The sequence below is a fragment of the Notamacropus eugenii genome, chromosome 3, assembly GCF_028372415.1.
Source record: "Notamacropus eugenii isolate mMacEug1 chromosome 3, mMacEug1.pri_v2, whole genome shotgun sequence".
In the NCBI taxonomy this organism is placed as follows: Eukaryota; Metazoa; Chordata; class Mammalia; order Diprotodontia; family Macropodidae; genus Notamacropus; species Notamacropus eugenii.
In genome coordinates this window covers 475971039-476115217 of record NC_092874.1, presented here as the reverse complement: position 1 = coordinate 476115217, position 144179 = coordinate 475971039, and positions in this window count along the sequence as shown.

The following is a 144179-nucleotide window of genomic DNA, read 5'->3' as shown; positions in this document are numbered from 1 at the left end:
CACATGCAACAAGTAATAGATTGTGATATTGGTATAAATGAATGGAAGTGCAACCTAATAGACAGAGGTCCAGGCTCAAAGGCAAAGCCCTGGGTTCAAATGTTGCCTCTCCTTGACCATGTTGGGTATATCCCTTAAGCTTGCAGTGGTCTAGATCAGAGATACCAAACTCATAGCTTCACGCACACTAATGTGCAAAATCCTCCAAATATGGCAGGAACCAGACTAAAATGTAATTTGGAAATAGTTAACAGAATAAATGAAAGTGCAATAGAATATTAAAAACATGCTAACATATGGTTTTCTAAGTCAATATACAACTGAAGGGATACTCATGTACGGATTAGAGGCTCTTTCTATTTGAGATTGACACCACTGGCCTAGATAGTTGTCTGGACTGTAAGTTACACAGAAAGTACAGAACTACATTGGGAGAAGAAGTTTCTGCTCTGGGAGTTGCTTTATCAATGAAATCGCTGATCCAGCACCTATAAATATTGCTATTGATGTCAATATCACTAGAGATATGGATATAGATGTCAATGGAGACACACATGCAGCCACATCTTGGAAAGAAACTACAACTGTATAATGATCTGGGACCAGAATGGAACAAGGGGAAGAAACCAGATTACAAAGCCTTCAGGAAAAGGTACAGTAGTTTTAATCACTCTAAGTTTCTGTCTGAAATAATAGGCCACTTTTTAAACAATAGTATTCCTCCACTGATCTATATGGTCATGGGTCACGGGTCAGTGGTTTCTGGTGAAGTAAAGTTCAGAGTCATACAAAGAGCAATGAGGAGGCACAAATGGGGCATAGTGTGGCTTGTACCTCTTACCAATGAAGAGCTAACTATGCATTAGAAATGGCACAAAAAGCATCATCCAAGACAAGTAACTAGCAAACGAGATGAGTTGGTCATGTATGACAGTGAAGGGTAACTGATGGACAGCCCACATTCCCAAACAATGTCAAAAAAGCTCAAAGAAAGCCTCCAAGTGCCTTGAGTGGAGGATTGGTAGGAGACCTTGAACAACTATGACACAGGGATTACAAGCAGAGATGGGCCAGGATCTGCATTGTTGGAAATTGGAGGAAGCATCCAAATTAAGGAGAGCATAATTCCATTCAAGTATATGCCAGAACTGTGCTAGGTGCTGTAGAGACAAAGACAAACTGAAGCAATCTCTGCCCTCTAGGAGTTTAGAATCAGGGACTGAGAATGGGGACAGAGAATAACATTCCAAGCAAAGGACACTTGCAAAGAGAGACAATAAGGAGTGAGGGAATTTAGGGGCAGGGATCAAATGAGATTGTTTAGAATAGAGTTGCCCTGTGAGTTAAACACCGCATAGCTTTAATAGGGCAATACAATACAATGCTAGAAAGCTATGCGGTGCTTAAACTACGCTCATCCATGGATGGGCAGCCCACTCAGTTCAGCAGCACAGCTCTCTTGAACAGGGACTGCAAAAGAACAACACCACAAATCCCCATGTAATAGGTGAAGCACAGATTAGACTTCACTGAAGAAACTGCTGCTTTTAAGAAGCGTATGTCTTTCTAGGTATCTTCAGTGACTTGAGGATTGGTCAAATCCCATCATTTTTGACACCAGTATTCTTCCAATGCTGCTATTTGGCTATAAATCATGGGGTGCTGGCATTTTCAGAAAGTTAAAAATTGCATTCAGGCATGGTAACCATAAATTGATTGCTGTATATTTCCAGTGATGGTTCCTATGTAAACAGTAGGACACCAAGGGCAAAGATAGTGTCTCCAAGAATTGTATGATAGGAGAAGGAGTCAGATATGCTATGTATTAAGAGCCAAGTATAACCAATGGCTAGCCTGAATGAGTCAGTCCAAGAACATTGGGAAGTTCTTGAGGATGAAATATATAAAGAGAAAAAAATCTGCTGATGAAAGGAGGCGAGAAATGTTTACAGAGGGGCAAATGTCCTTTTGAGCTGTTGGGGTTTTTTGGGGGGATTGCTTTTTGTTTTGTTTTTAAGAGAGAAAAGAGATTGTGAACTATAGGACAGTGAGCTTGACTTAGCTTCCTAGACAATATTCTGGGAAGCAGTAGTTATCTAATAGGAATGCTAATCGATACACCTTTATCTCCTTTTTTTCTCCAGGATTAGTTAGTAGAATGATAAATTATAGGAAGGTTGTGGACATCCTTTACCAAAAACATCACTAAGCTACTATATGGAAGATGTATTTGAAGTGTTTTGTTTGGTCCAGAGGACAGAACCAGGAAGAAGAGATGTGTAACTGCAGAGATCCAGGTTGCCTTTCTCAAAGAAAAAAAATAACTTCCTCATGGAGCTATCCCAGTGTGATTCAGGAAGTGGTGGGACAATCTCACTGGAAACCTTTAAGCAGGGGCAGAGTAGTTACTATTTCAGTAGACAGTACCGGGGATTCTTGCTTGGGTAGATGCGAGACTAGATGGCTCTGAGATTACTTTCCATCTCCAAGATTCTGATATTCTGCAGAAACTCCCAAAATGATAAAAGACCTGGAGGAAGGCCTTTGACTCATCAGGTGGTCTCCCAAATGGAGAATTTATAGGAGGAATAAAGTAGAACTGGCACCAATCAAGTCAATATCTCAAGGAACTGGAGATAGTAAGTATTCTCTTTTATGTGAGCACAAATTTATTGAAATATGGAAGTCTAAAGCCAGGGCCCAGTTGGAGGTTTGGGAAGTAGGATTGAGGAAGGGAGGTACAAATGTTTATTGACTTCCTTCTATGTACAGGAATGTACTAAGTACTTGATTTCGATGGAGAGGGATGTGAATTGAACTAAAAAGAGAATAAGAGAATCCTCAGACCAAACGACTTTTTAAAACCTATTTCTCAGATTCAGGGTTCTTTGACTAGAAATTATTTAGACCCTACTCAACGAAGAACCAATAACAATTACCTAATAAATTTTGTACCCTTCCTAGTTTCCTATGATGGCTAGCCTTACAAAGACCTTACACTATCAGACTGCCCATGGTGGAGAAGTAAGTATGATTTCACTATTAATGATGGTCATGCATGATGCAATCCTGGGAAAATGAAGACAGCACAAAGGGAAAGCTGTGTCCTGTACGTGGACCTCAGTTTCTCACCCTCTTTTTCCCAGGCTCTTACGTGGGATAGGTCATGGATCTGAGTCTCCCTCTAGCAGAAGGGGACAATGCACTAAGTATGACTGGTCCCATCAAAGACTCCAGCTTGCTCTGTCTGACCCAAGGAGGCTGACATCCAGGTGGCCTAATTTGGAATCAGGAGAAAACAAATACCACCATGAACACTGAATAGGCTTTCATCTTCCCACAGAAGATATAGGCCTTGTCTTTTATTTTCCCCTGAGTTCCAGAGGAAACAGTGGGTCCCTGTTGGGTAATGTCACAATGTCCTTGTAATGGGTCTCTGTTGATCCAGCTGTGGGAAGATCCAGAGCCTACAATGAGTTTTAAAGGAACCCATGTCAACCAAGTTCCCCCCTTTGCCTTTGAATTCTCCTTCCCTACCAAAGACACTGTAGAGGGTGATAATATCGTCTTAGAGTTGCCTGGGACCATGATAGGTGAAGTGACCTTTCCAGAGTCACACCATCTGTTGTCCAGATTGCTGAATGCCTCCATGATGTTCCACATCTGGGCTTGTTTCAGGCATACTTCACTTCTACAAAGTCCTGCCTTTCACAAGAAGCTATTTCTGATCTCCCTTAATGCTCATCCTTCATCCTGAGATCAGCTCCACTCTATTCCATATCTATCTTGTCTGTATGTGTTGGCCTGTGGTCATTCCCATCAGAGTGTGAGCTCCTGAAGATCAGGAACAGAGGTTTGCCTGTCTTCATTCCCCAGTGCTTAACACGGTGCCTGACACAAAGATGGTGCTTTATAAAGGCTTGTTGACTTGACTTGAATCTTACTTCCTGGCCATGTTCTCCCCAGTTGTTTTACTGTCTAGGCCATACACCATGGCCTGGGGGGACACTCAAAGTCCTTTGCCTTTGATAGACTTGAGAAATCTGATCAATACAGTGGATAACCATGATTCCAGAGCACTCAAGATGAAACATGCTGGCCACCTCCTGCTAGAGTGGGTATGGACTCAATCTGCATGATGAGATGTAGCTTTGGGGGACATGGCCAGTGGAAGAATTTTTTTTAATTCAATGATGCAGATTTGTTAAAATATTCTCCCTGCCCCATAGAGGAGTGGGGTAGGAGAAAAGGCAAATTTGTTTTAAAGAATGTAAATTCCTTGTGAGTAGGGATTGTTTCATTGTGACCAGCACAGTGCTGGACATTTCATAGGACTCAATGTTTATCAGTTGATGGAGTAGCACTTTCACCAATTCAGACTCATATTCATTCATGAATGCTTTATATTTAGACATATGTCCTCTATACTTACAAAAGTTCTAGTCATATTCCAGATCAGTCCCAAGACACTTTCTTACCAGCTACCTTTTCTGGTTGAAGATTCTGGAACCCTAAACAAAACAATACTGACATTGCTATTGGAAAGGATGAAGAAATCAGTTCCCATTCAGTTCTACTCATGGTATTCATGCATGCATAGATATATGCATATGTGTTGTATATATGTATGCATGTATACTTCATTTAAATTATACATATGCATACATATATGCATATACATACACATATGGAGAGCAAGATAGCACGATGGATCTCAGAACACCAGGCCAGGAGGCAGGAAAACTCATGTTCCCGAGTTCAAATCTAGCCTGACACTACTTGTATGACCCTAGGACAGTCACTTAATTCTGTTTGCCTCAGTTTTCTCTTCTGTATAATGAGCTGAATAAGGAACTGGCAAGTCATTCCAGTATCTTGGCCAAGAAAATTCCAAATGGGGTCATGAAGAATCAGACATAACTGAAAAACAACAGAACAACAATGTGTGTGTGTGTGTGTGTTTGTATATCTTTTTCCAGTATATGTCAAAACTGGGATTTGAACCTATGTTCCTAGATCTAAGGCTAGCTCTTGATACTCTCCTCCACACTGTCTCCCCTTTCAATCTGTAAAGAAGCATCCACATCCATATCTACTGTCACCATTATCATTGACTTATTTCTTGCATCTTTTCCAATGGAATCCAAATAAAATGGTCCCAGAATAAATCCTTCTTCTGTTAGCATTCTTCTCTACTAAAAGAAGGTCCCCATTTTATATGTCATATTGGTCCCTTGTTGGTATCACTATGACATCTTTATCCTATCTGAGGTGGGAGGAATGGCCAGCTTCTCAGCTTTTGTCAAGTGGAGCCGTTCCATGTATATATAAGAGGCACGTTTCCCACCTGCCCAGACTGAAACTTGCTGCTCCATCTAGGAGCTAATCCAACAGGAAGATGGGAGGTAACCACAAAGAAGAAATGCACAGGCTTGTACAAGGTAGGAGAGAACATGATTTGGTTCAAGAGTATTGACTATAGAGTCCAAGGATGTGGGTCGGGATCCTCCCTCTTACTACCTATTTGACCTTAGACAGGTGTTTTCCCCTCTCTAAGACTTTGTTTCCTTGTTTATAAAATGAAGGGATCAAATTCTCTTCCAGCTCTGATCTATGGACCTAAGTTCCCAGAATCCCTTGATCTTTAGGGGCATATGATCTGACACAGAAATCAAGGCCACTTGACAGCTGGGCCAAGAAAGTATAGATGGTGAATAAAGTGAAGAACTATATCCATGAGATAAAATAATTATAAGGGTGAAGGGTATTGGAGGAAATGGATAGGGTCAGGGTGGGGGTACAGAGATTGGGAAGAATTTCAGTAGAGATTCAACCATGGGTGTATGTCTGAGGGGGAAGAAGGAAGGGAGCTCTAATTCATGGTAATTTGGCTCCAGTTCCCAGAGAGGCAGACATCCCCCATCAAGCTGAGATGTAGCAACAAGGGAGAATTTGGGGAAACATCCAAGTTCTCCTGCCAGAAGCCCTCACCTCATGTCGTCAAGTCCAAATATTTGCTTGCTTGGACTCAATTGATTCCTGCCCCCAGCACTGGTTTCCTTACCAAGTATTCCAAAAATCAGCTCCCACACTGCTTCTCATTGTGCTATGGGGCAAACAAAAGCCTGAAACTTTGCTCTCTCTCTCTCTCTCTCTCTCTCTCTCTCTCTCTCTCTCTCTCTCTCTCTCTCTCTCTCTCTCTCTCTCTATCTCTCACTGTATGTGTGTGTGTGTATGTGTGTGTGTGTGTGTGTGTGACAAAGACAGAGAAAAGAAGAAGGAATACAAGGAGAAGAGAGAAGAGACAGAAACCCCATATAATCCAGACATCCCTCCATCTACCCTTCCCAGTCTGGTCTGAACTGGGAAAGTAGCTGTGGCAACAGAGTCTAGCCAATGAAATCTTCTGGCCACTTCCTAGGAGACAGGCACATGCTGTAGCCACAGAAACCAAGTGTACACAGCAGACTTAATCCCCTCCCTATAAAACACCTGCACCATTTCCATGACTGTTGGGAGATTTTTTGTCTTTCCTCCCCCACCCCCACCCCAGTGGAATGAATTAAACCTTTTTCTAAGCCAGTTCTTATGGTAACAGCAGCAATCAGCAAAAAGGATGGAAAAACATTTTGACAAAGGGCAGAGTAATCCTGGACATTATCAGAACAAAGAAGATGCCTTCTTTGTGGAAAGGACTAGGGTCTGAAATGTTATTAAAGAGGGTCATGTCCTTGGGGTGACTTCCCAGATTGGCTGGAGTCCGACATCTAGGCAAGGGAACTTGCTTTCTGGAAAGTCAAAAAGGGCAGTGTTTGAATGCCAGGAAAGCTGAGCATGGAGAGGAGAAGAAAAGATTTCTCTTGCCAAGAGTGATGTAAAGCCAAGAGTGACCAAACCATACAGATCAGGATGAAAACAGACATTTTCATCTTCAAAGACAAGATAGAGATGTGGGGAAAAACTCCAGAGATGTCCAGCCTCCAGCCTGCATTTGCAGCCCTCAGGAAGGAAATGTAGCATGTTAAGAAGACACTAACACTTCAACAAGCATTTGTTAAGTGTGCCAGATAGAGTGTTCCATGTCAGTTCATGTCAGTTCCATATCACCCAACTTGAGAACTCAGGATTTCATTGATGCTACCCTTCCATCTTGCTAGGACTGGAGCTCCAGGGAGGTCTCCCAGGACTCTCAGTGGCTTCAACCATCATCCCAATGTCAACCATGTCTTGTTAATCTAAATGAAGAGGTTTGCTTAGTGTTGTACCTTGAAGCTCCAAAGACCAACTTTGTCAGTCAGAAGAGGAGAGAAGTGAAGTGTTCTAGGATGTTATGAGGATGCAAGCTCCACAGATCTGAGTCTGCTTTCTTGGTCATGGCTTGAGATGTTGGAATGATGGGTTCCTAGACAGGAATGGGCTATACCCATCAAGAGCTAGTAGCCCTGCCACTCCCTTGAGCTATCACTCTTTATGGTCCAGTAGAAAGAAGGACAGATTGGGATCTTGGTGCACGTTTCCCTTTGTTATCAACCACCCTCATGACCATGTGCAAATCTATTGTCCTTTCTGGGTCTCAATCTCATCATCTGTAAAATGAGAGTGAGACCTCTCTTTAAAGTTCATCCTTCTCCCCAAAATCTACGTTATTGTGTTCTTCCCAGTCAAATTCCTAGAAAAAGTTCTCTACTCTCATTTTCACTGTAATTCCCACTTTCACTCTTTTCTCAGCCTCATGTAGTTCAGCTTCTGTCTTCATCACAACTATGAGAGGCCCTCTCCCTAAACTTACCAACAATCTATCAATCACCAAATCCAATAGCTTCTTCTCTGTCCTCTTCCTTCTTGACATCTCTGCAGAATTTGATGACATTAGCCACCCTCTCTTCCTGGACCCTCTCTTCTCTCTGGGTTTTTCTGACATCATTCTCTCCTGTTTATCTACCTACCTGTCTAACTATTCTTTTCCATTCTCTTATGCTGGATACTCATCTATGTCCCGCCTTGTCATCATGTATGCCTCCAAGGCTTTTTCCTAAACTATGTTTTCTTTTCTCTTCCAGTGACCTCAATGTCTCCCATGTGTTAAAGTATCATCTTGGTGCCTATGACTGAAAGATATATATACTGAAGTCTAGTATCAACTCTGACTTCCAGTCTCAGGTGATGAGCCATCTGGGACCATTTTGAACCAGATGGCCTTTCAGGATGTCAAACTCAGTATGTCCAAAGCCAAACTCATTATCTTTCCTAACACCATGCTGCCCAGTATATCTCTACTTCTGGTAAAGACAGCGTCATATTAACACTTACCAGGGCTTACAAAATCAGAGTCATCCTTAACTTTTCTCTGTCCCTCCACTGTTACCTAATCAATCACCAATTCTTGCTGATCCTAGATCCTCACATCTTAAGATCCTATGATCTAATGATAGCATGAGCAAGACGTGGCCCACAGCATTGGCAAAACAGCCCATGTGCTCCCTTCCCTACACTTACCCAGGCACCACCCTCATCCAGGCCCTTACTACTACTTTCCTAGACTATTACAATAGACTCCAAATGAGTTTCTATGTATCTCCCTGCTCCTATCCATCCATCCACATGCTGCCAATGTTATTTTCTGCAGGTCTAACCAGGTCACATCTCTTCTCAAAGAATTCTGATGGCTTCTGATCAATGAGGATCAAATACAAACTCCCTGGATTGGCATTTGAAGTCTTTCACAATCTGACAGCAGATGAACTTTCCAAGCTAATTGCAAACTGTTCCCCTCCCCAAACTCTGCATTCCAGCTAAATCACCATACTGACTGATCTTCATATACAACATTCCATCTACCATATCCATGCTGTTCCTTGGGCTGTCTCCCATGTCTGGAATCCTCTCTCACCTTGGCTCTTCCATTTAGAACCCTGGTCTCCTTCAGAGCTCATCCTAAGCAGCTATTAGTGTTCCCCTCCCCAACAAAAATTAGTTTGTATTTATTCTGCATTTAGCTATAGATCAAACAGAAAGGACTTGCTAAGTGACTACTATGTGCTAAGCACTGAGGATACAGGTACAAAGAAGACAATCCTGACTTAACAAGATGTTTCTATTCTGAAACAGAAGACAAATGTATGTCCTCAGCTGGTTCTACTTGAGTGGAACCAAAAGGGTCCTTTTTACAACCATAATTCTTCCCTGTTTCTTCCTCATACAGGTAGTTCCTAGCACAGAGCACAATCCCCGTCTCTCTACCCCTATTGCCATGTTCTGGGAGCTGTCTAGTGGAACTGCACTACACCTAAGTGAATCTACACCCCATTTATAAATGAATTTATCCTGAGTGACAGAATTACCAGTTATGACCTTGCAAGACAGTAATGCTGAATGACTTTCAGAGATACCTTAAATACCCACCCTGTGCCTGTCCCTGGACCTGTAACCAGTCAACAACCCTGCTTATCTATGCCAGATACTGTGCTGGGCTAGGAAAAAAAATGTGGTCTTAACCCTCAAGGAACTCACATGCTAATATCTACATCCAAAAAAAGACATCCACAGTAAAAAAGGGAGACTTGGGATGTAGGCATGGTGGGGAGACTGAGGAAGGTGTGCAGGAGAAGCTTGGATTTGAGCTTAATCTAGAAGAGCTCTAAGCAGCAGTAGTTGCTCCTGAACTATGAACACCCATGGGGGTTTCCCTGGAGCAATGACCCCTGCAATTATCATGGAACCTTTGGGTGTGGATACCTCATCCACCTCATGTGGAGATGTTTATTAACAGCCACTGGTTTTTACCATATCTCTGCTTTCAGCCTTTTACAATCCAAGCTGAACTCTTGCCCCTCCAATGGCTCCTTTCTTGGTATTTTCCTTGTTTATTTAGCTTGCATTTCATTTTTCCAGCTGCTCCATCAAATCCTCTCTAGTTTGGAATCATATGGCAGAAGCTTGGCCTGAATGACTGTTTGGGGCTTAGAAGATGGACAGGATTTAGAAGGCTGGAGTAGGGGAGAAGGGCAGTATCATGAGGTGGATAAAGAGAGCAAAAACCTGCATATAGAGTCAGGGGACCTGGGCTGGAATCCTGCCTCTGCCAATTACCACCTTTTGTTCTTGGGCAGGTCAATTCAGAGTCTAAGTTGTTTCATCCTGAAAATGAGGGGATTGGATCACATAGCTTTGCAGTTCCTTCCAGCTTTAGACCTATTAAGGAACCTATAGATTCCAGGAGAAGGGAATATGCTGAGCCAAGATGCCAAGAAAGGGAAGGCAAAGATGCATTTGGTAAGGGTCACAATCACAGTCGAGGGTTTGTGGCACCCGAGGTCAGAGAATCCTCATAGGCCTCTGGTCATGGCCCAGATGCTTTTCTGCTCCCCTGGTTGGCCTTGCTTTATCACATATGGGGATAGGGGGTCACTTTCCAACTATAATTGCCCAAACCCCAGATGAGTTCTGGGACCATAAAAAAGTCACATTTCTCATTGTTATGTGTATCTTGGAGAGTAGCTACTTTCAGCTGGAGTGCCTACTCTCTATAGGAACCATTCTTAGAGCTAAGAAAAACATTGTTCTGCTTCAATTCTGTGGCTACAGTGAGTGATTCCTAGGTGGACCATGGTCACTGATGAGCCTGTTTGGAGCGAGATGAGGAGGTCAGCTGACAAGGAAGACAACATTTGAATGCTCTTTTCCTCTTCTCCTTTCCCCTGAGCTGTCACTGAAAGGCCTAGTTGGACCAAAAGGATCATAGGAGCATTCACTTAGATTTGGAAGGGACTTGTCTTAATCCAAACTCCTAATTTCATAGATGGGGAAACTGAGGCACAGAAATTTTTGTTTTTCTTGTGACTTTGTTTTTTGATGACTTATACAGGATCTATATATGTAGGACTTGAAAGCAGAGTCCTATTCACCATGGGCATTGCCTGTTGGAATCATCTCAAATTCCACAGATTTCTCCATAGTCTCTGGTAAAACCACAGAAGGGATGGTCCATTGTGAAAAGTGTCTTTGTTAGAGAAATGGGTCAGACCTGATCTTTCCTCTTACTTCTATTTCTTTCCTTCTCTCTGACCAGGTCCAATCCCAAAGATTCATTTGGAAACAAAGTGCCTCCTAAGGAGCCAGGCTGCCTGTTAACTGAGACCATATTGTGTGAAACTCAAAGGCTCCTGGACCTTCAGGGGAGTCTTCCCAGGAGTGGCGAGCCCCTCCCAAATCAGGAAATGTGAAGGCCTCCTAGAAAAGGACAGAGCCTCTGGGTCTAACTTCCTCACAATGCTAATGGGAGCGGGTCCTGGCCACCCAAGCCTTCTGTTTGCATGACTTTGTCATTAGCTCTGTGTGAAACTTAGGGGGCAGAAGAGGGGGGAGACAAGGGAGAGAGACATTCTTCAGAAATAAGCTTCTTTCCATTTCTGAAGATTTTAACCACAAATCTCTTCTTGTTTGAATCTGCCTTTGATAGAGACCTAATTATTTTCATCTCTAAGGGAAAGAAGCTGAGTTCCAAGAAGAGAAACGAGACTTGGCCTCACTTGACCAATGAAGGAATCCGGGATGGGATAAAGGCCATGGTTCATGGAATTGGGGTGCCAGTGCGATTCATTGAAGCAAGAAAGCGAGCTTCCAGACTTTCAAGTTACAACAGTGTTCTTTAGGAGCCATGAACCAGAAGCAGCCTTCCATTGAGGTTCCCAGCAGCTTTTGGCCTTTCTCTCCATTCACTCAGACATTACCATTACTTTTCATCCCCAAATTAAAATTAACTAGGTTTCTAACTATCTTTCTACATCTGATCTTTCCTCTCTCCAATCCAGCCTCCAAACAACTGCCATATTGATGTGGTTAAAAAAAAAACAATATAAATCTAAGCATGTCACTCCCCAAAGACAACATCTTCAGTGGCTTCCAATTACGTTTAGCATCTAATAAACATGGAGGATGATAGATATTTCTGCTCATTGTTTAAAGCTCTCCATCTACCTTTCTAGTCTTCTTTCATCTAACTTCCCTTCACAGATATTTAATGTTTCCCATATACAATATCTAAGCTCCCTCTCTGCCTTTGACCCCATGGTCCCTCATGCCAGGAATGTTTGCCCTTCTCACTCAGACCTTTTGGAATCCATAGCTCTGTTGGAAGCATTGTTCCAATGCCACTTTGTCCATCAGACCTTTGCCCAACCCTGCCTTCCCATGAGCTAGTTGTCTCCTCTTCCAAAACTACCTTCCCTTAACCTGTGGTTCTGTTGCATCCTCCCAGGAAGAGGTAAGCCCTAAAGAAACAGGGATGGATTGTTGCTGTTGTGTTGGTAGTGATGACCATCATCGTATTTCTGTCTATATTCCCAGTACATAGCACAGTGCCTGGCATAGAGTAGATACTTAATAAATGTGGTACATTGACTCTGTGACTCTGGGCTCTTGTTTACCTACAAAGCCCCTTAGGGACTAAAACAAAACAATCCACTTACCTGTTTGGACCAGTGTTTTTCTCCCCCTTCCAACATGATGAGTTCTTTTGGCACCTCTGAGATGAAGGCTCATACTGTGGTTACATATTTTTTTTTCGTGGCTAGCTGTCTGGTCATTAATACCACAGCTAAGCATGTTCATCAATATAATAAGCTCCACATGCTAGACACACCCTATTATATACAGAAAAAGAAGGAATTTTCCCTTTGGAAAAGTCACATCCAGTAAATGAGATGGCCAGTCATCTTCCCAAAGGTGTGCCCAGGGGCTCCCCTGACTTGGGCCCAAAATGGCAAGACATTCAGCTCTCAAACGATCCATGTGGCCAAGGCCTGGGACCTTGGACTTGACTGGGGTCACCAAGCAGTCCAAGTCCTTGCATCCCCACAGAGGAAGGGTCAATAAGATCACTCAAACACATCCAATCAAGGCCTTCAGGCAGGGGGCCCCCTAAAGAGGCTTGGCGGCTGGCCCTGCTCTGGGAAACTGTTCCCCAATCCCTCTCCCACTGAGATCTTCACAGGGAAAAAGCCAGGGCCTGGAATTTAAACAGAAGGGCTTCACAAAGTTTTTCTCACACTTCAGCAACTTTGTCGTTTCTATCTGTAAACCTCACTTATGGCCTCGTCCTGTTTTTAAAAGTAAACTCATTTGTTGCCTCCCACATAAAAGGCCTTGTTTACCCACATTCTGCTTTCCGTTTAGATTCCTGGTCAAGTCTATCAAAACGAGACCAGTTTTATTCTTCCCAGGTCTGAGGAAATTGTAAATAAAAGCCTGAGCTTACCAGACTTATATAACAGACCCCAGGGTTCTTGCCCAAATCTTAGGGTGGGGCAAGATGGGAGGAAGGAGGAATTTGCCACAGAGCCAGATAGAGTTCTCTGCCACAAAACAGTTACCCAATCCTGGAGTTCGGGGGCATTACACTCACCAATGGAGGCCTCAGAGTACAGATGGAAGCCCAATGGTTCCCTCAGAACTGGGCTGGTGGTGCAATCAGAGGGTATACTTCAATGGAAGGCGCTGCTTTTAGCTCAGAACTTTGTATGGAATGCAGTGCCACCCTCTCCTCTCCTGCCCCCCCTGCCCCCTCCCTGTTACTCATCGCTCTCCATGCATCTTGTCTGTCAGATTTGGGTGGAAGCTGTTAAGGTCAAGGACCCACATCTCTTGGGATTTACCTTCATCTCCTCCAGCAGCCCATGAAAAGCTAGACATGTGACAATGGCTTCCTCCCTTCTCAGTTCACCTCTAGTTCTCCCATAGAAGCCCTTTGCTACACATGCCCCCCTCCACCCAGTTATTAAGGATCACTCAATCCAAAATTTCTTTTATTTATTCAGATGCTTATTTCTTCCTAGTAGATGTTAAGTTCCTTGAAGACAGGAACTGTTGGGTTTTTGCCCTGGAATCTCCAGCCCCTAACCCACTTTTGGACATGTAGGACTTCTTAATAAATGTTTATTAAATTGATTAATACCTTGTTAGTGTTCTAGCCATTTTGACAATCAGGTTGGAATCATTCTATGAAGATGATTACTTATACAGTTCCAATGGCTGGAAAGACAAACAGCTTGGGAAGCAATAAGAACTTTGAGTAACTCTATAACCATCTGTGATCCCAGAGGATACATGATGAAGTATGTTATCTCCCTCCTGATAGAGAGGGATTCAGGGTGCAGAATGACTCTTTTGGGGAGATATGACCAATCTGTGATTTGCTTTGCTGGACTACACATTACAACGAGTTTTTTTTTCTTTTTCTTTCTTTCTTTTTTTCCTGTGGGGTGGACGTGACAGGGAGAAAAAATAGATTTCTGGTGATTAAAAAAAAAGTTCTTGCTGGGAGGGGCACGGGGTGGAAATGCCCATATACTTTGACCTAAGGAGATCAGAGAAGAGTCCATAAACACTAAAATGTTTACAGTATGAGTTTTGTAGTAACAAAAATCCAGAAACATAGTAGATGTCCATTAATTGAGGACTAGAGAGTACTTGACGATAGTGGAATAACAATGTGATTTTAGAAACAATGAATATGATGTATACAGAGAAGCATCAGAAGAGTTATCTAAACTAATGCAAAAAGAATTAAGCAGAACAAGGACAAAAATACGTGTGACTCAGAGATGCGAAAGGAAAGAACTACAGAACAATTGAAACAGAGAAGGAGACATATTATGATCATGTTTGACCCTCAAAGAAGATCTATGAGAAGGCACCTCAATCACCTCCTTTTCAGGAATGGAGGGCTTTAGGTATAGAATATTACAGATAATATCTGACTTTTTCTAGGTTTTGACTAATTTTGCTGAATGGTTTTTTTTTTTATTCTTTGTTATAATTTAAGGATCACTTGCAAGGGAAAAAAGAGGGAAATGGTGGGAAAAATAGCTATGTAAAAGTTAAAGATATCAACAAAATTCATTTTTAACATGTGTTGATTCCTCAAAATAAGCAAGGGGGAAAGGTTCAAGACTCCAGGTTTTTCAGCCATGGTCCTACTTCAAAGAGCATTCCTTCAATCCTAGCTTATATATCTGTGTAGTATGATATACTCAGGAATAAGAGGATCTGTTTTATAATCCCATTTCTAAAGATTATTTCCTACATAGCTTACCCAAAACAATTTCTTCTCTTGTCTCTTCTCCTCTCCTCTCTCTGTCACTCTCTGTCTCCCTTTCTCTTTCTCTCTCTTTCTCTCCTGTTTATTTTTACCCCTATGCACACACACATACACACTCACCACACACCAGATAGAGGTGATGGCAGGCATGGTGTCATCTGAAGGGCAGTGGAAAAGACTATTTAAGTGCCCCCAAGGTTCCTTCACCATGAAGGGTAAAGGAAGTCGTTACTTTGGGGAAATTATCATCTTATACAGATGGAAATGTCATTGAATTCCGTTCAACAACATTAATTAAGCACCTTACTATATATAAAGAACTGTTCTTGATGCTGGGGATACAAACACTATCTCCAATTAGTGATTTAGTAGCTGAGTTCCTCAGCCATTTGGTAGAACCAGGAGAAAATGGGAATAAGGACAGAGAAGTTTTTATCTGGTGAAGTTGGGAGCAAGCTCCAAGGAGGTACTTAAACTTTTTCATGTATACCATGGCTCCCTTTGCCAGGCAGGTGAAGGTGATGGTTTACTTCTCAGAATGTCTGTAAGTGAACTAAATAAAACACAAAGCATTACAAAGGAAATGAGCTATAATTAGCAGGAAGAAAAAATAAGCTCGTGGAGCCCACATGAAGTACTCCAAGTCCGGAGAATGGGCTGTCTAGAAGTGATAGGTGATGACACGTTCTTGACTACAACAAGAGAAATTTAAAAAGTGCTGATGAAAAAAGATGAAACCTGATCAAACCAGGGCTAACAGGAGGTTCTACTAGAGGGATAGGGAGGCACCACTATGAAGACTCACAAAAAAAGTAAGAAAATGTGTAAGGAAAGTGATAAGGACAAACTTTGTTTATATCACAATTTTATGACTTCTTCAAATGTGTAGGACATACTGCATACTCCAACAACCAATTAGTATCAGGTACCTACTCCTGCATGGACTTCTAGAATGCACAAGCAATGAGAAAACATCTAGAGATTACGGTCGTGCTGCTATAGTGTGACACTTCAGCAAAAGCCTAGACTTGAGCACAGGCCTGAATGCAGGGAAATGTCTTGATAGAGGAACAGAAGTAAGGCATTCAAAAGATTTAAAGGAGTGGGCAAAGTTCAGGAAACAGGAATGAGCAAGGCATAAGCAGAGGAGAATGAGGCTAACAGCTGTAATAGAGTATCTTTCGCAGGAAGTATTGGACAAGGAGGTTGGAGAAGTAGGATTGTGACAGAAAAAGCAGGTTGAGGTGATTGACCTAGATAGACATAGATATAGATATAGATATAGATATAGATATAGATATAGATATAGATATAGATATAGATATAGAGTGAGACATTCTGTGCTGAAGTCAAGAAGACCAATATTTCCAGTCATTCCAGAAGAAAGATACGTACTTTCTGAACAAAGAACCAGTGAAATACTGATTCCAAGGAGGTCATTACAGAAGGATGGATTCAGGTACAGTCTTTGTCTGCTACCTGCTCCTGCCCATTCCCTAAATAAATATTAAATCTTATCACAGCAAGCAAACCATGGCAAATGGATGCCTTTCTCCGTGACTCAGTACCAAGTTACCCAATTTAGGAGCTGCTGCCAGAGAGAACCCGTGCTCTAAACTCATTAGACATTTTGGCCCTTGGATCTGCAAGGCTTTTTGACTTGGTTTTGTGGTCTATTCCCCTAGCCCACCCAGGCAAAGGGGAAAGTGTGAGATTCCAGTCTGAGTTCTGTTCTCAACCTCTCTGAGAAACCTAAATCAAGATTAAGGTCCTGGAGGCCAATCCCAGTGATACAGAAATTGGTGACATTCATTTGTACCTGTCAGTGGCTCAGGAACCTTTTAGAAATCACAGAAACAGAATCACCTATGGTTGGAGCTAGAAACAACCTTAAGACCATGTAGGCCAAGCTCTCTCATTTTACAGATGAGGAAACTTGAGATTAAACTGTGTGTGGCTCTGATATAGTGTGGGAGGGACCCTTCATTGAAAGTCTGCTTTCGAGCAGTCTTGAATGGAGACAAGTCTGTCAACAGGAGGGACAAAAGGAGACATTCTTGCCATTCCAAGATCATATAACTGGTTAGTGGCATAACCAGAGCTTGAAATCAGATTTCCAGACACCCAGTCCATAATATGTCCTAGCTCACTTTGAGAAGTTTTGTTTTGTTTTTTTTTTTCCTGATAGAATACCATACAAGAAATATCCCAGATCCAGATAATACCAGGCTACATGGCATAGGGGACAGAGACCTGGATTTGGTAGTCCATGTCATTTCATAAGTGCTGCACCTATTATTTGACTAGTATTAGCCTGCTAAGTGCTATTAATACAAAGAAAAAATATGAACCTGTCCTTGTCCCGAAGAAATGGATTTTCTGGGTGGTGATTGGGAACCCAACATGTCTGTAAGTAAAGAAACACAAAATAAATAAAGGCATGGCACAGAGAGCAGGAAAGGTGTCATGTGCCCAGAGGAGGCACTAGAGGTAAGCCATTCATGCAGTCTTCCATACTTAAAATCTTGACGCTCTATGGCTTTTCCCTCTCCTTCGTTCCCAACCAGGTCTTGTTGGTTCTGTCTCCTTAATATCCCAACTCTACCCACTTTTCCCTGTTCCTAATGTATCAGCCTACAGAGTGCATTCCCTCCAAGATGATCCCCATTCTATCCTGTTTGCATGTAGTAATTTGCATGTTGGCTCCCCAATCAAATGGGAGCTCCTTAGGGTGAGAGACCACATTTTTTTTGCCTGTCTTTGTATCCCTGGTGCTTAGCACATAGTAGGTGCTTAATAAATGTTTGTTGCCTTGATCAACCATAGTAAGATCTCATGACCACTCAGCTGTATGACCACATGTTATGGTATATGCACCATTTGACATGTTTTTAAGTCGATGTAGAACCTTAGCAAGCCATTTAGCTAGCACTTAGCACAGTGCCTGATACCTAGGAGGCACTAAATCAATGTTTATTGAATTGAACCTCTCAACTTCAGTCAGTTTCTTTCTCCATAAAAAGAGGGCTGACACTAGGTAACTTCTAACATCTCTCCTAGTCCAAGTCCACTATCTTATGATTCTATAGCTGTATCCTCCCAGCAGTACTGCTTGCCTCTCTCCCGTTTCTCCTTCAAACTGTCCTTCAGAGACTTTAGTGTCACATTTATCTCCTTTGTGCATAGAGGTGGTCATGGTGCTACTGTGCTCAAAAGCTTTCCATGATGCCCTGTTGTCCAAAAGTAAAGGGAAACCTTCTGTGACTACCATCCTGGGCCCTATGATTTCAGACTGATCTTCATGAACTCTGGTCAAACTCAATTCTCCCCATGACCCTGTTTGCCCTATACTTCCTTAACTATGAATTTTTATTTAGCTATCCTTGATGCTTGAAATGCCCTCTACAAGCCTCCATGGGACGACAGGAGGAGGAGAATGCAAGCAACTATGATAAAATTACATGCATTAGGGCATCAGCTGGAGTCAGACAGTCAGCCCCCTGGCACTCCCTAAATGTTTGGCTTTCAAAACTGATCCTGGCTCCCCAGCAACCAGTTTCCCACTTGCCCCAGGCCCTTGGATCTTGGAGTGCCACAGATGTTCTGAGAATTACCCAGACTGGCTCATTCGGTTTAGACCCTCTCCTTCCAACTCTGACCCCACCCTCCTTGGCTCCAGGTAGACATTTTTATTCCCCTCCTCCCCTAGCTAAGGATTTGCTTAATCATTGACACATGTTGGTCCTTCCTTGGCCAGAATGCTGTAGTCTCTACCCCCACTCCTCACCCCTATGACCTGTTGAATTCTTACCCATCCATTACAACCCAACTCAAATGCTATCTCTTCCAGGGTCCCCCCTCTCATCCCCCAGCCCCTATAAGCAATGATCTTTCTTTTTATATGCTAGCAATGTAGTATTCTGTATTATAGTTATCTGAACACATTCCAACCACTAGACTGGAAACTTCAGGAAGATGAAGGTTGTGCTTTAGCTTAACTTTCCATTTCACTGTGTCAAGCCTAGTTGTATGTACACTGCAGATACATAATAAATGCTTGTGGAATTGAGTTTAAATTTGATGGACGCTAAAAGACCACACATATTTGCTCTCACCCTCCCTTCCCCTTCAAACAAAAACCTCTTCTCTACCACCTAGAACGCTATAATAATAAAAATATGAATTCAATTTCACAATTATTAATTACCTACTGCATGCTAAGCATTGTGCTAGACACTAGGGATACAAATATGCCAGTGACATTTCCCTGCCTTCAAGGAGCTTCTGTAGTATGGTGAAAATCATGGGATTTGATATCAGAGATCTTGGGTTTTAATCCCATCACTGCTACTTCCTGAATGATCTTAGACAAGAGTCTTAGCCTCTCTAAATCTGTTTCCCCATCTGTCAAAACAGAGTGTAGGGATAAATGACCTCTAATGTCCTTTCTATTTCTAAAACTATTCATTTTCTGATGCCACTAGAGGCATACCATATGCACATAAAAATACTTTTTTTTACAAAGCAAAGAAAGATCTTATAAATGGAAGAATGAGAGACGGTTTCACCAAAAAAGGAATTGCTGAGATGAGCCTTGGAGGAATATAAGGATTTTAAGAAGGAGAGATGAAGAGGGAAATCATGCTATACATGGGAGGCAGCTTAGGCAAATTCACAGAGCATAGAGATGAAAAGTTGAGTTCAGTTTAGTTAGGGTTTGTGGTTCTGGAAGACCCTCATTATCCAGTATCCACTATCCAGACTCTATATCCCACTCATCACTGAGATTTAAATAATACCTTAGCTCACTGGTATCATTGAGATATAGGACAACTAGGTGTGAAAGAACTGGAACCATTTACCAGACAATTCTAGGATTATGGTAAAAATACTTTTTTAATTTTTTTTTTTGGAAAGGGAGTAGATATTGCTCCACCAGGTCATATGGAATGACCAGGAAATAACTGCCCTCATCCACGAACCAGAGGTAAGATCAGCCTACTTTAAATTCCTAGAATAGAGGGGCAAGTATATAATCTCTGACCAAAAAGTTGAAGAAACTCTGGAGTTCAGGCTACCAGCATCCAAACCCTTGCAAGTGAACAAGGATGGGAATATTGAAGCCCTCAGTGAGGAATCCAGGTGCCCTGAGGATTCCCTCCTTCTCTGTCTACCTCTTGGAATCTCCAGTTTCATTCCAAGCTCACCAAGCTCATACAAGGCCCTTGCTGGTCTCCATCAACAAGTGGATGTTATAGTCTTAGCAGCTAGTCTAGACCCACAAAAGGGTCAGTGACTTGCCTAAAGTCACCTTTATGAGTCATCATATGAGTCAAATATGAAACCTGAACCTCATTCTTTCTGGCCCTGAGGCCTATCTCTAACCACTACTCCACATTAGCTTCCATTATGTTCACGTATGAGGCCCTTCCTCATGTGATTAGCACTTTCTCTTTCTTAGAAAATTTTTCTAGGTTCCTAACCACTCCAGGATGGGCTAGATGACCGCAAATATCCCTTAGATCAATTACTTCTTGAGATCAGAGGTTCTTAACCTGAGGTACTAGTCCATGGGTAGATCAACTTGGATGGGAAAAATATCACCCCTTTTTTTCACTCACATCTAACTGAAATTAAGCATTCCTTCCCTTACATAAAAACAGTTCTAAGAAGGGATCCATAGGATTCCTCAAACTACCATCAAAACAGTCCATGACACCAAAAAGGTTAAGAATCACTCCTATACGTCTGTGATTTTATGAACTGAACAGCATACCACAAAGCAGAGTTTCTTCTTCAGAGACGTGGAGGGGAAATGGGAGAAGTGAGCAGGGGGAGAATCTATAGCCTGAGTTTTCTTGTCCTGAAAGTGAAATGTCAGGAAAAAGATAGATGATGATTAGCATGGAAATGTGCTGTTCCTCAGGCCTTGTTTTTGACTCTGGTTGAGGGAGAAGAGAGTTTGTGTTTACAACCAGAGGAGAGAAGTAAGCTCTAATCAAAAACTCCGTTTCAAAGTTACCAGTGCCCAGGAATTCTCACATACCATTCTGTCAGTATGGAATGTTTTTGTGCCTTAGTCAGCATTTTTAACCTTTACCTGGGAGACACCAGATTCCTTGGCCTCCCAGGAGTCACCCTTCCACCCCCAATTTGCCTCCCCAGAAACAAAGGGCCATCAATTTCCCAAGAAAGTTTCAGGTTCCTCTGTTTTCTGGACCAACCATTCTGGGCAGGAGCCTCTCAGACTGCCCTCTGTGTGACTGGATGGTGTCATCGTGTTTTTGTAGAAGGCTTTTTCATCATGTAAGAAATATGTGAGCGCGGATTGAAGTGGGTTCTGGACGTCAAGGAGGGTAATGTCTGTTGGTGTGTTTGACACACACAGAATCTGGGCCAACATAGAAATATTCACATTAGCCTTCTACTAAGAAGAGAGTGTCGTCAACGCTGCCACCCCAAGTCCAAGGAGACCAGGCAAGAAGACTTCATATTGATTTGGCCAGATGTTGGCAAGATGAACAGTCTCTAAGTGAACTGGGACACATTTGGATGGATTGATTTGGCAGTCTGATGAAATTTAAGCTTCCAAAGTGAACAGAGGGTTGAAGTCAAAGGATAGTCTATTCCTGAGTGAGCTTCCCTCAAAGCCCATTGACTTGCTCACTATTCCAGCACTTCACTGGGGCTGGAGTCACCCTTTTCCAATTGTACTTGTGGATATCAATCCAGTGACAAAGGCAAACAAAAGAAATGGAATCTTCTATAAGACATGGAGAAATTTCTTTCAAATTCATAACGACCACAGGGCACAGTAAATGCTAACATCTTATGGAGGCAGAAAGAGTCCAATCCTATTCCACTAAACAGATAAGAAACTGAGGCACACCAGCATTAAATATTAGGCCTCAGATAGTCCAGTGAGACGGGAGGGGACAGCTTGCTTAGAAACTAAGATTTGCTGCATGTATGTCATGAGTCATCTTCTCCATTTGACTGAAACCTCTTATTTCCTTTCTACTGTTTTTTTTTTTTTCTGGTAGATTGTGGTTCTATCATGAGGACCTGGTTTAGACTTTGGCCTGTATTGTTCTTATTCTTCCATTCTTAATTACCTAATCTCTGACCTGTAAATGAGTAGTTAATTTAGTCAGTTCAGCAGGGAAATGAGTCAATCAGGGAGATCTTTGACAATGCTGATGTACATTTATTATAAATTCAGTCCAAACAATAGAAAGAAAATTAGATCTGGCTTCAAATCCCAGCTCAGCAATCACATGACTCTGAGACCATCACTTATTTCCCATGTTGCCTTAGTTTACTTATCTGTCAAATGAGAATGTTAAGGTAGTTGGCCTCTAAAGTCTCTTTCCCGTTCTAAATCCATAACATTAAGGGAAAAAGAGCTGAATGGGTTGTTCATGTAGACATAGCCCTGTTTCTTCATTTGGTATAGAAAATGTCTTCAAGAAAAAATCAAGGAAAGTTAAAACAAGGTCAGAGCATGTTCCCAGACTCCTCATGGCCTGAGTTTGAAAGGCAGCTTTTGCTTCCAAAGAACCATGTTTAATGAGGACTTTCCCATTTACTGCTTTGAGGTGAAAGTGCCAACTTTTCCATTGGAGAGGAGTTCTGGGATAGGAGCTTGCCAGCCAGAACTGCCAAAGGAAATGACCTCAATAAGCCTCCTGAGGATCAGTGGGACTCCCACGTAGAAAACTAGATAGTGAGGCCTTGAAATGGAATGCAGGTGGGTGGGGCTCAAGACTCCAAGACCTAAGACCCAATAGACAGTGATCATGAAATAAACAAGCCCTTACATTGGCTACCATGCTAATGCTGTCAAAGCATCTGGCCAATGGCATGGGGCCTAAGCAAATGTTTGCTTGGCTGGCCAGTCTACTAAAATGAAATGGGCACAACTGAGAAACTGCCTTGCCAAGCACTTCATTAATACCAAAGATGTCAGGAGGAGCAGAAATCCTAGGATATTATTGGTGGTTCATGAGTCATTTCTCTTGAAGAATATATTATCTCAGTACCAATGAGCTTGAAATTCTTAGGATGGCCAGAAAGCCAAATGATATATTCCTATCATTGTGAGTTGGAGTCAAGAAGACCTGTGTCCAAATGAAGTCTCTGACATCTGCTAGCTATATGACCCTGGGCCAGTCACAGAACTTCTCCAAGCCTGAGGTTCCTCATCTGTAATCTAGGAGTCATGGAACCTGTTCTGACACTTAACTGATATGATTTCGAATAAAGTATTTTGAAACCTCTAAAATGCAATAGATATTTCAGATTTTTATTACTGTCCATATCTTTCATAGTGTGTATGTGTTCGTCCTTCATTGCCAAAGACCATCATGCCATCGAGAATTGATGACATGACTTGCACTTGACTTTGTTTTGAGTGAGGGAGGGCTGTGCAGGTCACTAGCCTCACTTCTTCTCTACAGCCATCTGAATCCAGTGACTGGATATTCATCAGGATGACTGGAGATGACCCAGGATGAGGCAACTGGGGTTAAGTGACTTGCCCAAGGTCACACAGCTAGTCAGTGTCAAGTGCCTGAGGTAAGATTAGAACTCAGATCCTCCTGACTCCTGCACTGGTGCTCTATCCACTGCACCATCTAGCTGCCCATCTTTCATAGTGTGGTAGAAAGGGCAGTGGTTGAAGGACAGGGAGATTTGGATCATCATTCTGGCTACTGTATTAGCTCGGCCAAGGTAATTCCTCTCTCTGGGCCTCAGTTTCCTCATCTATAAAATGGAAATAATAATACTAAATCAGCCTCTTTTGTACCTTAAGAGATTGATGTAACCATAAAAAGAGAAAACAAATGAGGAACAGTTGTCATTTAGAAAGACTGAACAATTCTAAGGTGTTATTAATTCTCTTGTGTTAGCACACTTGGAATGAGCTACCAGTGGCTGATTAAATATAGACCCAAAAGTTATCCCAGAGATCATCTAGTCCACTTCCTTTATTTTTAAAGATTAAAAGACCTGAGGCCCAGAATGGGGAAGTGAGATGATCAGGTCACACAGTCAATCAAGAGCATTCATTAAGTCCTTTCTCGGTTAGTTTATGTCTGAGGAGGGCTTAGAACCTGGGTCATCTGACTCCAAAACTAAAATTTACTATAAATTCAGTCTAAACAATAGAAAGAGAATTAGATCTGGCTTCAAATCCCAATTCAGCAATCATGTGACTCTGAGAGCATCCCTTATTTCCCATCTTTCTACTGTACCAGGTTTCCTTTCACCAAAAAGATAGACAGGAAAATGTCCAGCCCACTAAATGGAGGAACTGAGAGGAGGCTATAGCCTAGAGTTGCACAATATGCTAGGTAGGTGGGAATGGGTTCTCAGCTACATTGTTGGAATACACACCATGTCTCAATACAATCCTAGATTTATTAGAGTTGAAGTCATTTACTGAATGCATGCCCTTTGAACTCAGTCACACAAACAGATGCTAGTCTGTGATCAATGGTAATTCCTCCTGGGTCAGTCAAAAAGAGAGTGAATTCCCTTGATTTTTCCCTTCTCTGTTTTCCTTTAGAGAAATGAAAGCCAAAAAGGGACCTAGCAAGTCCCCCAGTGCAAATCTCCTTCTTTTATGCCTGAGCAAACCCAAGCTGGTCAATATTTGCCCAGCTCACAAAAGTGCATCGAGCTCATGATCAAGTCTACTCTTCCTGTGGTAATCTCTCATAGACAGGCCTTCCTAACTCTGACTCTGGGATCATTTAGAGAGGGGCTGACTCTGTATAATCCCTGCTACAAAAAGAGAAGGTGGAACAAATTCATAGCAAAAGCAAGCCTGTGAGCAATATTTTCTTCCACTTTTAACACTACTTAGCTGTATCTGAACACAATGTGCTAATTACAGACATAAATCTATTCAAGGACAAGTATTGAATAAAAAGAAGGTGGACCTATCAAGCAGCTAGAGGCAAGAATGATAGATGGATCCCTGAGAGCTCCATGAGTATCCAAGAAATATTCAACAATGTGAAAAACAGTCTGTGGCTTACGGGTTAGATTCATGGTAAAGGATTTAAAATGGAAAATAATTGCAAAGGATGAGAAAAAAGGGTTTAACTAGGGTCTGCCCAATTAGAGTATCCATTCCCATGGATGCTCTATTAAAAAACAAAAATAATAATTGTAGTAATAATGATGATGTTAATGATAATAATAATATCATTTCATAGAAAATTGTAAAAGTTTGTGAAGCCCTCTTCAGATGTTATTTCATTTGGAACCCTGTGACACAGATAGCACAGTTATTGTTGCCATTTTACAGATAAGCAAACTGAGGTTTAGAAAGATTAAGTTAATTTGTCCATGGTCATATAGTCCATGGTCAGAGGTAAGATTTGAAGCCCAAGGCACTATAATTAATGTCACTGTGGCTCTCTGACACTGTTTAGCACAGATCTGATAGGACCTAAACCACTGGCATCCTCAATGCCAAAATGAAGTGGTTGAGCTTCTAAGGGCCCTTGTAAATAACACATGGTAGGGTTTTGTTGCTCATAATCAGTCTGTCCACTTAAAAGGGTTATAGACATACCTGGAAGGGACCCAACTCCCTCATTTTACAGATGAAGAAATCAAGACCCAGAGTGATAAATTGACTTGCCCAAGGTTACACTGGTTCTAAGCAGCAGAAGCAAGATTTGAACCCACATTTCCTGACTTCAAATCAAGCAGATTTAATTTTATAAAATAACAACAGAACTGGATTACCTATTTTTAGAAAAAAATTATTAGGGGGTGGAGCCAGAATGGGGAAGTAGAAAGATGGACCTATAGAAGCTCCCCCACATAGCCCATAAAATACTTGTAAAAAGTGACTCTAAATAAATTCTAGAGCAGAAGAAGCCACAAAACAACAGAGTGAAAGAGATTTCAAGCCCAAGACAGCCGGGAAGGCCAACAGGAAAGATCTACCACATTGGGCATGGAGAGGAGCACAGCCCAGCATAAGCCATGCAGCATGGTAGGGACCGGACCAGGAACAAGGTTCAGGGAGCCAGCAGCAGCAGCAGTTCCAGATTGCTCAACCCACAAAAGCCAAAGACAGCTTTAAGCGTCAGTGAGAAAGTTCGTTTACCCTGGAGAAGGGAATGCAGCCTGGACCACTGGCAGCAGCCACTGCAGCAGCAGTGTCCATTTTTGGAGCCCTCTGCCTAAAGCCACTGGGGAAATTGAGCTGTTGATCTGAATCTCAGCCCTGAGCATGGCCCTGGGGTGAGGAGAAGCGCTGGTATGGTGAAGCTTGAGGCCGTTGTGGAAAGGGAATTCTACTCTCAGATTCAGGGCAGAAAAGTTTTTGGTTGCTCCCAGACTAGTGTATAGGCCAGAAGAGGAGTAAACTCCTCTCCCTTGATTGTGCCACGTTGGAAGAATTGAGAACTTACAGGTCCCCAGAGTATGCCCTCCTCTTCACAAAGGACTCAAAAGTCATATAATTGACTGGGAAAATGCCCAAAAAATGGGAAAAAATAAGACTATAGAAAGTTACTTTCTTGGTGAACAGATATTTTCTTCCATCCTTTCCGATGAGGAAGAACAATGCATACCATCAGAGGAAGAACTGAAAGTCAAGGCTTCTGCCTCCAAAACCTCCAAAATAAATATGCAATGGGATCAAGCCATAAAAGAGCTCAAGAAGGATTTTGAAAATCAAGTAAGAGAGGTGGAGGAGAGGGAGGAGCCAAGATGGCGGAGTAGAAAGTTTCACATACACTAGCTCTGAACCCACAGCCCATAAAATATCTGTAAAAAAGAACTCCCAACAAATTTTGGAGCAGCAGAAGCCACAGAACAATGGAGCAGAGGAGATTTCTGTTCCAGAGAGTGCTGAAAACCTGACACGAAAAGTCTGTTGCACCCCGGGACCCGGAGCCAAGACCAGCCCTGCCTTGGCTGCACAGTACAGAGAGGAGCAGATCCAAGCAGGCTTCTGGGACAGAATCTCCAACAACCGTGTGGGTCCCTCCACCCACAGGCACTGGGGGTGAGTGAGAGAGTCTTTTTGGCTTGCCGGGAGGGCAGCAGGGTGTCTCCATAACTCAGGACCCCTTGGGAGGCAGCAGCAGGAGTGGCAGCAGACAGGGGCTCCCAAAGCAGGCAGGAGCTTGGATCCATTGTTGAAGGTCTCTGCATAAACCCCCTGAGGGAACTGAGCCCCAAGTGGTGGCCCTGTCCCCACCTGAGCACCTAAACTTAATCTCACACTGAATAGCAGCCCTGCCCCCGCAGAAAGCCCTAAGGCTGGGAAGCAGCATTTGAATCTCAGACCCCAAGTGCTGGCTGGGCGGATCTGGAGGCAAAGTGGGTGTGAAGAGAATACTCAGAAGTGAAGTCACTGGCTGGGAAAATGCCCAGAAAAGGGAAAAAAAAATAAGACCATAAAAGGTTACTTTCTTGGTGAACAGGTATTTCCTCCCTTCCTTTCAGATGAGGAAGAACAATGCTTATCATCAGGGAAAGACATAGAAATCAAGGCTTCTGTATCCCAGCCCACCCAATGGGATCAGGCCATGGAAGAGCTCAAAAAGGATTTTGAAAATCAAGTTAGAGAGGTGGAGAAAAAACTGGGAAGAGAAATGAGAGATATGCAAGTAAAGCATGAAAAGCAGGTCAACACCCTGCTAAAGGAGACCCAAAAAAATGCTGAAGAAAATAACACCTTGAAAAATAGGCTAACTCAATTGGCAAAAGAGGTTCAAAAGGCCAATGAGGAGATGAATGCTTTCAAAAGCAGAATTAGCCAAGTGGAAAAGGAGATTCAAATGCTCACTGAAGAAAAGAGTTATTTCAAAATTAGAATGGAAGAGATGGAGGCTAATGACTTTATGAGAAAACAAGAAATCACAAAACAAAACCAAAAGAATGAAAAAATGGAAGATAATGTGAAATATCTCATTGGAAAAACAACTGACCTGGAAAATAGATCCAGGAGAGACAATTTAAAAATTATGGGACTACCTGAAAGCCATGATCAAAAAAAGAGCCTAGACATCATCTTTCATGAAATTATCAAGGAAAACTGCCCTGAGATTCTAGAACCAGAGGGCAAAATAAGTATTCAAGGAATCCACAAATCACCACCTGAAAGAGATCTAAAAAGAGAAACTCCTAGGAATATTGTGGCCAAATTCCAGAGTTCCCAGGTCAAGGAGAAAATATTGCAAGCAGCTAGAAAGAAACAATTCAAGTATTGTGGAAATACAATCAGGATAACACAAGATCTAGCAGCTTCTACATTAAGGGATCGAAGGGCATGGAATAGGATATTCCAGAAGTCAAAAGAACTAGGACTAAAACCAAGAATCACCTACCCAGCAAAACTGAGTATAACACTTCAGGGGAAAAAATGGTCTTTTAATGAAATTGGGGACTTTCAAGTATTCTTGATGAAAAGACCAGAGCTGAAAAGAAAATTTGACTTTCAAACACAAGAATGAAGAGAAGCATGTAAAGGTAAACAGCAAAGAGAAGTCATAAGGGACTTACTAAAGTTGAACTGTTTACATTCCTACATGGAAAGAAAATATTTGTAACTCTTGAAACTTTTCAGTATCTGGGTACTGGGTGGGATTACACAAACACATACACACATGGAGACAAAGTGCATAGAGTGAATTGAAGAGGATGGGATCATATCTTAAAAAAATGAAATTAATCAGTGAGAGAGAAATATATTGGGAGAAGAAAGGGAGAAATGGAATAGGGTAAGTTATCTCTCATAAAAGAGGCAAGCAAAATACTTTAGTGGAGGAAAAAAGAGGGGAGGTGAGAGAAAAGCATGAAGTTTACTCTCATCACATTCCACTAAAGGAAGGAATAAAATGCATACTCATTTTGGTATGAAAACCTATCTTACAATACAGGAAAGTGGGGGAGAAGGGGATAAGCAGGGTGGGGGGGGGGATGATAGAAGGGAGGGCATTGGGAGGAGGGAGCAATTTGAAGTCAACACTCTTGGGGAGGGACAGGATCAAAAGAGAGAATAGAAGCAATGGAGGGCAGGATAGGATGGAGGGAAATATAGTTAATCTTATACAACATGACTATTATGGAAGTCATTTGCAAAACTACACAGATATGGCCTATATTGAACTGCTTGCCTTCCAAAGGGAAGGGGTGGGGAGGGAGGGATGAAGAGAAGTTCAAACTCAAAGTTTTAGGAACAACTGTCAAGTACTGTTCTTGCTACTAGGACATAAGAAATACAGGTAAAGGGGTATAGAAAGTTATTTGGCCCTACAGGACAGAAGAGAAGATGAGGACAAGGGCAGAGAGGGATAATAGAAGAGAGGGCAGATTGGTGATAGGGGCAATTAGAATGCTCGGTGTTCTGGGGTGGGGGGAGGGGACAAATGAGGAGAAAATTTGGAACCCAAAATTTTGTGAAAATGAATGTTAAAAGTTAAATAAATAAATTTTAAAAAAAGAGAGGTGGAGGAAAAATTGGGAAGAGAAATGACAGCAATGCAAGAAAATCATGAAAAGTGAGTCAACAGCTTGCTAATGGAGATCCAAAAAAATACTGAAGAAAGAAATTGTTTATAATTCAGTCTTTTTTGCAAGACAGGATTTCCAACCTTCCACATCATTTAAAAAGTAAGATGGCTGACTCCATCCATATATGTACAGAGTGAGCATAGAAACACTGATGGTGCATACCCCTTGCTTGCTAAAACCTTACTTGCCCTGCTCCATGATGCAAATGTGATTTGCCAGTTTCCTTCTTGAAGGAATTCCTTATTTATATCAAGGTTAATTCTTGCTCTCTTCATTCTTCACTGACTGATCCTAGTTCAGTCTTCTAATTCTAATTGTTTTCCATGTATTGACCCTTTACCTGAATATAATTACCATGACCCCACCAAAGTATTCTCTTTTCCATTCCCTTCAAGGACAGCACTCTGAGTCAACATGCATTAAAACTGAGAAAGCTACCCAAAGAGCTCATGCAATCTGGAGCAATATTAAGAGAGGTACAGTTTTCAAGGATAAGGAAATGTATTCTCACTGCACTGTACTTTCATTATATTGAATCTGGGATACTGTGCTTATCCTTTTTGCACTTGAATACAAAAAGAATCAATGTCAATGATACAAGAGAGGGAAGACGTGATTAGATTACAATTTTCCCAAAATGTTTGGAGATTTCATTGTATTACAAGTTCAATAGAATTGAGCAGGGTGATGGGCTCCCTAAAAGAGCTAATATTTTGTTGTTCATTAAGAATCCAAGAATTTGAGGAGATAATCCCACTGTACTTTGTCCTTATCAGATAGTATCTGGTATATTATGGTCTGTTCTGAGTGGCATGGTTTAAGGAAGACACGAGAGCATTCTCAGAAAGGTAACCAGGATGATGAATGGTCTTGAGTCCATGGCATGTGAGAATTTGGTTAAGAAAGTTAATATGTTTAGACAAGAGAAGAGAAGACTGGAAGCAAAATGATGGCTGTCTTCAAAAGACTGTCACACAAAAGTGAGATTGGATTTGTTCTGTCAGATTGTAGAGAACAAAGAAAGGAATGATGGATAGAAAATACAAATTTACTGAGTATATGGGAAAATTGGAACACTAATGCATTGTTGGTGTAGTTGTGAAATAATCCAACCATCCTGGAGAGCAATTTGGAACTATGCCCAAAGGTCTATAAAAATGTGCATGCCCATTGATCCAGCAGTACCACTTCCAGTTCTGTACCCCAAAGAGATCATCAAAAATGGGGACAGGACCCACATGTATAAAAATATTTATAGTAGTTCTTTATGTGGTGGCAAAGAATTGGACATTGAGGGGATGCCCATCAGCTGGGGAATGACTGAACAAGCTATGGTATGTGAATGCAAAGGAATACTGTTGTACTATAAGAAATTACGAACAGGGGCACTTCAGAAAAACCTGGAAAGACTTAAATGAACTGTTGCTGAGTGAAGTGACCAGAAGCAGGAGAACACTGTGAACAGTAACACCCCACTCTGTGATGACTAACTTTGATTGACTTATCTCTTCCTAGCAACGCAAGGATGTAAGACAACTCCAAAAGACTCATGAGGGAAAATGCTGTCCACATCCAGAAAAAGCCTATTATTTACTTCCTCCTCCTCCTCGTGTTCGTTTCTCATGGTTTCTCCTATTGTTTCTAATTCTTCTTTACATATTACACACCATCTTGGGATAGGGGAAGAGGAGAGATGGGGAGAAAATTTGGAACTCTTATGCAAGAGAATATTGAAAACTAAAAAAAAAGAAAGAAAATACAAATTTAATTCAACAAGTATTTCTATGTACCTGCTGTGTGCTAGATACTATACCAAACACCGGGCAAAAAAAATGAAATCAGACCTTGCCCTAAATCAGCTTACATTCTACTGAGGAAATGGACAAATTGAGTCTTGTAAGAGAAATTATCCCAATAATTAGAGCTGTCCAAAAATTGAATGAACTCTCACTTAAAAGGAATAAATGCCCCTTCATTGGACATCTTCAGGCAAAGGTAGGCTAATTACTTGATGGGAATACTGGAAGGGAGGGAGAGTTCTTCTCAAGTATGACTGGGATTAGATATTCTCCAAAGGATCCTGCACTGAAATTTAGTGATTCTCATACGACTTTATCTTAAGTTGCTTCACCACAATGGTCACCCTACACAAACACATGCTTCATCACTACAGCTAACATTTCTCTGATTAAATCACATAGAAATAGTGACACACTGGCCCAGTCTATGGGGTTGGGAAGAGATGGGTTGGGGCAGGGGAAGGGTGATTATTTTTGTTGGAGACTTTACTGTTTCCAATGATGAGACAAGCTTACTCTGTAGATAGTATCCAGAGTCTTTGGCAGTTGGTAGGATTTAGAGAGATGTGGTTATCCAAGGTTGGAAGGGCTATTTCCATATCATGCATTTCAATAACAAACTCATTTCTAAACATTTAATTTAGTCCTACAGACAAGTCACATGCTGCTTTCTCTGCAACACTTAATGAAGACAGATTTGGTAAAGAAACTATTTATTTGTGTAAAATTTTGACATCCTCTAGCTCCCTTAAGTATCAAAAAGAATTGAATGTTAGATTTATAATTACTGTGGTCTTTTGCAAAATAGGAAAAAAAAGAAAAATCTTATACAGCAAAGAACATTTCCATAAATCATGTCTGTGATTGAAAAAATATGGGTCTAACAGACTCTGTTCTACTCTATCCCGCATCTGTTTCCCATATACAAATGTGTCAGGTTTACATAAACCACACTGATAAAGATGAAGAATAAGAGAAGAAAAAGATAAAAATAGCCCCAACTCTATCAGTAACACATCTTTTATTATTGTAATGTAGGATACCACTACAATCAATCACTTCACATAGTTTGCATTGGTTGGTAATTCATCTATTGGAAAGGAAGAAAAACAATTTTTCCCCTTTGATTCAACCTGCCAAACATCCATTCATTAGGTATCTATCATTGCCAACAATGTCGCTAGATACTAGATACTTCAAGGTGAAAAAAAATTGACTCAAATTTCAGGTCTCATGTTGTTTGTTTAAAGCTGTTTTCCCCAATTCTTTCTTAAAAAATGATGAAGAGAAAATTAAGCATTATTATGCTGTCTTTTAATTTCTTGGGATGAATAACATCCCAGAATTAACCCTGCAGAACCATAAAAGTAGACAGAGCAAAGTCATGTTTGATGCAAAAACTGGACATGATAAAAGACAAAATGGTAGAGACTTAAAGAAGGAGAAGAGATTAAGAAGGCGGTGGCAAGAATACATGGAACTATACAAGAAAAAATACATCACTGATAGCCATGATTGTGTGATTACTGAACCAGAGCCAGACATCCTGGAGAATGAAATCAAGCAAGCCTTGGGAAGCATTGCTCACAATAAGGCCAGTGAAGGTGACAGAATTCCAGCTGAGCTATTTAAACTTCTAAATGCCATTAAAGTGCTGCACTGGATATGCCAGCAAATGTGGACAACTCAACAGTGGCCACCATATTGGAAAAGATCGGTTTACATCTCAATTTTAAAGAAGGGCAATGCCAAAGAATGTTCAAATTACTGAACAATTGCACTCTTTCACATGCCAGAAAAGTTATGCTTAAGATTCTTCATACCAGGCTTTAGCAATATGGGAACTGAGAACCTCCAGAAAAGCAGGCTGGTTTTCAAAGAAGCAGAGGAGCAAGAGACCAAATTGCCAAAATGAGCTGGATGATGGAGAAAATTCGGGACTTCCAGAGAAACATCTACTTCTGCTTCATTGACTATCCCAAAACCTTTGTGTGGGTCACAATAAAATGTGACAAGAGATGACAGTCCTCAGAGAAAGTCCCAGAGGATATTGCTTTTCCCCTGGGGAATATGTGTGAGGGACAATAAGTCACTGAACTGGACATGGAACAAATGATTGGTTTTAAGACTGGAAAAGGAGTATAACATGGCTGTATATTGCCACCTTATTTATTTAGTTTATATGCAGAGTATATCATGTGAATTCTAGGATGGAGGAATTCAAAGCTAGAAATAAAGTTGCTGGGAGAAATATGAATAATCCCAGATATGCTACCACTCTGATGGCAGAAAGTAAAGAATTAAGAAGCCTCTTGATGAGGATGAAAGAGGAGAGTGTAAACCATTAAAAAGAAAACATAAAAAGCTAAAATCTTACCAACTGATCCCATCACTTCCTGACAAATAGAGGAAGAAGAAATGGAAGTGGAATCAGATTTTATACTGTTGGGCTCAAAGATCACTGTGGATAACAACTATAGTCATGATATTAAAAAGAAAAAGAAACCACTTGCTCCTTGGAAGGAAAACTGATAAATTTGGACAACATACTAGAAAGCAGAGACATCACCTTGCCAGCAAAGGTCCATGTAGTCAAAGCTATAGGTTGTGTTTGTTTGTTTGCTTGCTTTCCAGTAGCAATGTATACCTGTGAGAGTTTAGTTGTAAGGAAAGATGAGTGCTGCAGAATTAATGCTTTCAAACTATCATGCTAGAGAATAATTTTGAGAGTTCCTTGGACAGCAAGATCAAATTAGTCAATACTTAGGGAATTAATTCATACTATTCACTGGAAGGTCAATATTGAAGTAGAAGTTTAAATACTTTGGCCACATAATCAGAAAACAGGACTCATTGAAAAAGTCTGATATTGGGAAAGACTGAAGGCAAAAGGAAAAGGGGATGTCAGAGAATGAGATAGATCAATCGCATCATGGAAACAATGAACATGAGCTTGGACAGACTTCAAGAGATAGTGGAGGATGGGTCTGCCATGCTATGATCCATGGGATCATGAAGACTGAATGACTGACCAACAACATATAAGACTCTGAATGGACAAGAATACAGACATCTTTTGCACTCTGAAGCCATGGGGGAATGTCTTCTATCAAAGATCTTCCAGGTTCGTTGATATGCAGGAAATGAGAACATTCAGAATCCTAGAAAAAAAAGGTCTTTTAAAAACCAGAAGTAACTTAGAGACTACCTAATACAACACTCTAATTTGAAAAAATTGATGAACCACTTGTCCACCTTGCTTAAATAAATTGACTAATATCACTCAGCAGTCATTGGTTGAGAGAGAACTAGAAACAATGTCCCTTAACTTTCAGTCAAGACTTTGCTCCCCTATGAAACCTTTGCATTGGCTGAGACCACAGACGTATTTTGGATGGATTCTATATAAATGTAATTGTTATCTATCATAACCTGCTTTGCAAGAGCAGCTATGATATCCAACACAATTCGCTAGGACTCAGCTTGAATCTCACCCGCTATGGAGAGGTCTTTCCTAGTCTCCTCCACCTCCCACCCCCAATTGCTGCTACCTTCCCTTTGGGAGTGTCTCTCATTTACATAGTTCATATCTTGTATGAATATAGTAGCTTGCATATTGTCTTTCCCATCTGAATACAATGCTCAGCAAATAATAGTACTTATTAACTGACTGTTGACCCCATAGGGATGCCCTGAGGGTGATGGGGTCCTAATATTACTGTTTTCAGCTGACATATTCATTACTCAAAGACCTAGAACTTAAACCACCTAGAGGAGTTCAATGATAAATCCAAAGAATTTATCTTAACAAATCATGGAGGAAAACGAGGAAAAGAGAGAGGGTCTATTGTCTGGAGGAGACTAGATAACTAATCCACAAAGCACGGCTATCAATATTATATTGTGGGCAAACACTGCAGATTAATAGAGAACTGGGCCCAGAATGGAATAAGAAAAAGTGAATGAACTGAATCACCCTTGGTAAACTATGGAGCCTTTTTAATGATCTCAAGCTTCTTCCTAACACACACACATACACACATACACACACACACACACACACACACACACACACACACAATATTTTTGATGAGAAAGAAGAAAAAAGAAAGGGAGATAAAAGAGGAACAAGAGAAAGGTAAGGAGGGTGGGAGGGGGAGGAAAGAAGGAGAAAAAGATGCAGAAGGTGAAGAAGGAGGAAAGAATAAGAAGATTATTGTAATATTAATGACTATGAATGACATACACGTGAACAACATGTTGAAAAATAATCAGATTATTGTCTTATGGTATATATGTGTGTATGTGCATGTGAAAATTGAGGAGTTTATGATGGTAATTCAGAACCAGGTTATCACCACCAGATACCGCTGAAGCGCTACCCTTAAGTAGTCTAGGTTTATTGATAAGTGCAAATTGTATAAGAAAATAATGCAATGCATCACTGCAGGCTGTAAAAATTTGGCTCCTACCAAATACCCAGAAAGACAGGAATGGTGGATAAAATTATCCATTAGAAGATCATTATCTTTCATTGACTGAAAGACAACAAATCCCACGGCGCAAGTCAATTCCTTTAATATTCTTGAGAACTCAATCAATCAACCATTATTACAGACCATTATAACAGACCCAATTGTTTACCCACATTCACTCAGACATGACATCAATCCATAAAACAGTAAGAACAATGTTTTAATAGATGTTACTACCTAGAATATTAATAATCCCCAAGCCACATTGAATGCAAAGATTTCAAAATGTAGAGACTTAGCAGAGGAAATCAAAATCACATACGAACAGGATGAGTGAGGCACATGTCACTTCATTTCTCTTGCTTTCTACTGGAGTTGTATGAGGCTATTCTGGGTGAGCCCATGGAGGATGAATTGATATATTCATACTTTTATCCATCTGTAAAAAGCAGTGATTTTATGCCCTGTTGCAACAGTTTGAAAAACTGGTCCAGCAATCTACCATATCTTGCTTGTAGTATTGCGATAGCCTTCTAAAGTGACTTCCTGGATTCAAGTCTCTCCCCACTCCAAACCATCTTCAACACAGCTGGCAACAGAATATTTCTACAGTCCAAATCTGACCATATCAGACCTCCCCTCACCCCCAACACCCAATAAATTCCACTGACTCTGCATTATCTCCAGGATCAAATATCAAATCTTGGTTTTAGTATTTAAAGGCTTTCTCAGACAGGTCCCTTCATGCTTGCCTTTTTTTGTTTTACTATCTCTTCCATTCCATGCCCTCTGTCATGTAACCACATTGACTGCTTGGTGCTTCCCACACATGGCATTTCATCTCCTGACTTTTCACTAACTGCCTCCCATGTCCAGAATGTTCTTCCTTGTCATTCCCAATTTTGACGGTCTTTGACTTCTTTCAAGACTCAAAGCCCACCTTCTGCAAGAGGTCTTTCCTGTCTTTCTCCCTGCCCCACCCCCCACCCCCAGCCAGCAGCTAGTACCTCTGAGCTACTTCCTATTCACCATGTAGATATATTTTTTGTACATAGTTGTCTATATTAGAATATAAGATCCCTGAGGATGGTGACCATATTTGTTGTTATTTCTTATGTCTCTGGTACTTGGTACATAATATACATTTAATTGTTGCTTGAAGACACTCAGAAAAATAAGTATAAACAAATAATAGCAGAATAGCAACTGTCTCAGGACCATCAAAAAGAAAAGAAATGAGATGGATTATTGTCATGACTTTAGGGCAGGCCTGGGCAGCACATTTCCAGGTTACAGCAATTACGATTAATGGAATACCTAGGAAGATTCAGTTGCTATGAGTTACATACCCAAAGCTTGCTATCTTTCTTGTACCAATCAAATCAAATCAAATAAAAAACAACAAATTTTCATATTAAAATACAGACCTCACAATGTCCTTGAGAATTCCACAAATAAACTGAAGTGGAACCAAATCATTTTCACAGACAGAACTATTGCCCACAATCCCCAGACGTGACCTTGTCCCATAAACAGTTAAGAATGATGTTTTAAATAGATGTCTCCATACTAAATATTTCTAACCTACTCATAACCTCCATCATATGTGGAATGAAAAGGTCAAAATATGAAGAACTCAAAACATAAATCAAAATTGCACAGGAACAGAAGAAAGGATACATCATGTCCATTGCTTTATCTGCCATTTGACTTGGCACAAAAAAGCTCTGAGGGACATTTAGAGGATGAGTCGACTTCCCAACACTCTTAGTCAATTTGTTAAAAAAATCACGTTATTCCCCTCACTCCAGACAATAAGCCACCAAATACTAAACAGAGAATAGGACAGAAACATACCCATGAACTATTTGTCTCTGAACTCCACTGACTATAAAATGGGAATCAAGATGATGAGGCGGATGGAAAGTATAAACATCTACAGAGCTCTTTAAAGTTTACAGAACACTTGACAAACTTTACCTTATTTAAGCCTCACCATAAATAGGCTTTATCAGACTACCAAAAAGTAGCACAAAGGATAACATTGAGGGTTGATTGCGAAAGGAGGAGCACACAGATCTCCAGAGACAGTGGCACAGATGTGTAGCATGCTATATCTGTACCCATCTGATGTCGACAGGCAAAGAGATGTACATGCTAGAGGGACACTCCGTAAATGCAGATTAGGAGAAAGACATAGCTAAAAGTCACACAGGATGAGGAGGCATGGGCAGGTTACCTCTTTTCACTAGACTTAGGCATATCAAAAGATCCAAGCATTCTGTCTTCTCTCTGACTTGAATTCTACCTTGATTTGGAATGATCATGAATTTATGTTCTGGAGCATTTATTTAAAGTTTCTTCTCTCCCTACTTATTCACCTCTCGGTCTCCTTGAGTCACGAACACAAATCATTAATTAATCTGGGCAAAGATTCTATTTCTGAAATTGTGAAGTGAACCTTTTCCCCCTATTCTAATGCAAATAACCGTCTGGTGATTTATGCTTTGCCACATATTTGAACGTTTAAGCGTTGTGATTTTTTTTAAGCCTTTCTTCTGTATGTAGCTTTAGCTAGGGAAAATATCCCAGAAATTAGTCTAATTACGTTCTGTATCAGTTTTTAAGTGCTTAGCATTTTAAATGTGTCTTCAAAAGAGGATTTTTTTTTCATTCTTAAAGGGTGATTCAACGTGAAAACATTCTGCCCTCTGCTTGTTTTTATCTGTTTACAGTTATTCTTGGTTTGAAAGACGACTTTTTTTAAGCTTCCAATTACAATGTCTAAATATGCTCGCCAATATTACTGGCATAAGCAAGTTCTCTGTTCCAATGTGGTCACATTTGCTTTCTCTTCAATATATTCATTCTTACAAACAGACAAGCATAATGAGCAGAGGAATCAGGTTCAGTCAACAGACAATTTGTTGTCCAGAATCCTCCACAGATATTGACATGAGCACATGAAATTTCTGATTGAGTTGTGATTGTATGAGAAGAATCAATGTCCCACCCTGCTGCTTTGCTTCAGAAATTTCCATCCTTTCTTCCTCTCTTGCCATCCTAGAAAATCCAGAGTAGAGAAGTAACAGTCTTACAGTGTTCTACCTTAGTCAGAACTTATTCAGAGTAAAGCGTTTGGTTCTGGGTGCCCCAGTTTAGGAGTTGAGTAGATTTCCCAAAATTGTAGGTCTGACCTCATCTCCTTCCCCTCAAGAGGCTCCCTATTATCTCTGAGATCATGTATAAAGCCCTTGGTTTATCATTTAAATCTCTTCAGAACTTCACCCCTTCCTTCTTTTCCAGTCTTATTGTACCTTTCTCTTCTCCATATCCTCTTCAGTAGCAACACTGGCCTATTCCCTATTTATCACCTTCTATCACCCATCCCCATTCCTTTGCACTGAATATCCCCTGACTGGAAATGTGCTCCTTCCTTGCTAGTACCTCCTGGAATCCCTGGATTCCTTCAAGACTCAGCTCAAGTATCACCTTCTTTCCTGAGTTCTTCCTTCCCTGGTCCACCCTACTGGTAGAGCCTTACCAAAGTTGTTGTGTATCTCATTTGTAGATGTATTGATATCTGCTATCCTTTTTTTTAATTTTTACTATTTTCATTAGAATGGAACTCATAGGAGGAACTGCTCATTTTCTGCCCTTGTATGTCCAGTACTAAACAGTCCCTATTATATATCAGCACTTAATACATGCTTGTGGATTTATTGAAGTTACTGGAATTATTTCCTCTGGAGAAGTCTTGGAGGAGGGGAGGAAAGGGAGGAAAGGATAATTCTGAGAAAGAGATATGGGACATGTCCTGTTTTGTTTCAGAGAATGGAACAAGAAATAATGTCTATCAGTTTCAGAGAAGCAAAAGTTGGCTTCCTTCAAAAGCTGTCTAGAAGTCAGGACTACCTGGGAAAGTGAGAGTTACTCTAGCATTGGAAGTCTTCAAGCAAATCACGCTGGGTATGTTATAAAGAGGCTTCTTATGATCCTCATATGGGATGATCTAGATAGCCTCTGGAGATGTTTGCAAATCTGTGACCTTATGTGACTGCAATAACAGTACCACTCCTTTGAGAACTGCGACAAGATTCATTCATTCCACTTGGAAAAATTTAAGGATTCTAATACGTGCAATGACCAATCCAAATTCCAGGGAGTTGTTGCTGATATATGCTGTCCCCCTCTAAAAGAGGGAGATAAATTCAAGAGACAGGAGATGAGCATTTGAGGACGTGACAAATATATGAATTTATTTGGCTTAACTATGCCTATTTGTTTAAAAGAGTGTGGGTTTCTTTTTTAGCATTATTACTATCTTGAAAAGAGAGATTTGGGGAAAAGAGAACTAGTGATTGTATTGCCAAAAGAAGAAAGATAAAAACCAAAAGAGAGCAACTGAAATATTTTGCTTCAAATGCACAGAATGGGACAAAAGGAAGTCAAGAGGGAAATAGACAAGCAGGACAGCTGTGAAACTGACATGCTGGATTTATTACATGCCTTTTAAGAGCAAGTTGTTTATAACAGAGCGCCAGGGTTTCACATAGAATTATCTTTCCCTACTCTACTCCATATATGGAACTGCTTCCCTCTCTATATTTTTTGGAGGGAGAGAGAAATCCTTAAATTCAGAATTAATTTTTTTAAGACTCACTTGGTTTAAAGAATCACACAATCAATAGTTCTTCAAGTCAGAAAGGACATTAAGTGAAGTCATATAGTCCAGTAGATCCATGAGCAGGAATTCCCTCCGGAAAATTCCTGCTTACGGCTTATACAGCCTTGCATTGAAGCCTTCCAGTGACAGGAAGCTCACAGTCTCCAAGGGTAGCCCATATATTTTGGAACTGCTGTGTTAGGAATTGTTTTTTTAATCCTGATGTCATTTCAAAATTGGTCTTTGAGCATCTATCCCCATTACTACTGATTGAGGCAGCTGGGTGGTTCAATAGAGAGAGTACCAAGCCTGAAATCAAGAATACCTGAGTTCAAATCTGGTCTAAGATACTACCTATATGACCATGGGCAAGTCATTTAAGCAATATCTGTCTCAGTCTCCTCAACTGTAATGTGGGGTTAAAACAGAACTTCCCTCCTAGAGTGACTGGGAAAATGAAATAATGAAAATAATGAAAAATGAAATACTAATTGTAAAGGGCTTAGCATAGTGCCTGGCCAGAGTAGAGACTATAGAAATGCTTCTTCATTTTCCTGTCCCTTCTCTGTCCTTTGGGTCAAAGCAGTAGGAGTTAGAGTTTTGAAGTTCAGGTAGGAAGACTTGAGTGATGATGGATAGTAATATAAGCTTTCTAATTTATCAAGTTCTCGAGGCCTTCTCTTCCTTAAAAAAATGTAATTTATTTTTTCAGTTTTCAACACTCACTTCTACAAGAGTGTGAATTCCAAATTTTCTTCCCATATTTCCCCTCCCTCCAATCCAGAACAGTGTATACCCCAACCACTCGTTTCCACAATCTGCCCTCCCTTCCATTAACACCTTCTCCCATCCGCTTCCCCTCTATTTTCCTAGGGCAAGATAGATTTCTATACCCCATGGCCTGTACAACTTATTTCCTAGTTGCATGCAAAATAATTTTTAACATTCATTTTTAAAGCTTTGAGTTCCACATTCTCTCCTTTCCTCCCTCCCCACCCACCCTCATGGAGAAAGTAAGCAATTTGATATAGTTCACACATGTATACCCATACAAAACACTTCCATAACAGTCGTATTTTGAAAGACTAGCAACAGTTTCCTCTATCCTGTCCTGCCCTCCATTTATTCCATTTTCTCCCTTGATCTGTCTCCTCACAAGAGTGTTTGCTTTTGATTATCCCTTCCCCCAACCTGCCTCCCTTGTATTATCCTCCCTCTCCTATCCCCTCTCCCTGACTTTTCTCGTCTTCAAAATGGGAATAATAAGAGCACGTTCTTCCTAGGGATACACAGAAGATAAAATGCATTGAAATCTTTAAAGCACTATCCAAGTGCTAGCTATCTTCATCTTCATCATCAGCATCATCTCCAGTAGAGCAGCAGCAGCAGCAGCAGCAATAGCAGTGACAGCCTCCCCATTACCTACAAACATGCACATATCTCCCCTATTCTCAAAAAACCCACCCCTCACTGTTTTCACCAGTATCTTCCCTCATCTCTCTTCCCCTAGTGTCTTTTGTCTTTTCTCTTTGGCCTCCTCATCTCTTACTATGATTCCTGGCACATAACAAAGGTTCGATAAATGCTTGTTGACTGCCTCAACAATTTTCACAATCCCTTATGGCTCTCTGCCTACAATCATATGCCCATTTCTGAGCCTCATCCATCAGAAGGGACAATGCCTGTTTCAGAGGAGGATTGCTGTGAGAACACTGTGCCAACTTTTAAGAACCTAGGGATTATAAATCACTATCAATTTGTATCACATATCACGGAATCACAAGTTTTTAGAAGCAGAAAGAACCCCACCCACGCCTTCACAGCAGATGGCTAGTTCAACCTGAAAAAGAATCCCTGGATATGTGACCAAACAGCCTTAAATACTTCCAGTGATAAGGAACTCAGCACCTCCTGAGACAGACCCTTCCACTTTGAGATCTCTTGAATGCCAGGAAGTTATTTTTATTTTTGTTTTTCCCTGACTGCCAGCCTAATTTGGCCTTCCCATAACTTCCCCCCATTGCTTTGTCTTCTGTCCACAGGGGCAGCCCAGAACAAGTCAAATCTCTCTTCCATATGCCAGCCTTTCTGTTTTTCCTTATTGAATGGAATGATCATTTTAATTAGTGATCAGGATTTAGTGATAACCATTCTTGAATTCACCCCACCCCTAGTCTTCTCTACTCTGTGTTAAGCATTCCCCCATAGTCCATTGATTCAATGGACATTTAGAATAATTCACTGATGGGCAAACCATGGGAGCAAGGCAGTTTTGTCTGGTCCTCTTCTGTGCTACCCATCCCTGACAAAAAGCTTGCCCTCTCTTGAAGGAATAGGGTCATCTTCACCCTACTCCCTATTTATCAGGATAAATGTGGAAAGTAAAATATTTCTATCCTTTTTTGCAACCCCAAAAGACCTCCATAAAGTACAGGGGTCCTGTTTTGTTCTTTGGACAGGCATACCCAGACTGCCCATCTTCTGCACCAACTGCTGAGCTATTTTAAAGCTTAATTGCTGGGATTACCAGTGAGGAGATAAGCATTTTGTTCTTATTTCTACAGCATGGAAATCAATCTGTCAGCAAACATTTATTAAGCATTTAATACATACCAATTACTTTGCGGGGTGGAAAGAGTAGAAAGACAACAGGAAAACAGAAACTGCCTTCAAGGAGCTTACCTTCCACTGAGCAAAACAACCTCTTAATATATGTGTCTAGAAAACATGCACAAAGTGATCATAAAGTACTTGCAGTGGAATTCAGAGCAAGGTATTAACAGCTTTGGGAGTCACAAAATGTATCCTGTAAAAGGCAGCATTTGATCTGAGTTCTAAAGAAAACCAGAGATTCTAAGAAGGAAAGGTAGGAAAAGAAAATATTTATGTACTGTGCCTCTAGTGTAGAAGTACAGAGTTGGGAGATGGATGTCATGTGTGACCAACAGCAAAAAGATATGCTCAATTTGGAATCCAAAGACTTGGAATCCTCTCTCTGATGCTTAATGACCTGTGAGGTCCAGGGTAAGCCAGTTGACCTTCCCAGGCCTTATTTTCCTTATCTGAAAAATTAGATTAGATGACATGATCTCCAAGATCCCTTTCAGCTCTGAACCTATCTTTCTCTGATTGTCCTCTGCTTGCCTGTGTGGAAGGTCTTCACTGTCAGCCCTTCCCTCCCATCCCCTAACGATTTTCTCTGCATGAAAGGCTCGCTGACCCATGAAGATGTCAGCCCAAACATTCCTGTGCTCCACTATCTAGAAATGTTTACAGTAGAAGACTCAAAAATCACAAATTATAACCTTGCCAAACATTCCTGGTCAGGGAGGGAGCGAGAGAGAACCCTGTTCCCTAAGGCCTCTTGCATTCTTTCAGTTCTGACATGCTAGATGTTACAAATGTTGATTTCATACCCGAATTGCTCCATCTCTCCCAATGGTAGAAACCCAGCATCACCTCCATAACGCGTGGTGGTGTTCTGTCTGCCAACCCTCCAGGTGACATTGAATCTTAGCCCTCAATATTGTGCTTGGACTAGCAGTCTCTCTTGGGAAGATTCACAAAAGTCAGCTGAAAAGAACCCCACCTCTATCTGGCCCACAGACATAGACATCTACTTGGCTGAAGGACAACTCAGAGAGGAGCTGGGGAGACAAATGATCACAAAGCCTTTGGAAGCAGCCAGCTTTGATGGCCAATTTTTACCACAGTCTCCTTGATCACTCCAGAGGAGAAACAGGAAGAGAAGACGATGGGGAGAAAGAAGGTGGATGGTCCCTAAGTGAGAAACAGACCAGAACAAAGAGCCTTTCTGGGAAAAGGATGAGAAAGAAATAGGACTTGACCCCAGGACCATTGACACATCTGCAGTTTCCCGTGGTTCAAGACCCTGACATCATCCAGATCTAACTGCATGCATGTCCATGTTCAACATTGAACAACAGTCCAGATGTGCCCTGTAACTTCCAAGAAGTCCCCACAGATAAAGATTCCTTGGGATCAAGAGAAAAGCAGTAGTGACTAAAATGCAAGGTTTGCTTCTCTTTTTTCCACTTCCAGTGGAAAGCTACTAATTCTTTTCTCCTTAGAGGAACACCTTCTCAACTAATACATATGCCCAGCTTACTGGGCTAATGCCATTCATTCATTCATTCATTCATTCATTCATTCATCCATCCATTCATTCATTCATTCATTCATTCAGCATTCATTCAGTAAGAATTTATCAGTGTTTTCTAAGTGCAAGACATTGCAATGTGCCATAAGGATAAAAGACAAAAGGAGGAAAAAAAATTGTCTTCAAGGAGCTTACAGTCTGTAGGGCTGCAAGACTTATAAACATAAGAAAATACAAGGTTATTCAAGGAAAGTGACAAGGGGATTGAGAGGGTGGAGGAGACACGCACGCTTCCAGTAAGACATGGGCTCTTCACTTCTTTAGGACTTAGGCACCCCTTGTGCAGTTTGGTGTAGCCTCTGGATCCCCTCTCAGAGTAAGGCTTTTAAATGTACCCAATAAAATACACAATATGATAAACGAATCAATTGGACTGATATATACTTATCAACATTGTTATCTATTTACTCACTTATATATTTGTTTATAAGAGGAGGTCTTCCTCCATTGCCCAAGTGAGTAGTCCAGGGGCAGCTCACAGGCCTGATACCATTCTGATTAGCACAGACACTGATCCACTCCATTTTTGATGAGGGCTGGTTCTCCCCTCTTTGGTCAGCTTGATGACCCCTCTTCCTAGGAGTTCAATATATCAATGATAAACTTAGTGGAGACACTCAATCAGCTTAGCCCACTGTAGCAGACATGTCCCAAATTCAAGAGATCTGCCATCCTTAGCCTCCCAGACATGTGGGATTATACAGTCCTCACAATGCCTATTCATCGATCCACCTGTCTATCTATCTACCCACCTATCTATCTATCTATCTATCTATCTATCTATCTATCTATCTATCTATCTATCATCTATCTATCTATCTGTCTATCTGTCTGTCTGTCTGTCTGTGTTTCTGCCTGTCTACACACTCATACATACATATACACAAACACATATACACGTGTGTATATATATGTATATAGGTGTGTATTTTATAATAAGTCCACAGAAGTCAGGGCAAGACTCCTTGATGTAAGAGACAGTAGCTGAGCAAAGTCACTGAGGAAGGCATAGAGCCTAAGAGAGTCCTATCTCTTGGATGAGGAGAAAGAACTTCCAAGTGTGGGGCATAGTTTTGTGCAGAAGCATGAGGAGAGGAGAAGTAATGTCATATGTGGAGACAGCAACATGGCCAGTCTGGCTAAAGAACTGTGTGCACAGGGGAGAGGGATGTGCAGGAAGCCTAGAAACATTAGCTGGCATCAAATGGTGAAGAGATTTAAAAGTCACAGCCTCCTGATGGGCTTATTCTCAGAGGAGACAGCCCTACCCTGTGCCTCTACTTCTTGACTTTCATTACCTATTATTTCATGCCAACTTGGCAAATAGCTCATATTAGAGAGAAAATAGGCAAGTTGCAGTAATTAATCACGAGATGTTGGAGGGCTGAGATCTAGGATGTACTGTGTGTCACAGTGAAGAGTGAGGGAATCTCATTAAAATCCTGTGGTCTCTGGGTGACAAGAATGGTATAAATATAAGTGCTCCCATTTCTACTTTCCCTTAGTTATTTTGAAAAGTGTTAGTTCATAAAGCCATCATTTAGAAAAGTTGGGGACTTGCTTCCAACAAAGTTTTTTTGTTTTTAATGGAGGACCAGGGTAACAATGTTAACTCTGCCTCTTACTACATGTATGACTTCAGGCAATTCATTGCATCTCTCCAGGCCTTGGTTCCCACCTATACAACATGAGGGGAATGAGCTAGATGTCTGGGGTCCTGCTCAGGTCCAGAGCTAGGATTCTGTGAGGGTTTGACTGATGTTCCAATATAGGTATCAACTGAGACTCAGCTTCCAGAGCTAAGGGAGAATCCAAACTGGGCAAAGTTTGTGCAGGGAAGCTTTATTTTCCTCAGAAACCTGTGTTTATGAAAGAGGTAAAAAAGAACTCCCCAATATTTGTTTAATGTTTTCTACCAAGAAAATTGGTGTTAGTATGAGGGTTGGCCCATAAATCTCATCTGAAGTGGGGGGAAGGAGGAAGGATAGGTCAGGAATGAGAAAGCACAAACACAGAGAGGCTGGCATAGGATAAGATAACCAGACAGGGAACGAGTCTTCCTTAGAATTGCCCTTTCCAAGACCTCCAAGTTCCCATAATCAACAGGCCCCAGACACTCTTCATCACAGACCATACACAGTCTATTTGTCACAACTATGACTGACTCATTAAAAAGTTGACCATCCCAAAGGACCAATGCCTCCTGTAAGGGACCACCTTGGGTTGTAAGTAGAAAGCACCATGGTCCTGGGACAAGTAGGACAATCTGAACTTCTGCCTACTTTTTCTAGAAAGTGATGACCCAGACTCCCACCTCAAACTCAGTAAGAGCCTCTGAGGAAATTGACAGGCACCATGCAATAAGAAGTCACGTATGTGACAGAGGAAAAAGGGGGTAGCATTACACGGTCCATGTTAGAGAGAAAATATGTCCTTTGGGAGAAAAAGCACACCTCTGTGGATGCTGAGATTCTGTGGAAGACACCTAAGGGACACACCCCAATAAAGAATTGAGAATACCATAAGGAAAATTCTGAACTGGTCATTTATCTTCCAAGCACAGGTTCCCTAGTTTTCTTTCTACTCTGTCCCCTTCCATAGGAGACTAAGTACCTATTTATATGCCTTTCCCCTTCCCTTTGCCTCACCCTTTCATTGTCACTGAGGCATAAATCTCTGATGACCTCAGTCAAAGAGATTTGCCTTTTCTAAAGGATGCAAGTGCTTTGACTGAAGGCCACTATGGGGATATTTCAGGTATCGGGAGAGAATGTGTTTTATACGATGGATTAGAGCCAGAAAGCACCTTAGAGACTATTGAGTTTAATTCCTCATTTTCCAGATGAGGAAATTGAGGCTTATAAAAAGGAAAGTGGTTATTCAAGGTCATGCAGGTAGTTATAGGCAGAGCCAATATTCAATCTCAGTTAGTGCCTCAGTTAGTGTCAATATTCAACCTATTGTTGAATTATTGTTATTGTTTCCTAATCTCTACTTCAGGTCATTCAGTTCTCTGATCTATCCCCCACACAGGCCTCCAAATGATATTCCCCAAAGTTCACGTTAGACCATGTCATTTTTGACTTCTCATCAGTCTTCTCCCTTGATACTTCTCCTCTTCAAGTGTTTTGTGACCCTGCTCTTTTCTGGTTCTCCTCCTACCTATCTGATCTGTCTTTAAAACCTTGACTTAGTCTCCTTTCCAGGATCTCCACCCAATTCATGCCCATTAAACTTGCTTGTCCCCCAAAGCTCTGTCTGGTGTCCTCTTCTCCCTCTAGCTCAAATCTCTTTCTTAAAGTCTGATCTCTCATCACAAATTTCCTTCTTGATATATTAAAATGGATGCTCCCTAGACATCTTAAGCTCAGTATGTCTGAAATACAGCCCATTATCTTTTTCCCCAAATGATCCCCTCTTTCATGCTTTCCTTTTAAGGGCATCATCACCCTTCATATCACCAAAGCCATAACCACAATATTATTGTCAACAAACATGTTCAACCTGTTGCCAACTCTCATTATCATAACTTCCTCTGTCTACTCACACAGACACCACTCTAGTCTGGGTCCTCATCACTCCAAGCCTAGACTATTGGTATAACCTGGGTTTAGTCTCCCTTATCCAAGTCACTCCCAGTTCTAATTCACATCCTCTACTTAGCTGCCAAAGCAATTTCCCTAATGTGATTCACCTCCCCCCACACTCCATAAATTCCAGTGAATCCCCATTACCTCTAGGATCAAATGTGAAATCCTCTCCCACCCTCGTTAATCCTAATGCCTTCCCTTAGAGATTATATTCAAAGGATCCTGTACATCTCATTTGTACATAGTTGTTTGTATATTACCTTTCCTAATAGAATGTGAGCTTCTTGAGACCAGGGACTGTCTTTTGCCTTTGTTTCCCCAGCACTTGCCACAATGCCTGGCACATAGTAGGCAGTCAATGCTCGTTGACTTGACTTTGGCTTTTGAAGACCTTTGTAACCTGGTCTTTTCCTAGCTTCCAGTTTTCTTATATTTTACTGCCTTCCACCAACTCTGATCCAGCAACACTGACCACTTTACTGATCCTCCCCCAAAATATCCTATTTCCCAACTCTGTACCTTTGCCCCAGCAAAGATTCCAGCCCATGCCTGGAATGTTCTACGCCCCAACTGACTCCCTCCAACACTCACCTCAAATCCTCCTTTCTGAAGCAGGCATTTCCAGTACCCCCTCCCACAATCATTGCTGGAGCTAACTCTGAAATGATCTTCCTTTGCCACTGCACATATCTTGTACATAACTAGCTAGCAACCATTCTCCCTCATTAAAACATACGCTCCTTGTGGGCAGGGACTGTGTTATTTTTTTAATTTTCTTTGTATCCTCAGCCCCCAGCACCACCCCTGGCACAAAGTAAGCACTTAATAAATGCTTTTTTGGCTGACAGACTGATGTTTAAAGCTTCACCATCTGGCTCTACCCTATCTTCCCAAGCTGATTGCTTCTTACCATCCTTTACGATTTGATATTCCATTTCAACTGGCTTATCGGTCATTCTCCATACAGGACACCTCATCTCATCTCCTGTCTTTGCCCAGGTTGTCCCCCAAGTCTAGAATGCTTTCTCTCCTTACCTGTTCCCTACCTGATTTCAAGGTTCAATCCTACCTAAGTGGGCCTGCCAAAGAAAGCCTTCCCTAATTCTTCCAATGGCTATTGCTCTGACCTCTCCTCCTCCCCATTATTCTATGTTTCTCTATACCTGTCTATGGACTTGTGTTTCTCCCATTCGAAATGTAAGTTCCTTGAGAGAAAGTATTGTTTCTCTTTTGTTTTTGCATTCCAAGCGTCTAACACACTTCCTACCACAAAGTTGTTGCTTGTCTTTCTTTCTGGAAGAGGAACATGACATCAGGAAGGTGATGTCATGACTTGTAAGAGATTTGGATTGTAAAATCGCCAGCCTCACTTTCTCCTCTAGAGGCATTTGGGTCCAGTGGCAAGATGCCTGGAGATGGCCCTGGATGCAGTGGGAGACCTTGGCCTTTCCAGTCTAAGGTCTTTCCTAGGTCTTAGTTTGTCTGAGGCAACACATTGAGTAAATGGTGTTTTTAACTGATTTCTATCTAGAGCTCGAACCCCGGTCTCCTGAGACCCAGCCCAAGTCATTCTGAACTCAACCACACTGTCTTTGAGACCTCAAAAGAGATTGTTTTACTGAACTTTGTTATTTTTAACTGAATTCAGTCTGAGTGGTTTGTTCACATAAACACAGCACTGGATGGTTGGTAAACAAAGGTCTTTGGAGTGGGTGAGAGTTGCTCGTCTGTTTAAACACAGAAACTTTGCTCTCATCCTCCTCACTAAGGGGTGGAACTCAGTACAAGATGGTTGGGTCTTGGATCCCATCCAAAGAAGTTGAGTTACTAAAATACCCAAAGGGCCCTGGAAAATGGCTGCTTCATGTGCCCATATGTAGACAGTGGGCCTCTTCATCTACTAGCCATCCCAGAGGACCAGGTTACAGAACGACTATCATTTCATTTTTAGGTTCATACAATGGAAAAAATCTTCTTAGTGACACAGCAGAATAATGTAAAAAGAGGAATCCAAGTAAGAAAAATCTCAAGATTATCCATTTAGAATGTCAGTTAATAAGAACTAAATAAAATTAATTTATATGTAATGCATAGTACACATTCTATTTGCAGAGAAAATAGAGAGCTGTATCAGTGGAAAGAGTTTCCTCACCTGGGAGTTCCCTTTACCAATACAATCACACACCTAGTCCCTAGCTCTATCTTCTTACCTATGTTGATCTATATGTGCCTCCCTACACAGAGAGTAAGTTTCTCAAGGATAGAAATTGTTTCTTTTAGGTCTTTGTATGTCCAGGGCCTAGCTTATCACCTGGCAGACAGCAAGGCATTCAGAAATGTTCATTGATTAAACAAAAACAGAGATTGACTCAGTAACAATGGGCCTGGAAAATGTTCATTTGATTCAAATGAGAAGCCCCATAGGTTCCCTCATGTGGGCCTCCACTTTCTAGAACCACACATCTTGGGAGCAAAGAGCTTTTTTTTAAACTGAAGATACCTTGTGACCATTCTCTATTTGCAGCAGTATATGACTATGTATGTAACTAAGACATGCCATAGCTGGCTTTTCCACATCTCAGCTCCCTTCCAGAACTGTAAGTAGAAATCTTGAAAGATGGGGCAAGACACAGATGATTGGGGAAGAACGTTTAGAGACCCTTGGGGACATGGGTCATCAGGGGATCCAGTAGCTTCTTATTTTAAATAAGTCTCTTATTAACTAGATTCAAAACCCAGTCATTTTTACCTATTAAAGGGGTACAAATGCTATCAGCACTCTCCAAATTTCATCGCTCCAGTGCAAAGCCCCCATTAATCCACCCTAGTTAGAGCTCTGTCCTGTGTCATTCTCATTCTTGTGGTGGCTGTTGTTTTCTTTTTCCCTTAAAAGCATTTTTTTAGGAAAGGTAAGTCTTCCACAGTCCCTTCTTTTCCTCCCCAGGACACCACCCATCTCTGGCCATTGCTCCTTGGACACAAAGTGGGTAAGAACCATAGGCTCTGACTAGAAAAAAACTATTGAAATGAAACTTAGGTAGTCAGTCCATTTCTGGGAAAAACCAACTAGGCATATCAATGCATCATCAGAGGCAGAAAAAGCTAGATTCTGAATAAGAAATTCCACCCCCTCCCCTCATCCCTAAAGCATTGAGAGTAATAAGATCTGGCCTTTCTCTACTGTCCCAAGTTTGCAGAGCACTTCATGGATGTTATCTGGTTAGAATCTCTCAACAAACCTACAAACGATAGATGTTATGGTACTCATTTTTCAGATGATGAAGCTAAAGCTCTGAAAGCTGAAATGTCAGGGCCAAACAGTCAGAGGAGGTGGGACAGGGACCTGTGTTGAAGTCCAGTCCTATATGTCTTGGAAGCTGCCCAGCACTATCTATGCGCTGCTTGGGAACCAAGGCAATAAAGAACAAAATCCAAACTCCACCTTCTCTGCTTTTGGTTGAAATTCTTCAGATGTTGCTAGCCCACTGCAAATGTTAATACCTGGAGCCAAACCCGATGTTGTCCCACCCTTGTTCTACTTCTGTCCCATGCATCTTGGTCTATTCTTGTTACTGGCATTTTCTTGTTATTTTTGTTATTGTTATGATTTTTACCACATCATCATCAATAGTTTTTAAAGATCTACAAAGCCCTTTCTACATTATCTATTGGATCATCACAACAACCCTATATATTACTGTCCTCATTTTACAGATGAGGAAACGGAGGGTCCCACAGCTAATAACTGAATTAGGATTCCATTCTCATTCTCCATCCATGAATTTGTACCCCAGCTTGTTGCTGTGGCCTGTGTTCTCCTTACAATGCCTGAAGGGTGGAGACCATGATTCACACCTGTCTTATATTCCCCAAAGCACCAAGTGCAGCGTTAGGACCATAGCAGGTGCCCAATAATTCCATGCAGGGTGACTAAAATGCTAGGCAGGTGGAACATCTTATTGTACTACTTTTTGAATGCACCTTACTTCTTAGTTTGGCCCCACCAAGGCTGGTTTTTGTCCTGGGATTCTGCTCCAAACAAAGGTCACTCAAATGTCTTTCCCAGAGCTAGACTCTGACAGAGGACATCATTCGGTGCTTCCAGGAAGCCAGGGTGACCTTTGGGGGTGGGCAAAGGAGAGGGTTGAAGACAGTAATGCATTCTCCAGGTGAGGAGAGCCCAAAGGATAACCTTGCTGTTGAGAGTTGTCACATTTTTCTCAGTCTAATTTGCAAAGTGGGTCTAACCCCAACTGTTTCACCTCTTTGGGTAGCAGCAGAGGAGAGACCAGGGCTGGGGCTTGATATATTTTCTTCTTCAAGACAGGTCAGGGATCAAAATGCAGCTTCCACTTTGGTGGCCTCCTGGAATCCCTCATTCAATTGGTCCTCCCTCTAGTGGCCACAGGAACCAAAGAGTCTTTCATTTCACTGAGAAGTGTTTTCCCTTCCCTCCAGCGCCCGTCTTCCATCTCCCATCTTGGCTAACTTCCCAATCAACGCGCCTGCTAATCTGTGTCTCTTGTTCACTCCTCCTCTTACTGTTGTTTTTAGCAATTCCACCTTGAAATGAAGGCTATTCTTTTCTTTCCTGGCTCACCTCTAAACCACCTCTATTCCCTCCTCCCTCATCCCACAGTAGGATTCTCATTACTTTTTTTTTATCTCAAATGTTTGATTTGACTGGCAAAGGATACTAGATATATTTTTATATTCAGGGAAGCTATGTGTCCTCTCTCTCACTCCTTCTGTCTCCATCTCTTTTAGTGGAGAAAAGATAAGAAGCACACATTTGACTCAACAGTGAAGTCTTGCTCTCATCCTGTCCTGAGTTTTGACCTAGAATGTTCAAACTAGAAGTCACCTTCATGTGTTCACCAACCCAGAGGGGAATTTACATAATCTCTGTCAGGAAGAGAAGACAGAGAAGGTTGAATCCAAATACTAACCTTATAATAGTCCTTGGGATCACTAATTCATCTATATGTGTATAGAATTTTCATAAGATGCCTGTTTTCATAACTAGGAAATTAGAGTGTCAATAAAGGAAGTTACTCACTCAGTTTTTCATTCTAAAGCATGAACATGGGGAAAATGCTGTCGATGGAGTTAGAGACTATGGGTATGAGCCCCAGAATTGCCACTTGTATTCCAGGAACACTGGAAAGTCATTCCATCACTGTGGGGCTCAGTTTCCTCATCTTTAAACAAGAGAGTTAGATTTAATGACTTCTGAGGTCCCTCTCAGTTCTAAATAGGTAATTTGATAATAATGCTATACTTTGGGAACTTTATTGTGAATACATGGAAATGAACTTCATTGGTGCTCATCTGACCATGCAAAGCCATTCTAGACTCTCTAAGATGGCAGGTTTGCAAAGAGGGTTATGAAAGGTTAGGAGGAAAGAGTGCTTTGGTAACATAATTAACTTAAGTTGTATTTTGTAGGTTCAGCTGACTTTGAAGATAGTTGTGGGGTCAACATCACTGATCTCCGATCAATGAGTTCCAAACTCTAGATGTAGTCAAGCTGCCTGGTGTGACTAAAGGACAGAGGTGTTTTGTTTTTCTTGGGCCCAAGTGTTGCTGAATGGGTCTGTAAGACTACTCGACGCCAAGAGTTTCCCACCACAACAGGGAAAAGAAAAACTCATTCATCATGTCTATGTATAATTTCAGGGTATTAATCATTTTCATAGAACTGCAGAGTTGAGAGTGCTCTTGGGAGCAGAGAGAAAATGGGAAGCATTTATATAGTGCTTACTATGTGCATATTATCTTAGTTGATTCTCACAAAGACCCTGGAGATAGGTGTTACTTTTATTTCTATTTTACAGTTGAGGAAACAGGAGATAGGATCACCCAACTAGTAAGTATTTAAGGCTGGATTTGAACTCAGGTCTTCCTGACTCCAGGCCCATTGCTCTATCCATCACTACCCCCTAAAATTGAGCTTGACAATCACCTAGCACTAACTCTAAGGAGGACTACAGAAATTCTGAGAGATGATGTGACAGTTATAAAATCACCTAGCTACTTAGTGATAGCAGGGCTAAATTGCAACCATCTGGCCACTGGTCTAGCATTCTGTACACTATCCATACCATACAGCTCTTGGAGATTGTTCTAATATTCTAAGAAGAGTAGTCATCTCTCAGAATTGTTACAAAGATAAAATGAGATAATGATCATAAAATGCTTAACCCAGCACCTGACATATAGTAAGTGATATACAAATATTAGCTACTGTTATTCTGGGGGCAGCTAAGTAACACAGGGAATAAAACACTAGGTCTAGAGTCAGGAAAACCTGAGTTCAAATCTGGATTCAGACACTTACTAGCTATATGACCTTGAGTAAATCACTTAACCTTGGTTGCCTCAGTTTCCTCATCTGTAAAATGAACTGGAGAAGGAAATGGTGAAACACTCCAGTTTTTTTGCCAAGAAAACCTCAAATAGGTTCATCAAACATGGTAACACTAAATATGACTGAAAATGACTAAACAACAGCTCCAACAATTTATTATTACTAGTTCTGAGAGTTACTAAGAAGTCAATAAGCATTTATTCAGTGTTTACTATGAGTGAGGCACTATACTAAGTATACAGGGAAAGGCAAAAATCAACCATGCCCTCAAGAAGCTTATGTTCAATATGAGCAAACAATATGTAAATAAATAGGTACAAGCAGGACACACAGAGAGTAGATGGAGGGTAGACTGAGAGATCTTTGAACTCAGACATTACTGACTTAAGGCTCAGCATTCCACTCACTGTGCCACCTGGATACCTGGATTCAGGAGATTGCCTCAGACACTTAGATAGTTGTATAACCTTGGGTAAGTCATTGAACTACATCTCTGGGCCTCAGTTTCTTCATCTGTAAAATGGGAAGCTGTTCAATGAGCTCTCAAGGCAGCTATGTGATGCAGTAGATAGTACTAGAACTTAAGTCAGAAAGAATTGAGTTCAAATCTGTCCTCAGACACTTACTAGCTGTTTGACCCTGGGCAAGTCACTTAAACTCTATTTGCCTCAGTGTCCTCAGCCATAAAGTGGTAATAATGACAGCTCTTTCCTCATTATGTTGTTTTAAAGATCAAATGAGGCAGGATTTATAAAACACTTAGCACAATTTCTGATACACAGTGGTGCTAAATAAATATTCCCCACCCCATCTAAAGTCTCTTCCAACTATAAATCTGCTGCTTCTATGATCAATTTCTACAGTAACTATAGTCAAAAGGTTTTCTGTCTCATTTTCCACATTGCTTAAGTACCTCTAAGTTGTCTCAGAAAACAGATGACACCATGGATTTCCATTAAGACAGCAGGGCTAAAGATCACTTAAGGAAAGAGGCTAAAGCCGGACTATATGAACATTCTCTCCTCCTCCTCCTCCTCCTCCTCCTCCTCCTCCTCCTCCTCCTCCTCCTCCTCCCCCTTCTCCTCCTCCTCCTCCACACACACACACACACACACACACACACACACACACACCACACACACACACACACACACACACACACACATACACACGAAAAAGTTTCAGACTGTCTTATTAAGCTGACCATGTGTCTTGGGGTCTCTTACGTGGATCAGAGTTAGTCTTAGATTGCCCTACCATGTTCCTCAAAGGATCTGCAAGGAGACTCTGGATGGTAACCACTTTACCTCCCCCTTCTGGTGCCTTCAGTTGCCTTGCAGAGGGATCTAGGACCTCCCTTCCTGAGATCCTAAGCACTACTTTATTTAAATAACCCCAGGATGATTTGGTGGCTTTTTAATTTGGGAAAGGCACTTAATTAGTCTGGGGAACATTAGACAATAGTCAGAAAGGTGATATGCTTGTGGGCTGTGAAGGGAAAAGCACACGAGTGACTTTCTGGCTGGGGGAAAATAAACAAAATCAGGTAGTAAAAATAAATCCAGAGTGTCTAGACCCACCCCTCAGGTCTCCCATTGCAGTGGTCTGGTATCAGGTGGTAAATTTGAAAAGAAGAAGAGGAAAAAGAGAAAGAACAGTCACCCTCCAAGAAAATTTCAGAGAGTAGACAGTATGATTCACCTCTGAATAAACCTAGTAATAATGATGAGACCACCACATTGTGAATATTTTAAGATTTTTAAAGCTCTCTCCCCACAATAATCTCATAAGTAGGAAAGCCTTTCTTGTCTGCAGACAGAAATCAATCAACAAGCCATTCATTAAGTATCTACTATGTGTTTGATGCTGTCCTGGGTGCTGAAGACACAGAGATAAATGTGAAACTGAATCTGCCCTTAAGGAACTTACATTCTAATGGGGCAGATAACATCTATAGACATGTGGAGCAGGGAATAAAGACCTGTGATTTCACTGGTACAGGAAAGCAAGTCAGCAAACTCCCTCCACAAATGCAGGTCTATAGCACTCTTCAAATAATAGTTAACAGTGTAGAGCACGTAGTAGGAACATCATAAATGTTTATTGAAGGCTTGATAGCGTTGGATAACTGCCTAGGACACTGGGAGATTTGCTGATTTGCTCAGGATTTCTCATTCAGTATGAATCAAAGTTAATACCTGAATCAGGGTCTTTGTGGTCCCAAGGCCAACTCTCTCTCCTCTATGTCACATAGATAGATGGACATTCAAAGTTTATAAAGATATATTGAAAACACATACAAAATAAGGAGCTGGGGAGGCAAGTAGCAACTGAATGGACAAGGGAAAGCTTCATGTAGGAAAAGATGCCTGAGCTGAAGAAACCATGGGATTCCAAGAAGGAGAGATGAGATGGTGCACCAATGTAGGAGTGGGCAATTGAAGTAGAGTCCAGGTATGACAAAGGGTAAATGTGAGGGCAGGTCTTAAGGCTAGATACTATTTCCACATTCAGTCTGACCTTACATGAATCGTGGACCCTCTGGGCTACAATATGTTCATCTTTAACATCTTTAGAGGCTAGATTCTTCAGTGGTTACAGCAGGGGACTTGAAGTCAAGAAGACCTGAGTTTCAATCCTGCCTCAGATACTCCCTAACTATATCACCCTGGATAGGTCAATTAAATTCTGTTTGCTTCAGTTTCCTCATCTATAAAAACCACCCAGGATTATTGCAGGGATCAAATGACTTAAGATAGGTAGTGTTCTGTAAATCTTGAAGTGTTATACAAACACAAGTCATTGTTATTCGCTGGAAGGGATTGTAACAAATCATCTCTCCTGATCCTTTCCAGAGTTAAAATTCTATGGTTGAACTTATTGGTAAAATATAGATACATTTTCTCATTCATATTTTAACGAAGTAAATCCAGTGGAAGGATACTTGATACAAAACATACCTTCAAAGAGCACTAGATTCTAAGTCATAATACCTATGAGTATGTCCCAGATGGAATTTACTAAGCTCTTTATAGATTGCAAAGCACTTTACAGATATGACTTCACTGGATCCTAAGAATCCTGGGAAGTAGGTGCTACTATTGTCCCCATTTTATAGATGAGGATACTGAGGCAGACAAAGGTTAAGTGACTTGCTCCGGGTCACATGGATAGTAAATATCTGAGGCTGGATTTGAACTCATGTCATCCTGACTTGAAGTTCAGTGCTCTATCCACTGTGCCATGTAGCAGCTTCTTATACATACTATATGTAAATGACAACTTCTGCAGGCTATACTGTCCTCATCTTTCAAATGGGTGGGTGGATTCGATACATTCTAAGGTTCCTTGCAGCTGTAAATTCCATAGCCCCGTAGTCCTCTCATCCAGTCGCATGTATATAGGAAGCACCATCCACTAAGAAGCATCACCCTCAAAGCGCTGGCCCCCAATTTCCAAGTAACATTTTCAAACAGGGGTCCCATTTGGAAGGATTCTTGAGTAGTACTGGTGGCAGATTTTCTCAGGAAAGGTCTTCAGAAAGTGGAGGCACCTGAGTTACACTTTGAAGAAAAAAAAGATTTTAAGAGGGAGACATGGGAAGGATGTGCATCTAATCATGGGATTAATCTGTGCAAAAGCAAGCATACAGGAGATGGAACGTGACACAGGAAAAGCAGGAAGCTCCCCATTGTGGTTTTATTCTAAAAGCAATTGGGAGCCATTGATGCTTCCTCAGCTGAGGAGGAGTGTGGTCAAATCTACACTTTAGAAATATCAATGTAGCAGTGCTGTGGAGGATGCATTGGAACCAGGTGAGACTGCATGCAAAGACTCCATTCAGGAGGCTATAATAGTTTAGGTAGTGAGTTCCTGAGCAAGCATGGGTGACCCTGTAAATGCGGATCGAAAGGAGAGATATTGCGGAAGTCAAATCAAAAGGCTTGATAACAAGGTGTGTGTGTGGGGGGGTGTAACAAAAGAACAAAAATCGTATTTATGAACCACTTTGAGGTTTGTAAAGTGCCTTACAAATACTGTTTCTTTTGGTCCACACAACAACCCTGGGGAATAGGTGCTATTATTATCCTATTTTACTGATGGAAAACTAAAGTGAATAGAGGTTAAGTGACTTGCCCAGGGTCACATAGCTCATAAGTGTATTTGAAATCAGATTTTCCTGATTCCAAGTCTAGCACAAAGGAACCATGCTTACTAGAGGCAAGTGATTTGTCAGTGTGGTGCAGACTTGAGCAAACTGGTTAGTTTTATTTGTTTGAAAAGTACAGAAAGGAAATAAAGGAAATAAACATTAAAGTTGACTTGAAAGGCCTAGTGTGGAGAGTTTCAGCCCCTGCATTGATCCTAGGGACAATGGGGATGACACCAGAAAGGTCTTTTCGGAATTTTAATAGAGCAGCTCTATCAAAGAATAGGTAGGAAAGGGAAGACCATGGAAACCGAGAACATTTGAGATTCTGTTGCAATAGCAGGAGCATAAAGTGATAAGGGCCTACTCTTGTGTGTTCATCCTTCGTTGCTAAAGAAGACCACGCCATCAGAGAAATGATGACATGACTTGCACTTGACTTTGTTTTGAGTGAGGGAGGGCTGTGCAGGTCACCAGCCTCACTTCTCCTCCAGAGCCATCTGAAGCCAGTGACCAGATATTCATCAGGATGACTGGAGATGACCCAGGATGAGGCAACTGGGGTTAAGTGACTTGTCCAAGGTCACACAGCTAGTGAGTATCAAGCGTCTGAGGTGAGATTTGAACTCAGGTCCTCCTGACTCCTGCACTGGTGCTCTATCCACTAAACCACCTAGCTGCCCCAGGGCCTACTCTTAGAGAATATTTCAATGGAGATAAGTGGATGGATGAGAGTGATGCTGAGGCAGAAAAAACGGGATCTGGCCAACAATTAGATATGGTGCCTGAGATCGGGGTCAAGGAAGCCTCCTCTGGGAATTTTTAAGAATCAAATTCAGTCCAGCTCCTGAACAAGGGAATAATAGAGACCAAGGCTGCCCACAAAATTTAGAACCCAATTATATGCTGGCACACTGGCTTCTAAAAGATAAAGAACTGATCTCTCTTATGATGACAAATTAATAATAGACACATCTCAAAGATGCAAAGAGGGGCAAGACAGGATAGATTTAGTGAGCAAATTTATTAAATATTTACTATGTGCCAGGCATCGTGCTAAGCCTAGATAACAGAGGAGACATATTTAAGCAAGATAGTACACTCCTTCCCTCAGGGTTACTTTCTAATGGGAAAATATAATACAAAAAGGGGTACTGGAAAATGGAAAAAGAATGGGAAATCAGGTACCTGCAAGGGATGGAGGCACAGTGAGGAGAGAGACAAAAGGAACTGAAGAATACTGGATTCCTGAAAAAGAAAGTGAAAGCTCATCAACCTGAGTGTTGAGACCCAAGAATACAAGTTTCCAGTGGGATGGAGATAGTCCAAAGGTAGGGCCATGGGAAAATGACAACGGGGAAATGATTGACAGGAGTACATTCAAGATCTGACCAAAATGGTGAAAGGACCATGTGATACAACAATCAGGCAAAGAAACCAGGGAAACCTAGCTTGGGAAGATGAGATAGTATGAACATGATAGATGTCTTCAAGTATTTGAACTAACCATTTAAGATGTTCAGAAATGAAATCAACTTGCTAAGTAGTGAGTTTCACAGCTGGATGTGACCAGTCTGGTGATGACTGGCCAGAAATGCTAGTAGAAAGTGGGGTATAAGCTTCTTGGAAAATTAAGATTTTTGTAGACCTACAATTCTATTGGGAATCTGTTAAAACAATTGGTTAAACATGGTTTGTGGGTTATATAAACATAGCACAGAGTCAATGAAAGAGTGTTGTACTTATACTCAGGAAAGACCTGGGTTTGAATGCAGCCACTGACACCTCCAACACCAGGGCAGTGAACAAATTCAATCAGGATCCTGAAAACAGAGAAGTTCCATGGCATAGCTCCATGACTCCTTTCCCCTCATACCAGGCCAACTCGCTCATCAGGACAACTAGGAAATGGTGTGTGGGTGGGGGGAAATTGCTTTTACCAAAAGGGACAGAATCTCACTCTGGTCTGTTTGGTGTCTCACCTCTGATGCTACAGCCCATGAGATATCTGGAAACAGCCAGTGACACTCCAGTTCTAGAAATGTAGGCCAAGGAAGATTCCAACATGGAAATTTCCAGTAATTGAGGATTCAAAAAATGGAGCTAGCAAGGCTAAAGGGGGACATCCAGAAGAGAAGCAGGAGCTTGGTACAAAAAAGACAAAGTCAAAGGTTCTTAACCTGGGGGCTCCAGGGAGACTTTGAGGAGTCTGTTAACTTAGGGGTGGGTGGAGTTGTACATCTTTATTTTCACTAACGTTTGATGTCCTTTGTAATCTATATATTTTGTTTTATGGATTTAAAAACAAGATTCTAAAGAAGGCTACTTACCTTCTGACAGTTAATATGCAGAATGAGCCACATTATTGGATATGATCGATATGGGAATTGGTTTTACTTGACTATGTTTATGTGCTTCAAAGGTTTGGTTTTCCTTTTCTTCATTGAGGGAGAGGGAGAGAAAAATGTTTGAAATTTAAAAAAATAAAACACTTCATTTTAAAGAGTGTATAGGCTTTAGAAGGAAGCCAAACAGGGCCATGACATGCAACAGTTTAAGAACCTCTGGCTAGAGGGTACAGACATATGATGGCAGCATTTTTGCAATAGTTCCTCCAAAATCATCTATAAAATGTACCAGACTGAATTCTGATTGAGAAAGTCAAGATAAAATTTACCGAGTCATTTTTCTAACCCAGGGAAGCTTGGAAATACAGAGAGGTCTGTGGATACCAAGGTGGTCAGGAGCACAGTACGGTGATAGTGGCAGCCATGGTGTGACCTGGCACATTCTCAAGCCCAGGGACATACAGACCTCTGGGAAAGGAAGCATCCAGTCAGAAAGAGATTCCAGGATTTCCATGAACTAGCTCTTGGAAAAGGAACAATATTCATCCCATAGCTCTATCACCCTTTATTGAGTTCTGAATCACAGATCCAGAGTAGAAAGGACTGGCAGATGGATCAAGCCCCAACTGAATAGTTAATAAATTCCAGAAATGTGGTTCTGAGACCAGGAGGAAGGCAGCAATTCAGTTCAAACTTTAACCCAGTGCATATTATGCCTCCAGTGGACCAGGATCATTCTAGTGCTAAGAATGGAAGGGAAACCATGATAGAGCACCAGAGTTGGAGATTCTAGAGGATGCCTGAAATAGTGCTGGAGACAAGGATGGGTGCCATCGAGCAGACTGTAACATCTTACCCAGTGCCAGGTCACTATGCCAAAAAGCTATTAAATTGTGCACATCTTTTAATCCACCAATGCTGCCTCTAAGTCTAAACCCCAGAGAGATAAAAATGGAAAGAATCCTCATGCACAAATGTATAGTAGCTCTTTTGGCAACAGCAAAGATTCAGAAACTGAAGGAATGTCCATCAATAGGGGAATGGCTGAACAAGTTATGTTTTATGAATGTGATACAATATCACAATACAATATGTGATACAATATGCTGTAAGAAATGAAGGGTAATATTTCAGAGAAACCAGGGAGATTTATTTGGAATGATGCAAAGTGAAGTGAGAATAACCAGAAAATGATTTATATGGTAACAAGAATATTGTAAACACAAACAATTTTGAAATATTTAGGAACTCTGGTCAATACCAACCAGAATTCCTAAGGATTCATGAGGAAATATGCTACACGTTTGCAGAGAGAGAAGTAATGGGCTCAAAATGCAGAGTGAAGCATATTTTTCTTCTATTTCTTCATTTTTCTTTCTTTCTTTTTGGAATATAGCATTAGGCAGAAATGTCTTCTGCAAGTCTATACTTATTTATAAAGGATTCCATAAATGGTTGGTGGGTGGAGGAAGGGGAATTCACAAATGAAAATAAAATTAAATTAAATAACACTCCCCCCCACCTAGAAAGTAACGTTAGGCTAGATAAACTGAGGTTAGTCACATCTGCCTTCAGAGTCCCATCCAAGTTTCTCAGGAAGATCCATCATGTCCCATCTGGGGAAATCAATCTCCCAGAGGACTGATAATGGGAAATCATTGATCAATTTGATGATCCATAAGATAATAAGTTTTGGGATTTTTGACAATATCTTCCTATGAAGTGTATGGACGTGGACATGAATACTTACTATTTTCTGATGGATTAGTCTTAATGATTATGAATGCATTGATTGTCCTGTATGCCTGTATTCCAAAGCTCCTCTTTGGTCTGGCCAATAAATCTTCAGTTTCAGGTGTGTCTTTTTTTTCAGTTATTTCCACTTTTGGCCTTGTTTCTCCCCTTTCTACAGGATAGATCAAGAGCATAGACTTTGTCATGGTAATTAAAGGATAGCGGTGGGTGGGAGGATGAGTTGAGTATCTTCCCTGCCCATTAATAGGCCTCAATACCTTTTGTTAATTTCCACTGAGGTACTGGGTCAGAGGGTCCTGCCCTCCAGCTCTGAAAAGTGTATAAATACTCCGAGGTGAGGTTTCACTTTGGGGCTTATTTTTTGGAAGAAGAGGAGATTCTGGGAAGCCATTTTTAAGATGCCCCCCAGCTTTGAAAACCCAGATGTTGGTGCTTCTCTCTTGGTAACCATGTATGTAATGGTCAGGCAGCTGGACCTGTCTGTTGATCTGTGATGTATGTATTGCTTATGGTCAAACAGTTGGAAGCTCTGTCTGTTGATCTTTATTTCTCTGTGTTTTCTCTGAAGTTCAGGATGTTGACATTTCCCCCTGAACTAAGTGAATGATATATTTGCTTGATTACAGTAGATTGTTGACCACTCAAAAGTTGCTTTCCTTTTAGAAAAGCAGATCTAAGAACCTGTACAGCAGGCCCTTCTGTGTATGCCAGGGTCCTTGCTGATACAGACCTATGATAGGAGGTGTTTCCAGGAGAGAGAGTATCTCTTCCCAATAATCATTAATGACTGCTGTGGATCAGTCACATGGGAACTACATGTACCCTTGCTCATACAGACCAAAAGGAAAATTCAGGATCCCAAATTCCAGGACTCAGGAAGTGGCATAGCCTCTTATCCTAAGAAAGCCATGGGGAAGGAACCATGTGGCTACATGGCTAGACCTCCTAAATCTAGACTCTTGGATAGGGGAGGAGAAAATTTCTAAGCAATGGTTAGCTACAGGGATAATTTATTAATGACCCCAAGTTCAAGATTTGAGGATGCCTTCCTTCTGGTAAAAGAAAGGGAATCTCCTGAGAAGCATCATACTTTTCAGAATGAAAACCTTATGCATGTGAACCCCAATGCTGGAAGATCAGTAAGAGAACCTTAAACCCTGAGATGAGGAAAGAGTGCAGGAAGGAAAGAAGGAAGGAAGGAAATAAGGATTAATTACTCACCTACTATGTGCTAGTCACTGTGCAAAGTGTACCATACACACACATATGCATACATATGCATATATGCATATATGTATGTGTATGTATATATGTGTGTGTATGATACACGCACACACAATCTCATTTGTTCCACACAACTCTAAAAGATAGATGCTATTGTTATTTTCATTTTACAATGAAAGAAACTGAGGCAGGCAGAGCTTAAATTCCATCCCAAGTTCATACATCAAGGGTCTAAGGCTGAATCTGAACTTAGGTTTTCATGACTCCAGGTCCAGGGTTTGGTCTGACCACTCTATCACTTAATTCCTATATAAGTTCCTAGAGGCGAAAGTGAATCCTCACCAGAATGATGAAGGGTCACCTGATTAGCAATCCTAAGTTTACTGCCCTTCTAAGGTGAGTTCCAATCACAATATAGATGTTTATATCCAGAAGACCTTAGTCTTTAGGCAAAAACAGGATTCACAGGAGAGGAGGGAGCATTTTATCATTTATGGTTTACTTTTACCTAATTATTCTATTCATTTATGTATTTTATTTAGGCTTCTTTATGCTCTTATGTGTTTTCTATACCTTCTGAGGGGTGAAATAAGGGTTGTCCTTTACCCAATGTACACATTTCACCTTGAGTACTTTTATAGAATCTGAGAACCGTGTTTACTCACGTCTGTAAAGACCTAAATGTGCTGCATCCAAGCCACATTCTGACATCTCCCAGAAATAACTCACATGGGTGCAATATCAGCCAATGAGTTCCTGAGCTGGGGAGACAGGAGGTAGGTTCAACTTCAAAATTCAACCTGCGCTGTGTCAGCTCTGAGCCTAGGGTGCTCGAGCCAATGTTACAAATGAGCATAACAGGAACCAGTCACTAGATGGGGGTTGAAATTCATGCCAGGAATCTACAGAATTCATTTTTTTTCAGGTCTATCCAATGCAGTTTGGAGAAAAAACAGCCAAAACAAGAAAGCCTACCCTGACATCAATTTTCCATTCTGATGTCATGTAATTTAATTCCATAAATATCAACTAAGCACATAAAGTAAGCGCCTAGGGTTTTAGGGTGGGAATAGAGCTAGTTCAGTCCCTACCGTTTCCCGATGAAGAAGCTGAGATCCAATGAGTGACTGATCTCCAAGACAGTGGCAGAATGAGGAATGAAGCCTAGCTCCTCTGCCTTCAGTTGCAGAACTCAATTAAGCTAAACTGAAGCAAGTGAAAAAGGATGGGAGGGAAAGTAGAACGGATTTTAGAGGTCACCTAGTTCACTCTCTTCATTTTATTGCCAAGGAAAGTGAGGCCCAAGGAGATTAAGTGACTTGTCCAATGTCACACAGGTACTAATGTCCAAGGCATGATTTGAATCCAGATCCATGGACACCCCAACTAATGCTTTTTTCACTGTAAAATAGTGCCTTGTCTTTTCCCTATGGGGTACTGATGTTGGCTTCAACAGAGTATTAGCATGCTGATCATCTTGTAAGAATTGGAAATAAAAACAGCAATTATCTGACCACAGACCTCATCTAGACCCCAGGAGGAATACAGTGTATAAGCCATGAGTTCAGGAAAGGGACCCTCCCAGGCTCTGTGGTGAGAGATTCAGGTCCTTAACTCTAAATGCCCACATTCTCTTTAGGTCCCTGGCTAGCGATTCCCACCTTCACAGCAGAGATTATAGTACCACCCAGATCGCCGGCGGGCAAATTGGCCTGCAGCGAGCTGAAGGGCAGTAGTTAGGTGGGCCCTGCTACCATTGGACCTTTGGAATACCTTACAAGTTGAGGAAAGTGATTTCAAACCCAGTGGGGTATTTGACTGGCAGCCAATGCAACGTTTTTCAAAATAAATGAAATATGTTCCTGTCATCTCCTACTCATAAGGAGCCTGGCAGCTCCAGGCTGCACCAGTCAGAGTTTGTGTAAAGTCCCAGCTTCCCTGAACATCAGGAAAATTCAGCCTCACAGGTATTTTTCACTCCTTTAAAAAAGGAAAGGAAAGAAAAGAAAATCGAAGCATTTCTTCCATCCCCAAGCCAAGGGGAACCTTCCTTGTAATCATGCTGGCCCCTCTTTCCAAGTCTCTTTTCCCACAGGGCTCAGCAATGAAACTCTGCAGAGGCAATGGTGAGAAGTCCAGGACTCCCCAAGGGATTATGTGTCCCTTGTACATAGTACATCTCCATAGTAACAAGGCTGATTGGGGGCCAAGGCTAACACCTGCTTAACAGGTGGTGCTAGTGCGGAAAAAAAAAAAAGAAAAACTAATTTTCTACACATCACTACTTACTCTAAGTGTGGGATGATATCTAGGGAAGCCCCTAAACCTGTGTAGTGAGTAATTATGTTTGAGGTCTCCACTGGGGGAAAAACAGCTCTGTAAAATGAGGGGGTTGGATTAAATCACCTCCAAGATCCCCTGTAGCTATGAGTCTCTTACCTAAGACCTCTCTACATATTGTATGAACCAGGGCACACAAAGATGAAAGAAAACCAGTGATGTGTGGGTCCAGTGCTTCCTCCATACTCATGCAATATCTGGCGACTTTATGGAAGGTCTTCAGCACCTTGGGTGGACCCTTTCCTTCCCATTACCCTAGGGCCATGGAAGTCAAGGAGTCAAGGAGACTTGGGTTCAAACCCCTACCCCTGACACATATGGGCTGTGCTACCTTGGGCAAGTCAGTCAGTCTCTCCTTGAGCCAGGCAAACACCAAAGGGAAAAGCATGTATGATCTGCATTGGGTGATGAAGATGCAACTTCTGGAGTCTCTTATATCCATTAAATCATGGGCCCAGTAGAAAAATAGAGGCAGTAGCAACAGGAAAATGGTCCTTTCCATGTTTATAAATGGTAGATGATTTATTGTCGCCCAAGAAGAATGGACTGATTTTGTAACATTCTCCATAAAAAATAATAGTTTGAGCAAGAAAAGACCTTAGAGACCATCTACTCCAACCTCATTGTTTTGCAGGTAGCTGAGGTAGCTGAGGCCCAGAGAGATCAAGTGGCTTGCATGAGATCACATAACTAACCTGGGACAGAGCCAGATCTAAGCCCTGTATTTCTCCTTTTGCATCACACTGCCCCTTTCCCTCTTCCTCTCTCCTTTCCCTTGTCCTTCTCTCAATCAATCAAGAATGATGCTCCAGTTGTCCCAGTCTATATCTTGCCACTGGACCCAGATGACTCTGGAGGAGAGAGTGAGAGGCTGGTGACTTTGCACAGACCTGCCTCAGTCAAATCCAATCCACTTGCAAGTCATGACATCTCTTTCCTGATGCCATGGTCTTCTTTGACAGCAAAGACAATAACAATCAGTGGCGGATTTATCAAATGCCTATATGTCTAGTCATGCTATATTTACTACATTAAAAATTTAAACATCTTAGTATTATTATGAAAATAGTTTTGAACCCCAAAAAGGACCTCAGGAATCCCCAGAGGTTTCGAGACAACACTTTGAGGACCCCTGCTCTACATTATCTCTAACACTCTTGTCCTGCATCAAGTATTCACACAACTGTATATTTGGTTCAATATAATTATTTGTGTATGTTCTTTATACCCTTAGGGGTCTATAAGCTCTATTATGGGAAGGGTCCTGTCTTTATCCCATCTAGAAACCAACATGGTATATCCCAGGAGATAGTTATTAAGTATTGATTGCAGAACTGAATGTTCTAGTATTGTTCAATGCTTTGAAACATCAACACCTCACGTCAAGGAGCAAGAGAAAACATTAAGTCTCTTGGAAATATTGGTGGCTTAGAAAAAAATAGCATCATCTGGAAAGAGCATGTTTGATCTTCTCATCAATGTTGTGCTTCTGAAAAGGCAAATTTAGCAACGTACTCTGAGAATAAGAAAGGTCACAGAAATATAAAGAGCTGATTCCAAAATGACCCAAAGGATCATGAAAATAAGAGAAAAATGAGGGGAAATGAATGAGTTTCAGCCTTTAGGAAAAGCTTTAAATCAGTAATTATTAGCCCATGTAGACTCATTTCCTGACCTTCATTTCCTAAAGGAACCAGGACCATTGTAGTAGAAAGCAATTTAAGATGAGTGGATCCATTGTTCCCAGTTTTTGACCAAGACAACTGATGCAGTTGTCTTGAACTTGAAGGGAATGGACATTTGAGCTGAGTGTTTCCAAAACACAAACAAACCCCTCATATTTATATTGTCTTTAGGACCAAGACCCTACATTTTCAGGACATTAAGATACCAAATGCGCTAAGAATAATTAGAGATGGAGTAAAAGCAACGAGTCACCTAAGCTCCTGGACAAACTCCTCTGGATATCTCTGAAAGGAGAATCTGACCAAACTTTGTAGGTGTGGAATCCATTGAGTGACAGACTTTGACAGATTCGGAGCCCAGGTTAGACTGGAAGGTCCATGGGAAGGATCTGTTCTGTGGGGGTAAGCCCCCAGCGCACAGCACAGGGCTGTCAGTGCAGCAGGGCGGAAGGGACCTGAGAAGCCTGAGAGCAGCGGGCGGAACCAGCGGAGCAGGAGACCAGCCAAACCTAGCTGGTGAGAGCCGCTGAGCGCCAGATATCAGCGCAGCAGCCCTTGAAACCTTCAGCCTGAAGACTAAACTTCGGTAAGTCACCTACTTGAACTTCTGGGAGCCAGGATGGCGGAGTGATCAGTAAATGCTCTCTCCTCCCCCCTGATGACCGTGAAAGAACCATAAAATATTTCCCCAGATAAATCCTGGATCAACGGGAACAGCAGAAGGGGGCAAATAGTCTCATAACACCAGAGGCAAGAAAAATAGCAAAGGAGGATTATTCCTACTGTGGCGGAGGCGATCTGGAAGGACAGATGACCCAGGGCAGAGAAAATTCGCACTGAGACCCAGGCAAGCCTCAGCGCCAGGAGACGAGCCCCAGGAGGGGCGGGAACACGCATTAGCATCTAGGCGTGCCCCAGCCCTTCAGGGGAAAAGGGAAGACAATAGGGAAGCTGGGATCACCATCCCCTGACCTTGCCTTTGCCTCAGGTCAGCTGAGGAGATCTCCTGAGACCAGACCACCCCTCCCACACACCTAACAAGCTAACCCCAGGGTTGATCTGGGAAACAAAAAACAAAAACCTGCTTTTAGCCTGGACACACATCAGCTCAAAACAAAGATCTGTACCTTCTGACTGAAAGAACCAGAAGCTACAACACTCAGCCAACATCATGAATCGGAAAAAGCAGACGAAAAGTGAAAAAACCATAGAATCTTTCTATGGGGATAAGGACCAAAACACAAACACCAAAGAGGTCAGAGATGAGACTGTACTTCCATCTGAAACCTCAGAAGGGACTATGAATTTCTTGCAAGCTGAAGTAGGAACAGCTGAAGAAGGAAATAAAAGAAAAACTGGCCAATGATTTTAAAATTATAAAAAAAGAATTCACTGATGAGAACATCACTCTGAAAAGGAAAATTGAACAAATGGAAAAGGAAGTTCAAAAATTAACTGGAGAGAATAATTCCCTAAAAGGAAGAGTTAATCAAATGGAAAAGGAAACCCAAAACCTAATTGGGAAAATTGATCAAATGGAAAAGGAAACACAAAACCTAACTGGGAAAATTGGTCGAATGGAAAAAGAAGTACAAAAATTAAATGGAGAAAATAGCTCCTTAAAGGGAAAAATTGGTCAGATGGAAAAGGAGATGCAAAAGTTAACTGAAGAAAACAATACGATGAAGATTAGAATTGGGCAAGTAGAAACTAATGACTCAATGAGGCAACAAGAATCAGTCAAACAAAATCTAAAGAATGAAAAGATAGAAGAAAATGTAAAATATTTAATTGGAAAAACAACTGACCTGGAAAATAGATCCAGGAGAGAAAATTTAAGAATTATTGGCCTGCCAGAAACCCATGATGAAGAAAAGAGTCTGGACAATATCTTCCAGGAAATCATCAAGGAAAACTGCCCAGAAGTACTAGACCCAGAGGGCAAAATAGTCATCGAAAGAATCCACCGTTCCCCTCCCGAAAGGGATCCCAAACTCAAAACCCCAAGAAATATCGTTGCCAAATTCCAGAGCTATCAAGTGAAGAAGAAAATACTACAAGCAGCCAGAAAGAAACAATTCAAATATCAAGGACATACAGTCAGGATCACACAGGACCTTGCAGCTTCTACATTAAAAGATCGAAAGAATTGGAACCCAATATTCCGTAAGGCAAAGGAGTTGGGACTTCAACCAAGGATCAACTACCCAGCAAAGTTCAGCATAACATTTCAGGCAAGGAGAAAGTCATTCAACGAAATAAGGGATTTCCAGAGCTTCCTGACCAAAACACCAGAACTCAATAGACAATTTGATCTTCAAATGCAGGTCTCCAGAGAATCATAAAAAGGTAAACAGGGGGGAAAAAACAAAAACAAAAACTTGCTACTCAATTAGGGCAAACTGTTTACCTCCCTATAAGGGAAGATGATACCTGTTAATCTTGAGAACTGTGCAGCTATTATGATAAAAGGGATATATGTAGAGGGAATGGGTATAAAGTAAATGATGTCATGTCAAAAATATGATTTAAGTATGAGAAGGGATTGTAATAGGAGGTGTGAAAAGGGGGAAGCAGAAAATGGCAAATTATATCACAGGAAGAAGTACAAAACTATAGTAGAGGGAAGGAGGGGAGGGAGATGAGCATTGTTTGAGAGGTACTCTCATCTGATTTGTTTAAAGGAGGGAACAACAATCTTAAGTAGATAATCCTAACTAGCTCTATAGGTAGTAGGAGGGGAAGGGGGAAGAAAGGGGAGGGTGGCTAAAAGGAAGGAAAGAAGCAATAAGAGTAAAGGGGAGTAAAAGGGAGGGGTGCTAAAAGAAGGAGGGGAAGGCTGCAGGAGGAGGGGGTGAAAAGTGAATACTATTGAGGAGGGGAAGGGAGACGGGAGAGCTAAAAGCACAAATGGTGGGAAAGAGGTTGGAGGGAAATACACAGATTGTAATCATAACTGTGAATGTGAATGGAATGAACTCTCCCATAAAACGGAGATGGATAGCAGAATGGATTAAAAGCCATAATCCAACAATATGCTGCTTACAAGAAACACATTTGAAACGGGGGGGATACACATAAGATTAAGGTCAAAGGATGGAGCAGAATATATTGTGCTTCAGCTCATGTAAGAAAGGCAGGAGTAGCAATCCTAATCTCAGACAAAGTGAAAGCAGAAATAGATCTAATCAAAAGGGATAAGGATGGAAACTATATCCTGCTAAAAGGCACCATAGACAATGAAGCAATATCATTACTAAACATGTATGCTCCAAGTGGTATAGCATCCAGATTCTTAGAGGAGAGGTTGGGGGAGTTGAAGGAAGAAATTGATAGCAAAACTATACTAGTGGGGGACCTCAACCTCTCCCTCTCTGAACTCGATAAATCTAACCTCAAAATAAACAAGAAAGAGATTAAGGAGGTAAATAAAACTCTGGGTAAGGTAGATATGATAGATCTTTGGAGAAAATTAAGTGGGAATAGAAAGGAATATACCTTTTTCTCAGCGGTACATGGAACATTTACAAAAATTGACCATGTACTAGGACATAAAAATCTCACAATCCAGTGCAGAAAGGTAGAGATAATCAATGCATCCTTTTCAGATCATAATGCATTAAAAATTACATGTAATAAAATGCCATGGAAAGAGAAACCAAAAATCACTTGGAAACTAAATAATCTAATTCTAAAGAAGGGTTGGGTTAAAGAAGAAATCATAGAAACAATCAACAATTTCACTCCAGAGAATGACAATAGTGAGACAACATACCAAAACTTACGGGATACTGCAAAAGCAGTTATTAGGGGAAGTTTTATATCTTTGAATGCTTACATAAATAAAATAGAGAAAGAGGAGATCAATGACTTAGGCTTGCAGTTGAAAAAGCTAGAAAAAGAACAAATTGAAAATCCCCAAGTAAATACCAAATTAGAAATACTGAAAACCAAAGGAGAGATTAATAAAATTGAAATTAAGAAAACTATTGAATTAATAAATAAAACCAATAGTTGGTTTTATGAAAAAACTAATAAAATTGATAAACCTTTGGTCAATCTGATTAAAAAAAAGAAAGAAGAAAATCAAATTACTAATATTAAAAATGAAAGGGGTGAACTCACCTCCAATGAGGAGGAAATTAAAACAATAATTAGAAACTACTTTGCCCAACTTTATGCCCACAAATTCGATAATCTAAATGAGATGGATGAATATTTTAAAAAATACAAATTGCCCAGATTAACAGAAGAGGAAGTTGAATACTTAAACAACCCCATCTCAGAAAAAGAAATTGAACAAGCCATCAATGAACTGCCTAGGAAAAAATCTCCAGGGCCAGATGGATTCACAAGTGAATTCTATCAAACATTTAAAGAACAGTTAATTCCAATACTATATAGACTATTTTTTAAAATTGGGGAAGAAGGAGTCCTCCCAAATTCTTTCTATGATATAAATATGGTTTTGATACCCAAACCAGGAAGAGACAAAACAGAGAAAGAAAATTATAGACCAATTTCCCTAATGAATATAGATACAAAAATTTTAAATAAGATTTTAGCAGAATGAATACAGCATCTTATCACGAGATTAATACATTATGATCAGGTAGGATTCATACCAGGATTACAGGGCTGGTTCAATATTAGGAAAACTATTAGCATTATCGATCACATCAACAACAAAGCTAACAAAAACCACATGATTATCTCAATAGATGCAGAAAAAGCTTTTGACAAAATACAACACCCATTCCTACTAAAAACACTGGAGAACGTAGGAATAAAGGGAATTTTCCATAAAATAATAAGCAGTATCTATCTAAAACCTTCAGCAAGCATTATATGCAATGGGGATAAGCTAGATGCATTCCCAATAAGATCAGGGGTGAAACAAGGTTGTCCATTATCACCACTATTATTCAATATGGTACCAGAAATGTTAGCTGTAGCAATTAGACAAGATAAAGATATTCAAGGAATAAGAATAGCCAAAGAAGAAACTAAGTTATCACTCTTTGCAGATGATATGATGATTTACCTAGAGAATCTCAGAGATTCAAGTAAAAAATTACTTGAATTAATAAACAACTTTGGCAAAGTTACAGGTTACAAAATAAACCCACACAAATCTTCTGCGTTCCTATACATTAGCAACAAAGTCCAACAGCAAGAGATAGAAAGAGAAATCCCATTTAAAGCTAGGGTAGACAGTATAAAATACTTAGGAGTCTACCTGCCAAAACAAACCCAGGGATTATATGAACACAATTACAAGACACTTTTTGCACAAATAAAGTCAGATTTAAGTAAGTGGAAAAACATTAGTTGCTCATGGGTAGGCCGCGCTAATATAATAAAAATGACAATTCTACCTAAATTAATATACTTATTTAGTGCCATACCAATTAAACTATCAGACAATTATTTTCCAGAGCTGGATAAAATAATATCAAAATTCATTTGGAAAAACAAAAGGTCCAGAATATCAAAGGGACTAATGAAAAGAAATGCTTGGGAAGGTGGCCTAGCGCTACCAGACCTCAAACTGTACTATAAAGCAGCAATTATCAAAACCACTTGGTATTGGCTAAGAAACAGAGAGGTAGACAAGTGGAATAGACTTGGCACTCAAGATGCAGTAGGCAAGGAATATAGCAACCTTCTGTTTGATAAACCCAAGGACCCCAGCTTCTGGGATAAGAACTCATTGTTTGACAAAAATTGCTGGGAAAACTGGATAACAGTGTGGCAGAAATTAGGCATAGACCCATACCTGACACCGTACACAAGAATAAAGTCCAAATGGGTACATGATTTAGGTATAAAGATTGATACCATGAATAAACTGGAGAAGCAAGGAATAGTGTATTTATCAGATCTATGGAGAAGGGAAGAATTCTTTACTAAAGGAGAGATAGAAAGCATTATGAAATGCAAAATGGATAACTTTGATTACATTAAACTGAGAAGTTTTTGCACAACCAAACCCAATGCAACCAAAATCCAGAGGGATGTAGTAAATTGGGAAAGAATTTTTACAGCTAAGCTCGGGGATAAAGGCCTCATTTCTAGAATATATAGAGAACTGACTCATATGTATAATCATACAAGTCATTCCCCAATTGATAAATGGTCAAAGGATATGAACAGGCAATTTTCAGAGGAAGGAATTAAAGATATCTATAATCATATGAAAAAATGCTCTAAATCACTATTGATTAGAGAGATGCAAATCAAAACCACTCTGAGGTACCACATCACACCTATAAGATTGGCAAACATGACAGAACAAGAAAATGATAAATGCTGGAGAGGATGTGGGAGAGTTGGAACACTAATTCATTGTTGGTGGAGCTGCGAGCGCATCCAACCATTCTGGAGAGCAATTTGGAACTATGCCCAAAGGGCTACAAAAATGTGCATACCCTTTGACCCAGCAATATCGCTACTAGGACTCTATCCCCAAGAGATCATAAAAATGGGAAAGGGTCCCACATGTACAAAAATATTTATAGCAGCACTCTATGTAGTTGCCAAAAGCTGGAAGTCAAGGGGATGCCTATCAATTGGGGAATGGCTGAATAAATTATGGTATATGAATGTAATGGAGTACTATTGTGCCATAAGAAATGATGAACAAGAAGACTTCAGAGAGGCCTGGAAGGACTTATATGACTTGATGCTGAGTGAAAGGAGCAGAACCAGGAGAACTTTGTGCACAGCAACGACCACAGTGTGTGAGAGTTTTTTCTGGTAGACTTGGAATTTTGTAATAACGCAAAAACTTCTTATAAAAAAAAAAAATCCCAAAGGTGGTTCTCAAGGCAAAATGCCTTCCACACTCAGAGAAAGAAATATGGAAGTCATTCACAAAATGTAGCAGATCATGTTTGTGTATGTGTATGTGTTTGTGTATCATGTTTTGATTTGTTATAGGATTTCTTTCATTTATTTCTGACTACATAGTATGACTATAGTGAAAATATACTCAATAGGAAAGTATATGTAGAACCTATACGGAATTGTATGCAGTCGTGGGGAGGGAGGGGGGTAATGGGGGGTAGGTGTGGGGGGGATAAAATCTCAATTGTATGGCAGTGATTGTTAAACATTAAAAAATAATAATAAAAAAATCTTAATTTCTGGAAAAAAAAGAATAATGAGAGACTTTGTCAAATGCTTAAAAAAAAAAAAAAAAAGATACCAAATGCTCATACTGAATGCTGAAGGGAGGCAATGTGCCTGGATTGTGCTGGGCATTTTACCACACAATAAGAATTTTACAAAATGTTTCATTGGTTTAGCTCTTCACCATTTTATACAAGCAACCAAGAGAGGAGAGGACAAGGGAGGAAACGGGAGGGGAGAGGAGGGGAAGAGAGGGGAAGAAAAACAAGTAAAGGGAAGATCCCAGAAGTCCAAAGAAAACAAAGTATGAAGAATTTAGACTTCCTATTTTTGGTATGCAGTGTTTCATATCCTATCTCCATATCTTTGTACAGGGTTTAAAATATTCTCTTCCCTACCATCACCACTTCAAACCTTAGGGTCTTTTATGAATAAATTCAATCCCCTCCTACATCCTTCATTTAATAGTCTTTTCATATCTTCCTCAAAATTACTTTGTCTAACAACTTTTAAAGAGGTAAAATGAACACAAAGAACAACCACGACTCCATAGGACCAACGATCAAACAAAGAGACGATAGCTCAGGTATAGAGTGAGATGTATATTTGGGGTCAATGAAGGGATTTCTCCTACTTGATAATTCATGTTGTTACAAGCATTTTGCTTCTCTCTCTTTTTTTTCCCAATGGAGGGACTGGAAGGCAAAAACTCAATTGCCATTCACTAAGAAACAAAATAGTTTAAAAAGAAAATTATTTGTGCTTTGTTTTTGTTTATTAAAAGAGGTTATACTTTGTTTACATTATTTCTCTATAATTATTTTTCATAGCCTTTCTATTTATTTTATTTTACTTTTAAAATTTATTTATTTTCAGTTCCAAATTCTCTCCCTTCCTATCTCCCTTGACCTATTGAGAAGGCAAGAAATATGATACTCATTATATATGTGAAGTTATACAAAACATATTTTTTCATTAGTCAAGTTTGGCAGGGAGCAAGAAAAATGAAGAAAAAAAGGGTTCAATCTGTACTCAGGGTCCATCTGTTCTCTCTCTGTACTTGTATATAAATTTTCATCATAAGTCTTTTGGAGTAATGGTGGACCATTTTATTGATCAGAGTAGCTTAAGTCTTTCACAGTAGAATATTGTTATAATATTGCTATTATTATGGTTAATGTTCTCCTAGTTCTACACACTTCATTTTGTATCAGTTCCTATAAGTCTCTCTAGGTTTTTCTGAAAACCTAGGGAAAAGGAAAACATCCCCTTCATCATTTCTTACAGCACAATAGTATTCCACCAAAATCTTATACCACAACTTATTCAGTCATTCCTCCAATTGATGGACATCCCTTCAGTTTTCAATTCTTTGTTACTACAAAAAGCGCTGCTAAAAATATTTTTGTATATATGGGTCCTTTTGCTTTTTCTTTGATCTCCTCAGGAGTATAGTCCTTGCAACAATATTGCTGAATTAAAAGTTATGAAGTTTTATAGTCCTTTGGGTATAGTTCCAAACTGTTCTCCAGAGTAGCTGGACTACTTCAGAACTCCACCAGCCATAAATTAGTGTATCTATGTTCCCACATCCCTTCTAGCATTTGTCACTTTCCTTTTATGTTATCTAAGTTAATCTGATGAGTATAAGATGATACCTCAAAAGTTGTATTAATTGTTATTTCTAAAATTATTTATGATTTAAAGCATTTTTAATGTGATCATTGATAGCTTTGATTTCTTCTTCTGAAAATTGCCTGTTCATATTCATTGACAATTAATCAATTGGGAAATGGCTCTTATTTTTATAAAGGTGACTCGGTTCCCTATATGTTAAAAAATGAGAACTTTATCAAACAACTTGCGGTCAATTTTTCCAGATTCCTGATTTTCTTCCTAATTTTAACTGCATTTGATTTTATTTATGGAGAAACTTGTTTGCCCGGGGTCTACTCCCGGGCCTTCGCCTCTCCACTTACCGATCCCCGGTCTTCGGACGTCTCCGGCCCCTCTCCCAGTTGGGGCAGGGCAATAAACAGGCAGAGCACCCGAAAGGAGTTGCAGTCAGCAAGCTTTATTGCATTTCTTCCCCTTCTCTTTCTCCTTCTCCTTCTAAGCCCTTGTGATCATCCCCTTTTATTATCCCCTGTCTCCTCCCCCGTACCTCCCATGGGCGGGCGAGCTCCTCCCAAGTGCCTCCCCGCGGGTGGAGCCAGCCTGTTACCAGGGCCATCCCAGTACCCCACAAGGGGGCAGGTTCGGACCCTCAGGCGTCTCACGGTCCTCACGGGGGACCCCGGTCCAGAGCTGTCCCCCAACATCTCCCCCTTTTTGTTTTACACGGGTAGGTTGGGCGATTCCCCCCATGGGGACCTGCCCTCGCGGTGTCTCAGAGACAAGACATAGCCTTTAAGACTCTCCAGTGCCCGTGTCAATAATTGCAGGAGGCACTTCAGGAGGCACAGCAGGACGAGACACATAAGGACAAGAACTGCAACGGAGGAGAGCACCCCTGGCAGCCAATGCAAGTCCAGGATTCGTTGTAACCAATCGAAGATGGAACTCTCTTCTCGTTCACGCTCTTCCTCAAACGTTCTGGAGAGGTTATTCAGCTGATCAATGAGCAAGTCCAACTGATGGATGTCATCTGTGGCGTTATAAGCCAGCATAGCCCCCTGGAGGGCTTTGCGGACCGCCGGCCATTGATTGGGGAAGGTTGAGGAATCAATTGGGAGATTAAGCACGCAAAGCGGGCGATATTTGTAGTGGCACTGCAACATCTCGTAGCATTGGTGTAAAGCCATCTGGTCTCCTAGCCAAATCACAGTGTCTTGTAGGGCGGTGATTTGACTTTGGAGGAGGTGATCAATATGGTCCTGACGGTGCCACGCTGCTACCTCTGAATTCATGAAAGATTGGAGGGTGGAAGCTAATAACTGTCCTTCCTCTATTAGTTGTAGGATCTGAAACTCTTCATACAATTCTATAGCCAGATTTACAAACCCCAAAACGTCCCCAATACCATCCCTGCAGCTGCGGGGACGAAGTCCGCCCGTCGATATCTTCATCAATGTATTAAAAATGCGGTCTGCAGGTGTGAGCGCAAAAGCTTCAGCTTTAACTGGGAGCAATTGATAGGGAGGATTTATGACCAGCATAACTACATAGGAGGAATGGTTTCTCCGAAGAGTGTTAGTAAGAATGGGTTGAGTACAAGTGACATTATATGTAGGTAGGTTAGCCTGTGGTCCTTCATACTGTATGGTGAGGTTATTAGAGGGACACAGGAGAAAAGCACTGTTCGGAGGTGTTTGAACTTCTGCTACCACCTCATAGCAGAGGTAATCAGTGTCTTTTTGATGTCTGTCTGAACAGGAGGAATACTTCCCCTGGAACACGTGTTGCCATGTTTGGTACAAGTCCGATTGAGTCCAAATTCCACTAGGTCCAGTGACTACCGCGACTGACAAATTAGTTGTTCCCAAGGCGGGCCCTATTTTCCACAAGTCACCATGTATCCTCCCATAGGGAATCATCACGGGAGTAGGGGCAGACCTTCTCCCATAAGAGGTCATATTATCTGCATCCCAAAACCAAAGCGTTGTGCCATTTGGCAATGGCGGACCTGGAGCCGCCATGCCTGTAGAACAGACCGCGAAGGGGTCAAACGTCAATGGATGACCCTTCGGCAAGGAGGAGGCACAACGGGAGGGCTCCATTCTCTGGTCATGTTGGCAGCAGCATACGGGATAGCCAACAAGGTGTGACATTGACCGAGGTGCTATGATTAAGCAGTTCTGGATTGGACTCTGGCGGTTCAGTGAGTTCACGGGGAGTCAGGGGCACGCAGAAGCGGCCCCACGGAGCAGAGGAGTCATTCGCTCCCCACCCTCTGTACAGACAGACCGGAGGAGTCACAGACACCAACGACAGTGGTTTGGAGGGACTTCTCTCTATCGGCAGGTAGCTGTAATCTGCTTTTGGGGTCCCAGTCAGGATGGAGGCATTGCCATACATAAGAAGAAGGATAGGATGGTTTCCCCATCCGACCACTCTTAGGGCGGGGAGTCCCTGTGCTAATGCCCAGTAGGTGTCGCCCCTTTGATCTGCGGCTCGCTGCTCTGCGGGGGTGGCATTGTACCATTTGGACTGGACAGCCTCGGACCCAGGTAGGAACTGTTGAAGGGCTATCAGAAGTGTGAGCATGGTTACCTCACGCTGTTTGCACACCCGCTTCGGGCGGTGCCTTCCTCGCTGCCTTCGTCTCCTCCTTGCTTTCGGCTTCTCGCAGCTCGACTGCCCATCGTGTGGGGATCCAGATCTCAGTCCCTGGGTCAGCTTCATCTGGTTGGACACAAAGATACCCCTGACCTCTCGCTATGACTATTCCAGGGCCATGCCATTTGCCTTCTTGGTCCCTCCACCGGATTCGAGCTCTGGTGAGGCAGGCAGTAGGGGCCTTTAATGGCCTTTCCCTTCTGCCCACCGTCTCATGGAGATAAAACCTTTGTGCGGGGTTTACGCCATCGTCCCAGACTTGCAAAAAATTGTGAGTGAAGATGGCTTGTGCCAGATCACCTCGGGAGAGGTGCCCCGCTGCCCTCACTCCCCCTTTTTGTTTTAAAAGAAGAGTTTTTATAGTGCGGTTAGCACGCTCAACAATGGCCTGACCAGTGGGATTATACAGGATGCCAGTAATATGAGTAATAGAAAATTCTTTACAAAAAGAGGCAAAGGCAGAAGAAGTATAAGCTGGCCCGTTATCTGTTTTTATAGCTTGGGGCACTCCAACCGCGGCAAAACAACCATAAAGGTGATCGAGCACTGCGCGGGTTGTCTCTTTGGGCTGTATAGAGGCTATGATGAAATTGGAGGCCGTATCAACACAAACATGTATAAGGACTTTGCCAAAGTGCGTGATATCCATTTGCCAAAGGTCATTAGGGAGATCACCATGGGGGTTAACAGCGGTGTCTCAAGCAGGAGGGCAAAATGGGGCACAATTGACACACTGTTTGACTATTCGACGAGTGTCTTCTTTGGACAGGCCATAAAGGCGTCGCAAAGATCGGGCAGATAGGTGATACTTGTCATGGGCCGCTCATGCTTCTAAATGCAAAGGAAATAGAAGAGCTTTGTCTACAATATCATTACTTTGATAAATTGGTCCTATGGTGGACATATGGGAACGAATATGCAATACATAAAGAGAAGTAGAGCGTTGTAACATGGACTCTTGAATATCATATAAGATTTGAGCTATAGTTGAAGCACGGGGATTAATAAGGGCAGAAGGTAAGGCAGCAATAGCATTTGCACAATATAAACTATCAGTGACAAGATTAAAGCTCTCATTAGGTAATATGGAGAGAGCATGTTGGATTGCCACTAGTTCATTCTTTTGGGCTGAGGAATGTTCGGTGGTGTACACCTTAAGGAGTTGCTTAGAAGGGATATAAACTGCAGCCCTATGACATTTGGTGGCATCCGTAAAAACAGTGGGTCCCATAACTGGCTGTGGAGATACAATAGCAAAGGGAACCTGAATAGGAAGAACTTCCCATCCTCTAAGCGCTGGGGGGAGCGGAAGCTTCGCAATATTACACATGCATAGAAGAGAGGCCCATTCTGGGATTTCATCAGAGAAACACCTCAGGGCTTCCTCCGATGCCTCCAAGTTCAGAACGGGGAATCTGCCAAAAGCCAATAGGCAGCGTTCAGCACTTAAAAGAAAAAACTGGGCGATCATTCGCCACTTGTGTGGAAGGACTCTTTTGTGGCGAGGGGGGTATAGCCATTCCAAAATGCCATGTGATTGATAGAGACATCCAGTGAAGGTACTTGCTTTTAATATAGTGGCATAAATGGGCTGACTGGGCTCCTGTTGCACAACGACAGCGGAGCACCTGTTGAGGATGCCCTTGGCTGCCATTAAGGCCTCGGATGTCCAGTGTCTGGGTGAGAGTAGGGCGGGATCTCCTCGCAGCAAGTCATACAGCGGGTACAGATCACCATCGGGGATAGTGATAACTGCCCGCATCCACTGTATAGCGCCAATCAGCTTTTGAAAATCATTGAGAGTGGAGAGCTGAGAGAGATCAATGCTCGGAGGACGGCAAGCAATTCGCCCTTGTTTTAGTTCATAACCAAGATACTGAAAAGGGGGTGTGGTCTCTACTTTGTCTGGAGCCACAGTCAGCCCGTGGGCAGCTAAGGTATCAATCATAAGCTGAGTAAGGGCCATTGTGGAATCATGGCTAGGCGTAGCAACAAGAATGTCATCCATATAATGAATGATAATGGCCTTGGGGAAGCGCTGTCTAAGTGGAGAGAGGATAGCATGGACATACATTTGGCACATGGTAGGGCTATTTGCCATCCCTTGAGGGAGCACGGTAAAATGATACCGTTCATATGGTTGCTGGCGATTTTCCGAAGGGATGGAAAAGGCAAATTTGATCCTATCTTGTGGGTGTAGGGGAATGCTATAGAAGCAATCTTTGATATCAATGATTGTCATAGTAAAATCTCGGGGGATCGCAGCAGGAGTGGGGAGACCGGGCTGTAGCGCCCCCATAGGCAGCATGCATTTGTTAATCTCTCTAAGGTCTATGAGCATGCTCCAGGATCCAATTTTCTTCTTTATAACAAAAACAGGAGAATTATAAGGGCTCGTGGTGGGCTCAATGTGGTCCTGTTTCAAAAGGGAGGCCACTATGGAACGTAAGGCGGTGAGCTTTTGGGGGGATAGGGGCCACTGTTCAACCCACACAGGGGTCTCAGTTTTCCATGTTATAGACGGGCTGCTCACCGTTACGGTGGCCCCAGCATGTTTAACTGAAGGTGTTCTGGAGTGGTAAGGTGTAACCCAAGTTGCTGGAGGAGGTCGCGCCCCCAAAGGGTGTAAGCAAGACCGGCCAATTTTAAGGGTCTAAAATATCCCTGATAATCCTCAAAGGTCCAACTCAAATGTTTAGCAGCCCGTAGCGCTGAACTAGCACCCCCTACTCCAGCAACCGGGGTAGCACTGCCGCTCACTGCCCAACTGGGGTCCCATTGGGATGCATTAATAACTGACACATCTGCTCCAGTATCGAGCAGACCCATGATTGGATGCCCTTCAACCAGAATCTGTATCATGGGGCGATCGCCTACAATGGGAGAGCACCAATTAATTTGATGGGTGTTCTGCTCAGGCTCTTCAATCCAAGGCAGGGAGATGCCCCTCCCAACGGGAGTCCCTGGGGCAATATTTATAGGATAACAATGCGGATTAGTCAAATAAATCGTGGAGGACCCGCTGGACAACAATTGAGTATGGACTATGAATGGCACATAGCCGGAGGGTCCCACCACCAAGCGGGGAAGGGAGTGGGGGGCACATCAATCCCTTCAGTATGCCAAGGCCTTATAACTAAATCAGTGTCTGAGGGATCCGTGGCAGATGTGCATACTAAGGTTGTAATTTTTGGAGGGCTTGTTGGTACTACTGCGGATACGACAAGGGTGCAGAATTCCCGGGCTGGGGGGCAGGGGCAGGGCCTATGGTCCCCACTGGGAAGACATGTTTCTGGGTTCGGGGGCCCCCCCGAGGGAGGCCCCCTTTCCCGTTTCCCGACCGAGGTGGTTGAGGCTACGGCTTAGGGCGGCAATATCTGGCAATATGACCTGGTTTCCCACAGTGAAAACAAGTGGGCAGTGGTCCCACCTTAGCGGCAGGGCACTGGCTCTTAAAATGCCCCATCTGACCACAGCGATAGCATTGCCTCTGGTCCTCGGCACCCTGAAGGGCCTGGGTCACCCCTTGGGCCACCGCCGTCACCATGGCCTGGTGGGTGTCTTTAGGTGGAATGTTTAACAGCCTCTCTACTATCTCCTCAAGGGAGGCGAGAGGCCCCAAGCCCACTAGGGCTTGGGAGCATTCAGGACGCAGGCCATCTCGGACCAGCTGAGTTATCAGAGAATCCGTTCCTGGTCCCGAGCCAAGAGACCGCCGGACCGCAAGCTGAACCCTACTCACGAAATCAGTAGGGGACTCGCTAGCCCTCTGCTTTAACCCTACCAACTTATCCCTCATAGTCCCTGGGGCGTCAATCTTGGCAAAGCCCCTAATATGACAATACTGTACTGCAGCCATCACCTGGGGTCGAATTGGAGCTGGTCAGCAAGCTGCGAGTATGGCCCCGCCCCTGTTATCATATTCACAGCGTCCTCTGTCCCTGCAATATTGTGTTCCTTGACATATCTGAGCGCCTCTCGTCTAACGGCAGCGCCATAGGCCACTACCTGCCCTGGTGTAAGAATAGCCCCCGATACCTCCCTCCAATCAGCTGGGGCCCACGGCCAAGTGGCTGTGGCATTTGCAAGGAGATGTTTCACATAAGGTGACGAAGGGCCGTATTTGGAGACAGCCTCCTTCAGTTCTTTCAATAATTTGAAGGGCACCGGTCGATGTAAACGGTTCTCATTTCCCATCAGATCCCGCTCCGCTATGACAGGGTAAGCGCCTGCCCCCTCCCACTCCTCTAAATCTACCTCCTGTCCCTCCGCCAAAGCTGCGGATAGGCTCTGAGTGAGTACGCTCAGAGGCTCCGAGGGCCCAGACCACCCGTAGGTAAATGACCGCGTTCCTTGTGATGATTGTGACAAGGACATGGCGGCTGGGGGGAAGGAGAAGACATTAGGTCTGATCTCAGAAGGACTGGGAGTTCCTAAACTCTGTTGAAACTTCTTCTTGCGAATTCCCCCGCCCTCTTTTGTTGTTCCAGGGACTTTCCATTCTTTCTTAAGGGTTCCTTCTGACGAGCCCTTTGTCTCGGGGACTTTCCAGGGGACCTTCCACTCCCTCTTGGGCGTTCCTTCCTCATCAAACTTCCCTTTTGTTCCTCCCCTCGGGGCTCTAGAGTCCCGCACCTAGCTCAGCCGTGCACCATCTTGAAGGGCGCGGTCCTGGTCCCTGCCTGCACATTCTCTTAACATAACCCATGGATATAAGGGCTGGGGCTCAGTATTATCCTCATTGGATTCCCCTTCTTCTTCTGTCGTCCCTTGAAGGGACTGCCCTGTTTGGGTCTCGCAGTTGGACCGCCCGGGGGGGACGGGGATCCGAACGCAGAAGCGTGGCAACCACTTGAAAGAACGTAAAGTCCTCCTCTGTTAGTACGCCAGGGCTCTCTTTCTCATAGGCGACCATCTGCTGTCCCACTACGCCCCATTTGGCTGGGTGTAGCCCACAATATTCTAACCAAGGGGAAACATCCCAGATCTTTTCCACAAATGCTCTACAATCCCGGATGTGGGGCTTAAGCCCATGGGTCTTACAAAGCTTATACAACTGACAGGCAAGCACTCCCTTATCTTCGGGCTTCAGGTTGGGAAAACTATTTCCCTGGCCCATCCTGGCCACTTCCCAATACTGAGACTGCCTGAATCTTCCCGCAGTAGCGGGTCAAGGCCACTTCTCAATACTGAGGCTGCCTGAATCTTCCCGCAGTAGCGGGGCAAAGGCGGATCTCCTCTCCTTACGGCGGTCCCTGTCCAGGCACCAGCTGCCCGGGGTCTACTCCCGGGCCTTCGCCTCTCCACTTACCGATCCCCGGTCTTCGGACGTCTCCGGCCCCTCTCCCAGTTGGGGCAGGGCAATAAACAGGCAGAGCACCCGAAAGGAGTTGCAGTCAGCAAGCTTTATTGCATTTCTTCCCCTTCTCTTTCTCCTTCTCCTTCTAAGCCCTTGTGATCATCCCCTTTTATTATCCCCTGTCTCCTCCCCCGTACCTCCCATGGGCGGGCGAGCTCCTCCCAAGTGCCTCCCCGCGGGTGGAGCCAGCCTGTTACCAGGGCCATCCCAGTACCCCACAAGGGGGCAGGTTCAGACCCTCAGGCGTCTCACAGTCCTCACGGGGGACCCCGGTCCAGAGCTGTCCCCCAACACTTGTTAATTTTGTGCAATCAGAATTACCCCCTTTTACCTTCTAAAACCATCCCTGCTCTTGCTTGGTCATGAACTCTTCTTGTATTTAATGATTTGACAGGTAATTTCTTCTGTGCTCCCCTAATTTGCTTATGTTAAAATCTTTATATCTAAATCTTTGTTTATACTTAGAATCTACTTATCTGTATATAAAGGTTGGGGCTAATTAAATTAATCACTCTACCACACTTAACTACCTTAACCAGGTTAGAACATCTCTATTTAATCAATCCATTAACAGGCATTTCAACTAGGTGTGACAGGAGTTATAATAAAATTGATTGAGGAAACTCAGGCATGTCCCATGAGGCTTGTATAAAACACATAAGCTAGTTCTTATTAGAAAATTCAGTCATCGGACAAGCTAGCAGAAAGAGCAGTCCCTGTCAGGCCCCTCAGAGGGAAATACTAAGAGGAACTTCTGACTTCTCGGCTACCCTTTGACCAGAGATAGCCTTGTGAACTTCAGAGAGTCAAAGTACTTGGACTTCCCATAAGTATCCCTGGTGTCCCTCCAACAGCTACTGCTGGTGTTTTCACTAGGAAACTTGCTAAAACTAGACTCAGTGAGAAAAGGCAGTTTCAGGGCTTTCCCAGGAGCCCAGAAGACTACTGTTAAACCCTTGTGCCTCAGTAAAGAGGAGAAAAGGACTTCCAGCAAACAGGAATGGTGAGTTACCCACACATGTACAGAGTCTGTGTCCTCTTTCAACTGGAGCCCACTTTCCCCTGGACTCTGTATATATTTGTGAGGGAACATGTCTGAGACTTTTAGGGGATGTTTTGTACCTTTCTATCAGTCAGTCAACAAGCATTATTGAGTACTGTGTTAAAGGTACTTACAAGTACTGTGCTAAGGGTAGGAAACACAAATACAAGAAGAAAGAAAGACACTCCCTGCCCTTAAGGAGCATATATTCTATTTGGGGAAGCTGAAAAGGAGGAGGAGTGACAAAAACTAAGGAACCTTATATTTGGGGGATGGTAAAGAAAAGTAGAAGTGCAAGCTGGAAAGAAATGAGATCTGGCCAGCTGGGGTGCCCTCCCTAAAGGAAACTTCTGGAAGATTCATCAAATCAGAGTAAGAGGCCAAAGGCTTAGAGGATATTTTTAATATGGGAATTCCAGGGAGGAGTTAGTTTCTGTGGCATGACACAAAAAGTCCAAGATGCTGCCTGAATATGAATAAGAACTTTCTGAAAGCTAGTTGACTGATTGATGTCAACTGACAATCACTGTGGTTAAATAAACCAGCAGGGTCTTGTGAGGTATAGGAGAACAAAAACCTTTAGAGGTTACCCCTTGGTAATTCCTAACTCTTAAGAGATTACCCCTTGAACCCTAAGGACAGAAGAGCTAGCTTTGCTCTGCGGACCTAGTACAAAAAGATTTGGTAGGGTAGTTCAAATAAGTGTGTTACCTGTGCCTACATAGTTTTCTCATTGCTTGGAAGGTCCATGAGGACAGGGACTGTTTGTGCATATGTGTTTTGTTTTTTGCCTCCATGTTGCTGTTGGTTGTGGTGGCTGTTCAGTCTCTTAGTCACGCCCTATTCTTTGTGACCCTGTTTGGGATTTTCTTGGCAAAAATAATAGAGAGGTTTGCCCTTTACTTATCAAGAAGAGTAAGGCAAACAGAGGTTAATTCACTTACCCAGGGTGTCATAGTATGTATCTGAGATTGAATTTGAATCCAGGCCCTCCTGACTCCAAGCTTAGCTCTTTATTCACTGAACCAACTGCTAAACTTACCTGAAACTAAAACGGAGACCAAGAAAAGAACTCTAGTCTAAAGGGTTGGAATACTAAAGAAATGATGGTATATTCATGTAATGGCATATGATTCTACCATAAGAAATGATGAAAGAAATGATGTCAGAGAATTATGGACTGAACTAATGCAGAGTGAAAGGAACAAAACTAGAAGAATAATTTATTCAAAGAAAACATGATAAAGAAAAACAACTTTAAAAAACTGGAGAATATCTATGAACAAAATGAGCCAACAATGTGTCCAGGAGACCCATGAGGAAGTATGTTGACCAGCTCTTGACTAAGAGCTGATAGACTCAAGGTATGGAAAAATTAAAACTTTTTTGGAATATAACAACCATGTGGATTCATTTCTCCTGATCGTTTTTTTTTTGTTACAAATTTTCTTTTTCTTTATTATCTTTCTCTCAGTTTCTAATTGGGCAAAAAGGAGGTTAGCAATAGGAATGCCAAAAACAAAGGCATGGAAATATTGTCTTTTAATTCACAAAAGAAAACAGAATACTTCAGAAAGTAACTTGGACAAGTGAGACATTTTTTAAGAAACACAAGGAATTTATTTTTTAAGGCAAGTGGTATGAAATGGAAATCACAATTACATTTACATTCCTCTTTTCATGCCCTCCTCTATATGGAAAACAAAGTTCTCTCTCTCTCTTTTTTTTTTTTGTATGTCTAGGTTCAGGTTGGAAAAATTTAATAAAACAAAATAAATAAACTGAACCGAAAAGTTGTAGAGAACTCAAGGAAGCCAAATCTGGCAACTAAAAAGGTCTCTTGTGACCACAGACTGAGTGGTTTAAAATGTAATGGATTTTAAGGGGCTGAGGATTGAGTAAGGGGGTAGTGAACTGGGGAAGGTGGCAGGTGTTGACCCCTCTTTATCACCAATCTTTTCATCTTAAGAATTTAAACCACATAGGGGAAGAGAGAGATTAAATGATGATTGGAGGGGATAGTTGGTTTAAAGAATGATTTCTTGACCCTAGGAGTTGGGGATTTGAGCATGTATGTAAGCAGAGTGGAATATCATTATGGAAAGATGGGTTGAAAAAGAGAGAGGGAGGAGACCTCCAACGGACTTAGCCCTAGAGGATGCAAATCAAGATATCAAAACCACAAGTGGAAGATTCAGTCTTTGCAAGGAGAAGGGTCCCCACATCCTGGAAAAAGAAAAGAAAGGAGAATATGGGTGAAGACAGAGGTTTCAGGGTATGGAGGAGAGAGGAAGGAGCTTAGGATAGGTGTATTTAATCTCAGTAAGGTAAAAGGGAAGGTCATTTGCTAGAGGAGAAGGACATATCCTTGGAGAGAAAGAAACTCTCCTTAACCCTCTTTCCAAAGAGCAAAATAAGGGAGAAAAAAGGGGCAGTCGGAAAAATGAATGAAATTCCATTTGGAGAACTTACAGAAAAAGAAGTTTCCATCCACATAAAATGTATGTCCAAAAATATTCAGAAACAGCCACTTATTTTGAAAAGCTATATAAAATGAGGCTATGAAAAATTAAACAATGCTTTACATATAGTAGATATTCAAGAAATGTTTGAGGAATTTAATTCAGTCCATAAAATGAGAGGATTGAGCTTCCTTCCAAATTCTAGATCAAGGACTACATCCTATGACCAGATGACTTTCAAGTCTAATCATCCATGATCCTTTGATCAAGATGTTATGTATCCATTTCTGTGTAGATTTGCTGCTATAATTCGTGTCGTGAGCCACAGTTCTCATCATGTCATCCTTATTCTCAGAATATTATCAATGACTTCCCATTTCCTAGAAGAGAAATATCAACCTTGTTAGTATGGTCTTCAAGACTTTATAATTGCATCAGTCACTCAATAAACATTTAATAAGCACATGCTATATTCCAGGCACTGTGCTAAGCGTTAGTGGTATAAAAAGAGACAAATGACAGTTCATGTACCCGGGGCACTCGTAATCTAATGAGGGAGATGAATAAAACAAAAAATATACAAACAAGCTTGAGAAAGGATAAGTAGGAAATAATTATTTAAAAGGAAAGCACTGGAATGAAGGGGGATTAGGAAAGGGATTCTGTAATAGAATGGATTTTAGTTGAACCCTATTTTACTAATTGCAGTGTCCCACTACTTTTGAATCAGATCTCTAAATATTAGGTAAGCTGATCACTGTCTCCTGAACATCCCTTGTTCATGTCAACCTCAACAATTTTCTTCCAACCTTTAATGACATTTCTGCACAGAAATGTAGACTCACAAGACCTGGATTCTAATAAGTGATCTTCCTACTTTCCTGTGAAGACTTCGAGCATGGAGGAATCTAAACATCCTATGACAATCCAGTCTATTTTTTATAGTTCTAATTTTTAAGAAGACCATAAGAAGGAGCAATGCACTGTATCCCACAGGTGAACAATTTAGATATGTATATGAGCCCTTGTCATATGCCATAATCAATATTGATACTCATCAGATCCATAAATGAAGTTTTCTCCATAGTTGCCTCTGGAACAGAAACTTACATGGCTGAATCTCTAGAGCTGTATCTTTTATTTCTGATATCTGAGTCACTATTTTGGTGTGTACATTCTGTTTTTTTAATTATTTATGTCATTTGTGCTCTATTCCTCTTCCAGTGTTCAGAAAGATATCATGTGCATGCGTAAATATACATATATGAACATATGTATATTGCATATGTGTGTATATATGTATTGTATATGTGTGTGTATATATGTGTGCATGTATAAATATATATGTATATGTACATATATATATTTGTATAATTTAACGTTCCAAACTACAAGTCTTTTGCATCTAATTTCTTTGTTCAATGCCATCATGTCCTTTTAATTTCTCTTTCAGTTAGAATAACCAACCTCTGAAGCTTCCTAGAATTGTTATATTACCTATGTCTCTTTTTACAGTTTTCTGTACTTTTCATTATGAATTGAGATGATTTGGCATTTGGTTTTTGTGTTCATATTGTAGATTTTTCGTGGTCTATGATTTCTACATGTGAAAAGAAGCTTTCCTTTCCTCTATTAACAATGAAATTTAATTTTTCTTATAACACTTTTTTAAATATCATCTGATGCATAATAAATTTGGTTTCATGCTTCCATTTTCATTTTATATATAACATTTCTTTTTAGACTTTTTTATATACAGCAAATTGTTGCTATTGTTTTTACTAACTCATTCACATTGTTTAATCCATTCCACTTAATATTATAATTGGTAGGCTAGTGTTTGTCTCTATTTATTTTGTATTATGATACCTTTCCTCTTAAGTCAGCATCTTGCCCCTATAATTTGTTATGCTTATATTACTGTAAAGTTGATCTACTATTCACATGAATTATCCCCCTCCCTCCCATTTACCTTCCCCTATCCCAGAAATTATATAAATTTTAATTTCTTTTTTAATGTGTCTATTTCTCTCCCCTTTTTTTGACCTTTCCCTTTGCCAATCCTACTAAGCCTGTGGTTCACATGCACCCCCCCCCACAAAAAAAAAATCTTAATTTGGACAATATCCTTTTACCACACCAATTTCAACAAATCTGTACTCCCTTCTATCACACCCCTCTCTTCCCTTATCCCCAACTTCTCTCTTTTCTTGTAAGGCAAGATAGATTTCTATACCCCATTACCTATATTTCTTATTTTCCAGTTGCAGGCAAAAACAATTCTCAACATTCGTTCCTAAAACTTTGAGTTCCAACTTTTCTCCCTTCCTCCCTCCCCACCCAGCCCCACTGTAAAGGCAAGCAATTCAACCTAGGTTGTATATGTGCAGTTTAGCAAAAGACTTCCATAACAGTCGTGTTGTGTAAGACTAACTATATTTCCCTCCATCCTATCCTGACCCCATTTATTCTATTCTCTCTTTTGACCTTGTACCTCCCCAAAGGAGTTTACTTCTAATTATTCTCTCTTTCCATTTGCCCTTCCTTTTAACATCCCCCTCACCCCACTTCTCCCTTTCTCTTCCACTTTCCTGCAATGTAAGATAGATTTTCATACCAAATTGAGTGAGGATGTTATTCCCTCCTTAAGGCAAATGTGATGAGAGTAAGCTTCGTTTTTCCCCCTCTCATCTCCCTCTTTTTTCCTCCATTGAAAAAGCTTTTTCTTGCCTCTTTTATGGGAGATAATTTTCCCCATTCTATTTCTCCCTTTCTCCTCCCAATATATTCCTCTCTCACCCCTCAATTTTATTTTTTTTATATCATCCCTTCCTATTCAACTCAAATCACCCTGTTCTCTCTGTATATAGTGGTGTGTGTGTGTGTGTGTGTGTGTGTGTGTGTGTGTGTGTGTAACCCTTCCAACTACCCAAATACAGAGAAAAGTTTCAAGAGTTACAAATATTATTTTTTCATGTAGGAAAGTAAACAGTTCAGCTTTAGAAAGTCCCTCATGATTTTTCTTTCCTGTTTACCTTCTCATGCTTCTAAAGTCAAATTTTCTATTCAGTTCTGGTCTTTTCATCAAGAATGCTTGCAAATTCTCTATTTCATTGAATGGCCATTTTTTCTCCTGAAGTATTTTATTTTATTTATCAGTTTTTCTGGGTAGGTGATTCTTGGTTTTAATACTAGTTCCTTTGACTTCTGGAATATCATATTCCAAACCTTGTGATCCCTTAATGTAGAAGCTGCTAGATCTTGTGCTGTCCTGATTGTAGTTCCACAACACTTGAATTGTTACTTTCTGCCTGCTTGTAATATTTTCTCCTTGACCAGGGAACTCTGGAATTTGGCTACAATATTCCTAGAAGTTTCTCTTTTTGGATCTCTTTCAGGAGTGATTGGTAAATTCTTTTAATACTTGTTTTGCCCTCTGGCTCTAGAATATCAGGACAGTTTTCCTTGATAAAATCATGAAAGATGATGACCAGGCTCATGTTTTGGTCCTGGCTTTCAGGTAGTCCCATAATTTTTAAATTATCTCTCCTGGATCTATTTTTCAGGTCAGTTGTTTTTCCAATGAGATATTTCACATTATCTTACATTTTTTCATTCTTTTTGTTTTGTTTTGTGATTTCTTTGTTTCTCATAAAGTCATTAGCCTCCATCTGTTCCATTTTAATTTTTAAAGAACTATTTTCTTCAGTGAGCTTTTGAACCTCTTTTTCCATTTGGCTAATTCTGCCTTTTAAAGTCTTCTTCTCCTCACTGGCTTTTTTAACCTCTTTTGTCAATTGAGTTAGCCTATTTTTAAAGGTTTTATTTTCTTCAGCATTTTTTGAGTCTCCTTTAGCAAGCTGTTGACTCGCTTTTCATGATTTTCTTACATTGCTCTCATTTCTCTTCCCAATTTCTCCTCCACCTCTCTTACTTGATGTTCAAAATCCTTTTTGAGCTCTTCCAAGGCCTGAGACCATTGAATATTTATTTTGGATGTTTTGGATACAGAAGACTTGACTTCTATGTCTTTCCCTTACTGTAAACATTGTTCTTCCTCATCTGAAAGGATGGGAGAAGATACCTGTTCACCAAGAAAGTAACCTCCTACAGTCTAATTTTTTTCCCTTTTTTTGGCATTTTCCCAATCAGTTACTTGACTTTTAGGTCCTTTGTCAAGAGTAGGGTATACTCTGGGGATTTGTAAGATCTCAGTTCCTCCAAGGTGGCATAGTCAAGCTTGTACACTGGTCTGAGAGCAATCAGAAACTTTTGTGCCCACAATCTGTGAGTGGTAGAGTTTCCTCTCCACAACCACCTGCCCTCGAGTTCCACCAAGCCAGCACTGGGGGCTGATTCAGATAATCTGCTCAATTCCCCCAGAGGCTTTAGGTGGGGGCAGGGCCACCACACAGGACTGAGGTAAGGATCAGTTGCTCAGTTCCTCCAGGGGTTTTATGATCCAACAACGGATTCAGGCTGCTGTGGGAGCTGCTGCTGCCCAATGTGGCCTCTGCCATCACCACCTGAGGTTGGAGCTGTGGGAAAACCCTGCTCCCTTCTGGGCCAGCTGAAAAAAAACCCTCTCATTGACCTTTGGCCCCTGTGGGTTGAGGGATCTGCAAACTGCTGCTACTGCCACTGGGGATTCTGCCCCTGAGGCCTGCTTAGGTCTTACTCCCACTGCCATGCAGAACGGCCAAGGCTGGGCTGGGCTCTGCTTCGAGTCAGTTGCAACAGACCTTTCCCATCGGCCTTTCAGGTCACCCTAGGCTGGAAATCTCCTCCACTCCATTGTTCTGTGGCTTCTGCTGCTCTAGAATTTGTTGAGAGTCTTTCTTTACAGGTATTTTATGGGCTTTGGGGAAGAGCTAGCGTATGTGTGTCTTTCTACTCCATCATCTCGACCCTGCCCCCTATAAATATTTTTGTACATGTGAGACTTTTTCCCATTTTTATGATCTCTTTTGGATACATGTCTTGAAGCGATATTGCTGGGTCAAAGGGTATACACATTTTTGTAGACCTTTGGGCATAGTTTCGAATTGCTCACCAGAATGATTGGATTCACAGCTCCACCAACAATGAGTTAGTGTTCCAACTCTCCTACATCTTCTCCAACATTTGTCATCTTGTTTTGTCATTTAAACCAATCTGATAGGTGTTATGTGGTACCTCAGAGTTGTTTTGATTTGCATTTCTCTAATAAATCGTGATTTAGAGCATTTTTTCTTATGATTATAGATAGCTTTAATATCTTCCTCTGAAAACTGCCTGTTCATATCCTCTGACCACTTATCAATGGGGTTAGTCTATTTTTAAAGTTGTTATTTTCTTCAACATTTTTTGGGGGTCTCCTTGAGCAAGATTTTGATTCATTTTTCATAATTTTCTTGTATTGCTCTTAATTTTTTCCCAATTTTTCCTCTAGTTATTTTACTTAATTTTCAAACCTTTTTGAGCTCTTCCATGGTCTGAGACCATTTAATAGTTTTCTTGGTGATTTTGGATGTAGGAGCCTTGACCTTGCTGTCTTCCTCTGGTTGTATGCTTTGATTTTTGTTGTCCCTAAGGATATAAGAAAATACCTTTTCACCAGGAAAGTAACCTACTATAGCCTTAATTTTCCCCTTTTTTGATTATTTTTACAGCCAATGACTTGACTTTTGAACTCTTTGTGAAGTGGAGGGTATACTACCCCAAGTTTCAGTGGTTTTGTGCAGTTGTTTTCAGAGATATCTCTAGGGACCTGTAAATTCTCATTTCCTTCAAAGTGGTATGATCAAAGGAGAGGTGTTTACTTCTCTCCTGGCCTATATTCTGATCTCTAAGCAACCACAAGCATCTTTTTTCTGCTCTGAAACTGCAAGCAGGACTTCCTGTCCACAGCTCTACAATGCCAGCACTCCTCATCTCCGGAGGGCTACCACCCAGGACTGCAACCCAGATCCATTGCTCGATTCCCACATAGTCTTTTGGCCAATATCTCCAGAAGTAGCCACTGCTGCAGCAGTGGCTGCCACCATACTGAGTCTGGGGCCAGATCACATTCCTCTCTCAGCCAGGTGATAGAGCTTTCCCATTGAACTTTTCAGCTGTCTTTAGCATTTGTGGGTTAAGAAGTCAGAAAACCACTGCAGCTGCTAGTGGTTCAGTGTTCAGAGGCCTGCTCAGATGCTATCTATGATGGCTTGGTCCATACTGGGCTGCAATCCACTCCAAGCATCATGCAATAGACCCTTCCTGTTAGCCTTCCTGATGCTCTTGGGCTGGAAATCTGTTTCATTCTGTCATTTTATGGCTTCTGCTTCTCTAGAATTTGTTTAAAATCATTTTTACAGTTATTTTAAGTTTAGAGGAGAGCTCAAGAAGGTCCCTGCTTCTATTCTACTCTCTTGACTCCCATCCCCTAAAATGTTTACATTCATACATGGGAAGATGATACTTATTCATAAGAACTTGCTCATTATTAGGTTAGTCAGAAAAAGTATGTAAGAGAGAGACAGCAGAGGTGTGAGTTGAATATGATGGGATGATATCTAAAAATGTTAAAATGTAAGTTTGAAGAAGGAATGTACTAGGAGAAAAGAAAAGTGAGAGGTAGAATGGAGTTAACTATTTCACATAAAGCAGGCATGAAAGAGTTTTTGTCAGTGGAGGGAAAGAGTAGGGAGGTGAGGGGGAGTGAATGAACCATACTCTCATCAGAACTGGCTCAAAGAGGGAATACTCAATTGGATATAGAAACTCAACTTATCCCAGAGGAAAGGAGAAGTGGAAGAGAATAAAAGAAGGGTGGGAGTCATAAGAGGGAGGACAGATTGGAAAGGGGCTAATCAGAAACAAATCACTTTTGAGGAGGGATAAAGTGAAAGGAAAGAGAGAATAAAATAAGCCAGCAGGAGATAAGGTGGAGGGAAATCCAATTAACTGTAGCAACTGAAAAAAATCTGAAACCAATTTCTCTGAGAAATTTGAGAAATCATTTTCCAAACATATGGAGAAATGAGTCAAATTTATAAAAAAAAAATAACTATTCACCAATTGATAAATGATCAAAAGAAATGAACACTTTTCACATGAGGTAATCAAAACTATCAATAGCAATGTGAAAAGATTCTCTAACTCATTATTGATTGGAAAATTCCTGGTTAAAATAATTCTGAGAAACTACCTCATATCTATTAGACTGGCTAATAAATAGGACATAAAAAATCATGTATTTTAGAGTGGATGTAGGAAAAATGAGATATTAATGTGCTGATAGTGGAGTTGTGAACTGATCCAACAATTCCATAGAACAATTTGCAACTATGTCCAAAACATTATAAAATGATGCATACATATTAACATAGCAATACCATTACTAGGTCTGTATCTGAGAAGTGATTTTTAAAAATGGGAAGGAAAAGAACCTATATTACAGAAATATTTACAACAGCTCTTTTCTAGTGGCAAAGAACTGGAAATTGAGGGGATGCCCATCAATTGAGGAATGGCTGAACCAATTGTGGTATGTAGCTATGATGGGATGCAGGAGAAATAAGTAGCAGGATGCTCTCAGAAAAACCTGGAAAGACTTACATGAGTGGATGCAAATTCAAATGTACTGTGTACATTTGGCAATCTAATAAGATGATCAACTGTGAATGACTTAGCTATTCTCACCAATATAATGATCCAAGACACTCTGAAGGACTTATGATGAAAAATGCTATTCATCTCTACACAAAGAACTGGTGTTGTCTGAATACAGATTGAAGGATACCTTTTTTTTTTACTTTATATTTCTTCACGTTTTATTTTTTTTCTATGCCTTCTTTTCCAAAATGAGTAATATGGAAATGTTACTACACACACACACACACACACACACACACACACACACTCACACACACAGACACATACACACATATATGCCCTATATCCAATTGCTTGCCTTCTCAGAGGGAGAGTGGGTGGGAATGGAAGGGGGAAGGGAGAAAATTTGGAACTCAGATTTTTAAAAATGAATGTTAGAATTGTTTTTACATATAACTGGGGAAAAATAAAATGCTAAACAAGTTTTTTTTTTATTTTTTGGGTATTATCAAAGAAGAGGTTTGTAAACATTTAGAAAGCAAAGCAGTGATCACTTAAAGAGTGCATAAATTCATCAAAAACAGGTAATACCAGGCTCAACTAATTTTCTTTTTTACAATGAATACCCTAGACATAAAGGCAATATGTTTGTATTAGAGCAATATATTTGACAAGACTTCTTATGCTGTGCTCCTGGACCAGATGGAAAAATGTAGACTTAGATAACATATAGAAAGATGAGTTTAGAATTTATTTAAAGATTAGATACCAAAATAATCATTCCTTCAATTAATGAATTGATATCAACTTACGAGATAGAGATGGAATGGTTTTCAGTGAACCTCAGGGATATATTCTTGGCTCAATGTTGTTGAACATTTAAATAAATAACTTGAGTCAGGAGTTCTTAACTTTTTTCATGACTGTCCTTTGGCTATCTGGTGAAACCTATGGACCTTAAAATATGTATAAAGGAAGCCAAAGGTATCCAGTTATCAAAACATTAAAATAAAGCAAGTAATAGAGCCCAGATTAAGAACTTTGACTTTAATGGAATTATAGATGGTATTCTTATTCAGTATTCATATAACATAAATTTTAGAGTAATACCTAATACACTATATGCTAAAGTCGGAATATAAAAAATATTCCCAGACCCTAGAGTGATGGATGAAATCTAATAAAACACAATTTAATGTGAACAAATATAAAGTGTTAAACTTGGATTCCAAAAAGATAAATTTCACAAATACAAGATAGATCTGGCACGATTATAAAAATATTTGTCTGAAAAAATTCTATGAGTTATACTGGACAGCAATCTCAATATCTGTCAACAGTATAGTGCAACAGCCAGGAAAAAAAGTAAAGTTAATTTGGTCTTGAAGTGTATCAAGAAATGCATAGCTTTCAGGAAGTAGGGGATGATTATTCCTCATATACTTTACTTGATAAGGCTATATCTGTGCTTTATGATGGTTGGAAATCCTGTCTTGCAAAAAAGACTGAATTATGAATAATTTCTTTCTTCAGCATTTTTTTGTGTCTGTATTAGCAAGCTGTTGACTCACTTTTTATAATTTTCTTCATCATTCTCATTTCTCTTCCTAATTTTTCCTCCATCTCTCTTACTTGATTTTCAAAATCCTTTCTGAGCTCTTTCATGGCCTGAGATCATGGTATATTTATTTTCCAGGTATTGGATGCAGAAGCCTTGATTTTTAAATCTTTCTCTCATGGTATGCATTATTCTTCCTCATTTGAAAGGATGGAAGAAAATACCTGTTGACCAAGAAATTAGCCTTCTCTAGTCTTAAGGTTTTTTTTTTCCTTTTTGGGGGCACTTTCCCAGCCAGTTACTTGATTTTTGAGTCCTTTGTCAAGAGGAGGCTATACTCTGGGGGCCTGTAAGTTCTCAGTTCCTCCAAGGTGTTGCAGTTAAGGAAGAGGAGTTTACTCCTCTCCTGGTCTGCATTCTGGTCTGGGAGCAACCACAGACACTCTGTTCTGCCCAAGATCTACCTACAGGGTTCCCTCTCCCGAGCCTCCACCAGCTCCACTGCCAACACTCTTCCTCAACCCAAGAGAGTCACTCAGGGCTGAGATTCAGATCAGTGGCTCAATTCCCCCAGGGTCTTTAGGTAGAGGGCTTCAAAAATGGACGTTGCCACTGCAGTGGCTGCTGCTGGTGGGTCCAGACCACACTCCCTTCTCACCCAAGTGAAAGAGCTTTCTCATTGACCTTTGAAGCTGTCTTTGGTGTTTGTGGGTTGAGAAATCTTGGAAGTGCTGCTGTCAGTGGCACCTTGAAGCCCGTTCCAGGTCCTGTTCCTGCCGTGCCACACTGGGCTACACTCCACTCTGCACCTGGTGGGATAGACCTTTCCTGTTGGTCTTCCAGGCTGTCTTGAGCTGGAAATCTCTTTCACTCCATTGTTTTGTGGCTTCTGATGCTCTAGAATTTGTTTAGAGTCATGTTTACAGGTATTTTATGGGCTATGGGGGAGCTTCTACAGGTCCATCTTTCAACTCCACCATCTTGGCTCTGCCCCTCTCCCCAGAAACAAATTCTTTATTAATAGTGTGGATTATATTCAGATTTATTTCTCCATCTTTTGAATTATCAAATTTTCACTATAACAAGCTAAGAAATCAGTGTATCTTCTAAAACCTTGGCAGGAGATGTGATTTGGAGTCCAGCAGCTATCCAGATAATAGAACAATCTAGCTGATCAATAGTTTAGCATGCCTTCATAACAGTTCAGTGATGTTTCCTCAGCTTCTCCTCTGTTTAGTCTCTATGGCAATATTCCTTCTATCTCTCCTCCACCATCTTTCCTCCTTCCCATTCTTGAATTTCCTTATGCAAATGGCTCCTCTTACTATGTGATATGACTTGGAACCTCCTTTTCACCTCCATTCTATCATCTTCAACTACAATAGGTTGTATCCTATCACACCCATATGCTAGTAGTGGGTCATATCAAAACTCAGCTATTCCTTTAGAATGAAATCTTCTTCTTTGTCTTTCTAGGTCATCTTTCTTCTTCCCTCCCCTTCCCCACCCACTACTTCTCCATGTTGAGGTCTTTCATTTTTATTGCTCCTTCATTTCTTGTATTTTGTCTCTTGTGAATTTTGGGATATCTCAAAAGTCATGGCTTTCTCACTGTGGTGACTATAATAGCTAAAGTTTCTCCTATCCCTTATTTCTCAGTTTATACTCATTGTTTGTATTCTTAGTGATTCGGAAGTTTCAATACACACACATCTCAAATATCACCTTATCAATTTTGTGTTCCGAAGTCCATCATGTTGCTGCTTTCTGCCTAGCCCAGCCACCACTAGACCAGTTTCTATCCTAGCATTACTGTAGGTCAATCACTCTATGGCCTGCTTCCCTTCGGCATGATGCCAAATGAACTCTGAATTCTAAGCCAGATCTGTCCTTGAGGGATTTCAGGCTGTACTTCAGAAGACATAGGACCAGAAGGAACTGACTCTGTTTTGAATATAAACTATCTTCCAGATGATGAAACACAGACAAGAGAATTTTTTTTTCTGATTCCTTTCACTTCAGTTCAAGCCACAGCTTGTGAGTATTCACCAAACAACTGACATGCAAACAGGTGCCACTTGTTCATTGACTGCCATCCATAAGGGGCATCTGCTATGGGGCTGTCCATATCAGCAGGGGGGAAAACATCTCATCAAAACTTTGTAATGTTCTAATGCCTAGCAGAACTTCAGAAAACCTCTCAGCATCTGGTAGCATGAAAGATCAAAGATGCCAGAAAAGGGGGGATAGTTCTACCCCTGAGGCTGAAAGGGTATCCAGTGTACAGTTAGACTCCTAGCCCATTTGAGAGCATTAGGAAATAGTTGCTGAGCTGAGCTTGTTTGTTTTAGTGGTTAGAAACCGGCTGAGGCACTGTGCACATTTCAATCCAATCCAACAAGACATGATTAAACAATGTGCAAGGCTATATGGTAGGTGCTTGGCAATCACGGACAAAACAATAACAGCTCAAAGCATGGAAGTGCATCAATGTATATGTAGGACACTATAAGGCCTGGGTTTGAGGGAGGGCTTGTTACTGACCATGTATACGTAGTGAAGGTGTAGATGTGGATCAGGCAGAAGATCATTACTTTGACCATTTCACTTAGCTTTTGTATTTCTTCAGATTTGCGTGGGAGACCCAAAATATCTTTGGGGGCTGAGGAAAACTGGAGTGTCTCAGATCTACCCAAATGCTTCTGGTCTGTTGGAATAATCTGAGGGGAATGCTGGTTATCAATGAGGAACCGAGAAGAGTTAGAAAATGCTTCTAGATGCTATTTTCTAAGGATTTCTTTATTTCCTTCTTGATCAGTTCTCTCCCCTTCCTATAGAGTCAGAACTTTTATTCTCAGATTTGTGGTCTACATTCTTATTTATTCCTTCTTTCTGATAACTTCAGTAACTGACTGCTGGGTCTGCCCGCCTCCAGATTCTCCCCACTCTATTCCACTGTCTATTCACCCACCAAGCAATCTTCCTAAAGCACAGGCCAACCATACCACCCCCTATCAATAAATTCCAGTGGCTCCCTGTCACCTCCAGGATCAAACACAAAATCATCTTATTGTTATTCAAAGTTCTTCATAAGGGGGACAGAGCCAAGATGGCGGAGTAGAAAGACGCACATACACATAGCTCTGAACCCACAACCCATAGAACATTTGTGTAAAGTAACTCACGGCGAATTCTGGAGCAGTGAGGCCACGGAATATTGGAGCAAATGAGATTTCTGTTCCAGAGGGACCTGCAAACCTCTCACAAAAGGTCCGTCGCGTTGCAGACGCGGAGCCCAGCCCAGACCTGCCGCGGCCGTGGCACCGAGAGGAACAGATCCGAACAGGCTCCAGGGACGGGATCTCCAGCGGCCGCACAAGTCCCTCCACCCACAGGTGACGGGGGTTGATGAGAGGGTCTCTTTGGCGGGTCCAGAGGGAAGTGGGGTGCCCCCATAACTCAGGCCCCCCCGGGAGGCAGAAGCTGAGAGGCAGCTGCACACCAGGGCTCCCCAAGCAGGCAGGAGCCTGGATCCATTGTTGAAGGTCTGTGCATAAACCCCCTGAGGAAACTGAGCCTGAGAGGCAGCCCTGCCCCAACCTCAGCACCTGAACTTAATCTCACACTGAATAGCAGCCCTGTCCCCGCCAAAAGCCCTGAAGCTGGAAGCAGCATTTGAATCTCAGACCCCAAACACTGGCTGGGAGGATCAGGAGGCGAGGTGGGTGTGAGGAGAATATTCAGAGGTCAAGTCACTGGCTGGGAAAATGCCCAGAAAAGGGAAAAGAAATAAGACTATAGAAGGTTACTTTCTTGGTGAACAGGCATTTCCTCCCTTCCTTTCTGATGAGGAAGAACAATGCTTACCATCAGGCAAAGACACAGAAATCAAGGCTTCTGTGTCCCAGGCCACCCAATGGGCTCAGGCCATGGAAGAGCTCAAAAAGAATTTTGAAAATCAAGTTAGAGAGGTGGAGGAAAAGCTGGGAAGAGAAATGAGAGACATGCAAGCGAAGCATGAACAGCAGGTCAGCACCCTGCTAAAGGAGACCCAAAAAAATGCTGAAGAAAATAACACCCTGAAAAATAGGCAAACTCAATTGGCAAAAGAGGTTCAAGAAGCCAATGAGGAGAAGAATGCTTTCAAAAGCAGAATTAGCCAAATGGAAAAGGAGATTCAAAAGCTCACTGAAGAAAATAGTTCTTTCAAAATTAGAATGGCACAGATGGAGGCTAATGACTTTATGAGAAACCAAGAAATCACAAAACAAAACCAAAAGAATGGAAAAATGGAAGATAATGTGAAATATCTCATTGGAAAAACAACTGACCTGGAAAATAGAGCCAGGAGAGACAATTTAAAAATTATGGGACTACCTGAAAGTCATGATCAAAAAAAGAGCCTAGACATCATCTTTCATGAAATTATCAAGGAAAACTGCCCTGAGATTCTAGAACCAGAGGGCAAAATAAATATTCAAGGAATCCACAGAACACCACCTGAAAGAGATCCAAAAAGAGAAACTCCTAGGAACATTGTGGCCAAATTCCAGAGTTCCCAGGTCAAGGAGAAAATATTGCAGGCACCTAGAAAGAAACAATTCAAGTGTCGTGGAAATACAATCAGGATAACACAAGATCTAGCAGCCTCTACATTAAGGGATCGAAGGGCATGGAATAGGATATTCCAGAAGTCAAAGGAACTAGGACTAAAACCAAGAATCACCTACCCAGAAAAACTGAGTATAATACTTCAGGGGAAAAATTGGTCTTTCAATGAAATAGAGGATTTTCAAGCATTCTTGATGAAAAGACCAGAGCTGAAAAGAAAGTTTGACTTTCAAACACAAGAATGAAGAGAAGCATGAAAAGGTGAACAGCAAAGAGAAGTCATAAGGGACTTACTAAAGTTGAACTGTTTACATTCCTACATGGAAAGAAAATATTTGCAACTCTTGAAACTATTCAGTATCTGGGTACTGGGTGGGATTACACACACACACATGCACACACACACACACACACACATAGAGACAGAGTGCACAGAGTGAATTGAAGAGGATGGGATCATATCTTAAAAAAATGAAATCAAGCAGTGAGAGAGAAATATATTGGGAGGAGAAAGGGAGAAATTGAATGGGGCAAATTATCTCTCATAAAAGAGGCAAGCAAAAGACATTAGTGGAGGGATAAAGAGGGGAGGTGAGAGAAAAACATGAAGTCTACTCTCATCACATTCCACTAAAGAAAAGAATAAAATGCACACTCATTTTGGTATGAAAACCTATCTTACAATACAGGAAAGTGGGGGATAAGGGGATAAGCAGGGTGGGGGGATGATAGAAGGGAGGGCATGGGGAGGAGGGTGCAATTTGAGGTCGACACTCATGGGGAGGGATAGGATCAAGAGAATAGAAGTAATGGGGGACAGGATAGGATGGAGGGAAATATAGTTAGTCTTATACAACACAACTATTATGGAAGTCATTTGCAAAACTACACAGATTTGGCCTATATTGAATTGCTTGCCTTCCAAAGGGAAGAGGTGGAGAGGGAGGGAGGTAAAGAAGTTAGAACTCAAAGTGTTAGGATCAACTGTCGAGTAATGTTCTTGCCACTAGGAAATAAGAAATACAGGTAAAGGGGTATAGAAAGCTATCTGGCCCTACAGGACAAAAGAGAAGACAGAGACAAGGGCAGAGAGGGATGATAGAAGAGAGATCAGATTGGTCATAGGGGCAATTAAAATGCTTGGTGTTTGGGGGGGGAGGGGAAAAAGGGGAGAAAATTTGTAGCCCAAAATTTTGTGAAAATGAATGTTAAAAGTTAAATAAATAAATTTAATTTAACAAAATAAAAAAATTTAAAAAATTTAAAAAAAGTTCTTCATAAGCTCACTTCCTCCTACTTTTGCTGTCTTCCTACACCTTACATGCCACCCCGTACTCTTCCACCCAGTGGCACTGGCCTCCTGGCTGTTCCACTCATAGAATACTGCATCTCTTGGCTCTGGGCACTTTTTCTGTCCTCCTTGCCTGGAATACTCTCCCTCCTCTGCTCGAAGTCCTGACCTCCCTGGTTTCCTTTTAGTCCCACCTTCTACAGAAAGTCTTTCCCAACCCCTCTTCATTCCAATTTTTAGTTCTCCTTTTCTTAGTGACTTATTATTTTTCTGGTATCTAGTTTGCTTTGTATACATTTGCTTGTGCATTCTCTCCCCCGTTAGATTGTAAGCAGAGGTGTCAAACACTCACCCTGCATGCCTCCCACACTAGCCCTGAGTGCTGCCCAACCATATTAAAATGCCATTGGAAAATATTTAACAAAATAAATTAAAAAGACAATAAAACCTAGATGATATTAATGTGGATTTCTAAGTCATAATGTAACCTCATTTGCAGACCTCAGGGATCCTTAGGTAGGTCTAGTAGTCCCCATTTCTATTTGAGCTTGATATTCATGCTTTAAAGCTTCAGAAATACTAGATCTGAGCTCCCTCCAACCAATTTCTACATTATTCACTTTATAGAGATTGTCCCACTCTCCCTTATTTCAGACATGCCTCTGAAGTATCAAGAAAGTAGTCATGTTTTTAGAAGTATCAAGAAAGGAATCATGTGGATAGAAACAGTGACGCATGCTGGAAGGAACCATGGTTCTCAAATCATTCAAATCCAGTTCTACCCTTTGACCTCCCCTCGATCAATCCTCTTCCCTCTGAGCATTCCATCCCATTGCCATGTCCATGCCTAGCTTCCCTATACCTTCTGGGGGTCAGCTGCTCCTGAGAGCGTGTACTTTCCTTCTTTGGAGGCAGAATACTGTCCATGTAGACATCAGTCTCAGCTAAGTGGACTCCTAGTATGCCAACTCCAGTGAACTCATTGGAAAGTTCTCTATTCACTGGCATATATGTCTTTCCCATAGAAAAGATTGTCTCCCCCTGTTGGGATGAGATGTTTCCCCTCACATTCTACACTTCTATTATCTACCTTCTGCCATTTCTCCCATTCTTTTGCAAATCCCCTTCTTGCTAGAAAAGTTGTAGAATTATTAGCTAGCCTTTTGCTGTTCACCCACGGATTAGATAAGGATACAACAGACATCCCCTTGTATCCTCTTCCTCCATTTTCACCATTTATGAACCCTTTCATTCTACACTTTTGCTCAACAAAACATAATCACCTGAAGTAGGGTCACAGAGTTTTGACTTTTTTTCTCTTCCATTTTTACTTCTCTCTTTTCTTTGACTTTGACTTATATCATTAGCCCTAAAGGGGACTTTCTAACTCAAAATAAGAAAGTGTCTTAGAGGTAGGGGTAAGGATCCTGCTAAGAGGAGGAAGACAACCAAAGACAATCTTAGACCAACAATTTGTAGGACCTTAGGGGTCATTGTAGTGGCACAACACTTTGTCCATGACCCAAAAGCTACCAGCCTGTCTTGATTACCTGACTTTAGTTGACCATGGGCAAATTGCAATTCTGCTATTGGCCTTAATTTCATCATTTCTAAAATGAGGTTAGATTAGATGGCATCTGATGTCCTTGCTAGTTCTGTATCTATAATCCCCCGAAAGATAGATTTTCTAATCACTTCATCTTTGCAAACCAGATGTCAAAATAACCAACAGGTGACCCTAAAGGACTGAAGCTTAGCCTCTGGATGCAAAATGAGAAGATATGGCAAAGCCCACTCTTTTCCTTACAGGAAAGAGAGAATCTCAGGTAAAACTCTGTAAGTGGCAATAGTGAGAAGAGCCCAGCACAGAGACTGGGAGTAACAAAGACAGCTCCCCCAGGGCACAGGCAACCCAGAAAAAGGCACTACATGCCCTGGCTGTGCATCAAGCTCTGGCCTGAGGATTAGGTGTAGGCATCTGACTTGGAGTGTCTCACTGCATGGCATACGTAGCAGCAGAGAAGATATCCAAGAGGAGGCTATCAGACTTGAACAGGGCATTCCTTGAGCTTGGTTTAAGTTTTTGAGGGAGAGAACATAATGAGGAGAGGAGAGGGGCACAGGATGACCCACGGTAGAGGGATGTGTTTTCTCAAATGAGATTGTCATCACCCTGGTTTTGTAAAACTTAAAGGCATATACATGTGAGTTATAAAGATAATGGAAATTGAATCAAAGCAGAAACAGTCAAAAATCTCAAGGGCTAGAGATAGTCTAGCCCCTCAATCCCCTAGCCCCGGTCTTAGAGAGTGGAAAGTCTGTCTAGACATAACTCAGAAATAAAACAAGGCTTTCTAGCAACAATTCCATCACCCCCACACACACATTATTGGAGGAAGGTGAGGCTCACTCTCCTTAGTAATGATTCACTTTTTTCTTAAACATAGTTGGATCACTGTAATTCAATCCAACCCAATTCAACAAACATGTATTAATCACCTACTATGTGCAAGGCTCCAGAGATGCTTTGAAACCTGGAATTCATTTCTCTGAAGGATTGTCCTCCTTTATATTCCATTCTGTGTATATTTCATGGAAAAGCCATCTGCCTGTTTCTAATCCACTTACATTTAATTAATTAAAACATTTTGGGTTAGAGTTATTTGATTTCTAAGAGGCATTGTGGGCCTACTTTACAAGGCTTTTAAAACCTATTTTCTTTGAACAAAGAGACCCCATTTTTCTCAGAGTATAAGGGCTAAAACCTCAAAAAATAAAATAAAATCTATTTACTTATAAGCTCAGACCCAAGGAAGAGCAGCTAGAAATTTCACTCTAAACTTCATAAACATTGTGTTCCCAGTCCTGTTGGTAAATGTAGGCATGACTAATCCCACCTGGATGGAGCCCATCTGGGCACTTTGAACTTTTAGCATCACTGGGTACATTAGTAATAGTACTAGTAGTAGTACATCTACACTAGTAGAAAGTGTCTTAGACATGGAACCAAGAAGTTTAGAACCTAGGCCTGACTCTACCACAAAATTATTGTGACTTGTCATATGCAACCCTTCCATTCTCTGGACTTCAGGAAATTCATATCTGTCCTGAATTAACTCTCAAGGTTTCAAGGATCAAATGAGATTATAGGTGAACCAATGCTACGTATGGCAAGCTGAAGAGCTCTGGAAATGTAAGCCATTATGATGATATATCCAGCCTGAGTATTTCAAAGTGACTCAGTCTAGGAGACAGAGTGAGAAGACAAGACACATATAAACACACATATGCACAAAGGGCAAAAATGTGACTCAGACATTGAGGTTCAGTTTTCCAATTTTCAAGAAACCTCTCTTAAACTCTGAGAGAATAGAAATTCTCTGAGAGAAAAGAAAGATCTAGTTTGGGGTCACTTACTTCTGACATTGCCCCACTGGATGATCAGAGGTGCTTTACTGAGCTTCAGTTTCCCCATCTGTAAAATAAGGATAAGTCTTAGTTTTCACCTCATTATTGTGGGTGTCCAATAATCTGGAAAACACTTTGTAAACTTAAAAAGGCTAAATGTGTCTTTGTTGGATATGTCTTTGTGTAAGTTTGGCTAGCCAGTTATAAACTTTCAACCTATGTTCATATGATAAAGATTAAATGCAGGACAGTCTGACTAGCACAGTCCTTGGTATGTGATTGGTGCTTAATAAATACTTGTTGAATTAATACAACAGGTTTTTGCCTTCTCCTCACAGGTTATTCTCCAAATAACCCTGAAACCTTGCTCTTCAATAAATATTAGCTCTAGACACACGAACACTGACCCCTTACTATAGTCAGGGGGTCATTTCCGCCCACAGACTCAATAGGCAAAGTTAACGATGGGACAAATGTGAACAAACAGAGGCTAATTGGGGAAATATGAATGGCCTCGACCTTCAGATCATAATAGATGCTATTACAACCAACTTCTCATTTTTTAGAAATGATATACACAGAACAGTAATGGTTTCAACATGAACCAGCAAATGAGGAATTGAGCTTTCCAAATACTCAAAGAAAAAAACACCCTTTTCTGAGTTTATTAGAAAATGCATAGTGGTATGGATTATATATCAACTCCAGTGATTCTTTTTCCTGTTGAAGGAACTGAATCACAAAAGGTACATTTTTTTGCCCGTGGGTCATCTCTGGGACAAAATGCAGGATGTCAGTCCTCATGCTGAGGAAGCCTCCTCATTCTGGACAGGAGGGTAAACTGAGAGTATTCAGCATCCATCCACCGAGATTGTATCCAGCATCTCTATGTGCCAGGCAATGTGCTAGACACTGGTGATACAAAGACAAAAATGAACCAAGACCTGTCCTCAGGAAGCCTCCATTCTACTGGAGGGATAAAACTCAAACTAAGAAAAGTAAATAAAAAATTCTAGACAAAGTTATGAGAACCCTAGGCTGGAATCAGGGAACCCAGATCCTAGTAACTGCTCTGCCACCCAATGCCTCCCTATCTGACCTTGGACAAATCACTCTTTCTCTTGTGTCTGCTATGGTCAGTAGTGCTGAACCAGAACGACAGGCCTTGAGAACTGGCTGAGACCTGAGCAGCTCGTGCAAAAGGAACCCCCTGGAGCTCACTCAGCAAGGGGTCCTCCCACCTGGACTTGAAGACATCCAAGGAGACAGTGCCTACTGACTCCCAAGGTGGCACCTTCTGCTTTGGGACAATGCTCACCATTAGCAAGTGATGGAGTCTCCCTTCAGAACTGGGCTCTTTGAAATGACCCCATGCATTGCTTCTGGTTTTGCCTCAAGGGCCAAAGTCTAGAGTTTCATTCTCCATCTTCCCCCACCCAACCCCCATTGAGACAGGCCTTCAAACATTGGAAGACAGCTATAGTTCCCTCAGTCTTCTCTTCCCCAGCAGCTCCTTTGACTAATATTCACATGATACCATTCTGGTCACTCTCTACCTTATTAAAATTCTTGAAGACCAAATAGTCTATAACAATTCTTCTAGATATATGATTCTGTGAATTTTTCATTCCTTCCTCAAACACCATATGCTTACTCTAAATGGCCATGCCCTTGAATATAAACTCATAGACTTAACACTGGGACACCAGAAATCTTGTCAGTCAATCAATAAGTATTTATTGAGCACCTACTGTGTGCCAGACACCAGGCTAGCCATTGGGCATATAGAAGCAAAACTGAAACATGCCCTTTCCTAGAGGAGTTTAAACCTATTAGGAAGAAAACCTGCACCTGTATTTGTTATTCAATTGCTTTTCCGCCATTTACAACTCTTGGTGACCCCACTGGGGGTTTTCTTACCAGACACTGGAGTGGTCTGCCATTTCTTTTTCCAGCTCATTTTAAAGGTAAGGAAACTGAAGCAAACAAGGTTAGGTAACTTGCCCAGGGTCACACAGTGAGCAAAAGTCTGAGGCCAGATTTGAATCCAAGAAGATGAATGTTCCTGACCTCAGGTCTGGCACTCTATCTACTGTGCCACCTAGCTGCCTCTGTGCCTGTGTATTTATACACAAAATAGATGTGATGTAATTTGAAGAGAGAGCAGCAGCAAAAGCAGAGGGTAGAGAGGGCACTTAAAAGAAGCTTCCTGGAGAAGCAGGCATCTATCTTTCTCATTTTAAAGATGAACAAACTGAGACCTAGAGGGGTTAAGTGACTTCTCTAAGGTCACAAAGGGGAATGAGTAGAGGGACCTGAATTTCAATCTGCTGCCCTGGCTCATTCTCACATATTCTCTTCATTATACCCACATATGACTGGGTATAGGGCAATAGATCCTTGCAGGTCCTACACTAGAGAGATGTGATTATAGAGAAGAATCTTTTTGTGGGCATGAAAGGAAGCAGTTAAGGGTTGTCTTGTCTGCTTGTTTGTTTTCAATTGTTGTTCTTATCCAGTTAGCGAGAGAGACACATGAAGTTTCTCAAACCCAGATGAGGTTTTATTTAACTGACTTGGCTCCGTGTCTAAATGGAATCCCCCAGGCAAATCAGACAATTAACCCAAGTGAACATGAGCTTTCATACCTATAAAGTCCCCTGAGTTAGCCATTCTCTTGCAAAGGAAACAGAACATTGCAACGGGATGGCTTACCCAAGATCCCATGGGGTGTTCCATTCTACTATATCACCAATAAAATGAATGGGAATGTAAATCCACAGGCCAAAACAAGGGTCCATTAGGAGTGAAGACAATTGGTTTCTAAGTCCAAAGTCAGCACACTGCTTCTACTAATGCACTCGGTGCACACTTGGACCATCCAGATCAAAATGAACTAATGATAGAAAGCCCTGGAAACCCTTCCAATCTAAGGAAAGCCAACAAAACAACTCAAAAGTAAAGATGACTGGGAATATGATCCAGCAAGAAAATTTACTAGAACCCTAGAGAGCAAATACAGCTTATTATACAATGTGGTTGGATGAACCACTCATTAAATGATGATTCCCTCCTACCTCTGGAAACATCCATGTGCTTTGGAGGAAAAATCCCAGGGTGCCCTAAGGCCAAGTGTTGGCCCTTTCCCAATAACACCAGCATCCTAAATGAGTTCAACCAGATTACAGTATTAAATGCTATTTTCTTTAGATATTTCATTGAGCCTCTTTCCATGTGAAAATGCGTTAACTATGTTAACATGTGGGAACAAGGAAAATTAATGTCATTTACATACCAAGGGACTTTCCTATAAGAAAACCAGTCATGGGGACTTAAAAGACTTGGAAGAAGTTTGAATATTAAGTGAGTACAGCCTCGTGAGGCTTATTGTAGTATGCACATCCCAGGCCTCCACAAGGTCTGTGTTGCAGTCAAATTGGTCTATTTGCCTTTTCCTTTATGTGACATTCCATTTACTGTCTTTTTAGCCCTGGCTGTCTTCCATGTCAGTCATGTCTTTCCTTCTTACTTCCACATCTTGAAAACTCTAGTTTCCTTCAAGGCCTAGCTGAAGCATCACTACCTCTCCTGTTCACCCCCACCTGTTATTCCCATCCCTATCATATTACGTGGTTTGTAGTATGAATTTACTTTTCTGTGTATATATGCTGCTGCCCAAACAGAATATAATCTCATTGAAGGCAGAGATTAATTGATGTTTTTCTTAACATCCATCCGCAGTATATAAGATGAATAGGTGCCAAATAAATGTGTGCTGAATGAATGTATGTAGGAGTTTGAAGGGTTTTCAGTGATTGTGTAGCCCAACCCTTTTGATTTACAGATGAGGAAACTGAGGACCTAAAATGTCTATGGACCAAGTCACAAAGTTATAATTTAGACATTGTTCTCCCCTCTCATTGTCCAGTAATCTACTATTAGACACCTAGATTACAAGTTAGGAGAACAGATTGATATTTTCCTTTTAATTCCAAAATCCCTCTTTTCCATCTTTAGATTGGGAAAGTGGTTTGTAGGACATTCTTAGGAAGGGAGCCTCCTAGAGAATGGTCACAACAGAGATTTCTCTAGCACTTCAGCTCTTACAAAGAACTGGATCCCCCAAAACAACTCAATGAGGTAGATAGGCTATAATGAATCCTGTTTTATGAGTGTGGAAACTGAGGCTGGGTAACTTTTCCCAGGTCACACAGGCAGACTATGATAGAGTCAAGATATAAAGATAGGTGGTCTATTCTTTCCATGATAGCATGCTACCTGTAAATGATAAGAGCACCCTATCATAGATACCCTAATGGTTTTTATGTGCACATCCCTACCACCTAGATAAGAGCTGGGCACATAGGAGAAGGCATTCTCGGTATGCATAAAGGTTTAAATTATCCCAACAGGCAAGGAGAACGTAGTGACATGTCAGTCCTAGTTTATTAGTGCTGAGAGACTAAGACTAATTCTTTAAAAAGAAACAAACATGACTCCATTTATCATACTGGAGATTCGGATGGCTTTATGCTAGTTTAAAGGACTTGGTAGGACTTAAGTGTGGCCTTTGAACCGAATCCAAATTGATTTGTTCTGTATAATTTGGATTCATTCAAAAGACCACATGTAAGGGACTACCTAAAAGGCCACAAGTGGGCTTAAGACTACAGGTTCCCCACCCTTGATCTAGGTTCAACTCCTAGCCTTGGGTCCAAAGGTCACTCCACCTCTGCATCATCATCTTCCTCATTTGTAAAATAAGGTGATTGGAACTGATGGTCTTCAAGGTCCCTTTCAAATCTCTATCTATGCTCCTAGGAAAATATGTATGGTTCACTGTTAAATCTGTGTATGTGTGTGAGTGTATGTGTGAGACAGAAGGAGAGAGACCATAGCCTATACATATGTGTTCTCCCTTTGTAGTAACATGAAACAAAGTCGATGCCCATTGATTGGGGGATAGCTAAACAAGTCACATTCTTTGAATGAAATGGGATATGATCAAGAATGTGCTGGTAAAAATGTAACAACTGGTTGGGGTTGGGGGAGATGTTTATGTTTAATTTGTATTATGTGCATTTTTCCCATCACTTTCTTAAGTCTAGACATTCATATAACAAAACAATGAATCAAGTTCTAATTTATGGCATTTGCCAGTTTTCAAGGTGTAAATGGTCACATTGAAAATTTAATAATCAGTTCTCACAAGTTAGTTCATGGCTCCAGCATGACTGTATGAGAAGAAATTATGAATATAAAGAAATTTGCAAAGACCTGTATGAACTGATACAGAATGGAATAAGTAGAACCAAGGAAACTATGCACAATGCATACAACAATATCAAGAGTAAAGAGTAACAAAATAATCAAAAGCAAAAGTTGCAAAATTGAAATGAAATTGATCCCAAAGAAGAGATTTCTAAGAAAAAAAAACCTATTTTTTCCTACAGTTACTTGTTTTACATGATTTGGCATAGGGTTCACAAAATTTTGACACATATTCTTCATCATGAATTCCTCATCGTGAAACCAAACTTATAATATTGAATATTAATTGTACTTTTGACAGAGTTGATTTCTTCTCATTCTAATCGTGATTATAGCCTCCAGTTTTGGGGCTTTTTTTAATAATAAGGCTTAAATCAGATAAATACCCCAGCCATTAAAGCATCTTTACCTCCTTCTTTAAGATAACTTTCCTAACTTTTTGTTACTTCATGGTCATATTTCAGTATTCCATCTCGAGTTAGGAATTTTTACAAACTCAGCTTCTCAGTATAGCAACGTGTTTTTTAATCAATGTTCATTATTCCCTCAATGAAGTTGAGACTTCCAGGCCCAATGGAAATCTAAAAATATAGAGAAAATTGTGGGGGAGCAGATAATTTAAAATCTGATGAAGATATGCTCAGATCATCCAGGTTTACCTAGACTTTTGTGAGAATGATTTGAATGTAACCTTGAATGAAAAAGTGAATTTAATCAGCAAAAATACTCTTTTTTTAGTACTCCAGTCTTTATATCATCTTTTCAGTGACAAGTAGTTTTTCTTTCAAGCAAGAATGAGGAGTTTTTATTTGCTTTTTGTTTTATTATTGTTGTGTTTATCACTGTTCTTCCAGCATCAAGAAGCCTTTGCCTCATTGGAGAGAAACTGACAAAAACCGTTCCATCTGCCAGTTTTCTTTGACAGTTTTTGTTTCCTAAGGATTGATTAAGTTATTTTGTACACTAGTTGGTCAGTTCATGGCACTGGACTTCTAAACCACCCTGCCCTTGGCCCTTCTATTTCATTGAGGGCTTGAAGGATTCTGAAAACCTTTGATGTTGGTTACCACTCACTATTACAATATCTCTCACCATTACTCATTCATGTGTGCTCTGGAAGGGTTATGATTTTTTCACATTTCCTTGGAGAGATATCTATTCTTTAAATCCAAGGCAGCTGTGTGGTGCAGTGCATAGAGCACCAGTGCAGGAGTCAGGAGGACATGAGTTCAAATCTCACCACAGACACTTGACACTAACTAGCTGTGTGACCTTGGGCAAGTCACTCAACCCCAATTGCCTCCTCCTGGGTCACCTCCAGTCATCCTGCCTCCTCCTGGGTCACCTCCAGTCATCCTGATGAATATCTGGTCACTGGCTTCAGATGGCTCTGGAGGAGAAGTGAGGCTGGTGACTTGCATAGCCCTCCTTCACTCAAAACAAAGTCAAGTGCATGGCTTGTCATCATTTCTCTGATGACATGGTCTTCTTCAGCAACAAAGGATGAACACAGATCATTCTTTAAATCCACAGAATTACAAAACCAAGAGAGAGAGCCATGAAACGTATGAAGATGGCATAAAATTCCAGATTCTTTTAGCACAGAACTAGAAGGTAAGGAAACCAGTTCAATCCTGCTTCATTTGACAAAGGTCAGACGTCCTGTCTCATTCAACGGTTGGTAGAAGCACATCCATATGACCATTGCTGACAAAAAAGAATGGAACAATTTTAAAATAGTTGCTTGTACCAAGGATTTTTTTCATTCCATTATATGAAAAGGCCCCTTTCCCCATACCCCATGCCTAGACCACATAACCACTTCTTTGCTGAGGTGTGGGGCATAAGGGACATTGCACATTTTATACAATGTCAGACATTTTTCACATATTGGTCAGTTTTGTTGAAAAGTTGATTTCTGTTTACATCTTTTGAAAATGTAGTTTTAAGGGATGGTGTTTGGAAGGCAGAGATAAGGTATAATGTTAACTATAGTAGATGTAAAAACAAAAGCTATCAATAACATTTTATTTTTTTTAATATTTATTTATTTATTTTAAGTTTTCAACATTCATTTCCACAAAATCTTGAGTTTCAAATTTTCTCCCCACCTCTCCCCTCCCACCAACTCAAAAGCCAAACATTATGATTATCCCTACCACCAATCTGCCCTCCCTTCTAACATCCCTCCCTTCCCTCATCCCCATCTTCTCTTTTTATCCTGTAGGGCAAGATACATTTCTATACCTCATTACCTGTATTTCTTATTTCCCAGTTGTATGCAAGAACAATACTCAACATTTGTGCCTAAAACTTTGAGTTCAACTTCTGTTCCTTCCTCCCTTCCTATGCATTCCCAATGAGAAGGCAAGCAATTCAATATAGGCTATATATATATATATATATATATATATATATATATATATATATATATATATATATATATATATACATACATATATATATATGTATATATATATACATATACATATATATGTACATGTACATATATATATATACATACATATATATATGTATATATATACATATACATATATATGTACATGTACATATATATATATACGTATATATATATGTAGTTTTGCAAACAACTTCCATAATAGTCATATTGTGTAAGACTAACTATATTTCCCTCTATCCTATCCTGACCTCCATTTCTTCTATTCTCTCTTTTGACCTTGTCCTTCCCCAAGAGTGTTTACTTCTAATTGCTCGCTCCTCCCATTTGCCCTCCCTTCCACCATCCCCCTCACCCTACTTATCCCTTTCTCCCCTACTTTCTTGTATTGTTAGATAGATTTTCATACCAAATTTAGTAGGCATTTTTTTCCTTCCTTGAATCAGATGTGAAGAGAGTAAGCTTCACCTTTTCCCCCTCACTTTCCCCCTTTTCCCCTTCATTGAAAAGGCTTTTTCTTGCCTCTTTTACGAGAGATAATTTGCCCCATTCCATTTCTCCCTTTCTCCTCCCAATATATTCCTCTCTCACCCCTTAATTTTATTTTTTTAGATATCATCCCTTCCTATTCAACTCTGTGCTCTGTCTCGCTCTCAATATACGTGTGTGTGTGTGTGTGTGTGTGTGTGTGTGTGTGTAATCCCTCCAACTACCTAGATACTGAGGAAAGTTTCAAGAGTTACAAATATTGTCTTTCCATGTAGGAATGTACACAGTTCAACTTTAGTAAGTTTCTTATGATTTCTCTTTCCTGTTTACCTTTTCATGCTTCCCTTGATTCTTGTGTTTGAAAGTCAAATTTTCTTTTCAGCTCTGGTCTTTTCCTCAAGAATGCTTGAAAGTCCTCTATTTCATTAAAAGATCATTTTCCCCTGAAGTATTATACTCAGTTTTGCTAGGTAAGTGATTCTTGGTTTTAATTCTAGTTCCTTTGACTTCTGGAATATCATATTCCATGCCCTTTGATCTCTTAGTATAGAAAATGCTAGATCTTGTGTTATACTGGTTATATTTCCACAATACTCGATTATTTTGTTCTAGCTGCTTGAAATATTTTCTCCTTGACCTGATAACTCTGGAATTTGGCTAAAATGTTCCTAGGAGTTTCTCTTTCTGGATCTCTTTCAGGAGGTGATCAGTGAATTCTTTCAATATTTATTTTGCCCTCTAGTTCTAGAATATCAGGGCAGTTTTCCTTGATAATTTCATGACAGATGATGTCTAGGCTCTTTTTTTGATCATGGCTTTCATGATTTTTAAATTGTCTCTCCTGGATTTTTAAATTGTCTCTCCTGGATCTATTTTCCAGGTGAGTTGTTTTTCCAATGAGATATTTCACATTATCTTCCATTTTTTCATTCTTTTGGTTTTGTTTTGTGATTTCTTGGCTTCTCATAAAGTCATTAGCTTCCATCTGTTTCATTCTAATTTTTAAAGAACCATTTTCTTCAGTGAGCCTTTGAACCTCCTTTTCCATTTGGAAAATTCTGCTTTTTAAAGCATTCTTCTCTTCACTGGCTTTTTGAATCTCTTTTGCCAATTGGGTTAGCCTATTTTTAAAGGTGTTATTTTCTTCAGCAGATTTTTGTGTCTCCTTTAGCAAGTTGTTGACTCACTTTTCATGATTTTCTTGCATCTCTCTCATTTTTCTTCCCAGTTTTTCCTTCACCTCTCTTACTTGATTTTCAAAATTCTTTTTGAGCTCTTCCATGGCCTGTGACCACTTAATATTTATTTTAGATGTTTGGGATACAGAAGCCTTGATTTTTACATCTTTCCCTGATGGTAAGCATTGTTCTTCCTCCTCTGAAAGAATGGGAGAAGATACCTGTTCACCAAGACAGTAACCTTCTACAGTCTTATTTTTTTCCCTTTTTTGGGCATTTTGCCAACCATTTACTTGACTTTTGGGTTCTTTGTCAAGAGTTGGGAATACTCTGGGGACCTGTAAAATCTCAGTTCCTCCAAGGTGACACAATCAAGCCTGCACACTGGTCTGAGAGCAATCAGAAACTTTTGTGCCCAGAATCTATGAGTAGTAGAATTTCCTCTCCACAATCCTCTTGCTTCCAGTTCTGTCACACCAGCACTCAGTGTGAGATTCAGCTCAGCTGCTCAATTACCCCAAGAGCTTTAGTTAGGGGTAGGGTCACCACTCAGGGCTGAGGTTCAGCTCAGCTGCTCAATTCCCCCAGGGGCTTTTTGATGAGGCTTCCAACAATGGATGTTGGCTGCTTCCTGCTGTGGTAGCCACCACTGCCCACTGAGACCTCTGCCACCACCACTTGGGGCCAGAGTTATGGGGGGACCCTGCTTCCTTCTTGGCCAACTGAAAAACCTCTCTCACTGATCTTTGGTGCCTGTGGGTTGAGGGATCTGTGAACCACCACTGCTGCTGCTGGAGATTCTGTCCCTGAATCCTGCTCCTGCCCTGCTCCTCCTGGCGCCCCACAGCCAAGGCTGGGCTGTGCTTCACTCTGTGTCCTGTGCAACAAACCTTTCCCCTCAGCCTTCCAGGTCACCCTGGGCTGAAAGTCTCCTCCACTCCATCTTTCTGTGGTTTCTGTTGCTCTAGAATGTGTTGAGAGTCATTCTTTACAGGTATTTTATGGGTTGTGGGGGAAGAGCTAGAGTATGTGCATCTTTCTACTCTTCCATCTTGGCTCTGCCCTCAACATTAGGTTTTTACCAATAAGTTCTTACTGCCCTATGAAGAATTCATTTGGTTTGGGAAAGCATTCTTCCTTTCCTTAGCACTGCCTGCATGGGCTTGATACTGAAACATAAGGCATCTGACTATGTGTGGTAGAAAGCAGACTTCTGGTCACACTTTTAGGGAGTAGGAAGGAAAGAAATAACCAAAAAGTCTGAGGAGAGTGAAACTGAGAATACAAGACATTTCAAATGGGAACTTAGCAGTCTTCTGAATGTGTTTATTAGGGAACTACAGTAAGAACCTTCAGACAGCATGATTTTGTGTTAGGCTAAATTTCAGTCCCAAAACTAATTGGGATAAAAGGGTAGCTATATGTACACTCAGTACAGATACAGTATGATATAGGGAATAGAGTTGTAGCCTGAACAGTCCCAAGTTCAAATGTCAGCACATGGAATCACTATCTGTGTGACTCTGGCAAACTTCCCTCACATATCTGAGCTACTTTCTTCATCGATAAAATATAATAATAATAGCATACACTTTTTAATGCTGTAAGAGACAAATGAGATCATGTATATAAAGAATGCCCACATGTGAAAAACTCATAGGACTATAAAAACATCAGTTATTCCCACCAGTATGTATATTTATCTGAATAAAGAGTTATATTTTATATAAAAATGCCAGGGATCTCTGAATGCCACTTGGAATAGTGGGGATTTTTTCATGCATTGATTATGCTAGCTAGATGATGACATCCTTTCCAACTCTCAAATTCTATGACCCCTATTTTCAGAAGGAAAGATGACTTAGCAAAAGCTATTATGCTTTATAAACTATGTCTATATTTTACACTTTGAATTTATTAACTGAAATTTTCATAGATATACTTCAGTGAATCATAAAGTGCAATGAGATAGAAATCAGTATTTGCTGTGATTCTAATTGGGATTGTTTCCTCATGTCAGGAAGAAACTGATCATAGTATACAAAATAGAGTGTCATGAACATAAAAAGGAAATCCCATCTATGCACAGGTGATCTACAAGGAATTTGAAATTATTCTCATTTGTGGGTTCTGGAGGTATTCAACACGTTGCATTAAATTCCAATAAACTGGAAACTTCTCCCTGTATCTAAAGTACATCTACATCTAAGGTGATGGGAGGAGAGGCCACTGCCTAGTTGTAGACACTGTACCATCCATCAACATGCTTTTTGGAGTCTACCTGCTTAAATATCCTTGACAAAACTTTAAGTTGCCAAATAACAGACAATGATCCTACAGCATTTGGACTATATAGCATAATTTACCTTTTCTTTACTCATCTGATTTTTCCTAAAGCAAGAAGTCTCAAGAAGTTAGATCATACTGAGTTGAGGAAGTAGTTTTCTAAATGTTAACAGACCACCTAGATTTAAATTTGACTTGCCTCTCAAAAAGAGTTAATTCACCGCCAGAGTTTGGGATGCAATAAACCTAACATTCCCTCCATCCCTAACAGGAGTGAGCTGAGAACCAGAAGCCTGGCCTGTAGCCTGACTAGGATAGGTATAGTAAGGCTTTGAGGTTCAGGTCTGATCTTGCACTATGGAAGTAACCCCCAAAGAACTTTTTTTCTATCTCAGAAATAGTCTGACAGCTTGACCTGGCATAGCATCTATAACCATTGTAGCCACTTTGGTACACACCAACACCATGCTATGAAAAGCAAATTGCTGTAGGAAAACGTGACCTGGAATAGAGCCAATGCTTTGAACACTGGTCAACAAGACCTTACTGGACGCGTTCTCAGTGCCACACAACCATTTGGGGAGAAATGAGTTACGGAGGCCTGTACAGATACATTTTCTTAGGGCTAAACAGAAGGACCCCTTGTGGTCATATGTTACATGAGGATGTTGGCTTTAAGGTCTACAAGAAGCTAGAAAAAGTAACTTTTTTCACTTCAAGACTCAAAGGAGCCTCCATCCAAGGTGGGAAAATCATAGGATCTTTTGTGTTGGGCTTTTTGTTTGTTTGTTTTCTTTTTGGTCTTTTAAGCTGAGGCACTGTTGCTTAGGGAGGACCTTCTTTCCACCCTTGTTATGCATTACTCACCTCCCTGCACACTGTAGGGGAGAGGAAGGGAGAGCAAGCATTTATAAAACACCAGTAGGTGCCAGCTAAGCACTGTGATAATGATGATGGTGATGATGACCATTAACATCTATATAGTGCTTGCTATGTGCCAGGCATGACATGGAGAGTTTCACAATGATTACCTCATTTGATACGCTCCACAACCCTGGGAGATAATTTCTGTTATTGTCTCCATTTTATAGTTAAGGTTTGTTGTTCAGTCATTTCAGTCATGCCCCACTCTTCTTGACCACATTTGGGGTTTTCTTGGCAGAGATAATGGTAGGTTTGCCATTTCCTTCTCCAACTCATTTTACAAATGATGAAACTGAGGCAAAGAGGACTAAGTGACTTACCCAGAATGTAATGCTAATGAAATTAAAGATCTTCCCTATTCATTAATGGGCCTGCCCATTAAGGGGAGTTTGATTAGAGGAGATTTGTAGGAAGGCCCACACCTTTTGTTAATGAGGTATTGGTTCTCAAGGGTTGTGATACTCTAGGCTCTGAAAAGTGTATAAATACTCTGAAATGAGATTTTACTTTAGGGATTACTCTTTAGAAGTGTTTGTTTGGCCAGATGAGACTCTGGGCAGCCACTAAGGAGTCCCCAGCTTTGAACATCCAGATGTTGGTACTTCTCTCTCTGGTAACTATGTATGTATGGTCAGACAATTGAATCTGTCTGTCGATCTGTGATGTATGGTCAGACAGTTGAAAGCCCTCTTTGTTGGTTAATCTTTGTTTCTCTATATTTCTTCAGAAGTTCAAGGTTCTGACTTTTCCCCTGACCTAAGTGAGTGATACATGTGCTTAATTAAAGTGATTGTTGACCTCTCAGAAGTTACCTTTCCTTTTAGAAAAGCAGATAAAAGAACCTGTGATAGCAGGCCCTCTTCTGCATGTAGGAGTCCTTGCTGTTACCCAGGGTAACATGCTTAATTCAAACTCACAACTTCCTGACCCCAGGCCCAAAAATCTATCCAATGTGACATGTAGTTCCCCATAGGATCTAGCAAAATTAGTCTTCTTGCTTTTCCTCCATACTTAATCCCCCATTTCCCATTTCCAAGCCTTTGTCCAGGCTGTTCCTCATTTCTTGAATGTATTTTCTTCATCTTCTCCTCCACCTCTTAGAATTTCTTGTTTTCTTCAAGGCACTACCTTCTACATGATATCTTCCCTAAAACTTCCGTATCTTGCTTCTCATGCCCTCCCACTTAAAATTATCATGCATTTATTTTACATTGGGTGTCTGTGTGTGTGTGTGTGTGTGTGTGTGTGTGTGTGTGTGTGGTTGTCTCCACCAACAGACCATAAGCTTCTTGAGGTCAGGAATGTGTCCTTTTTCTCTTTGTAGCTCTAGCTTCTAGCAAAGTCCCTGGGACTATGTGATACTGTTCAGATGTTTTTCAGTCAGATCTGACTCTTTGTGACCCCATTTTGGGTTTTCTTGGCAGAGGTCCTGGAGTGGTTTGCCATTTCCTTATCCAGTTCATTTTACAGATGAGGAAACTGAGGCAAGCAGGATAAAATGACTTGCCCAAGATCAGACAGCTAGTCATTGTCTGAGGTCAGATTTGAACTCACAAAGATGAGTCTTCCTGACTTTAGGCACTCTATCCACTGTACCACCTAACTAGGGACACTGTAGGAAACTTGATAAATGCTTCTTGGATGGGTGAGTGATTTATATTCCACCTCAAACAAAGTGCAAATTTCTCTACTGGCAGTGTAATCACCAGGGCCTAGCACCAGCCCTCACACAAAGTAGATACTTTATAAAGGCCGAGAGGATGACAATAGGGACATTTTACCTTTATATTTTTAGCCCAGCCACTACCCACCCCCCACTTAGCAGAGTTGACTGATTAGTTACCAGGGCCCACAGATAAATAAGTGAAGGAGAAGTCCTTTATTGCTGGAAGAGGCAAACCTTGGGGTCCTGGGGCTTTACTGTTTGGAGTGGAGTCAGAGGCTGGGGATTGGATGCTTACCTTTCAGAACGTTAGCCTCTAAAAGGGAGAAACGGGGAGCCATAACTTTGGTCTTTCAGGTAGTATCTTGGCATTCCAGAGAATGACTACTCCTGACAACTTCAGGAGTGACTGATGAGTTAACCCAAGAAAATAGCATAAGGTCAGGTAGCATGGCATGTCAAGTTCACTTTGATGTGGGGCCCCCATCAACAAGCATTTATTAAGCACCTACTACAGTGTGAGGCACCAGACTAATCACTAGATATTCATAACATGCATTTCCTTGTCTAAGGTCAACCAAAAGACCAGTAGATAAAAAAAAAAAAAAAAAAGATTGGAGGATTACAGATGGAGAGCAAGAGAACTCAGCAAACTTCAAGTTCAACCCCTTCATTTGATTATTTTTTTTCTCATCTCATTTTATTTTGTTTTTCAATTGAAAAACATTTATTTTCTTTTTCCCTCACTCCCCTCCCTCCCTCATCTTACCGATGAGGTCACTATGGGCTAGGGAAGTGGTCATGTGATTGCCCAAGCAGAAAGCTTCAGAGGTAGATGCTCTGAGTCCACAGAATTCATTTGTTCACATGACTGGCCTCATCTGCTCAGTGACCACACAGCCATCAGCTGAAATAAGCAGAATAACATCTAGGTACACATAAAATACTTGAATGTCACGTGAAGTGCTTTATCTGCAATATTTTGGGCTAACGACACTTGAGCTACCCTAGGGCCTAAGGACTACAGGCATTAGGAGCCCCATTTTATAGATGAGGAAAATGAGACTCAGCTACTTAGTGACTTATCATGGGAGGCCTAGACCTTGTGATGCATACCAGCTAATGAATACATCCCATTGCCTCTCAGCATGCAGCAATCCTAAATTCCGATGTCATGGGGAGGTAGTGATGCAAAGGGGAGGAAATATGAAAAACCATTTTTGGCTAGAGGCTCTGAGAGGTGATGGATTGTGAAAATAGGATCTGGAAGGAATACCTCACAGAGAGCCACATAAAAGCCTTGCCAGAATTCTGTTCTGGAAAGCTTACTCCATGGCACTGTGGAATCTACTTCCCCCATTTTGCAAGACTGTGGTGGGAAATAAAATTCAAGATGTACAGTCACAAGTCTCACCTCTTCATTAGCCTGCAACCCTGAACCCTGTATGGGATGTGGTAGCAGGAGGCTGTGCTCTAGAATGAGCACCCTCCCCCTAGGTAACACTTCCCCCTGAAGTCATGCCTGCTCACACTCACTCCTAAGTCATGTAATGCTGCACCCTATTCATGGTACATGCTACAGGCAAACTATGTGGGCTACCTATGAGCTGGAAGGAACAAAAATCATCCCCGAGCTCATCCTTCTACAGCTGGGAGGGACCCCTGAGCCCCTCAAGTCCAACCCCTTCATTTTACAGAAAAGGAAACAGAGACCCATGGAGGTTCAGTAACATTTTTATGGTCAGATTTTTGCTGTGCTTTGGGCAGCAGCAGAATCACTAAATCCGAACCTATGACTGAAACTGTCATACCCCAAATACCCCAACTGTTCTAGACATGATTACAAAGGGAATTTAGCAGCTTTTAATATCTGGGGGTGGGGGAGATCTTTTTCCAGACGTGTAGCTAATATAACATAGAGGATTCTTTTTGGTTTTCCTTCCATGCATAAAAATGGAAATTTAAAGGTTCAGACAAGAAGGTTCAAAATGGTTTTAAACAACACTTTATAGCATCTTAAAACATCCCTTTTATCTTTTATATCTTCCCTTTTTATTGGATGGACTTTTTATGGGCTCAGTACTTGAACTAAAAGCAGAATCCTGGGTGCTATGATAGGCATCCAATGGTGCATCTGTTTCTGACCAAGGATGAGAAAGATGTGGGTGGGATATTGGGACAAACTCACACAGAAAAGTACATGAAGACATGAAACCAGCCATTCCACCTTGAAATCAACATGCTCCCAATTAGGTGGGAGAAGATAAAGGGTTTGATGCATCCCCATGGGTTTCATAGCAGTTTCTCTTGTTCCCTACATTGACAGAGAATGAAAACATGGCAAGACTCCCCAAGGCAAAGCCCAATAGCATACATACCAAGGAATTATTCCACCTCATCCATGCCCATTTCAACCTCTGAGGTCAGCTCTTCCTCTAAACTATCCCTAAAATAGAGGGAGCAGGGCATGAAGAATAGGTCTGGTTCCCCTCCTCTTCTGAAAAAAATAACAATTCAACTACCATTGATTTGGGGAAAATCCTCATGTCATTCTCCATATATCTCATTCTGGTTCTTCCCTCCACGCTTTCTGAAGATCATGGATTTAGAGTAGGACAGGATCTTGAATGGACCTCAGAGACCATGTAGACCAACCCCTTTATTTTATAGATGAGGAAACTGTGACTGAGAGAGGAGAGGTGATGTATCTAAGGTCACATAGCTAGTAAATGGAAAAATCTGGGACAGGAAATTAATGGAACTAGCTCTATCACAAGCAATTCTTTTTGCATGAGCCATCTCCTCCATGCCTGGCATGTTTCCCCCTCTGACCTTTGCCTCTTGGAATCCCTGACTTCTTGTGAAGCACAGCTCAGATACTACCTTCTACAAGAGGCCTTCCTGCTAGTTAGTGTTTACACTTGCCCCCTCTCCAAAATTACTTTGTACATACAACGCATTTAGTTGTATATGTGATGTTTCTTCTTCCCAGTAGAATGTAATCTTGCTGAGGGTAGGAGCTATTTCATCTTTGTTCTTATATAAGTACTTTATACTAAATCAATAGGGCAATTAGTAAGCACTTACTATGTGCCAGGCACTATGCTAAGCACTAGGGTTACAAATACAAACCATCAAGATGATACCAACATAATGAACTTAGTCTAATGAAGGAAACTACGTGTACCCAGGTAAGTAAATAACTCATGTATTCACAGCAATGTCTGTTAAAAGAAGCAGACGGTGCATAGTGGGCACTTAGGAAATGGTTATTGAACTTAAATTACACTCAGTCTTCCATGCGTCCCCTGTGTATCTAAACCACAGAGTTGGTTCCCTATCCTTTTTTCCATCCACCTCCTTGTAATGAGAATCACTTGAGTATATATTGTTCATTGAAGTTAACACAACATTTTCTCACACAAGCTCTGTAAGGTAGATATTAACTAACTCATTCATTCTGCCACACTCTCTTTGGCACCAACAAATAAGCAAAAATGTTTGATGTGCCATGACCTTAATCCTGAATCACTAGTTTTTCCTTCCTTCAATTCTTTTTTCAATCATTTTTGTCTCCATTTCCATAAGATTATCTTCCCAAGTTCAACTCCGACCTCAAATATTTACTAGCTATGTGACCCTGAGTAAGTCACTTAACCTTATCTGCCTCAGTTTCCTCATCTGTAAAATGAGCTGAAGGAAATGGCAAACCACTCCAGTATCTTTGCTAAGAAAACCCCAAATGGGGTCACCAAAAGTCAGTCATGACTGAATCACAACCATAAGATCAATAGACATAATTAAGATACTGCCTTTGTCTTGATGACTAAAAGGAACTCCCCAAACCAATTAGCCTACACAACCAAAGGAATGGCCACCGCAGTGCTATAGTAGCTCAATGATGTATTTATGAATTCAAAAGTCCTGGGTTTGATCTCCCCTCTGAAACATACCAGGCATGTAGCTATGTGCAATTCACTTGAATCTCAGTTTCCTCATCTGGAAAATGAAGATAATGATACCTCTGGAGTACCTACTTCACAAGGTTGTGATAATGATCCAATGAGATAAGAAATGGAAAATGTCTTGCAAATTTGAAAATGAACTACAAAAATCAGTGGAGTTTAGAATCTCTGAGCTGAAGCAATCCCACCCCGAATTTCACCTCACCAGCAACATGACCTTCATCTGATAGCTGCTAAGCAGTTATTCCAGGCTGGGTGGTATTAGACAATCCATTTGGATGGTGGCAATCAGTGCCAGGGTGTGAACCACACCCTTGAAAGGCATGAGAAGGGACTGGAGTTAATCAGATGCTCCCCAGCAGGTCATAACTCACAGGAATTAGAGCAGAAAAGGAGCATCAGGTTTATCTAGGGATACAAGGGATTTGAAAATGCTGCCTAATAGAGGGAATACTATGCTGAACTTGCTATCAAAAGTTCCAAGTTCAAATCGTACTTCTGATATTTCCTAGCTATGCATCCATGGGGATGTCATCTAAGCTCTCTGGCCTCAGTTTTCTTATGTGTAAAAGAGGGATGATATTTACCCAACTTACCCATGCTACGTTAGGAAGGAGAGAAAGAGTGAAGTGGAGGAAAGAGTAAACACTGGACTTGAAGTCAGTAGAGTCCTGGGTTCAAATCTCATCCTGATAGTAACTAGCCATATGACTAGGGTCATGTCATTTTATTTGGTCATTGAGTCTCAGTTTCCTTATTTTTAAATTAGGAAAATAGCTATAGTATCTATATCATGGGACTCACTTGTGAGGCTTAGGGGAGACAATGGATAAGAAATTCTTTGCAAAGTTTAGAGTTTTAATCCCAACATCAGAGCAGATTGTGTCTCTCCATACTTCTCCCCATAAATTTGTATATGGTGTTCTAGAGTTGCCATGGCCCAACAGTCCAGCACCCTATGGCCAACATTGCGACTAGTCCTTCTAAATTTAGCTAGGCTGGTCCTCGGAGAGGAACAAAGTTTATCATTGGACCCTACCTTGAAGTCTGCATACTTCTAGCCCCATAAGACAAATGGGAATTGTGTTCTCCTGGAATAGCCTTAGAAGGCCTAGAATCATGCCCATGGTACAATGGAGCAGGCTCATACCTGAGAGGGGTACAGAAAGCTTAAGGTAACACAGAGGGGATTCACATAATTCACATAACCTCTAGACTTGAAATCTTTGAATTGGGAAGGATCTCAGAATCCTCTCCCCCCAACCCTTTGTTGAATCAAGGAGGCTATCTTCTCTATCTGCAATAAAAGGTTGGGTGCCCAGTGTAAACATGCCCCTGATGAACAGCAGGGAGGATGGAGACTTAAACCCAGATTCCTGGTCCCATCACTTAATCCAAGAAACTATGTATCAAGCACATGTCCTGAAGATAGAAAGACAAAAGTAAAACAGCCCCTGACCTCAAGGAGTGCACATGTACTGGATGGAAAACAATATGCTCACAAATTAATGCAAAATGTACACACAAAAAACAAAGGCAAAGAAATGTTTTAAGAGGCACTACAAGTGGGTAAATTAGAGAGATCATCAACAAGCATTTAAGTGTCTGGCACAAATGCAAAGCAAAATCAAAATGTCATTGACCTCAGGGAGCTTCTACTCCCAGTTTCTCACACTGTCTTCTCTGTCCCAGGTTACACCTTCTTCCCCAAAATACAAGGGACTGGTGGTTGGGAAGGTCTTTGGTACAAGGATAATTGTGCCCCCAATACGAACCTCCAAAAGCCCACAACTAAAGCTGTTGGAAGGCAAAACTAACAGTAGATAGCACACCCTTCCATCTAATACTCAGAACAGGGTATTCACACTAAGTCCCAGAACAAAAGGCAGAGAAGGAATAGCTAAAGAGAATGGCATAGCCAAGCAAGGGTCCAGAGGAAGGAAAGGATCTTCCAGCACAGGCCCCGCCATGGAGATACTTGAATATTTCTTTAGCAAAAAGGAAGGAGGTACAAGTCAATCCAGGAAAAACAAACAAAGGAAAATGCTTACCTCAGACTGGGTCATCTAAACAGCTCAAGTCATTTCTTTAGAAGCTGTGTCTTCACCCAGGGGCCTGAGGAGATAAGGCAGGGAGATCAAGGTTGAACTAAGCAGTTTTTCCTGACCTGAGTTCCTTCAGGAACCCCTCCTAGAGTGGTCAACAGGACTGGCCCTGGCCTAATGGTGAGGTCATACAGGTATGTCTTGGCAGCCATGGCCTCCTAGGGACAGGACTCTCCTCTTCTCTTTTCCTCCATTCAAGCCCACTTTCAGAGCCCTCATTTACACAAGTGTGTAAATGACTGATTCAGCAATAACGGTTATTAGGAGTCTATTAATTAATAAACTAATCACCAGCTAAAATATTGTCCCCCTTAGAAAGAACAAGATTTGGACAGGGATTATACTGTTAAATTAGGTCTCTGGGGGTTGAATTTCAAGCCTAGAAGCTTGAAACAACCTCTCTCCCTGCACCCCCTGGCAGCTGCTTATCTGCAGGGCATGCTGCCAGGTGCAAACACTAAAGACAGCCCAGAGGCAGCCTGAGATTCGAGGCCTCAAGGACTCCCTCTGTCCCCTCCCCACATCTCATTTATTTACTCCTTGGCAAGTGTGGAATGAAAACCCAGTTTGATCAGTTTGTGTGACAGGTGGCATCTCCCAAAAGGGCCAGCTCCCCTTAAAGCAAAGGTTCTTAATCTGAAGCGTGAACACTTGTTGTTGTTTTGATTTTTAAAAAATCCAACTATATCTCAATATAATTGGTTTCTTTTACAATCCTATATATTTAACTTTATGCATTTAAATGCATTTAAAAATTATTCAGAAAAGAGGTCCAAAGACTTCCTGAGATGATGCAGAAGGGGTCCAGGACACAAAAGAAGGCCTGCAGAGAAAGAGAGGGCAGATCACTGATTATAGCCCCATAGTGGAGATCAAGAGACTTGTATTCTAGTCCTAGCTCTTGATCTAGCCAGGACTATAACCCTGAAGGAGGTACTTCACTTTTCTCTTCCTCTATATACCCATCTGAGCTATTGGGATATATAGCATACAATGGAATTGTGCTCAAGTCCACTATGTGCCTGTGTGCCCTTGAGCAAATTATTTCATGTCCTGTAAACTTCAGTGAGGTATCACTCAATCCTGGTCCTGATGTCCTGTGAGCTACAAATTCCTAAATTTTCTTTTACTTTAAGGAACCTCCTAGTTTTCCTGACTTCTTTTAAGTTTCAGCTAGTGTCCCACCTTCTACAAGAAGGTTTTCCCAGTCCTCATTTATCTTAGTGCCTTCCCCCTGAGATTATTTCCAATTTGTCCTGTACACAGCTTGTTTGTACCTGGCTATTTACATTGAGGGGCACCCTGCCCATTAGACTATGAGCTCTTTGAGGGCAAAGTTTGTCTCTCGCCTTTCTTTGTATGCCCATTGCTTAGCACGGCACCTGTCACAAAAACATTAAATAAATGGGTTATTTTTACTGAGTAAAACCTTTTCTTTTCATATCATCTGGAAGCTCAGTAAATACTATGATGGGAACATGCTTCAGGGAACAAATTGGAGAGAATTCAGAAACAGAATTCAGGTCTGAGCTCACAGAGAAGAATGAGGGCAAGAAACAAAGGGGAAAATAGAAAGATATTATGTTATAGTGGAAAAACTGCTGGACTGAATCAGAAACCATGGGTTCAAATCCTAGCTCTCTTGATTACTACCTGTGTGACCTTGGTTAAATCGCTTTCCTTTCTGTGCTTTATTTTCCCTGGTGGTAAAGTGAGAGGATTGATCTACGTGATTTCGAAAGTCTTTCCCAGGTCTAAATCTATGATCCTACATACAGAGCTCTTTCAGTAACAAAGGGGGGAAAATGCAACAACAACTATAAATCCAAGGGATTAACACCACAGGTGGGCCCCACTTCCAGAAAATCCTCCCTGACAAAGCATCAATAAGCATGTGATTAATTGTGTTAACCAGCAAATCAGTCACAGATATTTTCTGAGTATTTACCAAATGTTCAGACAGCACTGGGTTTGGCTGGGGGAAAAGAGGGGGAGAGAGACAGAAGCAGATGACTCAGCACTTGACCTTCAGGTGTTCCCCGCCCAGTTGCCAAGATGAGTTGGAAGGTCAATAGTATTAGAGAGCAATGAAACCGTGTGGTTCTGATTAGCATTTACAATAAGAGCTCTGAGAAAGGGAAGAGAAATCAACAGAGGATTGTCTTCATGGAAGATCAAGCTGGAATAAGAATTAGGTCTTGAAGGATAAGTATGATTTGACAAGACAAGGAGATGAAGGAATGGCATCCCTAAAAAGATGAATGGTGTGGTCATGGACTCAAACAAAAATGGGGGAAAGTGGAATGTACTGAACTGATGGGCAAATAAGGTAAGAGAGGAGGAAGGAAGGAAGGAAGGAAGGAAGGAAGGAAGGAAGGAAGGAAGGAAGGAAGGAAGGAAGGAAGGAAGGAAGGAAGGAAGGGAGGGAGGGAGGGAGGGAGGAAGGAAGGAAGAAAAGAGAGAGAGAGAAGGAGAGACAGAGAGAGCTTAGTGTGGAAATTAAGAAGTCTTAAGTTAAAATTCTTCCTCTTACACCTATAAGCTGTTCAACCTTAGGAAAGCCATTTACTTTCGAGTGCCCATAATTTATTGTTGCAGAAGACACATCTCAGGGCAGGTGTCCATATACTTTAGTAGAGGCTGTTCCTCACCCGAAATTTCTGATGCCAGTGAAATTACAAATCTAATAAAAAACAAATAGAGATATTCCAACCCACAGTCAAAGAACCAACATCAAGGTTCTAAGAAAAGTCAATTATCTCTGCAGGGTTTTATTTTCCAATCTTTTTCCAAGTTTGCTCATTTAACATCTGTGATGCATGCGTGTACACATACACACACACACTGAGGCACACATGCATACACAAAATCTCCTCTTGGTTCTCCCCCTCCATTTCCTTTGTATCAGTGTTATTAAACATATAAATGCAATAATTCAATAAACATTAATTAAGTGCCTATGATATGCCAAGAATTACCTGGAGGTTTATTTCTGGAATCATTTATCTATCAAAGCCAATTTTTACGAGATCCTTCCTCCCTCGGTAGAAGATCCATTTATCAAAAGTTTCTCCTAGAGATTCTTTGAAATGTGCAATAGTAAGTATTTGTTTAGTTGTTTTTCAGTCCAGTTCTGACTGTTTGTGACTGCATTTGGGGTCTTCTTGGCAAAGATAGTAGAGTAGTTTGCTATCTCTTTCTCCAGCTCATTTAATAGATGAAGAATTGAGGTAAACAGGGTTAAGTGACTTGCCCAGAGTCACACAGCTACTAAGTGTCTGAGGCCAGATTTGAACTCATGAAGATGAGTCTTCTTGACTCCAGGTCCACACTCTCTCCTCTTCTCTACCTAGTTTGTCCCAGCTTGTTTGTAGTTAGATAAATGTCTCAACCACAGTCTAAGGAGCAGAGCATGGAAAGTTAGAGAGAAATTGGGCACACTAAACTAGAAAAGATCTCAGAAATCATCACCCAACCTTCATGTTTAACTTGAGAAAATGGAGGTTCATAGAGGTAAAGTCAAGTCAAGAAGTACTGATTAAATGCTTACTATTTTATTATTTGCAAGGCACTAAGTTAAAGTCCAGGAATAAAATCAATCAATCAAGAATCAATCTACAAACATTTACTAAGTGCCTATGTGTCAGACGCTGTGCTAAACACTAAGAAAAATGTCAAAGAAAAATATAGATCAAATGCATGCCTAACAATAATTCTTAGAAAAGATTTTAAAATACCAAAAAAAAAAAAAAGATTTCAGAAACTAAATAAGAATAGTAGGGGAGAACCGGAGTGAAGAATTGACAGCAATAAATGAAAATTATGAAAAGAGTATTGACGGCTGTATAAAAGAGGTACAAAACATAACCAAAGAAAAGAACTCCTTAAATTGGCCAAATGGAAGGTAATAATTCCATGAGACATCAAGAAATAATGAAGCCAAGTCAAAAGACTGAAAAAAATAGATGAAAATGTGAAATATCTCATATGAATAAACAACTGACCTGGAAAATAGATGGAGGAGAGATAATCAAAGAATCATTAGGCTACCTGAAAGTCATGAGCAAAACAAGATCCTAGAAATAATATTGCAAGAAATTATGCAAAATGGCCCAGATATCTTAGAAACCAAGGACAAAGCAGAAAATGAAAGAATCTACCATTCACCTCCTGAAAGAAACCCCAAAATGAAAACCCCTAGGAATACTATAGTCAAAACCCAGAAATTTTAAGTCAATGAAAAAGTTATTTAAGTACATAGAAAGAAAAAAATTCAAGTACCATGGAACCACAGTCAGGATTACACAAGATTTCCTGGTCACAAGCATAAAGAAACAGACAGTTTGGGATATGATCTTCTAGAAGGCAAAATATCTAAAATTGTAACAAAGAATAATCTACCTAGCAAAACTAAGAGTAACTCTACATGGGGGAAATGGTCATTTAATAAAAGAGGATTTTTAAGCATTCTTGATTTTTAAAAGAAGATCAAAACTGAATTTAAAAATTGATATTCAAACACAAGACTCAAGAGAAGCATAAAAGGTAAACACAAGGGAAAAATCATAAGGGATAAAAATAGCTTAAATCATTACATTCTTATATGGGGAGAAGATACATGTAATCCCTCAGAAGTTTATCATCATCAGGGTTTTAGGACAAGTCTAATTAGACAGAGGGTCTGGGTGTGATTCTATTATGTTGGAATGAAATTAAAAGAAGAATGGAAGAGTGAGGAAGGAAATGTACTGGGGGGGAGAATGGAGAGAGGAATGTGTAAAATCATCTCACATAAATGATGCACACGCAAAATTGTTTATTCAAATGGAAAGGTAAATGGAGTTGGGGTACTGGGCAACATTTGAAACTTACTTCATGTGAATTGATTCAAGGAAGGAGGAATAGATGGATGGGTGGATGGACAGATAAATAGATAGATAGATAGATAGATAGATAGATAGATAGATAGATAGATAGATAGATAGATAGATAGATAGACAGACAAATAAAAAATATTCCAAAAGACTCATGATGGAAAATACTGTCCACATTCAGAGAAAGAATTATGGAGTCTGAATGCAGATCAAAGCATACTATTCTCTCTCTCTCTCTCTCTCTCTCTCTCTCTCTCTCTCTCTCTCTCTCTCTCTCTCTCTCTGTCTCATTTCTTCTTCCTCATGGTTTTCCCCTTTGGTTTTAATTCTTCTTTACAACATGACTAATGTGGAAATACATTTAATACAATTATACATGCATAGTCTATATCAGATTGCATACCATCTTGGGGAGGGGGGAGGAGAGGGAAGGGGAGAAAATTCAGAGCATAAAATCTTATAGAAGTAAATATTGAAAACAAAAAATAAATAAACATATGTATATGTACATGTGTGTGTATGTGTATATATACATGTATATGTATGTATGTTCACATGTACATGAAATTTTTAATAAACAAAATTTATGCTCAAAGGTAGGGCTAATATAGCTTCTGTTGCTTGAATTGCCTTCAGTATTCCCTGAGTGGGCACATTTTTGAAAATACTGTTATCAACAATAATACATTTACAGAAAGTTAATATAAAACAAAAGAAGAAAACAAATAAAGAACACTAGATTTTAGGTGGGGAAATAATATTGACATTGATTCAAGTAGTTTGGAAATGCCTTAAAATTAATCCATCTCAAATTATGTAATAACCCATGATAGATTATCTTAAGACTGATTCCCAAATAAAATTACCATTGTTCCTACTTCTTCCGCTAATCACACATACATATATAGTAAAATGCATACAAAACATAAGAAAGAAGATATCAAAAGAAAATCCATTTAAAATAGCTGCATATAAAATGCTTGGGACTCTACCTGCAGAACATACACAGGGTCTAAAACAACATGATTATAAAGCATTCTCACAAAACACAGATCTAAATAATTGAAGAAATATCAATTACTCATGAGTAGGCTGTCAATATGATAAATATGACAATATTCTCAAAATTAATTTACTTATTCAGTGCCATATCAATCAAGATAGCAAAAATTATTTTCTAGAGTTAGAAAAGAATAACAATAAAATTCATCTAGATGAGCAAAAGGTCAAGAATATTAAGAGAATTAATTTTAAAATGTAAAGGAAAGGGATGTAGCAGTACTAGGAATCAGACTATACTATAAAGCTGTAATCATCCAAATGATTTGGTACAGGGTTAGAAGTAAAGAGGTTGATCTGTAGAACAATATAGCTACTCAATATACAGAAACAAATGAACAAATGCAGTTACCTCATGTTGATAAATCTAAAGATCCCTGCTATTGGAGCAAGAGCTCATAAACAAAACTATTAGGAAAGTGGGAAAGCAGTCTAGAAGAAAGTAGGCATAGACCAACATCTCACATTTGTGCCAAGACAAGCTCAAAATGAGTAGATGATTAGGCATAGAGGTTAAAATCATAAATAAATTAGTGGAGTATGAAAAATATATATCTGTCGGATGTATGGAGAGGAGAAGAATTTATGTTCAAACTGGAGAGAGAAAAGTTCATAGGAGGTAAAATGGATAATTTTGATTGCATAAAAGTTAAAAGTTTTTGCACAAACAAAACTAAAGCAGTCAAAATTAGAAGAAAAACAGGAAATTGGTGGTGGTGGTGGTGGTGGAATCTTTAAAGCAAACTTCTTTGAAAAGGTTTCATTTCTAAAATATGAGGGAATTGAGTCAAATTTTCAATTGATATGTGGCCAAAGGATAGGAATAGGAAATTTTCAGAGGAAGAAATCAAAAGCAATTAGTAGTCATGTTAAAAATATTCCAAATCACAAATATTTAGAGAAATGCAAATTAAAAAAATAACCTCTGAGTTATCATGCCCCACCCATTAAATTGGCTAAAATGACAAAAAAGAAAAATGATCAATACTGGAGGGGATGTGGAGAGAGGAGGGGGGCAGAAATACAGTGACACACTATTGATGGAGCTGTGAACTGGTCCAACCATTCTGGAAAACAATTTGGAAATACGCAAAAAAGTTAATGAGGTGTGGAAACCCTTTGACCCTGCGGTTCTAATATTAGATCTCTACCCCAAAGACATCAAATAAAGAAGAAAGCGACCAATATGTACAAAAATATTTACAGTAGCTCTTTCTGTGGTGGCAAAAAAAAATAGAGACAAAAAATATCCATCAATTGGGGAATGTTGAAGCAGTTACAGCATATGAATTTGATGGAACATTATTTTTCTATAAGAAATGAGGAAGGGGATCATTTCAGAAAAACATGGGACGATCTTTGTGAACTGCTGCAAAGTGAAATATGAAGAAGTAACGTTGCAATGAGAACCAAAGGACTCATGAGGCAACATTCTCTCTGTGTATATGAGGAAAATTGATGGCTCTAAAGTGTAGATTTTTTTCTTTTATTTTTCTTGTTTTTGTTTTGTTTCATAACCTGGTTAATGTGGAAATGTGTTTTGCATGACCATGCATGTTTGCAATGATTTTGTTTTTCTTCTCTTTTCAGTAGGCAAAGGAAGAGAAGAGGAAGGAAAGAATTTGAAATTATAAAAAGTTGTGCTTTAAAGCAACCAGTCTCATGGGAGAGTTTAAAAAAATATGTATAAACAAGCTATAGACAATATAGATGAGATAGAGGAGAGAGACAGAGACAAAGAGAGATGGAGATAGGGGGACAGAGACAAAGACACAGAGACAAACAGAAACAGAGATAGAACTAGAATTAAGAAGGGTTGGGAAACGCTTTCTATAGAAGATAGGATTTCAGTTTGGACTTTTGGAAGCCAGGAAGGTCAGTGATCAGAGCAGAGAAAGAAGAATGTTTTAGGCATGGGGACACCCAGACAAAATTCTCAGAGGGAAGAGAAAGGGTGACTTGATAATGGAACAGCCAGAGCACTGGAATTACTGGATAATATAGAGTTAGAGGTTGAGGAGTGCGATGTAAGCAGAATTTCATAGGCTAATAGAAACAACGTGCAAATAAATATGTGCAAAGCAAACTCTATACAGGATAACTAGATAATAATTAATAAAAGTAAGGCATTGGAATTAAGAAGAGTTGGGGAAGGTTTTCTGTAGAAGGGGACTTAATGGAAGCCAGGGAGATCAGTAGTTGAAGTAGAGGAGGGAGAGCGTTCCAAGAATGAGGGACAGCCAGAGAAAATACTGAGAACAGAGAGATGGAGTGTCTGGCTTGTGGAGTAGCTAAGGGACCAGTGTCACTGGATCAAAGAGTACCTGCCCAGAAGGAAGGTGTAAGAAGAAATTTACAGTCAAAAGGAAGATACAACACGCAGACAACTATACACAGACAGTATAAAGACAAAATAAACTGGATATAATCTCAGAGAGAAGGCACTAGCATTAAAGAGGACTGAGGCGGTTTTCTTATAATTACTTATTCAAGGTCACACAGTAAGATACAGAGGAAAATTCAAACCTACATCATGGAAGTGTATAGATCGGAAAGGGTCATTAGAAGTCATTTGGACCCTCTCCCTCATGTTACAACTTAGAAACAGCAAAGAGTGATGGAGAGATCTCTGCACTTGGAATCAAGAAGATTGGATTTGAATTCTGCCTCAGTCACTTCACATAGTCTCTCTGGGCCTCAGTTTCCTTATCTGCAAAATCAAAGTGTTAAATTTCTTGACTTCATGCGATGCAAAAGATGTTAGTTCCTAAACTTCTGTTACCATCAAAATGATATGAAGTTGCTTTACATAGTTAGAAATAGATGTGGAACCAACCTCAGAGACAAAAGTTCTTGGTTCCCATCTGGGCTAGATTCAGTGTGGCTCTGGGACTTGAGTGAACCATGGAACTCTGCAAACTGGAATTGAGAGAGAAGGGGCTTCTCTGCACAACGATGGAAAGGTTTACTTCATTTGAAGTTTGCAACAGAAATGAAATCACAGGTGCAGACAAAACAAGCATCTCCAGGGTGGTCTTGGCTCATTTTGTTCCTGATCACTGCAAGATGAAATGACTAAAGGTTTCAGGGATTGATAGTTTCTTGTTTGGAGAAATTCAGTGAAGGCAGCTCCTTTTGTAACCTCTCAAAGAAGACGGGAGTCATCCTTCTACTTCTCTATAATCTCTTTAGTAATTCAAGCACGAATCTACATTGGAGGCAGACTCCTCAACTCAAGCTTCCTGCACGAGTGATATCATAATCAAAACCCTTTTCTGTTCAGTCATCTACTTTTCATGACCCCATTTGGGCTTTTCTTGGCAGACATACTTGAGTAGTTTGCTATTTCCTTCTCCAGCTCATTTTACAGATGAGGAAACTAAGGCAAACATGATTAAGCAACTTTTCCCATCAAACAACAAGGAAGTGTCTGAGGCCAGATATGAGCTCAGAAAAATGAGTCTTCTGATTCTAAGTCCAGACCTCTATCCACTGTGATCCCACCTAGCTGTCCTATAATCATAATAGCTAGGATTTGTATAGTACTTTAAGGATTGCAGAGCACTTTACAGATGCTACTTCATTTATTCTTTACAACAACTCTGGAAGGAAGATGCTATTATTATCCTCATCTTACATATAAGGAAACTGAGGCTGAAAGATGTTAAGTGACTTGCCCCATGTAACAGCAAGTATCCCAGCATACACAGAAAGGCCTGCTCTACAAGTTCTTAGATCTGCTTTTCTAAAAGGAAAGCAACTTTTGAGAGATCAACAATCTACTTTAATCAAGCACATATATCATTCACTTAGTTTAGGGGGAAAAGTCAACACCTTGAACTTCAGAGAAAATACAAACAGAGAAATAAAGATCAACAGACAGGGTTCCCAACTGTCTGACCATAAGCAATACCTACATAACAGATCCACAGACTGATCCAACAGTCTGACCATTAGATACATACATAGTTACTAAGAGAGAAAAACCAACATCTGGGTTTTCAAAGCTGGAGAGCTCCTTAATGGCTACCCAGAGTCTCCTCTGGCACATCAATCTTCTTCCAAAAAATAGCCCCAAAGTAAAACCTCACTCCAGAATATTTATACACTTTTCAGAGCTGGAGGGAAGGACCCTCTGATCCAGTGTCTCAATAGAAATTAAGAAAAGGTATTGAGGCCTATTAATGGGCAGGGAAGATATTCAACTCATCCTCCTATCCACCATTAACCTTAAATTACCATTACACCTAGGATCACATGGAAATTAACCAAGGCAAGATTTGAACCCACAGCTTTCTAAATCTGATTTCCTCATTCTATGCCCTGCACTAGCCAGCTGCCTTAGCCATTAAAGGTCTAATGCTAACAACAACCATGAGGAGAAAGAAGGAAAAGAAGGAAGGGAGGGAGAGAGGGAGGAAAAAAGAAAGAGAAAAAGGAAAAAAGAGAAAGAAATGTACATGTATATATAGTGTTTGCATCTATTCTCTATATACCTAGTTATTTGCACATTATCTTCCCCATTAGAATCTATGCTACTTGAGAGAAAGGACAGGGTTTTTTTTTTTGCCTTTGTTTATATTACTAGATCTTAGTATATCACCTGACACACAGTAGCATTACTAAGTGCTTACTGGGGGCTCATTGGTTTGGTTGCTTGCAGGTCTGCCAACTTCCCATTCCATGTATATGTGGAAAGCATTTCCTAAGGATGCAGTTGAGTTCCTCCAGTTCTGTGTCAATTCCTTGGTCTTAGAACCAAGAATACTAATTAGGAACACGATCACTTAAGAATGGCCAATGGATGGCCAAGCATCTGGGAGGTTCTTCACCTCTCCATTCCCTGTGAATGCATCTCTATCACGATGGCTAAAGACACTGCATAGAACTAAGGGCCTTTGAAAGTGATGGTTCTGTCCATTTTATGTATTTCTGTGGCTAAAGGAAAATTCATCCCCTCTTGCCCAGCTGCCTGTCTTGGAAGGTCTTGGACTTAAGTCAGCCAGGTCTTAACAACAAACATGTGTTCTGTCGTCAGACCCACTCTTGAAGGCATCTCAGCTTGGTGCAGCCCAACAGAGTTTGGGTCACATAGTCAAATCCTTTCAGAAAACAGATCCACATACAAGCATCAAGTTGAAGTTCTCTCTGTGACAGGGTGTGAAGACAGGCAAGTCGCTGAACCTCAGAACAGAACCTTATTATAAATTATCATGGAAGAAAGGGCAAAATGAGGATTTACTTTACGCAATCTAATTAATGTCATGGAGTATGAACTGATAGTCTGATGGGACTATCAAGAGAGAACATGACAAACCCTACCCCTGACTACATAGACAGGTACAGGGATCACAAGCAGCCACTGGGAAAAGATCAGAGCCTTGAGGCTTGTTAGACAAACAAATGATTGGTCCCCCAGCAATATGGAAATTTGACTCCTGTTCTACTACTTTGCCTGTACTTAGAATCTCTGAAGCTCTTGAACTAGACTTTCCTGCTTATCTCAGCCTATTGTATTATGATAACCTGTAGATACCCTCATGCCAACTTGGCCTGGCCTTTGCTTTACATTTTTTTCCTTCTCCTAAATTAGATCCTACCCCCCCTCTATCTCACCTTTGCCCAAGTGTTTGCTTATTCACCCACACAAGTCAACCCATCCCAGGGTATGCTTGTCCCCAGTGGAGTACTTGTCTCTTTTGCTCCTTGGTGTTTAAAGTGCTCATTAATGGCTCTGGGAATTTGCTCTGTGAAGTTTGGATTCAGTCAAAGGGCCACACTTGAGGACCTAGAGCATCATATGTGGCTTCAAGATCACAGGTTCCCCACCCCTGGCTTAGACACTCTTTCCTGTAAATCAGCTTGGGCTGGCTTGGGAATAGTACCTCAAACTGGCTCCAAGAAGTTTGTGACCTCTAGTCAAGTCACTATTCTGTCACCAACCACTCTTCACAATGAGATGGGTTGTGTTTATTGTCATCTACCTGGATTCAAATGTTTCCCCAAAACTCAATCCAAGTTACTAATCTGAACAGTCTAAAAGGACGGGGGCATTTGTTTTATGTATATAAAGGGTTGGATTAAACTATATCGATGGAAGATTTGCAAGCAAAGGGGAAGGACACTTCACTCATTTATACAGAAAAACTGGGCTTTGCTAATCACATCCAAAGCCAACTTTTACTTCTTTAGGTTCCTTCTTGTGGGAAAGAGTTGAGGAAAAATCTAAAAATGTTTCCTAGTTAATTTGTGTCTTATGGAATGCTTGGGTTGTCACCCCAAATATGGTCTATGCAGATAGAGAAACACACTCATCTACCCCAGCCACAGCATCACCAAGATTGGCTGCTAGTCTCATACTTTGCAGGAGAAGAGCAGGTGAGCCCAAGCCCAGAGACCCTAGAATGTCTACCTTTGTCTCAAGATTGAAGATGAAATCCAGGCTCTCACTTCCACTCTGGCTCAATCTGGCATCTTTCTCCCAGAAACAGTTCCAAATCTGTTGCTGAGTTCCTAGTTTCTAAAATTCATTAACCTGTTGTGCTATCTGCTGGAACATCTTGTCTCTGTGGTAACACAGGTCACGACTTGTTGAAGCAGTAATGTTAGAAGGTAATCTTTAGAAAGATAGTCTAGGTAGAGAGATCTTGGGATGAGACTTGGATTCAAGTCAGAGGCTCTGAGTTTGAATCTCCAGCTTTTCATTTAGTCCATGTGTAACTTTGGGCACATCATTTCACATGTGGCTCTCTGTTTCCTCATTGGGAAATGGGGACATGATGGTTATTAAGATCCTTCCCAGCTTGAAATCTATATTCCTCTGATCCTTTGACTAGATCCCCTAAGGTTGCCTAAAGAAGACACCAAGATTCCTTCTAGGTCTAAATCTATAATGCCATGATCCTAGGAAGTTAAATTTCAACTTTATTCGAGTGTGAACCTTTTTAACCCAGCCCTCCTTAAATGCACACACACACCAACACACACACACACAATCACACTACCTTCTCTATTATCCAGTCATTCCAGCTGTTGAACTCAAGAGAGTGTCAGGGTCAATTTGCCAGGTTTCCATCTCATTAACTTTGGACACTTCTGAACCCTTGCATCATGGGAACTTTGGCAGCTAAATTGCCTGTTTTCTCTCCAACTTAACTGATTGCAGCAGCATTCAAAGCCTATCCAGGGTATTCTTTCTATTTCCTGCTGGAAAACTAGCTCAAAATTCAATTATCTAAAGTGACAAGCTCAACGACTTGCAGTGAGTCCCCAAGTCCTGAGCAACTCATAGCTTTAGCAAGAACCATCCAATGCAAAACTGCCCATGGAAGGAGAAACCCATCAGGAGCCCAGGTTCAGTGGAAACTCTCACATGCTTTCATTAGTGATTAATGACATGGGGGGAATGCCAACATGAGCTGACATTAAGAAGGGAAGATATTTTAAATATCCCCTCCTCTAATTAAATAGTTCTTATTATCAGGCTTACAACCTAAAAATAGGTTACAGCAGCTTCAAGACAGGCATGGAGAAGTTAATTAGATAGCTACTCATAGGAACAGTATTCTCCAAGGTTTGCCTGATGAGAGGCAGCTCCGTAGTGTCAGATTTTCAGAAGCTAGCCACTTTTTTTCCTCCAACAAGGCTGTTACACAATCTTTTAGTCTCGAGTAATCATAAACTGAACATGGCTGAGTAGCCTGCTATTTACTAAGCAAACTTTTGCACTAAAGAACTTCTTACAGAGGAAATGATTTAAAGACCATTCATTGGAGACTTGACATGTAATCATAAGATCCTAGATCACAAGCTAGAAGAGACCTTAGAGACCATCTATCCCTTTCATCCCTCTCACTTGACAACATCTTATTAGAGGTAGTAACTACGGGGGGTGGGGGCTTTCATCATCCCCATTTAACAGATAAGGAAACTGAGGCCATATGAGATTGGGTGACTTTCTCAGGATCATAGAAAGAGTAGGCATGAAAAAGAGAATTTGAACCCAGGCACTCTGATATTTTCCACCACATCAGTCACTTAAACAATTATTAAACATCTTTTATGTACAAGTCATTTTGCTAAGTCCTGAGGAGACAAAGAGAAGAATGAAATTTTCACTGACCAGAAAAAGCTTTTATTCACACTTCTGAAAGTAGGAAAATTTTTCATTAGCTTATTCTATATTAAGCTGGAACACAAAGCAGTAGCTCACCTGCCAAGATCATATGACCCTGCTGTGGGATGGCGCCAACATGAGCTACACGGGTTCCATTGTAGTCTAAGCAGTCAAATTAAAAGAAGGGAGGTCTCAGCTGGTTGTATTCTGCCCTGCTCAGACCATATCTACAGTGTTAAGTTTGGTTTTGCTGCCACATTTAGGAAAGACTGGGTTTGACTGGGAAATGATCAAAAGAAAGTAATATTGAAGTTCTTCAATGCCTGCCATATGAAGCTTGGTTGAAAGAACTGGGAATATTTTGACTAAGGCAGAGAAGACTGGGGAAGATATGATTGCTGTCTTCCAGTATGTGAAAAGTGGGCAAGTAGAAAACGGATCAGACTTTGTGTGTGTGTGTGTGTGTGTGTGTGTGTGTGTGTGTGTGTGTGTGTGTGTGTGTGTGTGCGCGCGTGTGTGTATATGGGGGAGTGGTGTTTGTTTCTACTTTCCTCCATCTCAGTTAATATAATCATACAAAGCAATGGTTAGGATAACAAAGGTAAGTTATATAGTTATACAGAGTGCAAGATAGATCTTTTCTCCTGTTCTCCCCAGTAGAATTAGAAAGGTAGCCTTCCACTAGTAGCTAGAAAATGGCTACGACTTTGGTCACCCTTAAAATTGAATCCTTCCAGTTTCAATGGCAGTGGAAGAATGGAGTATCTTCACAGAGTGTGACCTCTGCAGCTCTACCCAAGGGAAGTAGGCAAGGTGGGGAACAACATTCAATCCTTCCTTAACAGCCCACTACCCATCAGCCATGGCATCTCATAGCAGTACAACTCCCCCAGAAGGGGATTGGACATTCAGTAGGGGAACAGAGGGAGACACTCAGAATTAACATTTCAAGGCAGATTTTCTCTGATGAGAGAAGAATGGCAACCATGGAGTGAAGAGGGGCTTGGCCCTGGCCTTGGAAAGCTGGCCCACAGAGAAGAGAATACCCAAAGAAACTTGCTGATGGACCTTCCCAGATGTGATGCTACATCCAATGGTGAAGGCACCTCAAGAAAAGAAAGACAATCTGATCATGTCAGGACTAGAAGCCACATAGATTCTGACTGTGTGTCCTTCATTGCCAATGAACTCAAATCTAGGTCCACTCTTAGCTGATGCCATGTGTACTTGTGGAAATCCATGCTTCCAATTTATAGGAGGAATGTGGCAGAGCTGCTGCTCTATATCACTTTTGTCACCTTTGTTTTATGTTAAATGTGTCTGCTAGGTGACAAAGATAAGTACAGGAGGTGGAATGAGGAGGCTTATGGACTATAGTTTTAGAAATAGATCAACAGAATATTTTTCAGACCTTGGTCTGGGGACCATCCTTTGGGGACCCAATCAGTGAATTTGAGCATCACTATGAGCAAGGTGTGAGATTGTTTGTATTTATGGACTTGCCTATAGTCTACAGGTCTGTGTCTTGACTCAGAGTAGAAGAGAAGGACTTTGGCTCAATGTAAGGAAAATCTGCTAGTGATTTGAGCTAGCCAAAGGTACATTGGACTGTCTTATGTTATAATGGGATCTCCTTTGTTGGACATCTCCAAGGAGTAGCTAGGTGACTCCTTGACTAGTGAGTTGTATAGGTAAATCTTGCTCAGGGAAAGACTGAACCTTCATAACTTAGTCCCTTCCTACCTTTCCAGTCTTCATGTACCCCACCCCATCCCCAACACTTGCTCTTTGATTCGGTGACACTGGCCTCTTCACTGTTTCACAAACAAGACACTCCATCTCTCAATTCCAGGTATGTTCTCTGGTTGAAAATTCTCTGAAATTTCCCCATTCCTGGAGTACTCTAGCTCCTCACTCTGACAACTGACATCCCTGGCTTCCTTTAAATCCCAACTAAAACCCCATCCAATGCCTCTTAATTCCAGTGCTTTCCCTCTGTTATTTTCCATCTACCCTGTCTATAGTTTGCAGGTATTTCTTTAGTGTTGCCTCCCCCATTCCATTGTGAGTTCCATGAAGGCAAGAGCTGTCTTTTACTTTCTTTTAATCCCCAGCACCTAGCACAATGTCTGGTACACAGTACGTATTTCATATTTGTTGATAGGTTGACTGGTTAGATGTCTTCTTCCAACTACTAGTCCCTTCCAACTTTGTAATTCTATGAAGTCAATGTGAAGGAAAAAAATTATCAGGAAAACCTACTATTTGTCATGATGCAGAAACATTGCCCCCCACCACCAGTTACTTAAGTGGTTACTTGAATTTTTCACTTTGCTGAGGACTTTTTTGGGGAACACATACACCCTGTGAAGGTATCTGGCATTCTCCAAGGTCAAAGAAAGGATACCAATGAAGTGACCACACTGGGAAGGAAAGCTTCCCATTCAAAATTATGAACTAGAGGGACAAATATTTTCTCTCAGAGGGGATTATTTTGAAAGTCCTTTGCTTCAGAATGCCTGGGGAGGGAAAAGCTCAAGAAACCCAGGGAAATATTTATTCTGGCCAGTAAGGAACCAAAAGATAAGGAGAGGTAGTGGGTGAGGAGGGAAGATGGAAATCCCATGTGATATTCTAAGACCACAACTCCTTTGAAAAGATCAAGAATGTTTTCCAGATCCAACTGCTTAATGGATAATTTATTTGGATGTTCATTTCCTGTCCTAGGGTAATGATGCATATGTCCTTTCTGTTGATTAGAATTGTTAAGAGTTCTGTTGAATGTTGAGGTTTTAGGCTTTTTTTTCCCCAAGGTTTTGTAGGTTAGAAGGAAAATATGTTAGAAGTTTTCCTCCTAGAGTCAGGGATGGATGGGAA